Source organism: Xenopus laevis, chromosome 5S, assembly GCF_017654675.1.
Source record: "Xenopus laevis strain J_2021 chromosome 5S, Xenopus_laevis_v10.1, whole genome shotgun sequence".
In the NCBI taxonomy this organism is placed as follows: Eukaryota; Metazoa; Chordata; class Amphibia; order Anura; family Pipidae; genus Xenopus; species Xenopus laevis.
Genome location: NC_054380.1, coordinates 72523994 through 72668172, shown reverse-complemented (window position 1 = coordinate 72668172; position 144179 = coordinate 72523994). Strand labels below are relative to the sequence as shown.

General features: G+C 38.9%; 2 protein-coding genes across 8 annotated transcripts in view; both read right to left on the bottom strand.

Moving 5' to 3' along the window:
- bach2.S (BTB domain and CNC homolog 2 S homeolog) overlaps positions 1-6239 on the bottom strand; it is a 183374-nt gene extending 177135 nt beyond the window's left edge. For both annotated transcript variants that reach the window (XM_018265431.2, XM_018265432.2), the window contains exon 1: positions 5540-6239. The gene's annotated coding sequence lies outside the window, so the exon portion shown is untranslated. The remainder of the gene's footprint in view (positions 1-5539) is intronic.
- Positions 6240-66251: 60012 nt separating this feature from the next.
- Positions 66252-126644, bottom strand: map3k7.S (mitogen-activated protein kinase kinase kinase 7 S homeolog). Of its 6 annotated transcripts, none has more exons than XM_041563896.1 (17): positions 126221-126643; positions 112633-112743; positions 109632-109697; positions 108414-108459; positions 95553-95691; positions 95080-95204; positions 93857-93985; positions 92859-92989; positions 91850-91931; positions 89035-89186; positions 88539-88698; positions 81280-81360; positions 75454-75521; positions 72643-72757; positions 70908-70969; positions 68644-68759; positions 66252-67006 (listed from the first exon to the last, which is right to left on the bottom strand). In XM_041563896.1, exons 1-17 carry the CDS (start codon positions 126305-126307, stop codon positions 66826-66828), a joined length of 1851 nt encoding a protein of 616 aa, XP_041419830.1. In that variant the 5' UTR covers positions 126308-126643; the 3' UTR covers positions 66252-66825.
- Positions 126645-144179: the final 17535 nt, after the last annotated feature.

Genomic DNA, 144179 nt, shown 5'->3' with positions numbered 1-144179 from the left:
CCTTCTGCTACCTTATTTCAATAGACACAACCAACAGTGCAGAAAGACAGAGAAATTCCACTTACAGTTATTTACAAATAACTTTAAAACCACTGCAAATATTATATCAACCTATTTTTCTAAAGTTACTTAAAAAAACAAACATTTTCTTGCATTTGGCAAAATGTTATTTTTTTTTAGTTCACACCTGTAACAGATACCGTTATATAAAAGACACTACAGGTATGGGACCTGTTATCCAGAACGCTCGGGACCTGGAGTTTTCCGGATAATGGATCTTTTTGTAATTTGGATCTATACACCTTAAGTCTACTAGAAAATCATGTCAACATTAAATAAACCCAATAGGCTGGTTTTGCTTCTAATAAGGATTAATTATATCTTAGTTTGGATCAAGTGCAAGCTACTGTTTTATTATTACAGAGAAAAATAGATTTTTAGACATTTGGATTATTTTGATAAAATGAAATCTATGGTAGACAGCCTGGATAACGGGTTTCAGGATAATGGATCCCATAACTGTATTTGTTTAAAATTTACGCATTTTTATATATTTTGGTTTAATTTTATAAGTATTTTTAGTTACAGCTGCACAGTTGCTCAATATTCAAATTTCTAATAGTATTTAGTTTTATAAAAAGTTGCTTTAATGTTGGTTCTTTTGCCTTTCATTCCTATCACAATCACTCTGCAATAGGTTTCAAGGATCTCTGACCACTGTGGTTCCATTTCTCTGTTATTAAGGAAGCTAGAAAATATACCATAAAACACGAGGACCCGCTTATTTGTGAGAGAAAGAGATACATATCTGTTCAATTAAACTTCTCTGTGTAAGAGCCAAAGTCACTATTTCAAAATTTCAATAAACTGTTACTTCCAAAGGCTATTCTACTTTAACAAATATTAAACATTATTTTAGATTTTTTAAAAATGCCCCTATTATTGATAAACATATATTTAACACAAACCAACACCAGTGTTTTTTAGTGTAATGTAAAAATGTACTGAAAACTATAAAACAGATCTACTGGAGATGACAAAAGTCAGAGATTTCATTTTGTCTGGTGTATGGATTTGCCACCGGCTGTAGAGACCAAAACGTTTTACTTTAAAAACAAATGTAAAAAACATTACAACTTTTATTATATATGAAAGTTAAGTAACTATCAATGTTTTGGAAAACACAAGCACTATATGAAACACAGATGCATAATAAAGGTATGGGTTCTGTTATCAGGAAATCCATTATCCAGAAAGCTCAAATTTACGGGAAGCCCATCTCCCATACACTCCATTTTAACCAAATAATCCACATTTTTAAAAATGATTTCCTTTTTCTCTGTAATAATAAAACAGTACATTGTGCTTAAAGGGGTGGTTCACCTTCAAACAACTAGTTGTTTTCCAATAGATCACCAGAAATAATGACTTTTTCCAATTACTTTCTATGTGTCACTGTTTTTCTAATATTGAAGTGTAAAGCGTCTTTTATCACCTTCTAAAGCAGATCTGGGAGGGGGGGGTCACCGACCCTGTAACCTGTTCTAAATGAATACATTTAGTTGATACATTTCTTATCTTTGTCCCTGCTGAGCAGAATCTCTGAGTTTCACTACAGGCAACTGTTAGACTTGATACAATAGTTGTCAATACTCCAGAGATGCTGGTAAGAGATGTATCAATTAAATGTTGCAATCTGAAAACAACTGAACTGGAAAAATTGTTAGGAAGGTGAACAACCCCTTTAATAAAAAACAAGATATCATTAGTACTACACTATTAGTACTACACTATTGAGTTCATTAATGTTTACATGATCTTCTAGAACACTTAAAGGGCACCAGTTGGGCTAAAATATTATTCCCAACCAAAAGTGTGGGCTAATAGAGACTACACTCCAGTTGGGAGTAACAGCAGATTGTGGCACCCCCTCACTATGCACATGCGTGTGCCCCAACATCAACGCTAGTACCAGGAGCTCCCTCCCGGTGCGAGTGACCTATCGCTGGTGGGGAGCAAAAAAAAAAAACTACTGTTACCCCCAACCGGAGTGCAGGCTCTATTAGCCCCACCTTTGGTTGGGGATAACATTTTAGCCCAACAGATATGAAGATCCAAATTACATATATTGGGTATGCACATTCAAAGAAGTATACAAACAAATGGTGGTATAAAAAAGAATCTCTTTATATCCAGATTACATAAATGGTCCCCAAAATTCTGGATAACAGGTCCCACACTTGCACTGGCAATCAAAGTTTCAGTTGCATTAAAAACAGCAAGTTTTATGGGACACCTTGTATAAGGTCTCATCTAATGCCAAGTCTGCATTTTATGTTGACAGGAATTTCATGCTCTGATCTAGATCCTTTTGTAGCAAAACACATTCATACTGTGAGATAGGAGTTAATGTTGTGACAAAATATAAAAATAAATCCACTCACTGAGAGCTAGCTCATGCCGAGAAGAAAGAAAATAAGGGGACCAATTTAGCTGCAAAGCTTAGTCAGCCGTTTCAACAATGATCCTCAAGCCCATTTCAAGGTTGAAGGTCAACCTCCATTTAGCCACAATATTTCTTTAACAACCCACTGTATTTTGACAGATCACATAACTCCACGCACTATGGATGCACAGCTGATACAGGCAAAGTAAACTTCATGATGGTATAATCCATTTAAAGTCAGCAAAGCCTGTTAGACACAATGAGCTGCTTCTAGCTCATACTTTTTTAAACAGAGATTTATTTATATCATATAGGATGTTCGGGGATTGCTGGAGGTTACACTGTAACAACAGATAAGTGTATGGAGAACTCTCAAACAGGTATGAACAATGTACAGTATGGAGAACTAAAATACATCCAACAAAAACGGCAGATATTGGCAGAGACAGTTGAAACTAGCTGCCCTAGCATGTAAAACTATGAAGGCTTGATTTATTTTAAAACAGATCAATGATTCCAAGCCAAGGCATGACTTTTACCTACAGATTCACAGTTACTCTCTACATTCCCTTCATATTGCCGAATCACAAATTGCTATATGGACTTCTTCTGATTCAACAATATAAAGTGAAAATGTATTATGCAGATTCACGAAAATCCACAATATTCTCTTTTTGTATTGAAAGAGTCAATATTATTGTTGTAGTTCATGCAACAAATCTAGAATTCCTTTCAGAATTTTTACTAGAAAATTCCTACCAGCTGTTGATTACTGGACCTGGGGACCTTTACTACGTTATCGAATAAACACACAACTCTTCCAGATCTCAAATGACTACTAAATTTTGGTGCTATTTACTGAAACACTTCTTACAGAATTTATTTATAAACTATTTGATGTAGTGTAGCGATATATTTACATTTTTGTAGGTGGATTTTTTTACAATTAAACATAAATCTAGAATTCAAAAATAAGAAACAGAATAAAAAAAGATGATGTAGAGAATATTTAGATAAGACACATTAATTCTGACCTTTTGCTATGACCTGCTTCAGACCTAGACAAGGGGGAAAATACAGGGAAAATTCCAAATCAATGTAAAATCCAACATCGCAACTGCTTGTGCATCATCAGACCTCAACACAGCACAAACGACACCCACACAGACTGCTAGCATGAGAATAAGTCATTATCTATACTTTCCCTTTTGTCTTTTCAAACATGGGGAAACACTGGGGGTAATTTAGTAAAAGTCACAAAGTTTTCAGCAGGTCTGCTTACCCAAAGCAGTTTTTATCTGCTAGCCATCTGTTTAAACGGATTCACCTGACTGGTTGGCTATGGGTTACTAGACAGCACAAACTTTACAATGGACTACACACTGCATATGTTAGGCTCCCAGCAGGAGAGTACGTTCAGCGTGTCAGAACTACAACATTTGGGCATCTGCCCATAGTGTTTTGGTAACAAGCAGGATGTTACTGCAGATCGCATTATGTTTACTATTATCCCCACTGGGGAGGTGAATTTACTATTTATGTTTTGCAGCAGAGTGTTATTATCCTTCTCGCTTAAATACACTCGACAGAGGAAATCTACTGATAAAACAGTTTGAACCGCAATGGTCAGAGCCGAGGAAACATATTTTGCTGATGAATCGACATTTGAGAAGTGGCATTAACCCCACTGCTTGGAAATTCAGCTGTAATGGTGACTAAGCGGCATCGCGGAGCATCAGCTTGGCAGTTGTGCTTTTGGGTCAGCGCAAAATATTACTGACACCACAAAATTAATGTGGGTTTTTCTCAAGGATGATCTATTGGGTGAAGGGGTAGACATTATCAATATCGCCTATTTAATATTATGCAGTTTAAAACAAATGCCTGCTGTCACTGGTAATGCATACAGCATACTATGTCTGATTCCATGCATGAAATCTTTGCATATCAACGTAAATAAGCAGCCATTGATATGCTGGTGATCTGGACACCAATCAGAGGCAATGTAGTTTAACAAGGATGTGACATATGCAGAGAAAATGTTAGTTTCATACTGAACCCAATATAACTAGAGGCTATAGGGTAACACTGATTGACCTGCAGTGCTTTTGAATAGGTTGATCTGCAGCTCCCACAGCACACACAGGCAAGCAAAGGTTTTCTGGGGAAGCTAAAAGATCTATTCTACACCAACAACAGATGGAGATCTGAAGGTCAAAGTCTGCTGATCTATGATGTGTGACAAAATCCAGCAGGCAACCTATAGAAGTGATCTCCCACCCTGCAACCTATATGGTCTGTGCAGCAGCAGCGCTGCCAAGATGAATGAACGCACATTGCAATCCTTCTTAGAAGGTGTTAGATAAAGGCACTTCAGTGAAGATTTTCTCTTAACACTTTACATGCCAAAGCATGCAGTGTTAGTTAGGTAAACGCTTCATTCACTGGTATTGTTAATAACTGGCTCTGGCTTTGCCAACACTAAGCACTGAGTAAAAGTAAAAAGCCGCTGCTCAATGTGCTGAGTAGAGCTTCCAGGCTGCAGTCATGGGCAGCTACACTGAGCTGAGCAGAAGCAACTAGCAAGTGGCAGTGAGCAAAGCCGCTTCACCTTGTGCTACCCTGCCTGCTGCTGCTGCCTGCATAACTCACTCATTAGCTCATAGAGACACCTTGGGCTGCCCTGCCACACACAGCTGCATATTGTTTTCCAGCAGCCACTCAGGAGTTAAAGGCAATACAATAGTAAATATGACATTTGCCTCCTCCTCTGTATAAGCAGAACACAACAAGAGCCAAGCTGGGCTTATCCTACTGCTCCCATAGGGCAGCGCTGACCCTACACTGACAGCAGGAACCGCAAGGAACACGTCTGGGATGTCTATGGGCGCTATAACAATGCAGCTGCTGCGCGCAGTGAGGGCCGGAAAAGCGCACATCATATATACGAATATAGCACCAAATGTCCGGCAGAAGCACCGCTAGAATTTATTGGACTACAAATCCCAGCATCCCTTAACATCCGAGGAGCACACAGTGCTTCACATCCAGGCAGCAGTTTGACATCCCGCCCCCCCCAGCCAATGGACTCACCTCCCGTGCACTTTCAATTCCTCCTTCTTTCACTTCATCTGCTATAGCTGTGGCTTTCCCGGCGGACCGTAAAGAGACCCATCACATGGCGCGACCGCCGCTGCTTTTTTATGTTGTTGTTCCCAGCAGGAGCCAAGGAGAGCTGCTCAATCACACCCACCCCCACCGCCTTGCAAAGAGGAAAGCTTTCCGAGGGGAGACGGAGCTGCTCCCGCTGCAGCGCTTGTTTGCGGCTGATGTTTGCGTGCGGAGGTGCAGTTGTTGTTGTCAGTGCAGGCTGTGCCACGGATGCTCTGAATGGACAGATTCAGCTTAATGAGCCTGGGTTGCGCTGTAGTACAAGCATGGCCACTCGCCTGTGTGTTTGTGTATCTCCCACAGTGTGTGACTGCCCCTTTCTCCCTCCTGATTGCCAGGCAGCGTGTGTGACTGCCGTGTGTTTGTTGCTCTCTCAATGACCCGCCCACCCCTCAACCTCTCTGCCTCCCTGCTTGTTTATTGGCTGCCCAAATCGGCTCGGAGACTCGTTACTGACATCTACTGTGAGCTCCTGAGGCGGAGTGTCACATATCCTGTGCTATTGTGACTCACTACACAATGGAGGCATTGTTTACAACAATATTGATTCCCCCCTTCCTTCATGGGAATCTAATGGTTGCTCCCAGCACTCTACTCCATGTACTTGCCATTTCATTTCAACTGACACTGGAGGGAGCTTGCTCTTTTGTTTTCTTCGTGCACCAAACGCATTTATTTACACATAAAAATAACAGATAAAAAACAAACAAACAGATACAAAAAGTATTGTAGAAGTGATGCCTATATTGGCTAACAATAAAAATACATTGCAATTTAGGTATCACTTCTACAATACTTTTTGTATTTGTTTTTTTTATATCTCTTATTTTTGCTACTGGCAAACACAGTTCCACGGTTTTTATTTTGTATTTACACACATAAAAAGTGCACTCAGTTGCACTTAATAAAGTCACTTATTTTGCTGCTGCCTATAATGGCTGTAAACTTGTGGAACTATTGAAAGAATGAAAAGCTGCCCATGAATCTGTATCACCCTTGCCTGCTTTAATATTGTACTCTGTAATCTGGGGCGCTCCACCAATGAGGCGGCAGCACCCTCCTGGTTGCCAGGGGTGGCAACTAAAAGCCAAATTTCCGTTTTTCAACCCGTAAATTCAGCTCTTCTAGTGCAAAGACCACAATTGCACTCTCTGTACTAGCGACCTGGACTGCCCTGACCCCCTCCAGTGCAACGTGGACCGCCCCCAACCCCCTCCGGCGCGATGTGGACGACCCCCTCTGGCGCCAAAAAGAAAGGCCGTCTCAGGCGGCAAAATGGCCAGGATTGTCTGTAATGAAATGTTTATCTTATCTACAGTATCAATCACTATTTGCATATCGTTTGTATGATTCATGGATACACCCTTCTATTGAACAGTGCCGCAGGATACGTTGGTGCTTAATCATTGTGTGTTTATGATAATACTGATAATAAAATGATCAAGAATTTATAAAGAAGTAAAATATTCCACACCTCTCTATTTTTATACAAATATGAGTGAGACACTAAGGACATTTGTTTTCATATGTCACCATCAGTACTTGAGGATTTATAACCCCACTTAAGCAATAGATCACCATCGTCTTGGTTTTCTGCATGTTATTTTAATTTTTAGTATGTCATAGAATGGCCAAATCTAAGCAACTTGGTTTTCATTATTTATTTTTTTATAGTTTTATAGTTATTTGTCTTTTTCTTCTGACTCTTTGCAGCTTTCAAATGGGCGTCGCTGACCCCTTCTAAATAGTAATTGCTCTGTTAAGGCTACCTAGCCTTAGCACCCCTAGCAACCAGATTGCTTAAAATGAAAATTAAAGAGTCACTGAATAAAAAGCTAAATAACTCAAAAACCTTAAATAATAAAAAAAATTAAAACCAATTGCAAATTGTCTCTGAATATCACTCTCTACATCATAATAAAAGTTATCTCAAAGGCAAACAAACCTTTTAATATAGTTCTTAGTGCTCCAATGGCTCCTAGGAAATGGGATCATCATAAACATGCAGGATGACATTTTGGTTTGGGAAGGGTAACAATGAAAGGCTTATACTAGAGAACAAACTGGAGAATTATACACGAATATGCAGTATTTATTGCACAAGATGCATCTGTTTAAGATGCTTCATTACTCCATGTCTTAATTAAACATATACACATTAAAACTATGTACAGTACAGATTTGGGACATGTTATTGGAAAACCCGCTATCCAGAAAGCTTCAAATTACAGGACAGCCATCAACTATAGACTCCACTTTATTCAAATAATTCAAATGTTTAAAAATGATTTCCTTTTTCTCTGTAATAATAAAAACAGTACCACTGGTGTAACTATAGAGGAACAGACCCCCATGGTCATTGGGGGGCCTGGGACCTCAGGGTCTGTTTCCTCTATAGTGTTTAAATCCTTCCCCGCCAGTTTCTTTTCCCTTAAATTGACGCACTCAAGCATCAGCGAGCAGCAGGGGGTGGAGGGATGGTAAAAGCAGGAGTCCCTATGTGAGCCAGCTCCTCCGAATATTGTTTGTTATGCCACTGAATCGTACCTTGTACTTGATCTCAACTAAGATATGAATTACTCCTTACTGGCGGCAAAAGAATCCAAGTACAGGTATCTCATTCCAGTGCTCTGACATACACACAATAGGCTTAACTTGTTCGAAAGTGTAGCCACATTAACAATAGATATCACTTGCAAACAGAGATCAGAGCTAATGTACTATTCCATGTTCTGAAATAAATACCACAAGCAGTGCTGTTGGTTCCCTTTACTACTAGTAAAGATTTCATGATATTGAATATTTGAAGGCTCTAACATTTAATTTCAGATAATTTGTTTCTCTCCTAGGGCTGTATTTAAGTCCGATGCCACCAGGCCCGGACTGGGAGTCAAAATAGGCTTTGCCATTCCAAGTACACAGAGGCCCAAACAGCCCCCCACCAGCCCAAACAGCCCCCTACCAGCCCACTATATGGTATCTTTCTATTGAACGATACAGCAGCCCCTCTGGCATTTGCTAGAACCCACAGATTGCCAGTCTGGGCCTGGATGCCACCCTAGGCACCTGACCTAAACACGCCCCCTACACTGTGCGCATGACATCACTTCCGCCAACCAATTGCCTGCATGATCCCTTTATCTATAATACCCTCATTCATACTGTATGTATAAACTGCTGGTCTTGCTGTCATTTAACCACCCACAGTCTCAGTATTACCCTGTTGCTTTATCAGCTTTTTACAGAGGGAATTGTGTAATGCATTTTTAGATTGTATAGCCTTCCTCCATACACTACAGCTAGCTATGTTCAACCCTGTGTTCATTCCAGGAGTCTGATTCTCAACATCTGTTTCATAAAACCCTCTATAGATTATACCTTCTTACACTAATAAATGGATGTGATAAAGGCTGGGCAGTGTCAAGTCTATATAAATATCCCACCTAATCCAGCTACAACCCAGTATAACTTGCCTTTGTTATCATCTACTGAAGAGGCTAAATTAGTAGATTCCTTCCTAATTCCAGGGAATTTTAGACAACTAAGGTAAAAGAGCATGAGATGATGATTCTAAAACAGAATTTGGTTGCAGATCTGCATGTAACTGGTTTTCTCTCTAAATATTCAATTTCCATGGCTTCCTTAAACCAACACAGACCATCAGGGCCCTTCTAAACTGTGGGGCCGGCCCTTTTCCAAAGGCCCAAAGGGAAGAGTTGTCCAAAGGCCAGTTAGTGTGAGATTTGGGAAGGATGTTTATTGGCTCTAAGTATTACATAGGTTCCTATAAGTCCTATGGAGGATAGTAGGACTGACACAGCAGTTATATGTTGTTTCAGTTTCATTTTTAGGAACCAAGGAGAAACATAACCAATGCGACCATTTCCTGCTCTGTAAGAGCCTTATTCTAACTTCTCTCCCCCCCCCCTCTATATGTTATCCCTGCCAAATCCCTAGCCCAATACCCACAATAAAGATACACACAATGACTTTGTGGTTAATCTGTGCAATCCACAGCTTTATTAATAATTAGAAAAAACTGCGCTTTTTGATTGCAACGAAGGCAAAAAACCTCTGAAAAGCGAATTTACTTCACTAGAGGGAAAAATTCCTTCCTGACCCCTTAAAGGCGATCTGATTTGCTCCCACGATCAATGCGCCACATTGAATCAAGGGAAGCGGAGGGGGGGATGAATATGGTAAGGTAAGGGACTGCAGTGTAAGGATGAGAAAGAGAAGGCATGCATGCTGCATTCCTTTCCATTCCATTGGACCCCGGGCAGCCTGAGGGATGGAATGAAAAGGAATGCAGGGTCTACCAAGTGGCTTAAAGAAGTTCCTGTGTATAACACCATATTTTGGATAAAGGGGAGGAACCACTGGTGGAACTACAGTGGCTGAAAGTACCGCTGGTGAAAGTGCAGTGGAGGAAAGGGGGGCATCACTGGTGGAATTGAGATGCCCCATACTTACTGCTGTTTCCTGAGGATGTGGTTCCTAGACTGAGGTGCATCGGTATTTGGTACCAAGGAAACTGCTGGTGGTGCTGGTGTCATGTGCCGTTTGTGAGTTGTTCCGAGGACCATCTGTAAAACCAAACAAAATAACTCAGACTATGTATTTTTTTACCTTAGCAAGTGATATCCCTGTAAAATCCTTATACGGGTATGGGACCTGTTATCCAGAATGCTTGGGACCTGGGGTTGTCTGGATAATGGATCTTTCTGTAATTTGGATCTTCATACCTCAAGTCTACTAGAAAATCATGTAAACATTAAATAAACCAAATAGGATGGTTTGCTTCCAATAACTATATCTTAGTTTGAATCAAGTACATGAAACTGTTTTATTATTACAGAGAAAAAAGAAACCATTTTTAAAAAATTGGATTAGTTGAATAAAATGAAGACTATGGGAGATGAACTTTCCGTAATTCAGCTTCTTGGATAATGGGTTTCCGGATAACGGATCCCACACCTGTAATATTTAGGAGCACATTAAGCGCAAATCAGGTGATTAAGCAAGTGTGGAAAGAAAATGATGGATTGTATACTGCACCTGAATATCTCTCATTGTTCTTAATCAGTATGGCCTTGTTAATCTTCTCTAAATCTTTGTAGAGGTGTTTCAGGTGGGCCTTGATGTATCTGTAGTCCTGCCAGAACTCGTTCTTAAGGTGTTATTTCCACCATTTTGTAATCTCCATACAGTCCTTGGCCATCCACAGATCGTAGAGTGCAAACCTGATGTCATTGGTGATCTTGTCCCTGATGCACTCGAGATAAGGGCCCTTGAGTGGATCCTCAAAATCCCTGATCTCAAAGATGTCCAGATCAGACGAGATCCACCGTGAGAAAAATGTAAGAAGCAAGAAAACATTACGGTCAGGGCACACACTATGCTAAACCCTGTCAAATTTCTGTTTCATTTTATACACAGAAGATATGCCATGTTTAGCATTGGGTTAGCTCCTCCTTTAACCCCTTGGATACCTTTCTCAGCAGTCAGAAAATAAAATGAGGAAATTAGCTGTGAGCACCTTTACCTTTTCATAGCACCACTGGTAGTAAAGCCTGCTACTTGCACTCATGCCCATCTTTGAAGTTCCTGTAATATAAAATAGAGATTTGGGAAGGTTAGAGTTAACGTAAAGATGTAAGACCCCCAAATAAACACAATAAAGAGCAGAGGTAAAAACAGCAGCATATTTACACCTTATTTAATAAGAACCCTTTTCATTCAGAAACTATGGTTTTAATATGGTTACAATGAGAAACAAATGCTTACTTATGTATATATACCTCCCCACCAGCTCCCCATGTCCCCATTTTAAGACAATACCATCCCATTTTATTTGGTCCACAAATCAGCCCATAATTTCTGTCAGGGCCCAACCCCCCCCCCCCCCACACGTTATAAAAAGCTATTGATGGTCAGGGCCCCCTTCTAAGCTAAAAAAAACAAAACATTGGTGCCAGGGTCCCCCATGAAACTTTTTTTTAAAAAGCATTGGTGCCAGGGCCCCCCTTACAAGTAAAAAAAAAAATTGGGGCCCCAAAAAATATTTTTTAAAAAAAACATTGGGGGCAGAGGCCTATAGGATATTAAAATAATACATTGGTGGCCAGGGGATTAAAAAAAACCACAAATTTGTGCTCAGTAGAATTGATCTCATGGCTTCAGGACTTCAACTTCGCCTCCTTTCGTGACTTTAGGTCTTTCCGCTGCTTCAGGACTTCAATTTCGGCTGTTTTCGTGACTTCAGGTCTTTTGGGCGCTTTGGAACTTCGGCTATTTTCGTAGCTTAGGGTCTTTTTGCTGCTTCGGGAGTTCAGCTTTGGCTGTTTTTGTGACTTCGGGTCCTTTGGATGTTTGGCTTTTTGGCACTTCCGCATTTCGGCTGTTCAGAACTTGAAAAATGGCCGCACGGCTCGACTCTTAAGGGGGTCCGGCTCTTTCAAAAGTGCAGCACTGCTGGGCCCCCTTCATGCCTGGGACACTTGTCCCCCTGTCCCCCCAAATTGGTGGCCCTGGATGGAAAAAATGCAGGACCCTTACCTTCCTCCAAATAACCCACAATGGGTTGGGCAAGTTGTTCTTCTGCTCCTGATAAAAGTTGATAGTCTTTAAAAAGACATTTGTGTTTTTTCTTTATCTCCTTCTGCTCCTGGGAATTGCTGAGAATCGCTGAGAATCACTAGGAATCGCTCGTATTTCACTTTATGGGGAGAGAAAGAGAAGAGATTGTGAACTGAACCCTCTCTGCCATATATATCTGTATATACTGGATTTCCCTTAATAGCTCAATACTGCGCTACTGAATATGGTTGTGCCTTATAAATAACCAGTAACACCAATCAGCAGCAACTTTAATAGAATGAAGGAGCTGATTGGGAGAGACAGAATTCATTGGGGCAATCAAGGGCCCTAGACACCCCCGCTAATCAAGGTTGGGTCCTGGTGACACAATGCACAAACTAAATTAAATAACACTTGGAATCACCATCATTAATTTCTATGCCAATTGCTTTCAACAGGGCTCAATTAAATTGAATTTAGAAATGAACGGGAGTGATCATTTGGGAGTGAGCATTTGGTTGGCCATACACTGAACTGGAAATCACATGGGGACAAAACATCCCAAATCCCCCTCTGTGCCATTACAGTAAAGCTGAATGTTACTGGCAGGGTGTTATAGGGGCAGAAGACACTGGTTCCCATTAGAGGCCCAGGTGAGTAATGGGCCCACTGGGGCTTTTCATAACCAGTCAAGCTCTGATCAGTGCCCCTGCACACATAACACAAGGCACCCTAATTCTAGGCAAGTAACTATTGTTCTGGTTTGTGCTACTTGTCTTTCTTCTCATATGCTCCCTTACCCATCATCTACTCTATTGCTGAGGCCACTAGGATGAGTGATGAGTGGGACAAGTTGGCCAATAGCAGTTGGAAAATGGCAGTTGACATTAACAGCTAAAGAGCAGCAGAGTAAATGGTCTAACATTTCAAAAGCTGTAACAAGTAAACAAGAAATACCAAACACACTATATTCTATAACTACAAGTCAGCCACAGGGGGTGCTGGGAATTGTAGTTAAGGTAAAGCTAGATAAGCACAGGTTTAGAGTCAGTGGGACAGCAAGTTCTCATGTTCTCTCTCTCCCCTTAGCAATGGCACACAGGCAGATTTTGGGTACTCACCCACAAGTTTTAGTAGTTTGGGAAGGGGCAGGGCTGCCACCAGAAGCCATTTTCAAGGCCCCATCATTGATTGTCCCCTACCTTGTAGTTGTACCCCTTTGTACCAAAAATGACCCCCCCTTTTCCAATGAAATTGGAAAAGATGGAACTGGAAAGACAAACTGATATCTCCAATGGTCAATTTCATGACAAGCACCTTCCCAGACAATTACAATAGCAGGCAATGGTGGGGCAATTTTGGGAGCTTTGGCTCTAGACTAAAGTCCGGACTGGGATTTAAAAACGGCCCTGGCATTTGAAACACACAGAGGTCCTCACACCCCCCCCCACAGCAGCCCAATAATTAGTGTCTGTCTATTACAGCAGCCCCTTTGGTATTTGCCAGAACCCACAGATTGCCAGTCTGGGCCTGGCTCTAGTCCCTGAACTACTATTAATCATGGAAACCACATTGCCCAAACTATCCCCTTTTATCATTGACTTTATGACCTGAGCCGTTAAGTCACCTTCCCTGGCAGCTTTCAGCCAATCGGTGCTGAGCTGGGAGTGATGTCATCCTCAAGTAAGGCATGATATACCAGTAATTGCAAGCCAATCACATCAGTCATACACATGTGCATTTATGAAAATACAACAAATAGACATCAAACATAAGCAGTCATAGAACCAGGGCCACCATCAGAACTCATTGGTCCCTGACTGGACTCTCCCATGCCCAATGAATGAAATTCCTGCTGAGATCTCCTCTCTTAGCCCATCAGCTACAACTCTGCTAATGGTTCTGACTTTGAATGCTGCGAATTGTAGTTTAGCAGTGGCTAGAGAGATACAGTTATGGGATCACTGTGGCAGACAGTAATATTCTGTTGGGAATATGTTTTTTCACTTTACTCTTTGCAGCTCTTTATGTTTGAATTGGAATAGTTTTCTTGTTTTAAATGTTCTACCTCCCTAGCAACCAGGCAGAGGCTTAAATAGACATAGAAAGGCATAGTATCCCTTGAAGCTTGCAGCCTATTGCCACAGCCTATTGTCACTTGTTTATAGAGGCTGAGACTAGAGCTGCACCCAACAAATATACAAAGTGTGTGTATCCCTCTCACACACACACACTCACTCTCACTTTCACCCACTCCCTCACACACACACACACACACACACACACACACACACTCTCTCTCTCTCTCTCTCTCTCTCTCTCTCTCTCTCTCTCTCTCTCTCTCTCACACACACTCCCTCTCTCACACACACACACAAACACACACACACACACACACACACACACTCTCTCTCTCTCTCTCTCTCACACACACTCCCTCTCTCATCTCTCACACACACACACAAACACACACATACACACACACTCACACACACACACACTCCCTCTCTCACACACACAATGCCTCTAAATACACACTCCCTCTCTCTCACACCCACTCCCTCACACACACACACATAAGGAAATACTTAAAATGAGGGTATGTAAAATGGAGGCTTCACTGTATGTATCTAGTTGTAACTAGAACTCTAGAGGGAATAACATTCTACAAACCTCTGGCTAGTAATTTTGAAAGTAGAAAATACCAAATGTCCTGGCAAACAAGGAGTTTGTGTCACTAATAGAATGGCAATGCTATACATGTGCAACAGTTACTACTCTATATATTTATAGAAAAGCTGTTGTTAGGTTTGTGTGGAAACCAAAATGTGGGTACAAGTAATTTGTGTAGTATGTTTTCTTCCTTGCAAAAATTTTCTGTGGACGCCCATGGTTGTAATTGTGTTTAAGCAACACCTTTATCAGATGAATTAAGAAAAACATATTAATAAAAGTAACAAAGTTTGAACAAAATTTTGGAAAAATTAAGAAAAAGGAAAAAGAATAACTATGGGCAGACTTTGCATACCATATAACTGATTTCACAAACAGTCGGAATGAGTCGGTCAACCATCTCAAAGGATCTAGCTTACTACACCTACACCAGTAGTATATATTTTTTATATATTTTTAATTAATGTTTAAATGTATTTGGCAGACAAGGTATAGAGATCCAAATGACAGAAAAATCCCTTATCTGGAGAACTTCAGGTCTAAGCATTCTGGATAAAATGTCTCATACCTGTACAAAGTAAAGTCAATGATACTCACAAGTGTCCATTCAGGAATATTCAATCCATTCTGTTTTCAAGCATTTTTTATATACAGCATGTATGTTCTAGCATTTGCTATATGTTCTGTATAATATTGTGAAATGCATAAACACACTTCATATAAGCCCATTGTAACCATATTAGCATTTTGCCTTTTTCGTGCTGTTTAAAATTGGAAGTGCATTTCCACGCCCCATGCATAGCCTAATATTTAATCATAATAACTTTCCTGTAAAGATTGCAATCTATTTTGTTGATTTCTACAAATAAACCAATGCATTTGCCCAAGATAGATATTAGCGCATAGCCTTCAGACTCTCATATTGTTCAAATTTCATTTGATCATATGTACATATTTTTGAGGGGCAGCTACTTACATTTAGAAGAGTGCATAATGCAACATTGAACAGCTCTGGGAAAACGCTTACTTGAATGTTTGAAATGCATTAGTCCGCCTCTATGTTCATATACTGTTTTTAACACCATGTGAATAAAGCTTTGATTTTATTAAATATGTAGCAGTATTTTACAGATTGTTCATGTGGACAGAATTATTACTGCATTAATGTGAAAATGAACTGCTAAGCACAGGCATGTATCATCAGAAATGTGTCAATGCATACCACAATTGACAGCAAGCGTAATTTTTGACCTTTAGTACACGTGTGGGTAAACCTATATAGGACATAACCTCCTCAATGCCTTTCCCTCTGGAGGAGGCAGTTCAGGGAGATTGTCGACCAGAAGTCGAGGCAGGTGACAAAATCTCCCGAATCTCCTCGTGTGAACTAACTCTTAAAGTTACCAGGAACAGCCAGGGGCGGACTGGGGGGCCCGGGGCCCACCGGGACTCCTGTGCAGGGCCCCCGCTACCTACTTGAAGTGAAGCGCCGCTCGGCACGCATGCGCAAACGGCGCTAGGCGCGCATGCGCAGACGGCGCTGCGATGCGCCGAAAAAAATATATTGTTATTTTTTTATTAAAAAAACTGTTTGGGGGAGGGGGTCTGGCCCGGCTAGGGTCGGGGCCCACCGGGTAATTTCCCGGTGTCCCGCCGGGCCAGTCCGACACTGGGAACAGCTATTTGCTGCCCCTGGTAACTTGTTTTTCAACTCGCCTCATAGCAGTAGCACCTCTTCTCGCCCTTTTGAATCAGCATCACCAATGCAGTTCACAAGTTGGGGTTTTATTTTGGCAATATGTTTTTTTCTGGGCTGGAATGTGCTATTTGTGAAAAAATATATTGTTGATATGAAAACACTAAATCTGCTAAATATGTTCCATAGTCTGTATTTATTCCTTAAAACAACGGGCACCAACAGTATTACAAATATACTTTGATGCTAAAAAAGTTAGCATCACTATGTAATCTAATGCTTCTTTTTTTTCTTGCAAAACAACAGTTCTACCATGCTTTATGGCGGAAATTCCAGCATCTTTATTTTGAAGCACTCTGTACTATCCCACTGACATCTCTTCTGCAACCCATTGTTCACATGAGTAAGAAGTTATGCAAGGCAAACAAGCAATAACAGTTTTAAATATATGATTTTATTATTTAAAAAGTTTATACATTCAGTACAGAATTTTAAATTACAAAAAAAAAAACAGAACTGTCTACTACTAATTACAAATGCCTCAAAATGAAAAAAGATTTCTTTAAAAAGTGAATTTGGGGTGATAGTGTAGCTTCTCTTTTATGTGGATCTTTTTTTCACAAATTGATGAAGATATTTATACAAAATGATAAAGCCTGACACATATGCTAGTTACATGCCAGCAGCAGAATGGACATTGAAAGGCATATTAAGCATGTTAAAGTGGCTGTAAATCATATGGGATCACTTCAGTCAATCGTTACATTGTGTATACATTTCCAGTCTTGAACTGCACTTGTTCATAAATAGGCTCCAGCTGCTCATTGTACAGAATATTTTAGAAGTGCAGACTAAATAAGTTACCAGTCAAGGTTCTGCAAAGGTACAGAAACATAATGGGGGGTACAAACACATTACCTACGTCATCTCTGTGTTATACTGGTTTCCTTTTACTGAAAATTTGCTTCCTTATATGGAAGTATAATTTTAATTATCTGACAAACTATGCACATGTACTATGGAATATAATTGTTAGTCTACACAAAAAAAGGAACAAAAGTTGTAGTGGTCACATACAACTGTAGGTCTTAGTAGAAGCTAATGTCAGAGTCAGGGAATTTATATACCAGGCACCCTAGGTCGGCTCTGTCTCCCTTCTCCCACCCCTTCCTTGTTTGTAAATCTTCTGTGCTTCTTTAGTGTTCATAACCAGGTGGCTGGGCGGTATGCCACCCCTGAATTTCTGCCACCCCAGACCTTTGTGGTCTTGCCACAAATCCAGGGCTGAGTATAGTCATAAAGTCATAAACACAGCTAAGATAGACGGTAAGGCACATAAATGAGATAAGAGAGTAAACAAGAAGATGAAAACATTCTAGAATAGAGTATATAAACCGCCTGTAGAAAGTTTTAAGTTTCATGACCAATAATCTAATTTTACAACAAAACATCCTACACTAAGTTCCAATCTTTGCACTGACACGCAACATTTTTCAATTCACTGTTTTATGTTTGAAAAAAATAAAAATCTGAAGACGTAACAAGTAATGAACTGTGGAGTTTGCCTACAGGGAACCATGATAATAATAGTCACATAATTTGGATAAAACCCCAATAGTTAATGGTGATGGCAGACAGGGTGATTTGTCACCAGCAGGAATTCCCCTCTGCCATGGTTGACAAATCGCTTAAAAAATACTTTTTCCTCCATAGTAATGGAAATTATTGGAAGTAAAATACTTTACGTTCGGTAGCAGGGCATAACTGTGGGAAAATGCAGATGAAGGCATTTTCTAACAATTATCCAGGGGAGGCAATTTCTCATGGGTGATAAAATAACCCATCTGCCATCACCCTAAAGCTTCATTATTTAGGTTGTGAATCTGAAGGACAGCAGCAAATAAAGATCATTCCAAAGAAGAAAAACCCAAGATGCATTAAATAAGAAAGGGGTACAGAACAAAATTCAAATCTTTGTATGTCCCAATGGGCACTGTTGGATTAGATACTAGGTGGTAGATACTGTGCATCAAGCCAATCAGATTCTGGCAGGCAAACAAACAAGAAGGAAAATCACTTTGAAGAATGTACAGACATCAGTAAATGAGTCTATGGTTGGCACCCAATCCAACCACAAAAAATATTCCACCTAACATTGGTCTGTAGGCATAAAAGAAGCAATTACTCATAAAATAACATATGAAAACAAGTCAGAGAGGTTTGCCAAAAGATGGTCAGGTAAGACCAAAGTAAAGATTTTAGCCAACTTTCAAAGGAATATGACATCTTTACTCTCAGCACTAGGTTACTAAAGCGTAGGAACTTTAAATGAGTTTAGATATCCACCCTCAGCATCAGGTTACCAAAGGGTAGAAACTCTAATTCTGATTTCTGATGTGTATGATATTTCTAACGTTTGTTTTCCACATTTCTAGTAATGAGACTGTCAAGCTCTACTGGGATTCTAAGTCAGGGACCTTTGGGTTTCCTGGCTCAATGCTTTAACCTCTGGGCCTGGTCAGCAGCCTGCAGGGTTGCTTACTGTATGTTACCTGGCCTTTGCAGCCCTAGCCCAGCAGCAGCCTGATTGGTTTGCAGTCAGCCAATCTGGCAGCAGCAGCCTGATTGGTTTGCAGTCAGCCAATCTGGGCTGACTCTGCACTATTTAAGGCCAATCCTCCTCACACACCTTGCCCAAGCACTGGCTGCCTACACTAGCACTATGGCATCGCCCATAGCTAAAGGTTCCTGCTCTAGCCTCCTTTCTATTTTGCTTTGTCTTGTCCAAACCCTTCCCTGTCCCCTTCCCTTGTCCTGCCTTGCTCTGAACCTTGACTTGCTGTCCAGTCCTCTCCTGCAATCCAGTCCTGTCCTTCTGCTCCACTCATTCGGCTCCAGTTCTTCTGCTCCCCTATCCCTAGTCTAATCTGATTCTGCGCATGCACTGTCCTTTCCTGATTCTACACCTGCACCATCCTGTCCTGATCTACGCCCGCACCATCCTATCGCATCCAGTCTGTTCTAGTTCCACACCTGCTTCATCCTGCTCCTACTGAGTCTGCTCCTGTCCTGATTTGTTGCCCTCTTCATCCTGTCCAGTCCTGATCTTTGCCCTCTCTGTCCCGCTCTGCACCTGTTCCATTCTGACAGACTATGCCCTCGTCACCCTGTTCCTGCCTTTCCCTTTGTGTTCTGTAGGGCACAGGGCACGTAGGGCACAGTCACCTTCCTCCTCTTTCTCCACAGTGCCCCCTACCTAATCCTTGACAGAGACATCTTTTGAAGCTCTGCCAGAGATGTTCTCTAAATAAAAAACATTTTTGCACTATAATGTGAATATTTATATGGCCTTGGTGGGATTCCTTCCGTGTCCATCACTTTTTTTTTGTTTCTTTATGGAAAATAAACTTGCTGCTGTTTGTACAGGCAGAACTAAAGTTTGGAACAATACAAAAATGACCATAGAGTGTATGGTCCACTAAACTGAAAACTTTTTGTTGGCCTGGAGCTGATTAGTCAGATCAGCAAACTTTTGGACAGTGAATGGCTGCCTTTATTTGAAGCTCTAATAATAGGTTTTAGTACTGTGAAATAAAATTGTTCAATTTGATTCAAGAATGACCATGGGTCTGAATACACAAGAATGATCATGGGCCTTAATATTTTTCTGAGGCACAGTAGATAAGGGCACAACTATGCTGTTACAAACAATGCTTGCTTCATAACAAATGCACCCACGTTGCTTTTAAATTGCTATCCATTCTTTTAAATTGTTATGATGCCTATACGTGGAATGACTTCACATACAGGGATGCATCGTTTTCCACAGGCAGAAAAAGTGTTTCTGATGTAGATTTACTTGGGATCTTATGAAGAAACAGTGCATAAATTATAGTTGTCTGGATTGGTGGGAAGTGCAAGTCACATGATTAACATGAACAAAGTTTCTTCTATAAGGATTTAAAGATACATAGTTGCACACAATATAAAACAAATTATTGTTTACACAGTACCTATATCTTATGTCACATTATCTTGATTAACAAATCAGCTGTTCCTTACCTAATATTTTACTGGTGAAATTTTTGTTGCCTACAAAACAGACAAAGCCTAGGATTAATGTGATTTTGGCCTCTGGAGCAAGCAAATGATGTCCTTGATTTGCCTTAGCAATGGACAGACACTAACCAATGACTTATTGTTGATTTAGCAGCCAGCTAACCTCTTCTATACCATGCTAGAATCATAAAGAGCTTTCATGATTTTCTGAGGTCATTTGTCCTTTCTACATAAATGGAAAACATCTATTTCTCAGTAAACTATGTCACGTTGTTTCACCCTCTTCTCTTAGAAAAGGATAAAGGAATGTTATACTGTCTTCGTGGCTCACAAAGAACTCTTCTACTGTGAACAGCGCTACTATATGCAGAGAACTACATTGGTGTATAAGCTTGTCATGGGCTATTAGGGCATGTAGACAGAAAAATAATTACAGAGTAATTAAAGCAACAGTAACATCAAAAAAAGGAAGTTGTTTTAAAGGGGTGGCTCACCTATAAGGTAACTATTAGTATGTTATAGAATGACTTCTTCTTCTGACTCTTTCCAGTTTTTAAATGGGGGTCACTGACCCCATCTAAAAACAAATGCACTGTAAGGCTACACATTTATTGTTATTGATACTTTGTATTACTCATCTTCCTATCCACGCCCTCTCTTATTCATATTCTAGTCTCTTATTCAAATGAATATCTTAACCTCAAATAAAAGCTGAGCATTAACACAGCTAAGTGATTCTATAATATTATATGCATTGTTAAATAATAACAAACACTCCTGTTTATTGCTATTTATTTAAAGAAAAAGGAAAGGTGTTTTAGCTTTTGGGGGTGCCAAAAGTTAGGCGCACCCCCAAGTGATTGTACCTACTTACCTGACACCCCAGGCCGCTGCTCCTATCAGGAGAAAACTGCACCGGCCCAGGATTATTAAAATCTGCTTTCCTTTACTGAAGTGCTACTCTCATTGTGCCAGTTTATATGTGGGCTTTTAAAGCCACCCATTATAAATGTACTCTGTTTTGAAATGTGTTCAATGGATTTTCCCCTCAAATCGTAACAAATTATGGAAAATCATTCGAAATTGGGGGGAATTCTTAAAGCGCTCCTGTTGCCTAAAAATATTAACCCCAACCAAAGTTGCGGGCTAATACAGCCTGCTCTCTGGTTGGCGGTGACAGTAGTTTTATTTTTAAAACTGCCCCGCTCTCCTGGTTTGAATGGCCATGTTGGGGTACTTGCATGCGCATGATGAGCAAATGCTACAACTTGCTCATTATGCACATGCACATGACATTAGACGTTCCCTCCCACAGTGCAAGTGTTCTAGCAGTGGCGGGGGGCAATTAAAAGAAAACAAACTACTGTTATCCCAAACCAGAGTGCAGGCTCTGTTAGCCTGCAGATTTGGTTGGGAATAATATTTTTTGGCAACAAGTGCCTTTTAAGGCAGCGGAACCCAAAAATGTATATCTCCTGAAAAAATAGGGGGGTTGACAGTGTAACCTAGCTAATTTATAGCAGATTAAGTAAGGTTAAACCTGCAAGCTGAAGGCTTCTTCATTTGGGATGGGCGAATTTGACACGTTTAGTTTCGGTTAAAAATTTGCCGCCAGCGAAATGTCGCCAAAGCCCATAAAACTCTATGGGCGTCAAAAATCTTTTGTTGCGCAGCGAAATTTTTTCATAAAAGTCTACGGGCGTCATTTTTTCAGTGAAACAAGGTGAAAAAATTTGCCTATCCCTATTCTTCATTTTGTATCAGAAGGGGAAAATATCCTTCCTGGTTTCAAAGGAAAAAAATGTGCAAAAGAAATAAAAAATAAATAAAACCCTGCATGTAGGGGGAAAAAAGCAATCAATACTAGCAAATGCGAACTATTTTTTTTCAAAATAGTTTTTTGCATTCCTTTACTACACTCCAGCACATTTGTCCTGGGTCTCTGCACATGACTACTATAGTAACACACAAAGGAAAATGATCTTCTTCTAGATCTGCTTGGCTAATAAAAATATACTGACAAAGATTATCAGCATAGATACTACAGTATATAGTCAAATCCATTAAATCTACAGACTACTTTTTAAATCTGATTAGACCCCGATAAGGCAAGAAAATATAGGCTTCTGAAGTTTACAATTTGAAACAAAACAGAATAAAGAAACCAGCAAGGTAGGATGTGCTAAAACCAGCTCTGCCTACATATATAGGTTCACATATTACACATGCTACACAGATGCAGCACATCTATAAGGAAATCCTTCATCCCTTCTAAGGTGGCTGAATTTTTTTTAAGACATCTGTTTAAATTGTATTAGTGCAGGATTTAACCACCCAGCCATTATTAAAGACTCTAAACAAGAGCAGAATGAAAGGTATACACCTCCTAATTAGATATACTGTATTAGCAAGTGTACAGATAAATATAGATACAGCAGATGTTACTAATACAACTGGTAAACACGGATTGTGGCTTTGTGTGCCAGATGCTTCTATTAAGCCTGTTCTATTTGTAGTCTTTTAAAGGTACGTGCACTCCTTGCTCAACAGAAGCTCAATAATTAAATAACTTTTTGTTTATTGTTCTACTGTAAATTGATGTTTTTGGGTTTTTTCTTGCAGCTACTATTTGCTTAGTATGTATGGAAATGGAAGCTCCACTATGTACTGCAGATCATGAGAATAACAGTAAGTCTCCTGCATAACCAACTTCTGCTTATCTGTGCACATCTACCACGCAAGGAACAAACAAGGAGTAGCTTCAGTTTCCCTGTTAAGCTCAAGAAATAACAAAAACCATAGCTTTTAAATTATTAAACAACAGGCAAAAAAATATGGTCAGCACAAGCACTATTCACTGCATCATGTGGGATAAGGGGAATCCTCCTCCTTTAATGGTTCATGATTCAGTAGCTCCATCTGAAGATGTAACACCCAAAGGACACAAATTGTAGTGTACAGTACAATACTATTAAAGTGACAGATGCAGGTTTTTGATAGTCTTTGGATATTATCATTTGCCTAAAATGCCAGCAGTAATTAACTGTTTTCTTTACTTCTATCAGCAACAACAATAAAACCAAAATCATGTTAACTAAAAGTTACTTATACAGATATGGGACCTGTTATCCATAATGCTCGGGTCCTGGGGTTTTCTGGATAAGGGGTATTTCTGTAATTTGGGACACCAGACCATAAGTCTGCTAAAAATCATTTAAACATTAATTAAACCGTTTTTGCCTCCACTAAGGAATAATTATATTTTGGTTGGGATCAAGTGCAAAGGACTGGTTTATTAAAACAGTATTTTAATTAAGATTTGCTTAGATTGCAAGCTGTGTCTTATGTGGCATTAAGGGGCAGATTTATCAAAGGTCGAAGTGAATTTTCGAATTAAAAAACTTCAAATTTTAAAGTAATTTTTGGGTACTACTGAAAAACTTTGCCACCTTAAACCTGCTGAATTGCTGTTTAGCCTATGGGGGACCTCCTAGAACCTATCTGAGGCTTTTGGGCAGGTTTTGAGAAGTCAATGTTTCTTTTTTAAATATCCTTTGATTCGCTCGATTGTACGGTTTTACTTCGACCGTACTTTGATCGAATACGGCGGTTTTCGCTGGAGAAAATACTTCGACTATCAAAGTACTCAAATTCGATGGTAGAATTTCGACGTTTTTTTACTTCAAAATTCGATCCTTGATAAATATGCCCCTAAATCTTTAATTATGTGGCACTTAATCTTTGTATGTTTATTTCTATTTATTGCAAAGATTTTTTTTCTCCATCTGTACTATTAATATACTTTTAAATGCACAATTACGTATATAAGCAACAATGTATATATATTAAGGTATTGTCTACACGGCATTATAATCTTATCACTTGCAGACTTCCCTGAAAAATAGTAATGACACTTGATGACTCAATTTTACCTTGAGCAGCAATGTCACTTCAACACTATTTCACAGATCCATGAAAGTACATATGCTGTATGTTATAGTAAGTAATGCATAATGATTTATTCGATCATCTGTCACAGGAATCAACTTTTTTTCTGATCAGGCATAGGATAGGCTATGAGTCTTTAGGATAAATCCTGGTGACAGATGGATCTGTAGTTAGCTGCACACATATTGTACAGGCTGCTCAATTAAACACACAGTCATCCTGCAGGTGTCATGCATACTAATACAATTCACTTTATACAGAATATTATCATAACAGTTTATGAAACAACTACATTCATTTTTGTTTAATCCAATTGCATAGAATTTGCATAATTGTTGAAGGAGCCCTCCTAATATTACCTGAAAAAGCAGAGAAACTTGAGCTGTGGATACATTACTAAGCAGGGGTGACGAGGGGAAAAAGTAAGATACAAAAAAAGAACAATGTGGTTTGGACTACAGCAAAAATTTGGTTTGTGGGGGTATTTACTTGTGCTAAGTTGTGGAGAAACCAGTTTTACTGGCTGTCAGAAAAGGTAACATACAGTAATTGAAAGGGAAATATCAGCCAAAACAAACAAAGCTTTAAAGGAGAACAAAACCATAAAAATATATATGGCTAGAAATGCCTTATTTTAGATATTGAACCCATTGAACTGGCCTTCAAATTTGTCACAGGGGTTTCTCGTCTTGGATTTTGTTAGAAGTGTCTGTGACACGCACATGCTCTGTGTTATTGGAAATCCTGCAACTTTATTCTTTTTATATGCGTTGTAGTTTATGTATTATTTTCCTTTCTATTCTGCCTCTCTCAAGAGTGAAACATGGAATATTATGTGGTTGCTACTGGCATTGACCTCAATAACCAGAAGCAAAGTGATTGGGAGGTTAGATTTTTATTACTGTTCTTGTTTTTATTACCCCATCTTTTGAGCCTTCATTTTAACTTAAAACATGTTAACAGTTGAAACCATTAAATAAGAAATGAACACCAGTTGCATATGGTTTCAGATTTAGTTTAACTAAAAGTTATTAGTAAAGTGTTCATCCTTGTTACTGCTGGCCTGTTCTGGAGTTACATACTGTAGTTGCCTTCTGCCCATAAAGGGTCACTCCTTTGCATTTCACTTGTGTCTGCTCTATTTCTGGAATGCATTTCTAGTGTCAACTCTCACTGTGTCAGCTAATTAAGTTTGTCATAGTGATATCCTTTTGCCATTTTATGAATAGTGGATAATCCTCATGTGATGCAGATGCCCAACAGCTGTCCCCTGAACTTATTTTTATATATTGAGTTTTGCTGATATGGCCCTGGAGATCTAAAGTTTGACAGTATATTCCTTTATTTGGAAAGTACAGTACAAAAAAAAAAATCTTGATGCTGTAAAGCCAGAATGCACCGTAATGCATTTTAACACAGGTGCTAAATTATCAATACATTTTGATAATTGTATAACAAGTTGTATAAAAACAATCTTCTGATTGGTTGTTATGGTTAACTGCACTCATGTAATTTAGCATCATTGTTAACAAATCAGACCCATATTTATGTAACAAATTTTAACATATCAAGGTGACCTCTGCAGGTCATGGGACATATTTTTCTTGCAATATTCCATTGGTAAAAATAAGATATTGCATTATTCATTGTTGATTATTTATTATTACATTTTTCCGAAAATTTGCTTTGCGGAGAAAAAAAAAAATCAGATTTTCATGATTTTTTCGGAATTTTCATCTGATTGTCACAAGTTTTTCGGATTTTTCACCCGAAAACTCAGATTGTTGCCCGAAAACTTTGGGGGATTGCACGAAACCCAGCGCACATCAAAAAATCATTGGGACTTCTCCCATTGACTTATGTGTAACCTCGACAGGTCTTAGATTTTCAGATTTGGACATTTCCATCCTCGGTGTTTAATCAATTCAGAAAAATTTGTGATTTTTTTAAAAGTCTGATTTTTTTAAAAACCCCCCACAAATTTTGCGTGATTTTTGCATTCAGAGTTTGGAGAAATAACCACCTATGTGTGCCACTAGCCTCAGAGATTCAGTAGGAGATGGGAAGGTGTTTTTGAAGGCTTTTCTGAATTCAGTATCATCATCATGATCATTATATATTTATATAGCGCCAGCAAGTTATGCAGGACTTTACTTTAGCAAGACTTCTTGTTATTCAATAATTCCTTTCCAAAGATCAACTTAAGTAAATTGAGATGTAAGTAGAAGAGCTTACATCTTTAGCTTTACATCTACATCATCTGTTAATCATTTTGTCATGAATCAAACCAGGCTTCATGCAGTTTTTACAGACAGGGTGAGCTTACTAATCATTGTAAAGAAAAAAGCTAATAAACTGAGGCCCCAGCCCAACATTCCACAGCAGTGTGGTCTGACTTTCTATTTAGACAATAGCCCACATGGTGTTTTGATCAGTGTAGTTTACTTGGGGAAAACACAAATGCATGGAACAACCAATTAATCAATTATAGTGAAGACACACACCTTATGACACATAGGAGTTAAAAAAAAGGCCATTTTTGTTTTCATGAAATAATCTCTACAGTGTGGTATACATGCAGTGATCCTTATACTTCATAGAGTATTAAGGTGGCCATACATGCACCAATATTATCGTATGAAAAATCTTTCTTATGACAAACGGTGCTTTTATGGTGGGATAGAAGGTGTCCGATATTGGTAAAAAGCCTTGGATATCGGGTGGGACTAAAAAATTCGATATGTCCGAACATTGTAATGTTAATGCTGAATTGTCAGATAGAACTAAAGAATTTTTGTTTTTACCTGCATATCTGACAATTTAGCACTTAACCTTAGTAGAGTGGATGAAAGAACTTTTGTAAGCCCAACGGTTGTGGAAAAGATAGTAATTGTAACATATATGACCGCCTTTAGGCTCTGTGGGTTCTATACTATATTAGATGTAAAAACAAACAAGAGTAGGTGGCAGGGAAGCACCCGTTTTTAGCATTTTGAACACACTGCATTCCTAACTGTAAATAACCCTTATATTCCAATTGCTGGTTTGTGGTTATTTTAGTTTTCATATTGTTCACCTTCTCCCTCCTTTAGTACTAATTCAACTGAGATTTTTTTTAACATTTTGAATTTACATCTTTAATAGCAAGATGGGTATTGAGCTCCAGCCATAAAGAGAGCCTGGTTTCTTTCTCCTGTGTGTGTGAATACTTTAGCAACGGCTGAGTCCACAGTTTGTGGACAGGTCTTGTTGGTGTACCGGACATGTGTGAACAACTGCTAAGTCCAAAGGGAAAGGTACTTTGAGGCAGGTAGTGCTACTTCGTGACATAAGAGCTCTTGGGGAAGGGACAAAGTGCCAGGGACAGGACTGAGAAATTTAATTTAGTCCACCTGGAATGAAGTGTAGAACTGCGTCCTGGTAAAGACTGAGCCAATTCCCCAGTGCAGGGTTATATTTTAGAACTGCATTTAATGTTTATTTCATCATCATCATTTTTATTAGATAAAATTTTAATGATTTACTGCAAACTGTGTGGTTTATATTTCCTAGTGGAATTCCCCTGAGGTGTACTTACTCAGTGCCCACTAGGCAGAGGCACTGCACTGTAAATCCCTGTTGTATCTTTCATGCAAAGGGAATTCAGGATCCTGGGTTACAGAGGGTTAATTGCTATTTAAGAGAGTGTAAAAACAAAGGGTTACAGAAGAAAATTCAGTAGTCAAAAGTAATTGAAGTCATTTGTAAAAGTAATTGCATTTAAAATCTTTCCGTACTGTCCTAATCTCTGTACTGTTGGATCTGACTCCTGAATTAATGCAGTAGTAACTTTTCCTCCAGGTCAGCTGGTTTCTGCTACATTGATTCGAGAATGATACCACAGAGAATATAAACAGCCTGACAGATACTACTTTCAGTAGCAATTACATTTAATTATAAAAAGACCTCACCACATTGTGTTTTGGAAAGTTGCTTTGAATTTAATGATCTTGTATTGCATGCAAAAAAACCCTGTTTTTGGGTGGATATTTTCTTTGAACAGGATATTTTGAACACATGTAATGTCAACCAAGATATGCCATCAACATTACTCATAATAAAACTGATCCTGACACACAAGCACAAAAATTTAACTGAGATACTTGAAAAAGTATCTCAACACACTCCAGACGATTTGCTTTCCCAAACTACTGTACATCTACAATAATTAACAAAATAAGGATTAAGATAACACTGAATGCACATAAGATCAAGATCAACACTTCACTGCAACAAGTGCTGCCTTATGGGGGAAGTGTTGTTTCTAAGGTGTCACAAGGAAACAGTAAATTAGCTGTACCGTCTCCTTCCGTTTCCATTTACCTATAGTATATTAATGATGATATTCCCATATGACACGTTGTGAATAATGGTCCTACAATTTGCAGTGCTGTGTGTGAAGATACATGTTGAGATCCCCTCATTTAAAGAACTTACCAAATGAGTTGATCCCTGCCTGATTTAGCCACTCTAAGGCTGGGCCAAATCAGACTGATTCAGCGATCAGATTATAAAACTGGCATGAGGGGACCCTTTGAATGTGGACAGTATCAGGGTACAGCATTTACCCTCTGTGGCTTTTTAAACTGCGTCAATATATTAATCACGCAGGCTGTCTCACACAGGTCAATATGCTGCCAAAAGAATTTTTTCAACTCATCTAAAGAATGGCTGGATACTCCCCTTTGCCTCAGTGGTTCAGACTGCCACCTCCCTTATATACCAATACAGCGACAAAATATATGGTAATTAGTATACAGAATTCCAGATTTACTTAGCAATTAAGTATGTGACTGGAGACAGGAATGTCCAAGTTACAACAGTTGTTAAAAGGAGAAGGAAAGGACTTTTTACTTGGGGGTGCCAAACGTTAGACACCCCCAAGTAAAAAGACATTTCCTTCTCCTTTAACTCATTCAGACCTGGTGTATAAGCAGATTTCAATCAGCTCAGGTAAAACTAGTGAAGCAATGGGAAGGAGACGGCAGAAGATAACAACACTTAGCCTGTAGAAGGTAACAGGGTAAAAGTAGGTAAGCCACCATATCAGGTGCGCAAAAAAAACAGAAGAAAGTGATAAGACTTGCATGTAATAAAAGGTAGTAAGTTTGCCCACAAGCAGTAACCCATAGTAACCAATAAGATGTTTGTTTTTAGACAGGTTAACTGTAAATTCTACCTGCTGATTGGTTGCTATGGGTTACTGTTACTGGGCAAACTTAGTGCCATTTATGACATAATCCCCTTAATTGCTAAAGCACGACAAGTGCTGGGTCAAGTGACCAATAAACATGTGGTAATGAATGTGCACTGCATTAATGCGTAAGTATCCCTGGCATGAGCAGAGTATATGCAGGTACACCAGCTGTATTCACTTATTTAAGGCAATCATTGGGATAATACCGGGATAATAGTCATAACCCATGATTAAATGACATTTTAAGGTCACCAACAAAACAAAAACAATGGAAAAAGTTCAGAAAACGAGAAAAAATTGTGTATCCAATAATGGTATTGTCTCTGCATTACTTTTGTTATGTTTCATGTATGTCATGTTATGTATCTACCAGAAGAACAAAGAAGACAATGAAAACTGCTTTAAGAATATGCTCAATTTTAAATATTTTGGATACTTGAAGATCACATATAATTCTGAAAGTAAAACTATGATAGGCCAAAAAGCAGTTAGGAAATAATTTGTGGCACATGAACAAGATCATATATATGTAGCCTGGTACACCCAAATTGCAAAACATGCTTTGAAAACAATCCACAACATTGTCTAGGCTTAATTATATGTGCTGAAAAACAGGTAAATGAACAGGGGAAAAGACCAGACCTCTAATGTTTGTTTAATACAAAGCCACCAGGAAAAAAGTGTTACATTTTTAGATGTATTCATTAGCACCTGAATAGGACATTATTTATACTATTTAGAGGAAGGAGACCTTGATTTTTGAATGATGAGTTGTTAAAACTTAACTTAAATATTGACAAAGCTATCCAATCCTTTTCCTTCTGACATACATTGTAATACAAATTAATTTTTAATTGTTCAGAAACAGTTCTGCAATATATTCAGAATATATAGGGGGAAATTGATTTCATCTCATAGATGAATGGCTACAAAATGTGTATTCATGCAGGTTATGATATACAGTATCTACTAGTGGGAAACCTAAAGTAATTACATTTCAGCTACGATTTCACAGTTTTTGAGTTCAACAGAAAATGGCGTTGATAAAAAGTTCATCGTAAATAAAAAAACACATTGTAAAATCACGGTAAAATCTCACCTTATTTAAGGAACTAAAAAATCCTCAAATCCTTAAATGCTTCAAATACATTTCCATAGAATATTGGCAGGTTTTTGGTTTATGTCTAGTCATTTGGACAAATTGTGCATAATAAAAAAATGAGTAGCAAGAACAGTCTCAGAAATAGTTTTTTAGAAAAAAATGAACATAATCCTGACTATTAATAAATAGTGGATTCCATAAACAGATTAAGAATTATATATTCTCTAAATAACTTGAGTTATATAAATGAATCTCTCATACATGTGGCAAATTGTAAGCTTACTACCTACAAAAAACTCTTTAATATATAAATGGCAGTGCATAAATTACTCCTAATAGAAATCTTTCTCATTCAGCCTTTAAAAAAAATGTGGCTGGAGAGTGTGAAGAGACCACTAAATAGAAGGTTTGGTTAATGTATGTTTTTAAGGGAGAGGAAAAGGTCCCACTAAGTGTTTCAGTGTCAAACCTTTAGAGGAATGCGATATATCAGGTTTTTGTTTTGTGGTAGTCTATGTAATGGGGTACTTTTTAGGATAATGGGATCAACTTGGTGGCTGGACTACACCTTACCCACATCCTCATCCGTCATAATTATAAAAGCAAATATGCAATGATATTAGAATACAAATCTCCAGCAGCTTATCATTTTTCTTTCCCTTGCCACAGCCAGCTTCTCATTTACCCAATTAAACTTATGAGGTGTTTATAATGTGGTGGGATTTAGCATGTGGAAATCGTTCAGGAGGCCATGAATAACGGTATAAATGCAAATAGTGACAATTATAATGATATATTTAATGCTCAGTACTTTTTCTTCTTGTAGGTACAGCTAATGAGGTTTCTGCAAGACCTACGCTCACTGTGAAATGGAATGCAGCTGTCACATACACATCAGCTTTCACATAATGCACACTTCTGAAAGGATTATTGATATTCCAGCTGAATATATATAATTATAAGCTTCTTTGTACTCAAGATGCTCATTTTCCTTTTTTCATGCAGTTCTTTTCTATATTAAAAGGACCAGGACTAAGAACTGTAGCCCAGCAGAACTAAAAAAGTGACAAATTAAACAATGGTGAATAAACTTAGTTAAATAAGCAGATATGAATCAGCAATAGTGTGGCATGATCAAATACAGCTCACTGTCAAGAATCAATTCAGCCTCGCATTTTGCATCAAAACCTAAAAGACACAACAGGTACACCTTATTAACCTTGAGTTTGTGGAATCAAGTGGGATCATTGTTAGAAATCATATCTTGTCTTCCAAATGGTTGAAATACTCATTTAAGCATTTTACCCAAAGGCATTTATAGTTCTTTAAGCTAACATGTCATTCTTGCTTTTGCTGAATATGCATAAGATTTCCATGAATAGACATGGGGAGCAATGTAGAGAGTATGTACTATATAACACAACTCTATATAGAAGTGTTTTTCATATTTATGGGTTCAAAGGGTCCCACATTGTAATCCAACATTTGGTCAAGGCCCCTTTACCTTGCAACATACCATGGGGGCAGCCATTCAAAGCTGAAAAAGGAGAAAAGGCACGGCAGCTAACATATAATCTCTGTAGTATAGAATGGGATTCTTCATAACTTATCTGATATCTACTGCTTGTCCTGTGCTTGAATGGCTACCCCCATGGCTACACAGCAGCTTGTTTATATAAAATGTTTCTATAGCAAACACACCAGTTTTACTAGTACAGGGCAACACTACATTATATTGTCATTCATTTAAAACACATACATTGTTTGGTGTTCCTTTAACTGATCTTCAAGTATCCAAAATATTTAAAATTGAGCACATTCTTAAAACAGTTTTCATTGTGAAGGCAAAAACTTGCAGTTTAAATAAATAAATCCACTGGGGGACAGGTAATAGGTCAAAGTGAAATATCAGTTAGTAGACTTGTAACAGAAAGTGAAAAAAAAATATTATTTGTAATATCCCAGGCTGAATTTCTCTTTCAGCCCCTTTATAGTTTCTAAAAAAATCACAGCCAAAAGGTTGTTTTAATATTTTCCACCAACCAGCCTTCCAAGCATTCTAATTGCATTTGAGGTTTGGCATATATATGCCTATCTATCTGTGGCCATTGTGGACTGTAAAGGCCAACTACAGAGAAATGTAATTGTAATAAAGACAATCTGACAAAACCAGAAATTTTTGGCAGTTTTTGATATTGTGATGTATTGACACCACATGCAGGGATATTATTACAAAAAGTAAACATTGTTATGGAGAGAGACCTACTGGATATGGACTTTGTACACATCCATAGACCAAAAGAGCTCAAGGGCATAATACATTAATGTAATTTATTATATATGAACATCATTTCTAGGCAGGGCCGGATTTACATAGTGGGTGCCCCTAGCCCCACTGCCGTTCGTCTCCCCTGTCCCCTCCCCTTTATTTGTGCAAAAATTGGACTGGAGCAATGGGGATTGGCACATGGCAAATTAAAAAAATTATCGTATCTCTAGCACATCCCCAGTGTTTTTGAACCAATGTGGGTGTGGTTGGGCAGCATGCCGGCCCCCTAAAACCCTGCCGCCCTAGGCCCAGGCCTAGGTGGACTTTTCACAAATCCAGGCCTGTTTCTAGGATGGATGAGGCTAGTGGCATAACTAAGCAACTGTGGGCCCATGTGCAGGCCACCCGCAATAAACCTCATTGTGGCTCCACATCAGTTGAAAATTCAGGGACATATGTAGAAAATTTAGCTAGACGAAATGCACTGAATGCAATTGAATTCAGATGCACTGAGTGCGTCCCTGCAACAAGTATTTATTAAATGAGCCCCTGATGTGATCTGGCAGTTAATTTTTGTGGGGGAAAAAAAAATATATATATATATAAACAAACTACTGGATAGGTGCACTCAGAAAACAAGCAAACTCAATAAAAAGAATTTGAAAAGAAAAGAAAACAATGGAAATGCCTAGGTGCTGGAACATATATCAATAACAATAGAGCAAAGAAATCCACACTCATAGGTCTTTTGTGATGAAAAAAATGGGTTTATTCAAAGTTTCGGCTCCTAGACTCGAGCCGTCATCAGGAAGGGTCTTAAGTGAACATAAAAATTTATACACATACAAATTGCACAAAGGGCGCCAAACAGCGCCAGTGACGTCATAATTGGATGTGGCTACGTTACTGACAGCATAAGTGGGCGTGGCTACATTACTGACATCATAAGTGGGCGTGACTATGTTACTGACATCATAAGTGGGCGGTGTTATGTTACGGGCATCATAAGTGGGTGTGGTTATGTTGTTGACTTCATCTGTGATTGAGAGTGACATACAACAAAAGAAATCGTGTGCAGGTAATCAGTGATGTGCCACCAGTTGTCAGTCAGATTCAAATTAAGTGGCGTGATTATAAGAAACAGGGAAAAAATACACTGCAGATACAGTGAATAAAAACAGCAGAAGGGTCTCCCTGCGACGTTGGTGTGAGATTGGAGAAAACACCTTCCCTTACCTCCACGTGTAGGGCTATCAGCCTCTTGTGTTTATAATATATTGTCTCCAATGCAGGTACGGTAAAAACGTAACTAGGCGCAGGACCTGTCAAGTATGCCCAGAACTGGTTAGCATTTCTCATTGCTTCGCGTGCTGTGAATCAGATAAAATGCCGCAACCGGTCCACCCCATTCGCCATCAACCGCAAATTCTTTTCTGTATCTTTGGTCTATATATATATATATATATATATAAAACTAATCCAGAAAGCATGAGTGCACACTGGGATTTTGATTAAAAATCTAATATTTATTAAATTATATTAAAACTGTCAACGTTTCGGTCCACCTCTAGGACCATTATCAAGGTCCTAGAGGTGGACCGAAACGTTGACCAGTTTTAATGTAATTTAATAAATATTAGATTTTTAATCAAAATCCCAGTGTGCACTCATGCTTTCTGGATTAGTTATTCTTTTTGTTATATGAGTGGCACCTGGGTGCCTTGCTGATTCCAGTGGAGTGCGGACTACCAAGGATTTTATATATATATATATATATATATATATATATATATATATATCTATATATATATATATATATATATATATATATATATACTTTATGTAGGCACTATATGTATGATTTGAGATTACTGTAACCTTAGATATTATGCGTACCTAGTTCCAATGTTCAATCTGCCAACACAACTACATGCAAGGTATTCTACAACCTCACTGCCCTCACCATGAATAAACTTTTTTACTGCTTCCTTTGAAAGTTCAGTCTAAGGGATTGGCCTCTGGACTGTTGACCTTTCCTACAGGGAAAAAGATCCCCGCTATCTGCTATCTGTCTACAAACGCCTTTTGTCCAGAGTAAACAACCTCAACCATGACAGTCTACCTTCATAATTTAAATCTTCCATCACTTTAACCAGTTCAGTTGTTCGTCTCTTTCCAACTCATTAACATCCTTCTTAAGGACTGGAGCCCAAAACTTCACCACATACTCCAGGTGAGGTCTTAGGGTAAGGGCATACCTGGAGATACGGGGAGATTTAGTTGCCCGGCGACTAATCGCCTCTTCTTTGGGGGCGACTAATCTTCCAGAACTGCTTCCCTGTCTTCCGTCTGCTTCATTGAAAAAACGCCTGCGCCAATGCACTCGCGGCGCTTTGATTTCTGAAGTCGCCCCAAGTTTACTCGTGAGATGTGCCCTTACCCTTACCAGGGATCAATAAAAAGGCAAAATGATGTCATACTTTAGTGGTCACTTTCTTTAGTGACACTGCCTAGAGTTACAGATCTTGTTCTTCACAAAAATCCCCAAATCCTTCTCTATTACAGAGGACCCCAACATCCATTTAAAGTGTAACTACCATATATGTTATGTCTAGTGCAAGTGCATAAACTTGCATTTATCGACACTGAACTTCAAGGTTGTTGCAAAGCTGAAAGGTGCATTTCTATTACCTTTACAAATCCATACAGGAAAGGGAACCATTATTCATAAAAGCAGCATACAGAAAAATCTGATAATTTGGATTTTTTTTTAAAAATCATTTTTTCTTTGTTAAAAAAAGAAACAGTACCTGATGGTAACTAATGGTAAAGTAGCACAACAATCCTGTTAGTTTTTAATGTTTATATGTTATTTAGCAGATTTAAGGTATTAGGACTCAAATTTTGGAAGATTCCTGATCCAGAAAAACCAGGAGATCCTATATCTGTAATATGCCTTATACAGGTACAGAGTATGTTATCCAGAATGCTTCAGACCTGGGGGTTTCCAAATACTGGTAAGTGATCTTGCTGTAATTTGGATTTTCATACCTTAAGTCTGCTAAAAAAATTATTTAAAACCAAACCCAATAAATAAAAAGAGTGGATTGTTTGCCACCAATATGGATTCATGCAGCATAGTTAGGATGAAGTTAAAGCTGTTTGTATTAATGGGAAAAAGGAAAAAAAAAATTGAAATTAGAATTATTTGCTTAAAATGGATGTACAACTCACACATAACAAGCAGTGGTACACATTGTAGATAAATATAACAAAGCGTCAAAGCTTGTTAATAAATGACATTAATTCTAATTTAATTCCTCAGAATCTTGTTTGCAAGAAACTAAATGTTTCAAGACAAATCACATCATTCCTTCATGAGCTGTGAGCAGAATTCTTATTAGACCTGAATTATCTGCCAAAATCATAACCTCATCCTTGATTAAAACAATAGATTAATACCTGAAGTGGCCGCAATGCTGTTACAGCTCTGGCATAGTATGTGTGCTTATTTATATATGTACTGTACAGCTCAACTTAGTTGGAAAGTGAGCAATAAGGTTACATTGGCATATATAGATAGGAAAGAAGAAGAGAAGCAAAAATAATTTTTTTCTGCATACGGTGAACAATTATTAGAACAAAATCAAGGTATGCACACATGCTTACATTTGTAGGTGACAGGCACATGCACAACTGTCAATTATAAGGTCAGGCCAATATAATCTTTAGCATGTGGATTTTCTCTAGACCCAGTCACCCTGCAATTTCTCCCAAGCTGCCAAGCTTCCCCTGGCTCAGCACATTTTAAGCATCACTTTAGCTTTCTATGCTTTTTCCAACTTTTCTTTTTTTTCCCATGTGAAGAGCTATATTTATTTATTTTAATTGCTAGGTGCATTGATAGTGTTGCATAAATAAAACATTTTCTGTACACATACCTACATACGTAATCCTGACTCTGACTTGTTTTATCCTAAAGATGAACATAAATTAGGTGACAGATATGTATAGATATGAGTTAGGTCAGACACTATCAATAACAATCAGGCACCTAAGAAACCGAAGCAGTCTTTGTTCAAGCAAACCCCTTGCTGGTGTGTATTTTCTTGCCATGTGTGGTTTTAGACTTTAATTGTCTCTGAAAGATAGGTGCACTTTATCCTGTACTTTAGGAATCCTTCAGCTAACGAGAGAATGGAAAAAAAGCCATCATCTCAATACAATCAACAATAAATCTTTGAGGGCTTTGAAAGCATGCGCTGGTCAAAGAATTAGATTACTGCACCAGTGATGAGTCATCTCCAAACTACGCAGTGTTTGTGGTTTAGAGAGCTCCTGCCAGAAAATGACTCAGAGTCTTGGCCCTGACTCCGGATAGAGAGAGTTCATTACTAATCCTCTCAGAATGAGTGAATGTGCAGGAAATGTTTTTGTTTTCAAGAAAAAAAAGCACTATCATTGTTTACATACACTGTATCTGAATCTGAATGAAAAGAAACAACACAGTTGTTATGTAAACTGTGAAAGTGCGACCAGAGATATGGATCGCTTAATTTCTAAGCAAATATGAGACCATTTAATCTGGTTTGGCATACTGGGACTTAGAATTCAGTTCTAATGAGGAAAACCAACTGCTTTAATCCACTGAGTGCTGATATAGATACAGTATGTGGAAAATAAAGCTTAGAAACCTATAGTTCTCTTTTTCAACCATATTGTTAAAGGGATACTGTCATGGGTAAACATGTTTTTTTCAAAACACACCAGTTAATAGTGCTACTCCAGCAGAATTCTGCACTGAAATCCATTTCTCAAAAGAGCAAACAGATTTTTTTTATATTCAATTTTGAAATCTGACATGGGGCTAGACATTTTGTCAATTTCCCAGCTGCCCCTGGTCATGTGACTTGTCCCTGCACTTTTGGAGAGAAATGCTTTCTGGCACGCTTCTGTTTTTCCTTCTCAATGTAACTGAATTTGTCTCAGTGAGACATGGGTTTTTACTATTGAGTGTTGTTCTTAGATTTACCAGGCAGTTGTTATCTTGTGTTAGGGAGCTGTTATCTGGTTACCTTCCCATTGTTCTTTTGTTTGGCTGCTGGGGGGGGAAGGGAGGGGGTGATATCACTCCAACTTGCAGTACAGCAGTAGAGAGTGATTGAAGTTTATCAGTGCACAAGTCACATGACTTAGGGCAGCTGGGAAATTGACAATATATCTAGCTCCATGTCAGATTTCAAAATTGAATATAAAAAAATCTGTTTGCTCTTTTGAGAAATGGATTTCAGTGCAAAATTCTGCTGGAGCAGCACTATTAACTGATTAATTTTGAAAAATTTTTTTTTTCCCATGACAGTATCCTTTTAAAGGCAGGATGTATACACAGTATTTTGCACATTGATGCCCTTGCCTTGCAAAATAGCAGCAGATCCTCCCCATGAAATCAGCACTGCTTGTGTCATACCTCCCAACTGTCCCTTTTTCAGAGGGACAGTCCCTCTTTTGACAGCTCAACCCGCAGTCCCTCATTTGTACTGGAAAGTCCCTCTTTTCTCTGCACTAAACAGCCAGAAAAAGAAACAAAGTTTCTCACTTAATTGGCTTTTAGCAGAGAGCCCAGAACAGCCACAGGTGTAAATAAGATACTTTGTAACAATTTTGAGACACAAAAACACAGTTTAGATAAGGAGAAATATTTTCAAACTTTCATAACCTGCCAAACTTTGTAAAACAAACATGGTAATTAGGGGGTATGGCCACAGAAAGGGGTGTGGTCTAAAAAATTCCTACGCTATGTGCGGGAAAAAAATTTTTGTCCCTCTTTTTACTTCCAAAATGTTGGGAGGTATGCTTGTGTTTAGCTGCACTATACTTATAGGTGCAAGATGGGGGGAGGCACATACAGTTGGAGTCCCCGTCGTGTTCCCTGCATATCATCAAGCTGCATCTCAGGAGAATACAGGCTGCACTTTTTCTTACTGCAAGCCTGATGAGTTGCCTCGAACCAGCCGGGTACCTGTGCTCTGCTGCACTGCCCCTGTAGTCAAAAGTGAATGACCATTAAGGAGTGAAATGTTTGCCTCATTTACTACTGTCCCTGGCAAAAGTGCAGGAAAAGCAGTACACGAGAGTACCCCTCTTCACAAAATGGTAGCTCAACTCAGGGACACTCCTATCATGAGACAAGGTGAGAAACTTCCCCAGGCAGCAGCGAGTGGCCAGTTACAAGGGGCGGAAAAAGCCGCCTCTTGTAACTTTGAGAGATGATTGTCCAGGTTTTAACTGGGAAATTCGGCTCCGCTAGTGCAGAGAGCTAGTACACGCATTGCACTAGCGATGCTGCCCCCCCCTTGACCCTCTCCAACTCTGCGGGAGTGGGTGGGGCAGCACATGGACTGCTGCCTCAGGTGTAGCAGCAGCCCCATGAGTGCCCCTGGCTCAACTGCTAACAACTAATTCAAGCCCTGGACAAATGAAAATAGTTATTCAAAGAATCAGAGGAAAAGACATAAAAAATAATAGGAAAAGAAAAATCATAGTAAAATATTGTTCCTTCATATTCGTGTGGCCAACTATGCACTGAGAACTGCTGGTTTAATAACACAGATATAGCCCTAAATCAGGGGTGCCCAAGACTCGATCGCAATCTTTTTTTAAAAGTAAATTGCAGCATAAAAAATTGTAAAAAAAAAATTGTCACGTGTAAAAAATTGTTGTGCATAAAATATTTTGTTGGGCACAAAAATTTGTTGGGTGTAGAAAAATTGTCACGCATAAAAAATTTTTTGCACATAAAAAATGTTGTTGCGCATCTTCTCCTATATTTCATCGAATTGGGGTATTGGGGGTGACACACACAATGACGCACACAATGATACACACAACTTCCCCCCCAAATATAATGCAAATAGTCTTAGAATATCTACAGCATACATTCACTGTTTATGGTAAACTACCCATTTAATAAAAGGGGCTGAAGGCACAGTTACTACTAGTAATATCATTTATAGCAGGCCAAATGTGCAAAAAACAAGGTGGATGTTATTGCATCCCGCCCTAGCACTTAATAAATGTAGGGAGAAATAATCTTATAAACTTCCAATTCTGTAGAATAGTGGTTCACAAACTATGGGGTTTGAAGTATTGCTGTTTTGGGGGTGAACATATATTTATTGATCCAGATATTTTAGAATTTAAGACTGATACAGGAATGTTTTCATCTATGGGCAAGCGTATTCTGTGCTAAGGTGGTTATAACTAAATGCTGAACCTCAATGGGGACTTGAACCAAAGAAAAACCAAAGAAAAGCACTGCACAATATGTTGGCACTCTATAAATACATGTTAATAATAATACATGTTAATAATAAAATGTGGAAACCAGTACTCTACAGCATACATTTTGAAGTAGTTTTGGTAATGTACAGTATACAATGTTCATTTGGTAATGTACAGTATACAATGTTCATGCTACATTGCAAATGCATTCCAACTGCAGTTATATTGAGGCAGTATGGGTGTGAAAGGGTTAACAGGGGCAAAATGACTATTTTACCTCTCATGTCTCTACAAGACTGACAACACAGGACTCATTATTGCAGCATCATTTCAATGAATTAGATCACCATGTTGCTGTTATTGTATTGTGAACATAAAGAATAAAGTATAGGCCTCATAATTGGTCCTGCTTGAAATTCCTGTTGTGGATTCCTTGTAATTACTGTACAGATAAAAAGACTACACCTATAAGCAAACAGACTCAGACAGGCAAACCAAGCAGAGGATATCAACTCTACTTAGAAGGAACCACTTAGTCTACCAGTCTATTTCTGAACTGTGATAGTATTCATAAATAATACACAAAAGCTATGAATATCTTGTAAATGATATCCTTATAAACGGTGAGTTCTGATGTCATCAGTTATAAACGGTGAGTTCTGATGTCATTTCTGTCACATGAAATTTGTGTATTATAATAAATAAAGTACCCCCAGTTGCAAAATATGAGGATATTAGAAGTTACCTCGGAGTTCCATGACCTGTATAAAAACACTCGGCCCTCGGCCTTCGGAAACTCCTCGGTAACTTATAATATCCTTATATTTTACAAGAGGGGGCAGTGGCGTAACTAGTTGTTACTGGGCCCCATAGCAAATTCAATTTAGGGCCCCAAAATATTTATAAGTTGGCCTATTTTACCAAGATATATTAAAATTGCTAATTAATTAGGGTCTCACTGGGCCCCCTACACTCCTGGGCCCCCCTGCTTCCTCTATAGTTACGCCCCTGAGAGGGGGTACTTTATTCACTATATAATCTATAGTTTGGTCATTTTCCTATGGGACCAACCTGTAAATATAAATATCCTCATAAACGGTTCATTCCTAAGTCAGTACATGCCGTTTATAAGCTAAAGAGAGCCCTTGCCCCAAAAAAAGAACTGCAGGGAGAAAATTTAAGCAGCAAAGGGGGGGGCAAAAGCAAAACAGCCTTAAAAGTGTAATTTTGTAGCAGACAGAGCAAAGCCAAAACACTACAAATACACATAGCAAAGGAAGTTAGACACTGGACACAAAAACTGTAGATAACAATGCATAATGAACTCCCTACTTAAATTTATATAGATATAAGTAGTCCCCTTGGAGTTACTGTATGTGACCTGCGGTCGCGTGCTTTTATATGGTCACATAACTCCTCAGTGACTAATGATATTTTAATAAATTACAGTAGTGGGTACATTATCCACTATATATTTCTTGTGGGCATCACTAAGCACCTCCAAAGGGCTCACAAATCAACATAAAATCAATTTGCCATCTACTGGCCAACTCCGAAATTGCAATGCACCAACTAAATTTTATCACATACATATATTCAGTCTTATAATGTGATAATAGACATAATATATTATACCATGCTAAGTGATTAAGTCCATATTGTTCTTTCAATTCTATAATTATTGCTTGTAAAGTAAAAACAACTACCAAATAAAGAAAACATTTAAACTTGATATAGCAATATTAGATATGTCTAAAAACACAGATACAAGTGATAGATTTAAAGCTAATAGTGATTGTATGCCTTATGTTATTAATGATACTATGAAAAGGTGCCATTGCATGAGGCTAAGGAACAACAGATGATGACCAAAAACTGACATTAAAACGATAAAGTCTTTGCACAATAATGCCAAAATATCAAATAGGGTGCTAAACATGGATTAATTATGATTTTTAACACTGAGGTCTATAAAACTGAAGCACAGAGGCAACTAAACAACACAGAATTATATGTGCTTCTGAATAAGGATCCCTCTTGGGATATTAAAAATTAAATCCTTGAGTATATATATATACCTGAGGAAGGATTGTTTAATCAAAAACATGCAACTTTCTCTTAGTGGGACCCCAAGAAAAAAACAAGCTGTCCACCAAACATAGCTGGAATTGGAATACTTATTTAGCATATCCCCAGCACTGCATTTAGGTTTGTTGCCAACCCAAGGCACTAGACCTCAGGACGCCCCCTGTTGTGAAAGTAACATTGTGCATGTGATGTCATTTTCTCAGACGAGCGCAAGAAGTGCGCTCCTATCCCTTCCCCCCCCCCCAGCTTAGCATCGGATTTGCCCTCAAGTCTCCTGTAGCTGGGGAGATTTTTAAAATGTAATTTGATATATAGGCATTCGAGGGTGCCCTTTTAAAGCTGCTGCACTGGCCCTCGGGTGCCTATATATAAATACAGCCTTGCATATCCCCATATACTTGTTTAGTCTTTTCAGATTTTGGCAGTTATCAAAAGACACTAAGGGGCATATATATTATACTGTGTAAAAAACAGCAGGATAATACACCACACAGAGCCAGGCTTTGCCGTGGAACAAATGGTGTAAATTTTTATGTATTTTTTCTTAGAGTGACTTCCGTCGGAAGCAATGTAAAATAACGGCAGCAAATTTGCATTTAACATGGCGTAAATTTACACACACCTTGATAAACTCATTTATTTACAATACAAATTTTGTTTACAAAGCTTAATAAATATGTCCCTAAAAGAAGTCCCCTTTAGAGCTAGAGACAAGCAGCTTCTTGTATGATAGGGTTATACTAAAGGAAACACAGTCGCTAATACAGGTATCCGTTATCCGGAAACCCGTTATCTGGAGAGCTCCGAATTACAGAAAAGCTGTTTCCCATTAAAAATGATTTCCTTTTTCTCTGTAATAATAAAACAGTATCTTGTGCACGATCCAAACTAAGACACAATAAATTCTTATTGGAAGCAAAACCAGCCTATTGGGTTTATTTAATGTTTACATGATTTTCTAGTAGACTTAAGGTATGAAGATCCAAATTATGGAAAGATCCATTATACAGAAAGCCCCACGTCCCTGAGCATTCTGGATAACTTCGACGAAATTTTTACGAAAATAAATTATTTATTGCTAGTATCATTTAAAGACACGGCACGGTTTTTCTTTTTAACATGAATTCAATGTGAGTGAATGGGAGGGGGGTTTAACTGTTTAAAAATATATATATTTTTTTTTTACTTTTTATTTTTTTTACCAGTATCAGTACACTTTTTACCACCCAAAAAAATGATTCCTAATAAATCTGACCTTATATAATATTAGAGCCCAATTAAAATCATTCACATATATGATGCTTTTGTAAAACTTCTCTGCTGAAATTATGATAGAGGACGTTGGAAGAATCATTGTTGTCTATTTGCCTCATCATAAACTCACAACAGTTGGCCGTGCAACAACAATAAATTGAAGAAAGTAACATGCATTTCTATTTTAAGGCAAGGTTGTATTTTCCTCTTGGTTTAATAAACACCACTGAAATTGGAAAGCTGCTGTTTGAACTAGGTTGCTTAGCAACCAAAATAGAACATCAAAAACTAGATCTTTAATTCCCACTTAAAGATTCTAAGTGTTAGCAGGTTTTGTCTTCAACACACACACCAATTGCATTCCTTAATAAAAATGACCTACTGTACATTTAACTACATCGTTTTTAGCAAGGACTGATTAAGACAGAGGTGGTATTTCGGACCTTTCTGGATAATGGGTTTCCGGATAATGGACCCCATACCTGTACAATAAAACAAAGGAGTTTACAGTATATGTTGGTGTACTCAGATTTAAGTTTAAGACAAGGCAGAAATGTTTTACACAAGAATCAAAAAAACACTTTAGTGTGTTTTATTGCCATCTTGCAGAGTGTTGCGTGTCAAAGACTATATAGTATTGGGGGTTGGACTGGCAGAATATAGGGTTGATGTCAAACATGGCAGCTGTTTGGTGTTAAATAGAGAAAAAAGAATGAACTGGACAAGGGTGATGGGAACAAAAGGGGTGAACTGACTGTAAGTTACACTTAAGGGGCAGATTTATCAAGGGTCGAATTTTGAGGTGATGAGAGTTTTTTTAAACTTCCATCAACTCGAAATTAGAATAAAAAAAGACCAACCAAAATGTTAAAAAAAAAAAAAATCAAATTTTTAAAATTCGATTGAATAGGCTGTATTCGATTGTTCGAATCAAATTTGGTTTGAAATATTTTATTTGGTTTTAACAATAAACCATAAAACTCAATATGATAACAAATAGTATGCAGAATAAGAAGATTAATACAATGACATATTAAACAGAATGTATAATTTACAATGAAGTAATATGTAAAATAAAATAGAAACTAACAAGAACTATCACTAACTAAGCCAGTGGACGCATAGACATTCTTAAAAGAAAAAGAAGAAAGAAAAAGCCCATTGTCTTGGGAATGTCAGATAACCCCCCCTATGAACATTTTACAATTGAAGAAACTGAGATATTTGACTTCTAGTATTGGAGTTACAGAACTCAAAGTAAGGAGACCATATAAGTCTAAATGATTCTTTGGAATTATTTCCTTTAGTTTTTACTAATAAAGCTTCCTGCCAACTAAGCTGGTTCATATAAGCCATTGTATCTGTAATTGAGGTGAATCAAATTCGGATCGTATTCAATCAAATTTGATTCAAAGTATTTAAAAAAAAAAAAGACTCCAAATAGGTTCTAGGATGTCCCCCATAGGCTAAAACAACAATTTAGCAGGTTTTAGATGGGCAATAGTCGAAGTCGAATTTTTAAAGAGACATGATACATTTCAATATTTAAATTTTCGAATTTTGATTTGAAATTCAAATTGAATTTGGACTATTCCCTAGTCGAAGTACACTAAAATTAGCTCGAAATTCGAATTTAAAATTCAGTTTTTCAAATTCGACCCTTGATAAATCTGCCCCTTGAATCACAAGGAAAAGACCACAGGTTAAACAATTAATAAGCTTGGGGGAATGAGAAACTAAGGGCCTTGTACAAGTCTGGAAGGGGTCAAGGTGAGGTTCTCAGCATGTTGAATAGCACCGCTAACTGCCATTTCATAAGCAAGCACAAGCTGAGAGTAGTAGGAATATTATTAATTCGCTCCTTCTCTGTAAGGGTATATTACTGTGAATCACTGTGAATACAATGAATTACTGTGAGATCTTATAGATTAGAAGGTAGAAGGACTTTTTCCACACAAGAAAAATTTATAAAAATGTATTGCTAAATAGGGGGGAAAAGTCAGTGCGGATTTGGTCAGAGTAGTTATTCAGAAAATAGTGAGAACTTTTCAGATTTGATAATTAACCCCCAAAGAGTTGACAAAATGTCAGCAATACATAAACAACAGATAATAATGATAATATACACCTACAAGCTCCTTTGTGCTAAAAATGTATCCTGACAATTCTTTTAATTAAAGATATACTGTACCTGTATACTGTATTTCAATATATGTTATATTATAAGATGTTATAAAAACATTAAGGTTTGATTTATTAAGGTTCGAATGGTAAATTCAAATTCAAATTTTCAGTAAAAACTCAAATTCGAGATTTTTCGTGCCGCGATCCTAGAAGTAACTCGAATTCAATCACCTAAAACCTGCCGCGTTCATGTAGAAGTCAATGGCAGAGGTCCGTTGACCCATTTGATGATATTAATTGCCTTCATGGCATTCGAATTGCGTTCGTATTTGATTTGAGTTTTCAGGTCGGTAATATTAGTTCGAATTTTAGACGCTCGTGTTTATTCATAAATAAGATACCATTTGAGGTTCTGAGGTCATTCAAAGTAAGAAAAATTTTATCACTCGACCTTTGATAAATCTGCCCCATACAGTATTGTTGTTTTCACCCTTACTACTTCCATTCCCTTTCCCTGTAATTATTCTTTTTTTTAAAATAGAGACAATGAATGCCATATGATCAAGCCCCTACCTTCCCACAGGTACAGTCTGTGTCTTAGGTTTAAAATAATTGCAATATATGGACAAACAATCCCTGTTTTGTTTAAAGGGTAAGTCATTTTTAGTAGCAGTATGCACAAAATGTTTCAATGTCCTTAATATATTGATAATGGGTTGAGTGCAGAGAACCTCTTGTATTTTCCCTAATTAGTGAGCAATTTCAACATATATTGGTAAAAAGGTCAACCTCAGGATACATTGGGAGGCCCTAAAATGAATTTGCTGTGGGGCCCAGTAACATGTAGTTACATCACTAACAATGAGATTTTGCAACACAGCTGTGGGAATTTTTTTTAATGAGTTTTATTTTTTCATGACCGCTTTTCTTTTAAGAAAATTTTTTTTTTGCTCAGGCAAATTTGATAACACAGCCTCTTGTGTTGTTAATATAGTTTGTATAGTGCAATACATCTAGTAGCTCTAACATTATATCATTGCATCTAAGACATTTTCCTAATTCAGATTATTCTATCAGTATATAAAAACTAAAGCATATAATTTTATAACATAGGAACATTTAAATATTACATGTTCTTCAGCTATCTGCTTCTTGTACTTATTAAACCTCATTCTCTTGAAAGCCAGACAAGTGTCTTAAATCCTTCGGGCATTTCTCCTATTTATAGCAAATGACCTTCTCCTGGAAATCACTGATCTTCGACTTTTTCCCTCTTTTATTACACTTTTTGACAGGCAACAACTGATCATTTTAGTTCCATCGTTTCACTGTTGTGACAAACCATCATTGTTCTGCTAAATGTAAATATTGTAGATAATACACTATACAGTTGACTGCAAATATGAACACGACTTCAGTCTTGCTTATAAATTCCTCCTCACTAGAATGAATCTTCTTATTTGTATTGTCAGATAATCAGATTATTTATTCTCAGTGATGGCAGATAATTCTTGTAAAAATAATAATAAAAAAGTATATACATATTTAAATTTGTTTGGTAATAATTCTTCACACAACATGGAATGAAGATCTCCACAAATGTTACAAAAAAGTAAGTTCAACCACATCTTATTTTTTCAGATGAACATACCACACAAAGAATAATATATCACCTGAACTAACCCTTGGTGCTTGATGGAGTTATGACTCCATTATTTTTGGACTTGTAGTTGCTGTAGTTTCAAACCTTCCATGATATTGTATGAAATTTACATTGCAATTAAAACATCTCTAGTTTTTGCAAACTGAGAAGAGCAACTATAGTTACTCTGCGGGCAGAAAAATATACTATAGTTCCTACTAATGTTACCTCGGGCGGCAAATTGGGTAGTGTCGCCCATGACTATGGGGCCTATTTATTTTAGTTCAAAACAGTGACAAAATACACTACACATCACCAGACATGACTGCCTAAAACAAGAGCACGTATGAAGTGGTGTATTGATTTTCAGCCATTTGAAAATGCTAGGAGAAAAAATGCCGTTCATCTATCTCTTGAATTTTTACCACTGACTTTAATAGATTTCAAGAGGTCTGAAGTGGTGTACAATAACAACATCAAAACGGGGCGGTCAGTCGATGTAAATTAAAACACACACCTTGATAAATTTACCATTTACTTTACACCTATTTTTACACCATTTTTCTACCGTTTTACACAGTACGATGCATAGGACCCAATTAGCTTAGATGCAAATGTGAAAAAAGGGTAGTATATTTGGGGATTAAAAGGGTAGAACAAACCACCCTTTGAGCTGTTTCACGTCAGGACACGAATACCATATCTTAACACTAATAAATAACTTAAAAAAAATGTTTTTTTTGAGCCTTAATGGTCCATTAAATCAATCAAACTCAAAAAACTAGATCTTGCTCCATTCTTCTAATCTTTCCTAAGGACTATTAACTTTATTTGGCAAATTAAACTGTCTGTGTGTATCATCATCATGTCATAATCATCAACAATTTTGTACAGTATTTATATAGTACCAGCAGGTGCATTTTATTCTGCATGCATCACTACAAAAGTTCTTAAGTGCAATTGTAGTGACTTCACCTCAAAATGGCAATTCTTCTAAAATTTCCTTTAGGCCTCATCACAGATCTGTTAAGAGAATCTCTACCAATGTGTTTATATTTGTGAAGTGTGTTCAGCATTCTTTGGCTTCAGAGAAAACAACCCTGTGGCTTATCAGACCACCTACCTGTGTGGGAGGAATATCCAGGTTTCACACATGCAGAGCATCTTCTTTTTTTTTTAAATAGAAGAGACTACAGAGTCTGAAAAACTCTCATGAGAATAACAGAAGATATGATTATTTAACAATACTTACTATGATACATTTTATGGATTTAAAAGTAAATGTAATATATTTCCAAGGGTTTTGGTTGACATATATAGATATGCTCATGAATTGAAATTTAATATCTGATTGGTTAACTTAATGGTGACCACTTCAAGTGTCCTGTAGAAGTAAATTGTATGCATGTTCACTGGTTGGTAGCATTAATGTAACAGACATAGTTGGATGCAATATCTACCAATAGATATAAAAATTATAAAAATGTTCTATTTGTATGTGCCAGGGCAGGAAATGTACAGCTTTCTGGAAACTTGCTTTCCATAGTTTACCCAACATTTCCCACTATGCAAAATTAGTATTAGCCATTAGGTTTGGGTGCAGGTGACTGATGGGTGGGTTAGGGTTGGGTGCGGGTCGACTTTTTGTTGACCCGCACATCACTAGTCTGAAGTCAATCATTGTACTTCTGTATAGTTGCTCTTGGCGCTTCTTCCTACAACCCACCTCCTATTAGAATATTGTGCAAGCGCGTCCATTAAAGCAAGGGAATTCTGAAGCTCTAAAAATAGGGGTAGTTGCAGGGATCCCACAACAGTTTGTATCAAAGTATGTACAGAAAATTGCTCCTAAATAATAAGGCACACATTTCATCTTGATGGAAAGTGAAGCCGTCCAAATTTTCGATGCCTCTCCTCATTGAGGGGCACACATGAGTGTTAGAATTTTGAAGCATCAGGCTCAATTGCATTACAGGAATGCAATGGAAAAACACAGCATTCTGTGTAATAAAGGAGAACTAAAGCGTAACTAAAGTAGGGCAGAAATGCTGTACGTTATATTTTGGGCTTCTATACCAGCCCAAGGCATCCACAGCCCTTTAGCAGGGAAGAACTGTACCTCCAAAGATGCCCCAGTAGCAGCCCATCTTCTTTTCCGCTGATTTACTGCTCATGATTTGTGTTGCTGTTCCTTACTGAACTTAGGGACTGACACACAATATACAGTACACATACAATACAAATGTTGTAAGATAAGGCTGATTTGTAATTAATACAGATAATTATTACATGGGAGCACAGGAACCAGTGCAACTAGCATCAGAGCGTATCTCACCACACAGTACTTCTGTATCCCGACCTACAGATGAAGGCATCAGGATTTCAACATTTTTTGCACCATATCCAGACACCAGACACGGTGCTACAAAATGTGATATCCGATGGCTTCATCTGTACCTGCCTCTTTCCACAAAGTGTTTTTCTGTGGCACAATAGGAAAATAGACATTGGTATCCATTTGCTGTGCACAATACTTTTTTTTGTAAGTGAACAATGTTTTTACTCAAAAAAAAACCAAGGGATGCCTACAATGGACACCTCAATGAACATAAGAACATTTATTTTAGTCTCCAGTAATAAGGGAACATGATTGGGTGTGAGTGAGCACTGTGACACAGCAGTTTAATAACAATTAAAATTAAAAAAAAATTTAAATTTTTAATTCAGTTATTCATCTACTTATGCTACATAGATATGCTATGTGTGTGTCCTTGGATAGACCAGTTCAAAAGGGGCTTTGTTCTGCTCTTGGTAATAGCCAATAATGTGCCCTTCTGTCCGATCTTCATTAAGATTTGATGCTGCTGCCTATCTTCCCAAGTTCAGGAATTTAATTTTCTTTGATCAATTGGTGGTTGGGTTTGAAAAATTTCCCCCAAATGTGATTTTATATAGCAACAAGCAATGCAACCTGCACAGCAGCCAGATGGGATGGTGATGCTAAGGAGGTTTGTAGCTGCAGCTGTGAGTTTTAACTTGAGTAGGCAATGTGAGTGATTTTTTTGTATTTTTTTTCATTCCTTTCAATTATTAACAAGCTAAAATGAGTTGCATGTGCTGTTTGGTAGTCTGCCCACAGGGGATCTGCGATTGTACTCCTCTCATTGAAAAGCAAAGCACATATATGTATGACAGAAAGAGAACACAGCATGAACACAAGCTGCAATTTAAGAAGAAGCCTTATGGTGTATGAGATTGCACTTCTAAGCTATTTTTTTTCAAGAATATGTATTATACTGTAGATTTGAAGCTCTAGTATATTTTTGCCCTTTCATACACGACCCACAGTGCCTTTTGTCCATTATGCACTTACTGTATATATGTAACATTAGACACTTACTAAACAATCGCCTTCCAGGTATTGCCCTCATAATTAGTTGGAAGCCAGCTGAGTGGGGCTTTATGTAGAGCACATATGACATTATTAAAGGGAAACCATTGCGAAATGTATTTTCTGGGTGTGCAGTTCTGTATGTAAAGATGTGGGTGATGCTTTGGCCACAGTGCATCCCTATAAATGTATTTACCAGTTGTAGCCTACATCTGATGTGGCCTATGAATAGCATCCTTTCGTTTGTTGATAAGTGAATAAGCACGCCGTAGTGGGTAGCATTGCAATTTCAGATACACTAAAGGTGGCCATATACTTAGCCCTTCCAGACTGAGTTGGCACTTGGCAGCCTATTTGCTCATGTATGGGACCCACCCGATGGACAGCCCATCTGATGTGGATTTAATTTGCTGAATATCTATCAAGCAGGTTAAAAATTCCTTGCATTTTTGGAACACATTGGTGTGTGGATGCAATTTTATTCCCACAGGTATCCATTGTAGAGATGTCCAGGTTGACCCCAAACCCACGGATTGACCATCGGTTGGGCAGGTTCCGGTTGAAATTTGGGAAACCATTGCAGGTTAGGGTTGGATTCAGATCAGACTGGGGAAGTACACTCCTATACTGCTACCAAAAATTCTTTGTCTTGGAACCAGATGTGCCCATAGAAATGGTGTACAGAACAAGAAAACTTTGGTATGGGTCAGTGTGAATTCTACAATGACAAAATATTGCATGTTAGGGTTGAGTATGGGTTAAAGGACATGTAAAGCCTACATTTTCTTACCATGTTTATAAGTTGGGCACATCTCCCCCAACCAAATGGCATTATTTGTACTGCATACATCCCCTTCATTTGCCAGCGACATTACATTTCCCTAAAACAAATAGCTTTCACCCAGGGACCATTTTCCCTCTGACACATCATCAGTGCATTTATATCTGTAAACAGCACATATGCGATATAAAGTTCATGCAATTAAAAAATGCAGGCCACCACAGGCAGAATTTACTATGATGACAAGTCCTGCTTGGATTGAGCACTGTAATGGTTAAGCTGGGCTCAGGAGAGGGGGTAGGATTTAAAAATAGGAGCAGACAGCAAGGGCAGAGTTTCTATGGGAACCAGCAATGCTGTCTCTTAGACTGTTAGACTGGAGGGTGTGTTTAGTAATCTGAGCTGAGAAGAACTGAGCATGCTCATGAGCCAACAGTGAAAGGAAACTCCAGAGGAAGGGGGGTGAGTGGGTTAGAGGAGGAGAAGGAATCCTAAGTGATTATGGGAATGTTGCAGCCTTACTCTTAACCTTTGAACAACCAGAGTGGCAGGTAATTGGAGATTTCAAAGAGGCTTTTCAGAGATTACATTTTTGAATGGGGGGTTTACATGTCCTTTAAGATTTTGCAGGTTAAGGTCTGCATCCATCACTAAGCCATAGGTCTACAATATGATCCCACCTACTTCCTACATGATCCCACCACACCATTACCCCTGATTGGAAGAATTGGTAGTTGTAACAGACCGGCTGACTTCTGTCCCTTTTTCCCTAAAATATCAGGTGCCTCTTTCACTTATTCCTGTTGTGGACCTGGTAGAGATCAGTTCAAATAATAGGGCTTTAAAGTTTTTGTTAATTTACAAAATGCAAAGCTAAAACATGACAAAAATCATACAGAAATCCTGCTTTGCAATAACACAGTTCAACAAATGGACAATACACATTTTTCTGTTTCCAAAGATAGGCAATCCCAAACTTCAGCACCAGTATATTCAAGGTGTAGAAGAAAATCACATTGTTTATTTGCAGATCTCCACATTGGATAATATATATTCGATATGTAGGGGGGGCAAAGTAACAGACTAGGAGAGCTGCATGTTTGGCATAGTATGTGTTTAATTGTCAATTGGCAGTGACAAAAATAATTAGGCAAAAGTACATAGGAACACTGCATCTACATTGCCAAAAAATAGAAGAATCAAAAAAAATTATTGATAATGCCTTTTGCTTTCTTTTGTGTACAATTTAGAAAAGGTTAACAATATTTTAGTGCCCTTTTAATTGTACATCATTCTTCGCACTCCTCACTTGTGTACTATAGCTGGCAGGCCAATAGGATCTCTACTGTGCAAGAAATGGCAATTTATGCAGGATCACACTGCCACACTGTGGCCATACAGACCATTATTGAAATGTAACAAGAGACAATATGCTTTAGTGATGATGGGCAAAGTTGCTGTGTTTCACTTCACAAAACAATTTGGCAAGCAGTGGAGTCAATTGAATGGAAAAATGACATTGCTGTTAAGCTGTGCACTCATGCACGCACACACACACACACACACATTTTAAGGCTAGCACACTTAAAATTTTGTATGAAAACACATAATTTTGATGTACATGCAACCATGATTCTAAAAAGTGCAAACAAATGATTTTTTTTCCTGCTAACGGCCAAGACAAAATTAGAGGGAACAATGTTGTTAAGATGTTTTAGCACTGCAATAGCATAAGCAAGTCATCCCGGTTTAGAGAATAATAACTCACTTTTAAGACTGTTATTACTATGCATGCAGAAGTTTCAGGGGGTGCTCATCAGTAACAAGGATTTTGTAGCAAAGACAGCCACAGTCTGGGGATTCTCCTTCACCCTACCCTAGGGGGAGGCAGCTTCAGCCTCAGAGAAGCACCCTTGGTTTTTAGCACAGAAGGGTCAAAGGTAGGGTAAAGGAAGTATACATAACTAAACCTGCACTAATTTGATCCCTAACTAACTAGTACAAAATGAAACTAATAAATGATCCCTTGTGCTGCCACAAGGGATCCTCATGCATAGACAAACACTCGTGACCCTAACAAATGTATCTCACAAAAGGACAGGCAAGCAGAACTGGGAAAACAACAGAAACTGCTCTCCGGATTCTACTTGCACTGCCTCATTTAACCCCAACAAAAGCTATATTTTCTTACTACAGCTCCTTCCCTATCCACTAACTAATATGCACTCAGCAATGGCTGACCAGACAATGGGATCGCTCCAAATCAATTGGTTGATGTGAAAAGCAAGTGGCGAAAAATTATGATGATGTTTTTTTCTGGCGAAACGGACTACATTGCCAAATTCAACCATGAATTTGCAAAGAATGCAATGAAGACTAAACCAAAACTTTTCCTGTGAAACTATACCTGATGAAAACTTTGCTTACCCCATAATTAAAATCTATGCATAGAAAACACCTTTTAGAAACAAAAAAGATGCAGTTTATTTGATCTGTGGTATTATTGTATGTCTGAGTTTTTACAAACAGAAATAAGTGCCCATAACGAGTATTTCAAGGGTGTGTTTCAGTGTGGCTTGAAACACAAAGCTGTGTACCTTTAAGCCTGTATAATACCCCCACCCCCACACATAGGGAGAACACTACATGAGCATTTGTTTTTTACCCCAAGATTGGTAAGTTTTGTTTGATTGTGACCAGAATGAGTAGAACTGCATACCCGACAATATTGTTTGGCACATTCAACATTTGCCTGTCTTGACTTTACATTTTACAGAGAAGACTGTTTAAATATTAAATTGCTGATAGAAAATGCATTTAATGCTAGCCTGCAATCAAACACCACAGTTAGCTATAGTGTTATCACAAAATAATTATAGTTTTATTAAAAAAATTAATAAGGCAAATATAATGTATAATTATCCATATGTTTTTATTCCTAAGAGCGGTTATTATTCACAGAAATATAATTAGTTGCTTTCACTATGGCAGATGATACAGACAATGCTAATCACTTGTTCTTAGGTTCATGTCTGAGCAAGGCTTATTAGCAGGGAAAGAGAAGAAGATAAGCAGAGTCCACACCTATGTGCATTTAAGTAATTTGCCCCTTCCAGGTCCAAGGCCATCACTGTGCTTTACACATTTAGGGCTAGTCCACACGGGGAGATAGCGACGCGTTTGCGGTCGCGGCGACAAAGCGCCGCGACAGTCGCCGCGACCAGCGCAGGCGACAGTTTTGTATGGGCGCCTATGTAAAAACGCCTGTGCTAACCACACGAGGCGATGCGCTTTTCAACAGTCGCCTGAAAATGCGCCAGGCTTTTTCAGGCGACTGTTGAAAAGCACATCGCCTCGTGTGGTTAGCACAGGCGTTTTTACATAGGCGCCCATACAAAACTGTCGCCTGCGCCGGTCGCGGCGACTGTCGCGGCGCTTTGTCGCCGCGACCGCAAACGCGTCGCTATCTCCCCGTGTGGACTAGCCCTAAAGGGAACACAAAGTCACTTTCCTGGCTCTCCAAGGTAAGCACTCCAAACTTAATCATAGACTCAAAAATATTCTTGAAAGCAAATAATCACACCAAAGGCACCCCACGCTTATCTGACATAGTGAGATTATTTCTCTTGCTTTAATTACACTAAATCCAAACATCAGTAGGATGGATTTACTGCATACTGTTTATTGCCTACAGCGACTGTAGCACGAACAAAGAGCAGGAAGATTAGCCTACAATGATCTTTTTGGATTAAAGGGGATCTAAACACTGTCAATCAACCATACTTTATTACTACAAATTCCATGATAATCCAACACACTATCAAAGGGAAAACATGGTGGGAGCTGTAGTGCAGCAACATCAATTTTTATATTTTTAAGTCAACATTAAAGGGATACTGTCTTGGTCTTTATGGTGTAGTTTTTATTTATTAATAACATTGTTTACACTGCAAATCATTCACTCTACCATATTAAATTTTATTCCTTAACCAACAAGTATATATTTTGTTTAGTTGTAATATTGGTGTGTAGGCAGCCATCTGAGGTCACAGAAATCTTTTAACCTGTCCGATTGACCAAATGACCGATCTCCGTGGGATGAAAAATGTCTGGACTCTCCACGCACCGTCTGAAAATTGTTCAAATCCTCGATTCGTACGATCGGATCTTTGCGTTTATTGCCAGCTTAAGGCTGCTGTGGGGGGGGGGGGCAGCACAGCAGTGACTGAAGTTTATCAGAGCACAAGTCACATGACTGGGGGCATGTGGATAACTGACAATATGTCTAGCCCCATGTTATAATTTAAAATTAAATATAAAAAAACAAATCTATTTGCTCTTTTGGAAAACTGATTTCAGTACATATTTCTGCTGGACCAGCACTATTAACTGATGCATTTTGAAAAAAACATTATTTCCCCTTGACAGAATCCCTTTAAAGCAACATTTCTGTAGGGTCAAGAAAATGTAATGAGAATTGATTCATATTGTTTGTATATCTAGATGCCTTTCTCCTCAAATATGATCACAGTGTAAAATAATAGCTGTTCAGTTTCTATGTATGGCTGAGATTTGAGCTCTCTGAATAACAGATCAGAGATCTTATATCAAACCTATTTGTTTCTAATCTGGATGTTTAACAGAGCCTCTTTATAAATGCATAATGATAGGTTGGAAGTTAGTATGAACCTGAGGAATGTGACTACAAGACTGGCCAGAACAAGGAAGATGGTGATTTGCAGTAGTTGACCATATATAAAAGAAAAAATATATAGTATTACTTTGTAATAATTCAGTATTAGTAACTTTTTGAAAAAAAAATGGTAATCTCGTAATGTCCTCTAATATATTATTTTGGGTATGTGAAAAGGTCTAGTTTTTGTTTTCCTTTAAAGTAAGCCTTGACTTAATAATACCAAATAAAGTGACTCAACCCTTGGTTAAACTATAAGGAAATGGAGGCATATCAAGCCCTCCCTCCATTACTGTAAAATGTAACCTTTTTGAGTTTAGTACTTTATTTTCCACTTCCAGTTTTGCACTTTCTTAAGAAACAAATTTTTAAGATGAAACAAGATAAAGAACATTTGAACTTGCTAAAAACTAGAGATGTCTTGAGATAAGAGAACTGAGAATGAACGTGTGTAATTTGGTAGTATGATCAGTTCTTCAAGTTGGCTTTCTTCTCTGAAGCAACCCATTGTGCTTTAGGAAATACTGTGGCTTCCTTTTTAACTCAGAGTTTAGAATCCGTGTGCAAGTTTTTCCAAGCTGAGCTGTATGTTGGTTACTTAACTTTCCCTTATCTACTAGCTCTTGAACCAAAAAACATTTGCATGATCTGAACTTACTGTACTAAATGCAAACTATACCCTACACTGTTCTGTTCATATTTGCATTGCTAGTAGTTCTAATGCAAGAATATATATAGGTTTCCTTTCTACTAATGCTCCATTACCCATCTCCTTTGTTGACTGTCAATGCCTCCTGGCAGTGGTATTTCTTTGCATTACCAGCCCCCCCAGAAAAAAAAACTTTGGTGGGGTCAGTAACACATTCATATCAACCACGAAACAAGGTAAAAAAGTTCAAATATTATCCATTCACTTCTTCATGCTATGGAAAAAGTGCATTTTTATGTTATTTCTGAAAGGCTAACAAAGCTGACATAGTGCCATACATGTGCTGTTTTTAGGTGTGTAATACCTCTTACTAGATGTAGTAAAAATTCTAAAACAATGCACCATAATTCACTTAATTTACAGGTGCCCATCCATGTATTGTCCACGCCATCCACCAAGTAAATACACTTTTAGTACAGGACAGCATTCCTGAAAATTCTACATGGAAGCAACTTAACATCAAAGTTTGGAACGCTACTCCCCTCATTATCAAGGTCTTTATCGCAAAATACACTCACAATGTATGACTTGTCTGACCTGGCCTTATTTGTTGCTACACATCACTTACTTCTTGTTGCTGGGTGCGTCCATATGCCAGGCTGCTGCGAAACACCATCACAATAACAGGTTCCAAGTAGGGAAGAAGCACACCAGCTCAGGCTCAGCACAAGCTGTAGGGGACCAACTCCTTCCTCGGGTGCAACCTATTATTTATTGGTGGTTACATTTCTTTTTGTATGAATGAAGAGATACAGTAATAGGGGTCATTTACTTGTGCCCCTTATAAGTCATCAACTAAAGAACGGCAAAGTCATTTGATGTAATTTCAAGCAAATACAGTCTCTGAAATCTTTGAGCGCTCTTTAATAAAAAAGATGACAATATTCACTTCAGATTTTCTGCAAGAAATCTTCAAGCAAGTCAAACACATGGACACACAGTGCAACACCAGCCCCTTTAGATACTCAGATGGGAATCCCCTGCAGATGCTGATTCCTCCAATTCACACTCTCTGTCTCTCTAGGCACAGTATCTGGCTTCCCTGTGCCAGCCTGATCCAAATGGCAGCTTTTGGTGGGGTCTTCTAGCTCTCAGGGCCCACTGGCAGCACGTTGATGACTTGGTGATTTTCAGCAGGAAAAAAGACTTACATGGAAAGTAATACATATGAGCCAGGATGAATGATACATGATTAGAGCAATGCCAGACTAGGCATGTGGCAAAAAGCACTGGCCCTTACCTTGCCTACACCATGAACCATGATATTTTTACATTTTATTTTGAAATGTAACATGAGGCAAACCATTTTTCTATTTTCCCAGCCCCCCACTTGTGCTCTGATAAACTTCAGTCTTTCTTGACTGCTTTCTATGCAATAAATATAATTACTGTGCACTCAAATTCTTCTTCAAACAATCTCTAATGGAGTGAATACGCACAAAGACACCATGGCTTTCGGCTGTGCATACCAGTGTAAAGAGAAAAATGCAATGCTGCTGCAAAACTGCCTCCACAGGATTTTATGGAAGCATTCAGCGAGGCTGCATTACAGATGTTTCAGGGGCCTCACACCCCCTTTCTCAATGTAACAGACTGCTGCACTGCAAGTTAAAAACATGTCAAATCTACCCAACGGCGAGTTATCAGAACAATGGGCAGGTAACAAGATAACAGTTCTCCTAATATAGAAAGTTAGCATGTCAACATATTGTGTGAATACAAGCAATGAGATGCTTACACTGCTTGACCCCAGCTTCATTACTGTATATGTTTAACCAGAGGTAAGCGTCAGAACAGGTCAATGTAAGGAAGAATCTGGACAGCCTGTTTGTTTGGTTGTGACAGTTGGCAAGTTCTCCTGATAAATCTTCTGAAGGATTCAGATACTGGAACTGATGGCACCTCTATGTATCTGAGCTGTTACTGTGGCTTTGCTATGGGCTAATAGCACTACTTTTTCACAACCCTGTAGATTACATAACTATATGTCCAGACTCCTTTAAAACGTCATCTACTGTTAATTTATTTGCACAATTCTAAAGGTTTACACATGTATATATCCAATTTCTGTCAATATATTGCACATTTCAAATGTACATATTTATTTATTGTGTATTCTATGTGCCTTTTCGTGATCTGTACTAGCGACGTTGTCTCGTGTCACTGTTGAGATGACAATAAAGTTTACTTTGACTTTGACTGGGGAAATGAACAAAACTGCCTATACTGTGTCCCACTGACTTTAATGGCAATGGTAGATGGGACACATTGAGGGTCACTTATCAACACTGGGCAAATTTGCCCATGGGCAGTAACCCATAGCAACCAATCCAATTGCTGCATTTATTGTTCTACTTGCAGCTGGCTGCAAAAAGTGAATCACTGATTGGTTGCTATAGGTAACTGATCATGGGCAAATTTGCCTAGTGTTGATAAATAAGCCCCATTGTCCTTTGTATGTAAAAGTACCTTTTGAATTGCTCCTAGTGTGATCAATGTGGATAATACTGATTTCTCACTTAATCGTGCAAAAATGACATAAGGAGCAATTATATGCAATTGTGAAGTCAGTTTTACCCGCAGCCATTCAGAAGGATTTTGGATGCTTTGTTGCCCTTAGGTTTGGAACCCTAGTTTTCCTCTCTGCATACATTAAACACTATGGGGCACATTTACTAAGCTCGAGTGAAGGAATCGAATGAAAAAAACTTCGAATTTTGAAGTATTTTTGGGTACTTCAACATCGAATAGGCTACTTTGACCTTCGACTTCGATTCGAACTAAAAATCGTTCGACAAATTCGACCATTCGATAATCTAAGTACTGTCTCTTTAAAAAGTTCTTCGACTTCACACTTTTCTAAGCCTTCTTTGATTGAATAAAAATCCTTCAATCGATCGATTAAAATCGTTCGAATCGTACGAACGATTTTTATTCGATTGATCAAAGTATTTGTGCTAAAATCCTTCGAATTTGATATTCGAATTCAAAGGATTTTACTCCGAGGGTCGAATTCAAGGATTTATTAACCCTCGAAATTCGACCCTTGATAAATGTGCCTCTCCGAGTAGTGGTATTCACTTAAATGTTTTTTCTGCTTATCAGGCATATAGGCTCATACATCAGTTTGACTTTTTACTACTGTATTTGGTGCAACTCCAGTGAATGGTAATGGTATAAATGGTATATAATGGTATAAATGGTATAAATGGTATTAGAAAGAGCAAACAAATGCAAGTGATTGAAGCAAGAGCTCACTCTAGTGGTAAAATGTTTAAGCACATAAATGCCAAAGTATTAATGGATGTTTATTTAAAATATATTATTTGTAATATCCTAGGAGAGGGGCTGCAAGACACAATAGCATGTAAGGACTGTGTGGTGTCATAGGAAAGCATAGAGGTCAAATTATAAATAAACATACATATAAAATACAACGTATCTATTAATATATACTTTGTGTGCAAATCCTCAAACTATAGGGGCAGACCATGTTAAGTGGGGTTTTAAGGCATTGAACCCGGCCAGCCTGAAGGTCAGTTAGGATGACATTTGGGGTGAGCACTTTTTCACTGTTCTAGATATTTCTTGAGGCTTCAATAATACGTTTGTCTGAGGTTTAATGTGAACACTTATTCGCTGTTCTATATGTTCCAGAAACAAAATAATCCATGCAGCATTGCTTTTTTCATGTAACCAGGTTAAAGGGGACCAAGCAGAAAGCCTGAAACACAGCCATAGAGTGGCTGAAATATGTATATAAATCATTGATAGTATAAATGTATAACATGGCTGTGTAGAGAATACGAGCATTTTTTGCAGGTATAGTTTTTTATTATTCATATGTATTTTAAAGCACCGCCATATTCCACAGCACTGTACAATAACCGGGTGTATTCAAAGAGCATACACAATTATATACATAGTGACCAGTAACCAATAGAAAAGGGGAAGAGGGGCCTGCACCACAAGAGCTTAGAATCTAAAAGGAGGAGGGGTTGAGACAGAATGGAATGTGCAAGATCAGCAACAAACAAGGTGAGAGATGTAGCACAGGGTATTGCATTTAGCAGCACATTATGCAAAACTAAATGTGGGTATGTTTCTCTAAATAAATGTGTTAGAGATCTTTTGAAAGCAGACAGGTTGGGAGAAAGTAGGACAGACCGTGGGAGAGAATTTCAGAGAAGTGGTGCAGCCAATGCAAAGTCGTGGGCATGTCAAGAGGTGATGAGTTGAGAAGCTCAGTAGAGAAGCATAGTAAGCAGTTGGGCGAGTATCTAGAGAAACTGTAAGTTCAGAGATGTAGGGTAGGGCAGAGTTATGAAATGCTTTAAATATCAGGCTCGTTAGTTTGAATTTTATTCTGAAGCAGAAGCCAATGCAGGGATAGGCAGAGTGGCATGGCAGAGGAGGAGCAGTTGCTGAGGTGTATGAGCCTGGCAGCGGTATTCATTATGGACTGGAGTGGTGGCAGTCTGTGGAGGGGAAGGATGATTATAGGAACACTTTTAAAGTAATGAAAATATAATGTACTATTGTGCTGCATTGGTGTGTTTTCTTCAGAAACACTTTTATAATAGCTGTTCTGTGTAGCCATGGGGGCTGCCATTTAAAGCTGAAAAAGGAGAAAAGGCACAGGATACACAGCAGATAACAGATAATCTCTATAGTATACAATGAGATTCTTCGGAACTTATCCGTTAGCTACTGTATATTCTGTGCTTGAATTGCTGCCCCCATGGTTACACAGCAGCTTGTTTATATAAACTATAGTTGTGTTGTGAAGCAAACGGCACAGTTTTACCTGTGCAGGACAACTGTACAGTGTATTGTCATTCCTTTAAAACCCTTTCATATTTTGGTGTTACTATTCCTTTAATAGAGATACAGTAGTCCAAGCACAATCTGATGAGAGATTGAATATAAAATTTTGGCAGCATCTTGTGGGATAAATGACCGTATTTTGAAGATTTTTCTTGGGTGAAAGTGACATGATTTAACAAGTGACACACACATTAGCAGCACCTTCACTGAAGCTAATCATATCAAAGGAAAAATAATTACACATTCAGAAAAATGGGTAAAAACGAATTATACATTCTCCCTTTACAAAGGTAAAATTAGAAGCAATGGTCCTTGAAGTTTCATTGTAAGGAATTAGACTTGGGGACAGGCTTCAAGTGGCCCTTTAAGATGACTATTACAGATACAGCTGCTAAATTTAATGCCAGCACAAGCAGAATTGTCAACATCTCTCTTCAAAGATTAGTACTCGTAGGGAATAAACTTTACTTAACCTAATTAATTTTAATCACTGACTTCAGATCTCCAACTGCGCAAACAAATATAAACTGGAACACATTAATAAATCTACAGATTACTCTGAGGGCTAATCACGCTCGGCACATGTGTTTGTCAGGCACTTTTAGCAATGAGGATAATTTGATTCTAAGTGCTGAACTTAGAAGAAAACTTACAGTGCCACTTAATAGACAGGATTGCTTCTATTTCCGAAGCAGTGCAATTCTGCAAGACACGGGCTTCACCTGCGGAAAAGGAGTTGTGTGTTATCTGTGAGGTCATCAATTGTTCCATAGAGGGTGTACCTGCTTGTCATGTTAACGTCAGAGATGACAATTCATATTTAATATAATAGAAAGCAGTGTTTATCTCTTTCTGTTCTCTAGAGCTGAGCCTTGAAACAATATAACAAAGGTTAGTTCTCCTACAGGTCAGCTACGGTACCTTGTTTCAAGAGTCACAGCCAAGAGTGCAGAGAATATGAACAGCCAGACAAGCATTGGTCTCTGTAGCAATTATATTTACAAATAGCTTTAAAACCACTGACATTTTTAATGAGTGCATATTGAAAAATTGCTTATAATGATATTTTATTTATGAGGCAAATAAGTTTTTTGGTAGAGGTCCCCTTTAAACACAAACAATTGCAGCTTTGGTTCTGGACCATGACCAACTATCATTAGTCGCCCAGCGACAAATCTCCTCTTCTTCGGGGTGACTTAACCCCCCCCGAATTGCCTTCCCGCCAGTTAAAATGAAAATGGCCGGTGGGATGGCACTTGGCTTGATTCGTTTTCCGAAGTCGCCCGAAGTTTCCTCACGAGGGTGACTAATCTCCCTGAATCTGCCTGTGTGCCCTGACCCTTATAGTGGAGACACAGGACTCTCATAGTGCCAAAGAGTGGAATCAGTGCAGGATTTCTTCCAGTGGCAGAATATGGTTACAATAGAACAGCATTGTATTTTATTGCCCTGAATGTCCTAAAATCAATCCTGTGATAATAACCCTCTTGCTATCTGCACGCAACCTTTATGAGCTCTGGAACTTCTGGGAGTTGTAGTGTTAGCAGGAGCAAAACAACCAAATGTTTTTTTGAATGGGTCCCAACATGTCCTTGGACAATATACTCCCAGCCTTGGATAAGTACTGATACACAACAGAGCAGACATTCTGCATACCCAATACACCAGGAGACAATCTTTCTGCCCTTATAGCTTCTCTAAGGCTTCAGCTTCCAGTTAGCACTGTATGCCCACAATGATGTGTCAATGCAGAGCAAGAAAGATGGAGTAAACATAGAGTATCTCTAGGCCAGAGTTGTCAACCCAAGGACCCAGGGGAACCTGAAAAATTCACTGACAACCTGGAGTCAAAGGGAAGGCAAAATGATTAAAGGAACAGTAACACCAACACATGAAAGTGTTTTAAAGTAATTAGAATATAATATACTGTTTCCCTGCACTTGTATAACTGGTATGTTTGCTTCAGAAACTCTACTATAGTTTATATATAAACAAGCTGCAGTAGGAGGCAATGCAGTTGGTACAGAAACAGGTTGAGCATTATAAAATACCAATGTGCGGAGATACTTTCTTCTGGACTGGTGTTTTGCAATTCTTCAACAGTTTGGCCAGTCTGAACAATTAGGTTATTTAGCAATGAGTCGGTTTCAGTTGGAACTCACCATGTATAGCTGGGAGCCAGTCACTGTGATTGGACTGGTTACTGGTTATTGACACATTCAGGCTCACAACTCTATCACTACATCAAACCAAAAGCCTACTTTTAGCATATAATTTTATGGTAAAAAAAGCAAAGTTCATTAGATTTTAGGAAACCTCCTTTAATCATGGCATCATGAGTCCCATAAAGAATGCAAATGCTGGTATAGGATCCATTGTCCGGAAACCCCTTATCCAGAAAGCTCCGAATTACAGAACGGCCGTCTCCCATAGACTCTGTTTTATCTAAATAATCCAAATTTTTAAAAATGATTTCTGTAATAATACAACAGAACCTTGTACTTGATCCAAACTAAGATATAATTAATCCTTATTGGCAGCAAAACCAGCCGAATGGGTTTATTTAATGTTTACATGATTTTCTAAGACTTTAGGTATGAAGATCCAAATTACGGAAAGATCTGTTATCCGGAAAACACCAGGTCCCGAGCATTCTGGATAACAGGTCCCATACCTGTTCTATAATAATTGTGAGGTTTGCTTAGTGGCTGAAACTTGTTTCTGATTTATCTGATTTTATTATTTGAAATCCAGCCATCTTTTTTAATGGGAACAACACTCTCCATTCATCTTATAAAGGCCAATAGCCTAAGTTGTTGCTTTCCTGTTAGTGATGTACAATTCCTCTATTCCCATCCTTATTTACAACTCAGTGATTTTATGTTGAGTACACTGAAGTGCTGGCTGAAATTGCCTCAGGGAGCTTGAACTATACATTCTGTTTATACAGCTGCCAGAGCTGCCTTCAGATTGTATAGACATAATAATTAACAAATGGAAGCATCGACCAAAAGATTCATGCTTGCTTTTATCATCTTTTCAACTACAGCAAACTGTATGATTAAGAACTACAAAGATGCACATGACCAATAGCATGGCTGTATGAAGTTTTTTTTCCCCTCTAGCATCTCTTGAGTTGGGAAAGTCAGAAGGTTTAGTTTAAAGGAAAACTATACCCCTTAAACAATGTAGGTCTCTATAAAAAGATATTGCATAAAAAAAGCTCATATGTAAAACCCTGCTTCATGTAAATAAACCATTTTCATAATAATATACTTTTTTAGTAGTATGTGCCATTGGGTAATCATAAATAGAAAATTGCCATTTTAAAAAATAAGGGCTGCCCCCTGGGATCATAGGATTCACAGTGTACACATACAAACCTCATGTTAGGTCACATGAGCCAATTAACAGACAGAGTTCTGTCTTTTGCCTCCACACTTCTTCCTGTTACAGTTAGGGGCAGATTTATCAAAGGTCGTAGTGAAAATTCAAATTTCTAACTCATTTTTTTGTACTTAGACTAGGGAATAGTCCAAATTCGATTCAAATTTGAAAAAATTTGAATTTTGAAATGTATTCTGTGCGGTCTGTTTAAAAATTCGACATCGACCATTGACCATCTAAAACCTGCCAAATTGCTATTTTAGCCTATGGGGTACCTCCTAGAACCTATTTGGAGTCAATTGGTGGACTTTGGGGGAAAAAAAAATAAAAATCCCAATTTTTTTTTTTGAGAAAAACTTTGAATTGTATGATTTGAATGCGCTATTACTTCGATTCAAAGTAACCAACCCCTGCAACCAACTTTGAAAGCATAAATTATTTATTTGATTAGGCTTCTGGTGCAGTAAGTTTATGTTTAGTATACAAAATACAGCATTTCTATTTTAGACTATACAAGTTCCCCTTTAAGTCCTTACATTCATGGGTACTTTAATAAACTAACAACAGACGGAGGGCTTTTCCTGCTAAATAGTTTCCTGTATGGACTGGAAAAGCCCAGTTGCATTAACACAGACTTGTGCTTTTACTTTGATTCAAGAACATATTTAAGCATATAGCAATAAAGGTGAGCACTAGAGGGAAATCCTCGTGGCCTACTTCCACTAAATATCAGTTTTTATGAAGAGTGATCTCGCTAGACTAGACCATGTTCTAGGATTACAATAATTAATTTAAAAATAACCCATGACCCAGCATGAAGGGAATGATTGTATTAAAGGAATGAGGTTTCCTCACTGTACCCTAATTATCATTTTACGGTTCAGTAACAGTCAAATTTAAATAAATCCAATTTTATTCAATGCCTTAATTTCATTACATTTATACAAGTCTTTTCACCCACGGTATTATTTCTGCACACAGAAAAAAAAAAAAATCCTTTTGGCGCCACCATTTTCCAACAGATCTTGCCACAGCATGGTGTGGCACTAAAGGGGTTAATGCAATTGTAATAGTACCAGGTCATACACAGAAAATTCCAGACATACAGAGAGTATACGGTACATACTGTTAACTAATGACAGCCGCCTGGAACATCATTTCAGCTTGTTTCAACAACCGATGCTTTTTGTGCAAACATCATAGTGTCCTTTTACTTTAGAAGAAAGTCACCAGGCTTATGATAAGGGGAGCACTGCCAAGGGTATAGGCAAAAATATCACAGCTCTTCATATAGATAACACCACTGGAGAGTCCAGAGTCATGAAGCGTATAGAGTTCACAGTACTCCAAACAGCAGTTTCACGGTCTGACCAGACTCGTCCATCCTCAGGCTCCAGCAAGCAAGGGAGTCAAGTTTGCAGCCAGACTGCACCATAGCAAAATAGTAACTGAGAAGAAGTCCAAGATGATCAGGAGGTTCCTTGACGTTTCTGCTGCTGACTTCGGATGACTTCCAACTGTTTTTTACACTGCTGATAATACGTTGAAAGGCTTTTATTTTCATCTAAAAGCTTTTTGTGTTCTTGCACCAGACGAGATGTGTTCTGCTGGTCTTTTTCATCCTGATCAAGTTCTGCTATGAGCTCTTGCCTAAAACAAAAGAGCTGTTACCATCAAAGTAAAAAGCAATGTGGAACAAAGAAACATGGCTCACACAGGTACTAATTTGAAGAGCAATATTTTGGCTGCTGGCTGGCACAGATATGGGGCAATATTTTGGCTGATGGCTGACATAGGTACTGATTTTATGTTCCTTTATGTTCATAAGGGATTTTATGTTCCTTTATGTTCATAAGGGGGTGATATTCACTAATGTGCAGCATAAGCTAAATAAATAGTTCTTGCATTGAAATGTGTTGTGTCTTTACGTTGTTTTGTGTTATCTTCCCCTTGTAATAAGGGGCATTATTGGATAAGGAGAATTTCATTAAACAAATAGATTAAAGGAACAGTTCAGTGTGAAAATAAAAACTGTGTAAATAGATAGGCTGTGCAAAATAAAAAATGTTTCTAATATAGTTAGTTAGTCAAATATGTAATGTATAAAGGCTGGAGTGAACAGATGTCTAATAAAACAGCCAGAATCCAACTTCCTGCTTTTCAGCTCTATAACTCTGAGTTAGTCAGTGACTTGAAGGGGGGCCACCTGGTACATTTCTGTTCAGTGAGTTTGTAATTGATCCTCAGCATTCAGCTCAGATTCAAAAGCAACAGATATGACCCATGTGCCCCCCCCTCAAGTCTCTGATTGGTTACTGCCTGGTAACCAGGGTAACCAGTCAGTGTAAACCAAGAGAGCTGAAAAGCAGGAAGTAGTGTTCAGACTGACTTGTTATACATCAAATCACTCCAGCCTTTATACATTAGATTTTTGGCTAACTAACTATATTAGAAACATTTTTTATTTTGCACAGCCTATCTATTTACCCAGTTTTTATTTTTACACTGAACAATTCCTTTAAGGGTCAGGGCACACAGGCAGATTCAGGGAGATTAGTGGCCGGCGACAAATCTCCTCTTCTTCTGGGCGACTAATCTCCCCAAACTGCCTCAGCGTGATCCGTATTCTGAAGTCGCCCGAAGTTGCCTCGCAAGGAAACTCTGGGCGACCGGAAAGTGAATTGCTCCAAGTGCCATCTTGCCGGCAGTGGGGCAGTTTGGGGAGATTAGTCGCCCCGAAGAAGAGGAGATTTGTCAGTGGGCCTTCCAGTGCAACCACCATTTTGAGACTACAAATCAGTGAAAAAAGATCACATGATAAAGATACCAAATCCTCCAGGCACACACAGAACATATAGGGGGTTAGTTACTAAAATCAAACATTTCTCATTATTTTATTAAAACCACTTTGACCGAACTCGATAAAACTGTAAAAAAACTAAATTCGAATTGTATGATTTTTTCACATTTGACGCATTATTGCCTAAAAACCAAAAATTATTTTGATTATTGTAGGAAACCCAGCGCAGATCATGATTTCTTCCAGCTGTAAACAGGACATCTCCCATTGACTTCAGCAGATTGGAGATGGAGTACTTTTATATTTTGAAGCATCGAGATTTAGTAAATCACAACAAATTCGAGTTTTTCCCCCTAGGAAAAAAATGCTGTTTTCCTCTTCAATATCTGGAGATATGTGTGTGATTAGCAGCACGAGACAAATTGAAACAGCTAAAACAACATTTCTTTCCATATCTAAAGTTCTGTTATCTCTTGCTTCCACTTACTTTCTTTGCAGCAATAAAGCGATTTCGGTCTGTACTTTCATGTACTCCTGTGCCATTTTGCAGTGTTGTTCAAACACAGCCATAGATTCTTTAGAGTTTGGACATGGTGCTAAAGGCTGAAATAAACCAGAAATGATAAATATGAACAATATATATATATATATACCTGCTAGAATGTGCCACAATTACATTTACACACACAAGCTTTTAGAAGTAATAAATTTCAATCCAAGCCTTGGAAACGATTGTAAACTCGACTGCTAGACAATGTTGCAAATTCACAGCTGGTCAAATAAAACTAGGGGCATTTATATCATTTCATCTATAGGCTGCAGCAATACTTTGGCCTGTACTGGCAGAAGAAATATAAATTGGAAGGTGCTGGTCACAAAATGATCATGTTGTGGGCTCTGTTTTAGCAGATCAAACGAAGAATTTGTAGAGCAGGCACTCAAATGAAGGCAATCTTCCACCAGGCAATACATTTATATAAGTAAAATTATTTATTATGTCACATATAGCCTTACACGTTTCATGTTACAAACACTTAGTCATAGGCTGTTTTAGCAGAGTTGGCAATACACTGTGAAGGTGGAACTTGAGCTTGAATCAAAGATCCCTACTATTTATTACTTGCTACTATAGTCATTCCTCCATACAATGATTAGACAATCAGAAAGGGCTCACTGTAAGGATACAAGCGATCATATTTGTAAAAATACAGCGACTCAGGAATGGCTCAATGGTGGAATAGCCAAAGCCACTGCACAATGGACCACAGGTTCATGAGTAACTAATAATCAAAGGTTGGCCTTGTAAAAAAAGCTTCTTGTAAAGCTACACGTTACTCGTAACTGCTCAGGACTGGAACCAGTCTCCAGTGACTATTTGGTCACAATTTCTGTTTGTATATATATTTATACTCTAATATTGGACACATAAGGAACAGAAAAATTGCAGCTATAGTCACCACACTCCTCCTCCTATTGCTCATATATTTATTTATACGTACAGTTAACTCTGCACATATTTACTTTGACGGATTCAGTTTTAATGGAGGAAAGCCCACTGCACAAGGGAAGGAATGTCCCCAAACAATACATACCTCCCAACATTTTGGAAATAAAAAAAGAGGGACAAAAAAATGTGCGGTGCATAGCGAGTTGGAAAATTTCTGGCCTCTCCCATTTTTGTGGTCACAACCACTAATTACCACGTTCATTTTATACAATTTGGCAGATTATAAAAGTTTGAACATATTTCTGTGTTTCTATTTTTATTATTACAGTTTTGCTAATGAAGGTGAATTGCCCTTTAAGCTGTGAGTCAAACTTTTCCCAAGGGACATGTTATCTTATTACAATTACTTCTTATTTGCTTATCTCAAAATTGTTACAACGTTTCTTATTTGCACCTGGTGGCTGTTTTGGGCTTTCTGCCAAAAGCCAATTAAGTTAGAAACTTTGTTTCTTTTTCTGGCTGTTTGGTGCAGAAAAAGTCAGGACTTTCCAGTACAAACGAGGGACTGTGGGTTGAGTTGTCAAAAGTGGGATGGTCCCGCTGAAAATGGGACAGTTGGGAGGTATGACAAAAATAGTAACAATCATTAAAAGCAAACGTTCCCCTGGCCATAAAGGAGTGGGAGATGAGTGCTAAGATTGTTGTTGGGATATGATTTAGGATGCTGGTTTGCTATTTTGGAATCTCTTAAAACTATAGAACAGTAGTAAAAATGACAATATTTCATTCTATAAAAGCCTCAATTAAATGTACAGTAAAAACCAAAATTGAAAGTATTTTAAAGTAATGAAAATATCATAGAGTGTTGCCCTGCACTGGTAAAACTGATATGTTTGCTTCACTACTATAGTTCATATAAACAAGCTGCTGTGTAGCAATGGCGGAAATTGAAAAAAGGGCTATATGGCACAGGTTAAATAGTGGATAACAGATAACATTATGTTCTACAGAGCTGATCTGCTGTGTAACCTGAGCCTTTTCGCCTTTGAATGGCTGCCCCCATGGCAACACAGCAGCTTATTTATATAAAGAATAGTAGTGTTTCTGAAGCATGCACAGCAGTTTTACCAGTGCAGGGCAACATGCATTATATTTTTTATTACTAAAAACAAATTTTTTTTGATGTTACTGTTCCTTTAAAGGATCAACTGCACCTTACATGCCTCAGTGCATTAGAAATGCGCATGGAACTGAGAATGGGAACAGGAAGACGTTTAGCAGGAAGTCCTTTTACTCAAACTGACCTGTAACTGATGATCCAGTGTAAGGTATGCCATAGGTATGGAGTTATCAGATCCATTTGTATCTAGAAATATTGCAAAATGACAATTAGAATATACATAAATCATTATTTTAGCTCTCTATTATTTTGCACTTTAAAATAGAGTAAACCTCAATTTACTCCCCCCTGATTTTAAGCTTTCCTTCATTTTACACCGGTTTTTGCGGCCCCATAAATATATACCGTAATGTGTAATGAATTTCCCTGTTGTTACATTTTCCTGGTCACCTAAAATGGGGGGTTCTACTGTAAATAAGTGGACATTAGAGACGTCAAAGACCTACTTAAACTGGCAAGAAGCACAATTCTCATCTGACTGAATCATCTTATTTAAATCACTGAAGTCCTGTATTTCCACCCATAATTGTGGGCATTGCTACCTATTCAAAGCCCTGTCTGTAAAACATTTCTCATTCACTTAATAAAAGAATATGTAATGCTAAGCAACTTTTCAATATACAGTAAATGAATGAAAACTTTCCAATAACTTGTTATTTCTGCATAAACTGAAGGGGTTGCCCTTGTGCTGTGAGTTCTGCTAGAATAAAGGTGACAACCAAAGCTTATAGTGACAAGCTCAGCATCTTATGATAAGGCTAAGATAGGCACATTTTCATGAAAACACTCATGTGTTTAGTAAAAAACAACTATGGAGAATATTTATAAATATGTACATTCATTTTACCCCCTCCCCCACCAAAACATGCAAAAACTGGCCTTACTTATGCCATATTACTAACTCTGCCAGATTTTAAACACATTATTACACTTCCATGGCTTTGCTTGCAATTACAAGAAGAGAAGAGGAGCACAGATGAGCACTGTGTGAAGCACTTACTATGCAGATAAAGTGGCCCAGGTAAACTGCCCCAGACCCTTAGCTTAGGGAGTGGATAAACCAGCAACAAAAAAACAAGGGCCATCCAGGCACAAGGGCTGTAGAGAAAACCCCCCACAAGCGCTGCACTTAATCGGGGGGCCCCTGGATGCATAAAATGTGTAGGGCCACTTGATATAATGATCTGTTAGTATCCAACATGTTTTATATTGACTTCTGCCATTGTGGAGTTTTGGACTGTCTGATACCCCATGTTTTTGCTGTTGGTTTTTTTTCTGCCACTTATAGTTTTTAATTGGCATAAGCAATGGTTTGTAAAAGCTATAGAGTAGAGCTACATTGCCACCTTTTACATGGTCTATAAAAAAAAAAAAATTATATATATATCTATATATCTATATATACACACAGATATACACATACACACACACACACGGTATGTATATATACACAAATAATAATAACTGATGGCATCACTAGTCACCGTCTATAACTGATGGCATTACTAGTCACCGTTTCTAGCTGATAACATCACTAGTAACGGTTTATAACTGATGACATCACTAGTCACCTATATAACCAATGACATTACCAGTCACCTTTTATAACTGATGACATCACTAGTCACCGTTTATAACTGATGACATCACTAGTCGAAGTTCATAAGGATATAAATGGGGACCAAAACATCACGTTAGTTGTGTATGCACTTAATAAAATTTTTTACTTGTTTCACCAAATATATATATATATATATATATATATATATATATATATATATATATATATATATATATATATATATATATATATATATATATATATATATATATATATATATATATATATATAATATTACCTGAAGATTCATCGGGGGCCCATGGAAGGCCACGTGGGGGCTTGTCTGGGGTTGGTCCTGAGGTAGTAATCATCCTCACACTTGGACTAGACGATCTGCTGCTGTTTCTGCTCTCCTAAGAGCCAACAAGAGGAAGGGAAAATAAAAGGAACTGGCTGATTGATCTCTCAGTTGTTGTGTCATGCATTAAGATGGTATAAACAAAACAGGTTATTTGTTGGTTCTGTTATATTTACTGTCAATAAAGACAGACAAGTTTTTAGGGAGGTTGGCCATTTCTTGTTCTGCATAACTGGAAATCACTAAGGGCTTGCTACTCAAAAGTTAAAGTAAAAAAAGTTTTATTTTTAGGGTAAATACTGCAGCCAATCAGCTGTTAAAGCACTATTAAAATATATATATTCATATGGGATCATCTTTATCAACCCAAATCAACAGAGCTTGGAGCATTAAGTTTGTTTTTTATTTGATGTACTTTATGTAGTCACTGCTCTCATTTTTAGGGTTAAGTCACACTGAGCTACTAGTAGCAGCTACAAAATGGCAAAACAATAGTATGCCATAGACAAAAGTGAAAGATGCCTCTGCTAAAACACACTAAGGGTAAGGGCACACCTGGCGATTCAGGGAAATTTTGTCCCTGGCGACTAATCACCTGTTCTTTGGGGTGACCAATCTCCCCGAACGGCTTCCCCCTGTCTGGCGCTGGCTATAATGAAAAGTCACCTGCGGCATGGCACACACGAAGCCTTGTTTTCAGAAGTGGCACAAAGTAGTCTCACTTGATAAAGGGCCTAGCCTGAAACATGTTGTGGTGCAATTTTGCCCAATAAAAAGCTCTTTGCAGCCATAGCTACTGCCCTGGATTTGTCCTGCTTCTTACCATTATACATGATCTTACCCAAGTTTGCCCAGGAGTAGTAACCCATAGCAGCCAATAATATGTTTGCTTTTAAGTAGGTAACCAGCAAATTCTACCTGCTGATTGGCTGCTATGGGTTACTGCTACTGGGCAAACTAAATGCCTTTTATTACATTTGGGGGATAGTGTCTTAGCAAAGCCAATAATCACGATTGTCTATTTTGTAGCCCTGAAAAGTAGCTGCTACTAGTAGCTCTATGTGTCTTCACCCTTATGGTACAAATCTTTCTGAACCCAAAAAATCCAGTGTTGTGTGTAGAAGTGTTGTTTTAAGAAACATTGGGCATTCTGCTGGGGGGTAAAAAAAATAATAACAAAAAAAAAAAAAAAAAAAAAGTGACTGTATGTCCTGTTCTGATGTTTCATTCCTATAAAATAGGCCTCAATGCTAACCAACTTTAGGCCTATAGGATGGAAGCAGGCTTGATAAAGGACCCAGAGGGGTCCGAAACGTTGCCCTTTTGTGATGTATATTTTGGGCCACAAATAAATCACTATTTTTGGACACCACTGCAATCTTAGGTGTGCATCCGAATTTCTTCTGCTATTGACTCTATGACCCTTATGCGAGGGAAGGGTCTTCCGGATCAGCACCCTACACTTACAACAAGTGTGTAAGGGATCAGGTAGAGCTCTTCATATTCGTGCATTATAGGATGGAAGCAAACATTTGTAAAATATTATCATTTTAATATACAATGTTTTTTGAAGATTTAGTATGCAGCTCATTAACGAATACTGTGAACACAAAACCTTGTGATTGGCCCCAGTTTGGGAGGCAGGCATTAAAGGGATACTGTCATGGGAAAACAATTTTTTTTCAAAATGAATCAGTTAAATAGTGCTGCTCCAGCAGAATTCTGCACTGAAATCCATTTCTCAAAAGAGCAAACAGATTTTTTTATATTCAATTTTGAAATCTGACATGGGGCTAGACATATTGTCATTTTCCCAGCTGCTTCAAGTCACGTGACTTGTGCTCTGATAAACTTCAATCACTCTTTACTGCAAGTTAGAGTGATATCACCCCCAACCTTTTCAACCCCAGCAGCCAAACAAAAGAACAATGGGAAGGTAACCAGATAGCAGCTCCCTAACACAAGATAACAGCTGCCTGGTAGATCTAAGTACAACACTCAATAGTAAAAACCCATGTCCCACTGAGACACATTCAGTTACATTGAGAAGAAAAACAGCAGCCTGCCAGAAAGCATTTCTCTCCTAAAGTGCAGGCACAAGTCACATGACCGGGGGCAGCTGGGAAATTGACAAAATGTCTAGCCCCATGTCAGATTTCAAAATTGAATATAAAAAAAATCTGTTTTCTCTTTTGAGAAATGGATTTCAGTGCAGAGGTCTGCTGGAGTAGCACTATTAACTGATGCGTTTTGATAAAAACATGTTTTCCGATGACAGGATCCCTTTAAGTATAAGGAATTCTGCTGCTCCTTGCACCCACAGGTTTTCCTCCTGGCGCCTGTGAAATAGCCACAGACTACCTCTTACAAGGTGGATGTTAGTTGAAACTACTTGAGCACAATTACTTAAACAGACACTTAGGTCAACTGGCTGTGACACAAGTGTAGCATGTAGGTTCTAGTAGTTAACAGCAACATGCTATAGATATTGATGTAGTACTATAGGAGATTAGAAGACTGAACAAGAGGAGAGAGGGACTTAACTAGACATGGATGGTAGATTGGAAGTATTAAATGCTATGTGCTCTGATGGACACTCACTAGGTTACATATTCACTACTAAGAGGAATCACATTTCCTAACAAAAGACAGAAAAGAAGAATTCTTGGCGAAGCCCCATACACTAGCACAAAGCAGCAGTGTTCCCACGTACAGGGATACAACACATGCCATGAGATGAAGGATCCTTACCTGACTGGACTCTGTTCCAAGAATAGTGAGGTCTTGTACAGATCTGCGCCTCTGCTGCCCGTTTCCTGCTGGATGTCAGACAAAAATTATTAACCAAACGCTGCTCCCACATAGAATTCAAGCAGGGTGCAACTGTGGAAGCTTGGAATTTGTTTAAGATCATTGACAGATGAAGAAACAGGGATGGACATGGGGCAGGAGAGAAACAGCTGCAACATTTTAACTCAAGGAGTCCTGCATGGCCAACAGAAAGTATAGCCTAAGACAATAACCACTCCTACTATATGAATAGCTGCCCTCTCCTCCACCAGCTTCTGTCACGTTTGAACAGGCAGCTTGTCTGGTGTCCTGGGCTGATGACGCATCTATTTCAAGGGTATTACGTTATTGTGTTTCTGCAGCAGGATGACTTATCTAATGTGCAAGTAGGAAAATGTACAAATCTAGTGAGTGCTGTGTTTGCACAATGCCGGCAAATTTAGCATAAAGGCAAACAGTAACACACATATTTCATGTATAAAAAGCCAACTTTTTTATCTGGAAACAAGAAAGCACTTAATCCAGTGTTCTGTGCAACCTCCGCAAGCAAAATTAAAATGTTGGATATTGCTGAGCATGTTGGTCTCCCTTGTCTAACACCGGATTGCAGCTCTCTTAACACTGACAGACACAGTCCCTTGCTCTATGCGTTAGTCAGTGTGGCGTTTAAAGCAGATTTTAGATGAATGTGAAAATAACAAGTGTGTGTATTACTCACGCAGAGCTCTGCGCTCATATGGCCAATACGTTATGTTTATGCTTCATCTTAATATGAGAGATCAGCTGCCTAAAAGGAAACCCTGGATTGCAATTAGTAACAGCTGAACCAATGCTTAGCATTCCTTTTCCCTGATAAAGCATTACGTAAGCTCTCTGATAGTGGCCACACAAACAGTTGCTGTGGCATCACCAGTCAAGCATGGATGTCAAATGCACAGCTCTCCAGTTGTTGGGGAACTACCACAGTCACAAAGGCTTTAGAGGCTTTCATTTTGGTATGTTTGCAAAAATATGACAAGGGAACCAGGAACAAAATGTTTTTTTATGTACTGATTGTATGAGAGCTACAATAATGCAGGCTTTCTGAAGTGCTTTTTCAGCTAAAATTAAATCTGGTTTGCAACCCAAAACACGGTTTCGTTTGAATTACTATTATCTATGGTAGCAGCACATTTCCCTTTATTAAAGGCAGTCCATGGAGACCCGCTCTAAACAGCCCAGGGACCCAACCTTGTCTCCAGATCTACTACAATTCATTTTATCATAATAAACCCTGAGTGCGGTGTGTTTTTGATTTCATAATATTATGTTTGTTTTAGCACCCAGTGTGTGAGACTGCATTCTATTTGGAGTCGTTTAGAAAACTGCCATTGACTGTGTAACACTTGGCTTTTTCTTTAATGGTGTAGACACATCAGTGGAGGAAAGGTGTGAAAATTCATACATATGTGTTTTCGATCTGAAATTGCCCATTTGTGTACACTCTGGGTGGACCAGAGCAATCAGCCTTTTCTACACAGCAAATAAAATAGTATTGTATGAAATGGTGTATAACACTGCCCTTGGGGCATTTCATTCGCAATATTTTTCAAGCAAAAAGCAACTGATCCCCTCAACCCATGTTGTCTGCACCATGTTCAGCAGTAATCACACAGAAGTGCAAGCTCTAGGGCAGGGCTGTTCAACTGGAGGCCCGTGGGCCGCCCCCTTCTGTGGCCCCCCACCTACCTGCTGAGTTTTCTTACCATATGTCAACTTTAAAAGGCATCACTACAGAAATTAACTGGCCCCTGCATTGTTTAAACCTCAAATTCAGAATAATCCCCTGTATTGTTCACACCTGTGATCCCCCTGCATTGTTCACACTTGTGACACCTCTAAAAGACTGTACTGTTCATTGTACATTGTTCACCTGTTCACACTTTATTCAAAATGCTAATGGAGCACCTGCACTGTCACTGTATGTAGTTAGAATGATAGCTTTCCCTGTCTCCTGCTCTGTCTTCCCTCCCTGTGTGTGCCATTCTCTGCTTGCCCAGTGCTGCCTGTGTGTGCCATTCTCTGCTTGCCCAGTGCTGCTTGTGTGTGCCATTCTCTGCTTGCCCAGTGCTGCTTGTGTGTGCCATTCTCTGCTTGCCCGGTGCTGCCTGTGTGTGCCATTCTTTGCTTGCCCAGTGCTGCTTGCAGGCCCGGACTGGCAATCTGTGGGTTCTGGCAAATGCCAGAGGGGCTGCTATAAGGTGCCATAGAAAGTCAGTATTTAGTTGGCTGGTGGGGGCTGTGTGGACCTCTGTGTATCTGAAATGCAAGGGCCTATTTTAATTCTCAGTCCGGACCTGGCTGCTTGTGAGTGCCATTCTCTGCTTGCCCAGTGCTGCTTGTTTGTGCCATTCTCTGCTTGCCGTACACTACCTGTGGGATATAAGTCTGTTAGGGGTTTATTCTTGGGGGTTGTTAGCATTTGGAAATTGTTGTTAGGGGCCCTAAGGTGTTTAATCATGTGTTGGGGGTTGTTGTATTATCCACAGGGGAGGATGAGGCATATGGGTATGTTTTAACATGACTTCAATTTTTCACATATGAGTGATGAGGGATTTCCCTGCAGTGAGCACCAACCATTTGGGTTTTTGGTGTGCTACCACCGTTAATGTGGATATGATCTTAAAAGCTCTTGTGCTAACATGGGTGTGGTTTACAGTGGGTGTGGTTTAAAAAGGGAAGTGGCCAATACTGACTCCCATTAAAATTTTGGCCCTCGGTACCACAGAAGTTGGACAGCACGGCTCTAGGGAATTACCGACGGAAAGCAATGAAAGCAGCAGGTAGGCAAATAGCTCACCTAAGCCTTAATGGCTAATATATAAATATATATATATATATATAAAAATAAAAGAAAGAAGAACACTTTGTTCAAGGGATACCCATAGTCAAACCTGCATAATTCAATAATCTGCATGCCCAACTGTATGCACATAGCATTGTATTTATGCACACAGCCTTCTTTAGTATGTTATGCTACATGAAAAAAAAATATTAGTATCCAATTGTATGCTGACTTGACTCCTACTTCCATTCTAGGCATTTTTAGTTCTCATTTAATAGAAGTGCAAGCCAGTCAGCTATGTTTACTGATTAATATAGGGTTGTAGTATTCACCTTCAGTTTTACACTTTGTCTCATTTCATTTTCCCACCCATATAACAAGCAGGTAACTGAACATGAAAGTGTCTGCATAAATAAATAATGAAATACTAACCTGGGATCACGCAGCACTACATCTGCATTTTCAAACCAGGTTAAAAAACTCACAGCAAACAATTTCATTTTGATTTACCATAAACAAATATGGGGTTAAGATGAATATATTTGCACATGGGATGGCTGATCTCACACAGGGATGGAGGCATGCATTTTCAATTATGGCAGTTGTAAACATAAGTGTCAGCAAGATGCAGGCCACATAAATATATAAGCAAATGTATCCAAATCACACATTAGAAAGCCAAGATACTATTTCTCTATAATTATACATTAGGCCTTTTAAACCACAACACAGAGGGTGTCTAGATTTCATTCGGTAAGTTCCTTTAATTTAGAAGCACAGCACTAAATTTAGCAGCAATGATTTCAGTAGAAATATTTAACATTCTTAATTAGAAACAGAAGAAGTTGTGAATTTCAAGAGTCCTGCACATGCTGAGTGGAATGAGAAATGAAATCACAATTGTCAGGGTGGAGTGAAAACAAAGTGAAACGTACAAGAAAAAAAAAAATCAAAGCCATTAGTATATTTAATGTACAGCATGCTTGTTATTTATTCACGCAGCGAACACAGGAATTCCCCTCTGCCGGACATGTAAACAGCAAATTTTGCACCATGCTTGTTGCTCCAATCTTGCTTGTCTCAATTACAAGTGTCAAAAATGTAATAAAATTTCACAGCAAATTTTTACAGTAAGTTGTAAATAATAATGCTATAATGTTACACCTGTGATGTCACAAATGATTAAAATAAGCAGATATAAAACTAATGTAAAATGGGGAGCAATGTATCCCCAAATAAAAGTATATAAGCAAGCGATGTCCCATGTTAGAACCTCTAGATGCTGAACGAAAGAGCTTTAAAGGAGACATGAAGGATTGGTGAAAACCCACATAATGTTGTAGGCAATCATGAATAAATATATGGTGCTGATTTTAATTTGGGCTAAAAATTAATACTATCTTTATAAATGGCCCCTTTATTTGAGCTCCTTATATATTGTTTAGAGTGGTTCAGTGATTCAAACGAGCGATGGGCGTGTTCTAAAGGTCTCTGCCAGAAACACACGAAGGGGGATAGCCAATCACATTTTTGCAGTGACACATTTCTGCAGTGACACAGGCAAAGACAGGCTTCAGTTCCCCATCAGGTCTACCTATATGCTGATTGGTTCCTATCCTACAGTGCAGTGTGCAGACTGCTGCCAGCTCCCCTGCACAGCTAGAAAGCAGGAACAGTAGAGTTTTGTAGGAATTTTTCAATAAATCAGCCGAAACACATATTTAAGCACATTCCTTCTATATTTAAAAGTATAATGCACTAGCAGAACAATAAAAATTTCATTTTATATACTGAACTTATTGCACCAGCGTAAAGTTTCAGCTTGTCATTAGCAGCAATGATCCAGGACTTGTCATAAGGGGGTCACCATCTTGGAAAGTGTCTGCGACACTCATGCTCAGTGGGCTCTGAGCAGCTGTTAAGAAGCTAAGCTTAGGGGTTGTTGAAAATTATCAAGCAGAAAATGAGTTTGGTTTGTAATATAAACTGATGTTACAAGGCTGATTATTAAATTCTGCTAGTTGCACTGGTTTCTGTGCTGTCATGTAGTAATTATCTGTATTAATTACTAATCAGCCCTATATCGTGACATTTATATTTTATGTGTACTGTATATTGTACCCTAAGCTAGCAGAAAAGAAGATGTGGAGCTACTGGGGCATCTTTGGAGAAACGGATCTTCCCTGCTAAAGGGCTGTGGTTACCTTGGGCTGGTAAAGAAGCCCAATCATAATGTACAACATTTCTAGCCTACATCTTTAGTTAACTTCTCCTTAAAATCCAGGTGAAGGGCCCAGGTGCAGTAGCCCATGTAAAAATAAAGTACTGCATGAATGAAGTACAGATATTAATCTCCATTAGCCTGGTTGGCTATATAAGATCAATCGATCTTACATAGTCCTGCAGGTCTGTATTCAAGGTGGTAACCCACACAAAAAAAAAAAAAAAGTCAGCAAGTTAAAACATGCATAGGATTGCATTAGCAGACTGTGATGCAGATAGGGCCTTAGCTATAATGTATATAGCATAACGTATCAGAAGTTAAGGTGGTCACACTGGCCAATTCTGTTAGGTGACCAATCAAATGTCCCATGGGATGATTGGACTGTAAGTGGCCACCGCTCTATTGTTCGGATATGAATAAAACAGCCGTCTTCACATCCTGATCTGATCAATGAACCAAATGATATTCATGGCACAAAGTATTGGTTGGCATCATTGTCCCAGCATACACACGCTGATATATTATAGTGTCCTGTATGTGAACCACCAAAGTAACAGAATAGCAGGAAGAAATGCAATATATGCAATTAATGACTCAAATACTAAAAGGGACCAGAACATAGCATTTTTTTAAAAAAACACCACCATTGTAGAAAAGCACATTGGAGCAAAAAGCATAGCATTTATTTGATTTTATTTATTATTTTTTTGCTTGAAAGGTAATTACCATTCTGCAATACCTGTAATGATGATCTCGGGGACATCCAGAATGTTGCCAAATGAAGCAGTTTTACGGTGGCCTCGTTTAGGCTTGGCAAATGCTGCAAAAACACATACACAATACACATGCAAACAACCAAAAGTGGTATAAAAGCACAATAGGGCACAACGTTAAACAAGGAGGATGCGTGCATAATGAAAACATGCAATCTAAGAAGCAACTTTTTTGTTCCCTTGTAAAGAGGAATTCATACCCTATATATAAGTAAATGATTTCTACTTTGCCTTAAATAGAAAGAATGTATGATGACATAGCAAATCTTTTGTGCAAAACTTTCAATACTGCACATATTTCTGAATAGAGGTTAATTGGTGTATAAATCAAACATGGAAGTGCAGCATCCTATAAGGACGGAACTACAGGATAGTGCGATTTTTATGGTATACTGTATGCTGGTGTGTGTGGGGGGGGGGCTGTTGCTCAACATATTGCGGCTGCAGGGGGGGCTAGTAGGTATAGGGGCCCCATGAGGCCCTAATTAATATACATTTGAATAAATATTGGTAATACAGGTCAACCTCTAGACATTTTGGGGGACTTAAATTTTTTTTTCTGTGGGGCCCAGTAATGTATTAGTTACACCACTGCTCCCAAGTGTTTTCAATTTTAGCACCCACTTAACATTACAGAGGCACTCTCAAAAAACTTATAATAAGAAGAAAGCAATTCTATTTATGGCCACTAGAGCTGCCACCCCTGGAAACTAAGACATCAGCATGGATGGTCGCATGGATGTTCACATACATGTATACTGTATAAGTCCTGAGAGAAGGAAGGGTCTGTGCACACCACAAGTCATGTCATCAAACATTTTCTGTGAACTTAAGCAGAAACAAGTACAATAATCCCTACTTATAAACAGGGCATGTTTTCTCTTTATCACACACTATATAGAAGGACAAACAATATTAAGATGAAACATTAACATATACACAGAACAAAAAGGTCAGCAGACACAAAGCAAGTGATATATGGAACAGCTTGGTGGAAATACCGTAAACAAGTTAGAGCAGCATAAAAAAACAAGACATTATCTCCATGGAAAGTAAGAAATAAAATGCTCCTTTAGACAATAGTTATATAATACTAAAAGAAAATGATTTAAGTGAAGAGGAAACAGGACAATGAATGTTGGATCGGATGGATCACAAAATGGAACCTGGCAAAGAAACCCTTGTATTTAGCAAGCTCACACCAATATCACAAAGAGAATTGGGAATGGTGCTCTACATCATCTTGACTCTAGATCAAGTACACTCAACAAAATCCATAATAAAGAACTCTATTATCTAGAAAACCTATGCTTGGCCGAAAGCGAGAGGATGGATATTAGTTCTGTGTAGTATAATTCAAGAACAAGAGATGATATACAAGAACTGGTTCACAAAACACAGACGATCACAGTCAAGTAGTTGCAATGACTTTGTCTATGGTGTTTAAATTGGTGCAGTACTGTGTCCAGTTTGTCACCATGCATAACAGCTATAGTGTCGTCAGCAAGCTCATAGTTACAGGTTTTCCCTTAAAAGTGACTTAAAGGGGATGTTTACCTTTAAATTATCTTGTGGTATGCTGTAGAGAGTGATATTTTGAGACAATTTGCAATTGGTTTTCATTTTTTATTATTTGAAATTTTTGAGTTATTTAGCTTATTCAGCAGCTCTCCATTTTGCAATCTCAGCAATCCAGTTGCTATTACCCTAGCAGCCACACATTGATTTGAAAAAGAGACTGGAATATGAATAGGAGAGGCCTGAAAAGAAAGAGGAGTAATAAAAAGTTGCAATAACAATAAATTAGTAGCCTTAAGGAGCATTTGTTTTTTTGATGGAAAGAGTCAGAAGAAAAAGGCAAATAATCAATACAATTTAAAAAAATGAAGTGCAATTGAAAAGTTTCTTAGAATTGGCCATTCTATAAGATACTAAAAGTTTAAGTCCATTTTAAGGGAAAACCTGTAACTATGAGCTTGCTGACAAGAAACCATATGGCTCATTTCTGAAAAGTAAGGGCTATGAATGGTGACAAATTAGACACAGAACTGCACCCATTTAAACTCCATAGACAAAGCAATTGTGACTACTTGACTACTAATTTGAGTGCCATGCATCAATTTCCTGGTTGCAAGGTGAAGTACCTTGTTCTGATGAGCCCTTTGTGGGCTGCACCTGTAGAGACTCAATGTTGTACCACTTTGATCCCACTCAATTAAAGGGCATGTAGGTGCATGCTTGTGCCCAACCCCATTATCTTGCAGATGCACCACATTTTGTGGACTAATTGCAATCCTCTCATATACAAATACAACAGTAATTCTTGGAAAGAACCTTGTATTGTGGTAAAAAAACAAACTGTGCCAAAAGTTTGCTCTATGCACTCCCTTAGTAAAAAAAAGTCTTTGCATTTTTCTTTATACAGGTTGGGCTTGATCATTCCATTTTAACAACTTTACATTGTTGCTGTATGCTAGAGAAATGTTTATAATTCCCAACAATTACCAAACTAAGTAATAAAGAGATAATATAACCACACCTTTCAGAGCCAGAGATATGTCTGACCAAAAAAATTAAAGAAATCGTTAAAACACAGGCTGGGTTTTTTGTGGAAACTTTAAAGTTAGAGGGGTACAAATGATAAAAAAATTAGAACGTGAGGTTGAGACAGTAACTATGGAAGTCACCACAATATTTCAGGAGGAATTACCCGGAAGTCGTCATTTGACGGTAGCGAAGAAGTGTGCGAGGTCGGCCCGGCGGGTATCGGGTCGGCCCGCACATCACTAAAACACGCAGGACTTTGCTGCAAAATTCTGTAGTTTATTGTTACAATGACATATTTAGGGCACATGGGACCCTTGATCAAGTACCCTACTTTATAAATTGTTCCATGTGACTCGATACTTATCATTGTAACAATAAAATAGAGAATTCTGCTGCAAAGTCTTGGATTAAAGTGAAAGTGGTCTTTAAGGTGGGATCAAAATGTACTGAACTTCAGCCAAACGAAATGCAGATGCACACCTGGTCCCTCTTTCAACGTTCACGGTGCATGGATCATAGGAGGACGGCACCCCCAACGAAAGGTACGTAATAATTAATCCAGCACACGAAGTTTGCTCAAGGGTTATTACCCGTGTTTAATGTCAAGCCAAACAGGTTACAACGTTTCGGGGGCGTACCCCTTCGTCAGGTGATCTGTGCCTCCCACTTCCACCATTAAATAGGTAAAAAAATTTTTTAAACAACACCCCCATATTAAGAAAAAATTTACATATCAATCAAGAACAATCAACAGGAATCCTTGGATTATAATAAAATTGCAACAAAAAAGTACATATGTTCCCCCTGGGAATTATTCCTCACTTGATGCTTTTGAATTTCTAGTGAGAATGGAGGTTGAAAAGCATTTGATTGATGGTCACAATAAAGTCAAACAAAATATATCGGCCCTTGAGAGGAAGGCTTTGGTTAATCTTCAGGAGAATGACTCTATTGTGATCTGCAAAGCTGACAAAGGTGGTGGGATTGTGGTGTTAAATAAATGTGATTACGAAAAGGAAGCATTTCGCCAGTTAAATAATGATTGTCATTATAGGAAGATTGATTATGATCCCTCTTTACAACTTAAGGATGAAATAAAAATTTTCCTATATTCAGCGGTTATGGAGGGTATTATCACAGAGGATACTTATAATTTACTGTTTCGTGAACAAGCTAAAATCTCACACATTTATTTTCTGCCAAAAATCCACAAGTCCCTAATCAATCCACCTGGGCGCCCTATTGTAAGTAATGTGGGCTCTTTGTTACAGCCTCTTGCTATTTATATTGACATAGCACTACAAGAAATAATCCCAATGTTGAAACATTGTGTACAAGACACAGGTGATTTCCTGTTACGTTTGGATGAGATTGTTGTACCTTTAGAGGATTACCTCCTATGTTCCCTTGACGTATGTGATTTGTTTACGTCCATCCCGCATAATGAAGGCATTGAGTGCGTTCGTTCTTATCTGGGCCTTACTAAAACACCTACACATCAGATTAATTTTTTATGCACTTTATTGGAGATGGTGCTTACGAAAAATGTTTTTTCTTTTCAGAACAATTTTTTCTTACAGACACAAGGCTGCGCCATGGGTGCTAATATGTCACCGGCTTACGCAAACATTTTTATGGATTATTTTGAAAACACTTTTATCTTTGCCAGCTCTGAATTTTCTCCGCATATTTTGTCATATTGGCGCTATGTGGACGATACTTTTTTTCTTTGGAAAGGTGGCAAAGATAAATTGTTGGAATTCCTTGGATATCTAAACACTGCACATAGCACTTTAAAATTTACTCTAGAGTACCATCCTACCAACATTCACTTTTTAGATGTTGATATTTGTAGATCTAACAATGGTTTTAAAACTACAGTTTTTACAAAACCCACTGATCGTAATAATTTATTAAGTCCTGCCAGTTTCCATGCCCCTAGCCTTTTTAATGGCTTACCTAAAAGCCAATTAATGAGGGTTAGGAGAATTACATCGGATGATGAATTGTATGCTTGTGAATCTGATAAGATGATTGAAAAATTTCACACAAGGGGTTATGACAAAAATAACCTATTAAAAATTCGTGAAGAGGTTAGTAAGATACCTCGAACTAAACTCTTACAAAAACAGATTAGAACTACTAATAAGGATAAACGCATACCTTTTATTTCCGCATATGATATTAATGCGAAATATATAAGGAAAACAATTTTGAAACATTGGAAGGTCTTAAAAGGTGATGTTTCATTTGGTAAATTGTTCACATTGCCCCCTGTGTTTTCGTATAAACGTGGTAGGAATGTTGGTGACATTATTAAAAAGAAGGAGCATAATCCCCATAAAGTACACACTGATAGGATAGGCACTTTTCCCTGTCTTTGTTGCGGCCATTGTACTGGTATTATTAAGGGAGATTATGTGGTACATCCCCAAAAAGGTACAAAACATAACACGAAAGGTTTCCATACCTGTAACTCTCAGGGTGTAATTTACTGTTTAAAATGCCCGTGTGGTTTGGCATATATTGGCCAAACGAGTAGACAGGTTAAAATAAGGTTAAACGAACATAAGGCTGCTATAAGAAATTTTAAACCACAAAAGGATGACATTAAGGGAGTTGGTGATAAAAAGAAAAAGCAGGAAACTTTTTTATACCAACATTTTTTTGAAGCAGGCCATAGGACATCACAACTACGATGGCAGGTGCTAGAAAAAATATATTCATCGAACCAAAATCTAAAGATAAGATTAGCACAACGTGAGGCTTACTGGATATGGCTGCTGCAAACTCAGACACCGAGGGGGTTAAATGAGGAATTCAGCCTGAGATCTTACTTGTAACAATGTACCATTTGGTTTGAGATTATGTTGCTAATTTGTTTCTATTTTTCTACAGATTCTCCTAAGTTGATAATTTTTTCGTTAGAAAAGGAAAGGTATAATTAATTCTTTCCTATATTGTTTAAAGAATCCTTTTGAGTATTTTTTTCTTTTTTGATACGATCTACTTATAACAAAATAATGTGTGAACAAATGTTTTCAAACTTTTCAGGGGTTTGGACTTTATTGTGAATATTGGATGGACTCTGGACTTTTATTATAATCCAAGGATTCCTGTTGATTGTTCTTGATTGATATGTAAATTTTTTCTTAATATGGGGGTGTTGTTTAAAAAATTTTTTTACCTATTTAATGGTGGAAGTGGGAGGCACAGATCACCTGACGAAGGGGTACGCCCCCGAAACGTTGTAACCTGTTTGGCTTGACATTAAACACGGGTAATAACCCTTGAGCAAACTTCGTGTGCTGGATTAATTATTACGATCAAAATGTACTGAAGCATAAAAGTGAGACGTTTGTGTGTTCCTGAGGGACACCAAAGACTGAATCAAATGCACGGTGAGTGTATTAGACTTTTTCTTAGGGACAATTCTTGGAAGTTAACTTTTCAGATAAGGTAGCACATTTTTATTAAAACATGCATTCCATATTTAAATCACAGCACAGCAAGATCTGAAGTGAAATGTATATAGAGATGCTGTATACCAAGTAAAAAATAGAATATGTAAGATAATATTCAGCTTATGGTGCATGGAAGGCTAGTTAATGGAAGAGAACTAAAACGTGAAATGACAACTCTGATTATCTGCAAATTTTGAAGATTATTCTTGGCTTTGGTTCACTTGTTAAAAAAAGGGTATTTTATATGTTGATTAACCAACATTTTGTGAATGTGTTATAACTCACCCCCCACTAATAACTCCTTAGGCCCTTCATAGGTAGAAGATGAGTGAAATCTGTTCCTTAACATATTCAGGTATGGGATCCGTTATCCAGAAACCAGTCATCCAGAAAGCTCCGAATTACGGAAAGGTCATCTCCCATAAACTCAATTATAATCAAATAATCCAAAAATTTTAAAACTATTTTCTTTTTCTCTGTAATAATAATAAAGCATTACTTGTACTTGATCCCAACTAAGAAAAAAAAAATCCTTATTGGAAGCAAAACCAGCCTATTGGGTTTATTTAATGTTTACATGATTTTCTAGTAGACTTATAAAGTATGAAAATCCAAATTAGGAAAGACTCCTTATCTGGAACGCCCCAGGTCCCGAACATTCTGGATAACAGATCCTATCACTGTACCATATAATGCCCTGCAAAGATTTAATGGATAATATGACCTACATCCTGAAATATTGTTCTGTGTTAATATTTTGAACACTAAAATCAAAAATAATTGTTTTAATGTGAAACAAATATCCTTCGTTCTTTAGTGAAAAGTATGTACCAGCTTTGGTCCATTTTTCCAGGCAGATGTGTTCAGGTAGGCAAGTAAGTTACTTGTAAGTAAGCTAAATGGTAACACCCACTTCTCAGCTAGAACTGGTAGACATTTGTATAGTTTTTAAAAAATAAAAAGGTGCCAGCCATGATCTTAATCAAATCAACAATATGCAGCACCAACTGTACACTGTGTGGTGCACAAAGTTACTAAGCTGAACAGTATGCAAAGCAGTTACAGAGGATTTGTTATTCAGTGAAATATACATGAGTATACAGGAATACTCTGTAGCTGACAAACTAGTAACATGACAACCAGTAGGGAGGTCTTGCTTTCCTAGTTAACTACACAAAAAATGAAAAAAAAAAAAGAAAAAAAGAAAACCTTACCTGTACTTGCAGAAATTCTTGCTTCTAATTCAGACATGTCCGCGCTCATTCGTTTCCCCTCAGATGTGCCCAGAGTAGATGGTGGTCTACCTCGTATTTCAGACAGGCTCTCTACACTGCTCCCCCGAGAGGGAGGCAAACTCAAGCGACCTGTTTCACCCTGCACATCAGAAGAATTGGAATTTCTTAACCGGCTGAAGTCATGACTAAAGAGTAAAGACAGCTCTTACCAGTACTTGTCTTGTTATATTAACATAACTTCTTTCTAAACATATGCCAGCTTGGAATAGTAGATAAAATGCTGTAAGCAGCTGCAATTTTAATATATTTGTTTACCATTAACTTTAGTGACCTATCCCACCAGTTTTCAAATAGCATTACTCAGAACACCAAAGCTTGTCTTTGTTTAATCAACAGAGACCAGAATTAATGTTCCATAGAAACAGAGGCTTAAGAAAACTAAAAACAAGAGTGATAGCAGTGAACGGCTACTTACACCTTGCTTGGATTGATTTTTCAAGGTCTGTGCCAGCTTCGACTCAATTCGTTTGATTGTGTCATTACTTGTGCTTGCTTGGAAATCACCAGGTTCTATATTGATCTCACTCTTGTTACTAGTATTAGTAGATGTAATATCAGTACAGGAACCTATAGAAGAGTGGAAACACTTAGTTGCTTAAATTAATGAGAAGTTGCAAACACCTGCAATCACATGCTATAGCGAAAGCACTCGAGTCTCAGGTGATGAAATTCTGAACATCCTTCGAGCTGAAGATCATTGCATTTTGAAGCCAGGGATTTTCTTGTTCATTCCTATTTGCAAAAGGGGTTTGCACATTTGCACTTACAAATCACTGTAATACAACATATTTTGTTTGGAAGTGGTTCTTAATGAAGTGAAAATTTTTACATAAGAAATAATATATAGGCATAGGATGAGATAAAAAGAGGAGGGTATTTGGCCAGCAGCTAGTTCACAAACTGTTTTGGCATTTTGAGTTTGATGAAGGGCAGGATAGCTATGAGCTGATATGGTGAAACAAACCACAGGACCGCTGCTTTAATATAAAACATTACCATTAATGTAACACAAATATTCACTGGCAATCTATCACAGTACCACTAGAAATATGATAAGATATTTGACTCCCTAAACAACATGAAATAATTTCATTCTGTTGAATTGGCTTACTGAGTGGAGACACACAAAGTATTTAGATTTGGAGGAATATCCAGGAGTAGATATGACACTTGTATTAATGTCATTGCCCAGAGGTACTCATTATCCTAGACATGTTCCACTCTAACTCTGCAGACAGAAACAAGACAGAATTGCCTTTCTTTCCCAGGGCTCTTAATTCTGGCAATTTAAAAACTGGTGGTTCCCATAAGGGGGATCCTGCAAGTGAAGGGCTTAACTTGCATTCCTTAATGGTGGCTCTGGGTATTTAATTCCAGACCTTACCAACGAGCTGGATGTATTTTAACAAGATTTAAAAGAGAACTAAAGCCTAAAGGGATCCGGTCATGATTTTATGATCTACTTTTATTTCTAAATTATACTGTTTACAAGACAAATAATTCACTCTACAATATAAAATGTCATTCCTGAACCATCAAGAGTATTTTTTTTTTATTATTGGTGTGTAGGCAGCCTTTTCAGGTCATTTTGCCTGGTCATGTGCTTTCAGAAAGAGCCAGCACTTTAGGATGGAACTGCTTTCTGGCAGGCTGTTGTTTCTTCTTATTAATGTAACTTATTGTGTCGCAGTGTGACCTGGATTTTACTATTGAGTACTGTTCTTATATCTACCAAGCAGCTGTTATCGTGTGTTAGGAAGCTGCTATCTGGTTACATTCCCATTGTTCTGTTGTTAGGCTGCTGGGGTGCAAAGGGTGGGGTGATATCACAGCAACTTGCTGTACAGCAGTAAAGAGTGACTGAAGATTATCAGAGCACAAGTCACATGACTGGGGCAGCTGGGAATCGGACAATATGTCTAGCCCCATGTCAGATTTCAAAAAAAAATATAAAAAAAAATCAGTTTGCTTTTTTGAAAAACAGATTTCAATGCAGAAGTCTGCTGGAGCAGCACTATTAACTGATGCATTTAAATAAATTGACAGTATCCCTTTAACTAAAGAAGTAGGCCAAAAATGTTGTACATTATGTTTTGGGCTTCTGTTGCAGCCCACGGTGACCACAGTCCTTTAGCAGGGAATATTTGTGCCTCTGAAGATCCCCCAGTAGCTCATCTTCTTTTCTACTGATTCACTGCACATGCTCTGTGCTGCTGCCAGTTACCGAGTTTAGGGACAGACTCTTAGGGACTGACATAATCAATAAACAGGTATAATTACCAGCTTGCACTCCCTGGCTCCCCAAATCGTATATTGCCCGGTGCCCGGCCGAGAGGGCTTCGGAAACCCACAAACTTCATAGTAAGTAATTCCACCGGCACACAGGTCTTAGTTGCAAGCAGGGACAACCCTTGCTTGACAAAGGGGATCACCCCCGAAACGTTGCATCACGCAAATAAAATACAGCAAGGGTTGTCCCTGCTTGCAACTAAGACCTGTGTGCCGGTGGAATTACTTACTCTATAATCAATAAATAGAACCTAAAGCCGATTATTATTTAATACAGATAAGAATATGGTGACCCCCTGTGACAAGTTTGAAGTCCTGGATCATTGCTGCTATTGAGAAGCTGAAACTTTAGTTCAGTATATAAAATATGGCATTTTTAGCCATATTCTTTTTTTAGGGTTTAGTTCTCCTTTATTAGGACCATACCAGAGGCTAACAATTAAAATTTCCCTCAAATGGTCGAATACATTTCTTATGTTTTACAAACTATCAATCCATTCTTTCCCCATCTGTAGTAAGTGTAAAGTTCCTGGTGCTACCTTCTTACATATGGTATGGGAATGTACACTGATCATTAGTTGACTTTTACCCATGAGTTATGCACAAACAGGGACTGGATGCACTCCTAATCTCTGTCTTTATGCAGGAAAGGCATTTACCATCAAGTGGTAGAGCCCAATTACATTTTGGACAGAGCTGGTAAAATAAGCTCTACTTACTTCCAACCCCAGTCCAATTGTACTTACAGGTCTTACATTTTGACATGGAAAGCCGGTCTACTATAGACTGTATAATAGTAGTGTAACTATAGAGGACGCAGACCCAGTAGGGCAGAACAAATTTTTTTTTTCCAAAAAAGTGCAAAATGTACTCTAGCATTCCTAGAAGGAGTGCCCCAACCCGTTCAATGTGAATGTGCCAGTAATTGTAGTTTGTCCTACCTGTACTTGTTGCAGAATTGCTTTGCCCTTCATCAGAGTACTGACAAGGATACTGTAAGGAAACGTCTGCTCCAGGAAAATACTAGCGGAAAAAAAAAGCAATTTAACAAGTCTCACAGCAACTAATCAAGTTCTGACTAGTTTTTCTGGCAAATGGCTAACACAAATTACAGACTGGTTTCTACAGGTTACTGCCTAGGTACAAACTTGCCCATTGTTGGTAAATATTTACCAACACAAAAGGTCAATTCTGCTATAAAACAATTCTCACTTATGTGCTTAAATTAATATTTCTATTTATTGATAAAACATTTCAATATACATACAAAATGAGAGTATTTCCCTGGAAGTTTCTAGAGTTAAAGACTAAAAGATGAAACATTAAATTAAACACAAAGTGGCTGTAAAATAGGGTTATCAGATCACTTGAAAATTCAGGAACCTCTATCGAATAACCCTCTTACAACATGTATTTTGGTTCTAACCTTTCAAATGAGTGGATCTTTTGAATATTGAACTTTATTACAACAGCCACCCATGCAATAAAACAAAGCAACTTTAATTTAAAAAGGTAGTCAGAAAGAGGCTTTTACACTATGTGCACCGGAATAAATAACCTACAAGAAGTATTTACTCATAATGAAAAAAAAAAAAATCACTTTTCAGACCACTGCTTTCAGCTCTTTGAAAACCTTTGCACAGGTTCTAAATATAGTTCAGTTACCATTTTTTTTGAATAAGACAATGAATTAAGATACAAACTATTTATTGGATCTTCAGAGTTTTTTTAACACCTTGTAAAAGGGGCTATAGTAAACTTGCCGTTTCTCCAAGCAGCTAAATGGGAAAATGTTACTATGGATTTTTGTGCATAGTGACCAGTGGATTCATTGCATGGCAAATACCAGCAGTTATTTTAAGAAACAATTTCTACAAGACTTTTATGGAGAGTTGCTTAAAAGTAAAACAAAAACAAAACAAAAGCCTTTTTCTGAAAATGGTAAAATACCTGCTTTAGATGTGTCATTATCTTGACAATCTCCTCCATTGAAGGTCTTTGTGGGGGATCTTTGGACCAGCAGCGAGTCATTAAGCTTTCAATAGGCTTAGGCAAATTTTTAATTAATGGTGGCCGAGTACCTACGAAGTTTTAAGAAGAGCTAATGAAGTGGCAAGATTACTACAAAGTAATAAAGGGGAGGTTAGACATTGAAAAAAAACATTATAATTAAAACAAAAATCTCAAACTTAAAGGAATATAAAAGCTAAAATAAAATTGGATCTAATGAAAGAAAAGGGAATTCTAATCAACGTTCTAAAATACATTAACTTGTAATTCATTTGACTGGAGAGTTGCCTCGTATGACTATCATTAGGCAAAATTTAATAAAGCTGTTCTTACCAACAGCCATTTTCTTTTTTCAAAAACAACATTGCTGAACCCTGGGACAGAATGTTTGAATGTGCAAGATGGCAAGATTCTGTTTTATCTCAATAATATAGATGATCATTTTATTTTTTTTAAGTCTTTATTTTTAATTTTCAAAGGAAAGTGAAAGGGAGGAAACATACAAACAAAACATAGTTCGCAGTCAGTAAATAACCTTTAACGTGTGGTGTCTCCAATATTGTTAAATATTAAGAATCAAGGAGCTCTATCAGATTAACATCACGCTATGGATTCCATAACCTTTCAAATATACGTGAGATAGACAGGGGTAGGGCTTTATTGATTATGTTGACCTGTTAATTATTTAAAATCTGGTGGTTAATATGTATATACAAAATAACGATGTTTATGTGACACATTGTGAATCACACAGGCAATAACCGTTACGAAGATCATTCTGGTCAAGTAAAAAAAAAAAAAAAAAAAAATGATTATGTGTGTGTATATATTCACATACATTTATAAACAAATGCACACACACACACAAAACAAAAAAGCAAGATCATTTGTAACGGGCAAGAGTCAAAGAATTTTGAGCACACAACTGGTATACTTACCATTGTGAACAGCCCACATTATACGGAACGCTGGACCACCAATTTCATCGAAAGGTTTTCTTCGGGTTATTACTTCCCAAAGAATAATGCCCCAACTAAACACGTCACATTTTTCGCTGTAGTTGCTACCTAAGGGACAAAATTGAGAAACCTATATCGTAGTGTCTATGTGATAAGTATATACATATTGTCTATGCAAGTGTATTTCACTAAGAAATTATAATATATATATTTTTTTTTTTTGCAGAGAAGCCATCAGTGGCTTACAAGACAAAAAATTTTACTACAAGATTGCAAATCTGAACATAAATATTGATTAATATTTACCACTTCCTTTTGATCTAGTAAGGGAGTTGCCTACTTAACACATTATTTTGGTTCTTATAGAAAAATGCAAATGACTGTATCAGTGCCTTGTTATATGCAGTTAGTGATTATGTCCCATTTCCTCCTGCATATCAAGGTAAAATATTGAAATTATCAGTTATTTAGCTTCTGTTCCAATGTATTCTATGACAGTTGGGTTTTCAAGAATTTATGAAGACAATTTACTTCAAAATTAATTGTATCCGTTTAACAGGCTGAGTCCGCCCAACCATTGCTTCATGCCCCCTAGAGTGGCCAGCTCTACCACTTGGAAAGACTGGCAAGAGGTTATTCATCAGAAGCCTAGTTATTGCTATCCTGTTTGTAAGTTATCCTTTCTGTTTTGTGTCTAGCATCAGTTCTGGTGTGTACAGCCATCTTTTAATAAAAGCAGCCTATTGTATTTGAGGGAACTTAGGATAATACATAACCATGAGCTAAAAAAGTCCTAATGAATAGAACTAAAGGCAACTTTTAATTAAAAAAAGCCTACTTTCTACAAACTTATGGCATATTTTTAAAGTGCACATCAAGGGGTTCATTTATTAAATATTGATATGGGAAAGTTCAATATTTTTTCCCCATTAATGAAAGTGTTCCTTACTGACAAAAATAGTTTTACCGATTTGACACACCTATATAGTTTAATATGTGTCCGTTATCACTATGATGCTTTGATCATCAATTTAGCACTATTCTTCATAAGACATGGCTATGCTATTGGGTAAAAAGGGCTTGCTTATCAATGACTGGTGCAAAACAGCAGAAGTGGTCAAATTTATATTTCAATAGCTATAAGCAGATATACAAGTGTGGAAATTAAGAGATGATATTCTCCCTTAAGGGATAAAAAATACCTTCAAAAACTTCTGGAGCCATCCATGCTGCACTTCCTTTGTTATTAGTCATGTGAGTCTGAATATCACAGGCTGTACCAAAGTCACAAATCTTAAGAACAGTGCCTCCAGCTACCAGCAACAAGCTACAATAACACAAACACATACAAATCAAATGCTCTATAATAATCCAATACAAATCCTTGTAACAAAAACAATACATCAAGTTTTGCCATGTCCACTGAAATACCATGCACTCGAGTTACATTTGGTATGTAGGAACTAGGGACAAATTCAAAGAAAAAGGACAAATCATGAACAAGCTTAAGTTAAATTATTACAAATATGCAAGACAATGCAGTTTAGACAATACATTTGGATATTGTGCTTTTAGGTTATTGTACTTAGGATATTGTACTTTTAGGCTATTTTTGTGATCTCGCAAATATAAGCTTCTCAGTAGACAACTTATATGGCAAAAAGATAATACTTACTTTGGTGGTTTGAGGTCCCTGTGAATCAGAGCCTTTGGCTTCATGCTATGTAAATATGCAACTCCTTGGGCACATTGTAAACACCAACTCATTGCATGGGCAGCAGTATAGTAAGGCAAAGGTTCAGCTCCATGCAAAACTGAAAGATAAAAATCATTGTAAAACATTCATGTAAAAATGGACACATTTATTAGACTAGTTGAAAGTTTTTTTCCCTCTCTATGGGCGCCAACAAAATTTCACTCATCACTACTCCAGAGGAGCCTTCATATTTATAAAGAAAACTCTTCCATTTGCTTTAGGGTCAGGGCACACAGGCAGATTCGGGGAGATTAGTCGCCCAGTGACAAATCTCCTCTTCTTCTGGGCGACTAATCTCCCCAAACTACCTCCCCGCCGGCTAAAATGTAACTCGCCGGCGGGATGGCACTCGGCTCAATTCGTTTTACGAAGTTTTTCCTGACGAGGAAACTCCAGGCGACTTCGGAAAACAAATCGGGCGACTAATCTCCCTGAATCTGCCTGTGTGCCCTGACCCTTAATCTCACTATGCACTGTGGAAAATACATCATTCTACTTCACACCATGCAATGTGCTAGTGAGCAACTGGACAGAAAATGTTGGAATAATTGAATTGTGGAGAGCTGGAAACATCCGGAGGAAAAGCAATGTTTATGTCAATCTACCACTCAAAACACTATAATGAATAGACATGGCACTTGCTGGTTCTCTAAGGTTTTTGAACACACAAGTGCAAGAGAATACTTAAATAGAATATAAAAATTAAACCAATTAGGCATTGGCCCCTCCTAAGACTCATGATGTCTGGATGTATGCTATTTCAGTTGGATGGAAACAAATCAAATAGAAAAAGTGAAAAAATAAAAGCCAAAGATTAGGACAAAAGCTACCCTAAATCTGGTACAAAATTCACATAAAACAACTGACTAAACAACTCCATAAATATTTTATATATCTCTTCCACCCACACTACACAGCTTTAAAAATGCTCCTATTTTAAGAGGTAACAGAAAAAGGTGACCCACAAACAACTGATTTCTAAACAAAGGGCTACTGGGCTTAATAAAGTAGTTTGCACATGGATAGAAAACTGGCTACAGGAACAGGTACAGAGGGTGGTTTTAAATGGTACACTTGGAGAAGGTTTCTTAGTGGAGTCCCTCAGGACTCTATTGAGTCCACTTTATTTAACTTGGTTCATTAATGACTTAGGGCAGTGCTGTCCAACTTCTATGGTACAGAGGGCCGCATTTTCCCAATCTACATAGTGGAGGGCCGATAACGGAAGATGCCACTCCCTGTTTTTAGACCACACACACTTTAAACCACACCCACGTTACCGCAAGACCATGTCCACATTAATGGCACACCAAAAAACCCATATGGTTGGTGCTCACTGCAGGGATCAGGGCCGGAACTAGGGGTAGGCAGAGTAGGCAGCTGTCTAGGGCACCATCATTGAGAGGCGCACTTTTTTCCAGCGTTTATTTAATAATTTGTTTCAGTAATCATGGTCACCCAGCTGGGTGGAATCCATCTCCTTCCCCATCTCCCTCTTGCTGGCAAGTAATAGCTCCTTCTGTGCGGTGCACCGCGACGTGCATACACGCGTCAATGACGTCACTGATGGGTTGGATGACAGAGAGAGGCAGAGAGCTGGCGGCCTGCTTGGTGTGGCTCTCGCTGCTCTCAGCCTTGCACAGTTGCACTGAACTGAAGACATTCTTTCTATTACTGTAAAGTGTGAAGCTTCCTGCTGGTACAGCCAGGTACAGATTTGGGGGCCATATGTTTGCTGTTCCTGCTGGGCAGGGCAGTGGCACAGGTACATAAATACTTGGGGGCAATATGATGTGATCAGATTTATTTTTTTCTGCTGCTGACACAGGTAAAGATTGGGGGCAATATGGTGGCTGTATGATGGATGGCTGCTGAGCTTGCTGGTACAGGTACAGGGGGCAGTAATATAAATGAAAAAGTGTTGTACACTTTCTTGCTCTCTTAAATTAAAAACCATCATGGTAAGGAGGGAAATGGTAATGCAGGACAGGGGGACGCTGAGCGAAGCTCTTGCCTAGGGTGCCAAACTACCTTGTGCCTGCCCTGGCACGGATGTCACTCATATGGGAAAAAAGCTAAGTCATATTAAGACATACAATTAAATCCATATGCCTCCTCCGCCCCTGTGTATAATACAGTACCCCAGCATATGATTAAACACCTTAGGTGCCACTAACACATTTCCAAATGCTAACAAACTCCCAGAACAAATACCAAAGTATGACACACACAGGGAGCATAGGGAAAACAGATCAGAGCAGGAAAGTCAGGACCACTCTAAGAAGAGTGGTACAGTACTGGTGCTCCATTAGCATTTTGAATAAAGTGTGAACAGGTGAACAATGTGGGCAGTTTCAGTCTGGGTCTCAGGTGTGAACAGTACAGCCTTTAGGGGAGTGAACAATAGAGGTGTCACAAGTGTCACAGGTGTGAACAATACAGGGGATTAGTCCGAATTTGAGGTTTAGACAATGCAGGGGCCAGTTAATCTCTGTAGTGATACCTTTTAAATCTTACATATGGTAAACAGACAAAGCAGGCAGACTTTGATGTGGAGGGCCACATGAGGTGTGGTCAGCCAGTTGGACAGCCCTTATTTAGGGTACGGCATAGTAACTAAGTAAGTAAGTAAGTAAGGCTGCTAAGTGTCTGATAAAATATAATGTCGATAAATGTAAGGGGCTTAGATTCGCGGGAGGAGGGGGTCCTTTTTCCACTGTACAGAGCACTGGTAAGGCCCCGTCTAGAATACGCAGTACAGTTTTGGTCTCTAGTGCTGAAACGGAACATTACTGACTTAGAAAGGGCCCAGGGAAGGACAACTAAACTGGTAAAAAGTATCGAAAATCTCAGCTATGGGCAAACACTGGCCAAGTTAGAGATGTTCACGCTGGAGAAGAGGCGCGATATGATAACTATGTATAAATAATAAGGGGATCATTTAATAATCTCTCTGATGCTTTATTTACCAGTAGGTACTTCCAGATGACACATGGCCAACCATTCCATTCAGAAGGAATGAAGTCCCTGGTAAATATTGGGAAGGGATGTTTTTTTTTTTTTTTAACAGAAAGAGCTGTGAAGATGTGGAATTCTCTGCCAGAATCAGTCTACTGTTTAATACATTAGATAGCTTGAAGAAGGGATTGGATGGCTTTTTAGTAAAGGAGGAAATACAGAGTTATGGAAGATAGCTTGTAGAACAAGTCCGATTGTCATCTTGGAGTCAGGAAGGAATTTTTTCCCCCTCTGACACAAATTGTGGTGAGGCTTCAAATGTTGCATTTTGCCATCCTCTGGATCAACTAGCAGTTAGGCAGGTTATATATTATATATAGACTTAAAGGGTTGAAATTGATGGATGTGTGTCTAACTTACTATGTCACTAATTTACTATGTTACAATGTCCTGAAAGCTGAAACTCCTACCACCCAATCTCACTTAGAAAATAATTACTTCTGCTAATTTGCAAGGTTTTTCAGTATTTATATTATCTATCCAGACCAACTAAGATTTAAGCCTGCTGAATCCACAACCTTAGAAGTGTACACATACATGTACAGATTTTCGAAAGTACTAGTTGCTAGTAGGCCTTTGAATGAGTAGATAGGCAATATAACTAGGCAATAACGCATTAATTTGGGTTGGACTAAACTTTATTATGTGTTTCTGCGCTTCAACAATTAATAATTTACATCAATTTTGGATTAATATAATCCAAGCGTAATCCCTGTCCCCTGTTGGACCTGGCAGGGTTGCCCCGTATCACTGATATTGTTTGCAATAGCTATTGAACACTTAAATCTCAAATTATTTAAATCAGCAGAAATAATTGACTTTAAGACTTGTACACTTGAGGAAAAATTAACACTATTCTGAAAAATAGTGCGGTATTGGGAAACCCTGTATTAACTTCAAATTGGACAATTCTATCAGCTTTTATTAACAAAGGGGGCCTTGGCTTCCCACATCTATTCATTTATTACTGGACAACTATACCATGTACAAAACTGAAACCCAGATACATGGGCGTCCACAGAAAATTTTCCAGGGGGGGGGGCAAGGAAGAAAACATATTACACAAATTACTTGTACCCATATTTTGGTTTCCACAGAAACCTAACAACAGCTTTTCTATAAATATATAGAGTAGTAACTGTTGCATGTATAGCATTGCCATTCTATTAGTGACACAAACTCCTTGGACAACATTTGGTATTTTCTACTTTCTTAACAAAATTACTAGCCAGAGGTTTGTACAATGTTATTCCCTCTAGAGTTCTAGTTACAACTAGATACATACCGTGAAGCCTCCATTTTACATACCCTCATTTTAAGTATTTCCATATGTTATACAACTTTTTTGTGGTCCCACCAATATTTAATGCATAATACATTTCACCGACTTTACACCATTTTTCTGGTCCATTTTTTTACATATGGCAAGAGAATATCCTCTATTATGAAGCGTGTGAGTGTGTGTGTGTGAGAGAGGGAGTGTGTGTGTGAGAGTTTGAGTGAGTGTGTGTGTGAGAGAGGGAGTGTGTGTGTATGTGAGTGTGTTTGTGTGTGTGTGAGAGAGAGGGAGTGTGTGTGTATTTAAGAGAGGGAGTGTGTGTGTATGTGAGAGTGTGAGTGAGTAAGAGAGTGAGAGAGAAGGAGTGTGTGAGTGTGAGAGGGAGAGTGAGCTGGGTCTGCTGCACCCTAATAAAGCATATTTGTTTTGTGCAGCTCTAGTCTCAGTCTCTATAGACAAGTGACAAAAGCTGTGGCAATAGGCTGCAAGCTTCAAGGGATACTATGCCTTTCTATGTCTATATGAGCCTCTGCCTGGTTGCTAGAGGTAGAACATTTGAAACAAGAAAACTATTCCAATTCAAACATAAAGAGCTGCAAAAGAGTAAAGTGAAAAAACATATTTCCAACAGAATACTACTGTGTCTCAGTGATCCCATAACTGTATCTCTCTAGCCACTGCTAAACTACAATTCCCAGCATTCAAAGGCAGAACCAGTAGCAGAGTTGTAGCTGATGGGTTGAGAGAGGAGATCTCAGCAGGACCTTCATTTATTGGGCATGGGAGAGTCCAGTCAGGGACCAATGAGTTCTGATGGTGGCCCTGGTTCTGACTGCTTATGTTTGATGTCTATTTGTTGTATTTTCATAAATGCACATGTGTGTGACTGATGTGATTGGCTGCCAATTACTGGAATATCATGCCTTACTTGAGGATTCGGATGCACACCTAAGATTGCAGTGGTGTGGACACCACTGCAATCTTAGGTGTGCATCCGAATTTCTTCTGCTATTGACTCTATGACCCTTATGCGAGGGAAGGGTCTTCTGGATCAGCACCCTACACTTACAACAAGTGTGTAAGGGATCAGGTAGAGCTCTTCATATTCGTGCCTTACTTGAGGATGACATCACTCCCAGCTCAGCATTGATTGGCTGAAAGCTGCCAGGGAAGGTGACTTTAACGGCTCAGGCACAAGTGACAGGCATTTCATTTCTGGATTCAGAGGTAAGTGGAGCAGACTATATGGGGGGGGCATAAAGTCAATGATACAAGGGGATAGTTTGGGCAGTGTGGCTTCCATGATTTATAGTAGTTCTGGGGACTAGAGCCAGGCCCGGATTAGCAATCTGTGGGTTCTGGCAAATGCCAAAGGGGGTGCTGTAAAAATCCCAGTCTGGACTTTAGTCTAGAGTCAAAGCTCCCAAAATTGCCCCACCATTGCCTGCTATCGTAATTGTCTGGGAAGGTGCTTGTCATGAAATTGTCCATTGGAGATGTCAGTTTGTCTTTCCAGTTCCATCCTTTCCAATTTCATTGGAAAAGGGGGGGGGGTCATTTTTGGTGACAAACCATCAGGGGGTACAACTACAAGGAAGGAGACAAATAATCATGGGGCCTTGAGAATGGTTTCTGGTGGCAGCCCTGCACCTTCCCAAACTATTAAAACTTGTGGGTGCCAACGTACCCAAAATCTGCCTGTGTGCCATTGCTAAGGGGAGTGAGACAATATGAGAACTGTCCCACTGACTCTAAACCTGTGCTTATCTAGCTGTGCCTTAACTACAATTCCCTGCACCCCCTGTGGCTGACTTGTAATTATAGAATATAGTGTGTTTGGTATTTCTTGTTTACTTGTTACAGCTTTTGAAGTGTTAGACCATTTACTCTGCTGCTATTTAGCTGTTAATGTCAACTGCCAACTGTCCCACTCATCATTTATCGCAGTGGCCTCAGCAATAGAGTAGATGATCGGTAATAGAGGACCTGAGAAGAAAGACAAGTAGCACAAACCAGAACAAAAGTTACATGCCTAGAATTAGGGTGCCTTGTGTTATGAGTGCAGGGGCACTGATCAGAGCTTGACTGGTTATGAAAAGCCTCAGTGGGCCCATTACTCACCCGGGCCTCTAATGGGAACCAGTGTCTTCTGCCCCTATAACACCCTGCCAGTAACATACAGCTTTACAGTAATGGCACAGAGGGGGATTTGGGATGTTTTGTCCCCATGTGATTTCCAGTTCAGTGTATGGCCAACCAAATGCTCACTCCCAAATGATCACTCCCGTTCATTTCTAAATTTAATTGAGCCCTGGTGAAAGCAATTTGCATAGAAATGAATGAGGGTGATTCCAAGTGTTCATTTAACTATTTTCATTTAACCCAACCTTGGTTAGCGGGGGTGTCTAGGGCCCTTGATTGCACAAATTAATTCTCTCTCCCAATCAGCTCCTTCATTCTATTAAAGTTGCTGCGGATTGGTGTTACTGGTTTTTTTATAAAGCACAACCATAGTCAGTAGCGCAGTATTGAGCTATTAAGGGACATCCAGTATATACAGATATATATGGCAGAGAGGGTTCAGTTAATAATCTTTTCTCTCTCTTTCTCTCCCCATAAAGTGAAATACGAGCGATTCCTAGTGATTCTCAGCGATTCCCAGGAGCAGAAGGAGATAAAGAAGAAACACAAAAGTCTTTTTAAAGACTATCAACTTTCATCAGGAGCAGAAGAACAACTTGCCCAACCCATTGTGGATTATTTGGAGGAAGGTAAGTGTCCTGCATTTTCCCATCCAGGGCCACCATCAGGGAGGGACAGGGGGGACAAGTGCCCGGGCATGAAGGGGGACCCAGCAGTGGTGCACTTTTGAAAGAGCCGGGCCCCCCTTGAGAGTGCCCGAGCCGCACGTACATTTTTCAAGTCCCGAACAGCTGAAATGCGGAAGTGATGAAAAGCCGAACAGCCAAAGGACCCGAAGTCACAAAAAAACAGCCGAAGCCAAACTACCGATGTGGCGAAAAGACCCAAAGCTAGGAAAATAGCCGAAGTCCCGAAAAGATCTGAAGTCACGAAACCAGCCGAAATAGATGTCCTGAAGTGGCGAAAAGACCCAAAGTCACGAAAGGAGGCGAATTTGAAGTCCTGAAGCCATGAGTTCTATCTTACTGAACACCAATTTGTGTTTTGTTCTTTTTAATCCCCTGGCCACCAATGTATTATTTTAATATTTTATAGGCCCCTGCCCCCAATGTTTTTTTTAAAAAATATTATTTGGTAACACCATTTTTTTTTTACTTGTAAAGGGGGCCCTAGCACCAATGCTTTTTAAAAAAAAAAAAAAAAAAAAAAAAAAAAACTTTTATGGGGGGCCCAGACACCAATGTTTTTTTTTTTTTTTAAACTTATAAGGGGGCCCTGACCATCAATAGCTTTTTATAAAATGTGAGTGTGTGGGGGGGGGGGGGGTTTACTTTTTTAGCGCTGATGTCTGTGTGGTCTTTTAACTGTGATGTGGAGTGGGTGGGATTTGGGGTGGGGCTCGGGCGCAAGTGTGGGCGGGGCGCAGGGGGCCCCTTGATTTCTAATGGCGGCCCTGTTCCCATCTGTAATATGTATTACACAGCAGATGAGGCTGAAAAAAGACACACATCCATCAAGTTCTACCTTTTTGTTTAACTGCTGATCAAGAGGAAAGTAGGACCCTGACAGAAATAATGGGCTGATTTGTGGACCAAATAAAATGGGATGGTATTGTCTTAAAATGGGGACATGGGGAGCTGGTGGGGAGGGGCATTCTATATACATAAGTAAGCATTTGTTTCTAATTGGAACCATATTAAAACCATAGTTTCTGAATGAAAAGGGTTCTTATTAAATAAGGTGTAAATATGCTGCTGTTTTTACCTCTTTATTGTGTTTATTTGGGGGTCTTACATCTTTACGTTAACTCTTACCTTCCCAAATCTCTATTTTATATTACAGGAACTTCAAAGATGGGCATGAGTGCAAATAGCAGGCTTTACTACCAGTGGCGCTATGAAAAGGTAAAGGTGCTCACAGCTAATTTCCTCATTTTATTTTCTGACTGCTGAGAAACGTATCCAAGGGGTTAAAGGAGGGGCTAACCCAATGCTAAACATGGCATATCTTCTGTGTAAATACGATGAAACAGAAATTTGACAGAGTTTAGCATAGTGTGTGCCCTGACCTCAATGTTTTCTTGCTTCTTACATTTTTCTAGCACTCACGGTGGATCTCGTCTGATCTGGACATCTTTGAGATCAGGGATTTTGAGGATCCACTCGCGGGCCCTTATCTCGAGTGCATCAGGGACAAGATCACCAATGACATCAGGTTTGCACTCTACGATCTGTGGATGGCCAAGGACTGTATGGAGATTACAAAATGGTGGAAATAACACCTTAAGAACGAGTTCTGGCAGGACTACAGATACATCAAGGCCCACCTGAAACACCTCTACAAAGAACTAGAGAAGATCAACAAGGCCATACTGATTAAGAACAATGAGAGATATTCAGGTGCAGTATATAATCCATCCTTTTCTTTCCCACACTTGCTTAATCACCTGATTTGTGCTTAATGTGCTCCTAAATATTACAGGTGTGGGATCCGTTATCCGGAAACCAATTATCCAAGAAGCTCCGAATTACGGAAAGTCCATCTCCCATAGACTTCATTTTATACAACTAATCCAATTTTTTAAAAATGATTTCCTTTTTCTCTGTAGTAATAAAACAGTTTCATGTACTAGATTCAAACTAAGATATAGTTATTGGAAGCAAAAACATCCTATTGGGTTTATTTAATGTTTACATGATTTTCTAGTAGACTTGAGGTATGAAGATCCAAATTACAGAAAGATCCGTCATCCAAAAAACCCCAGGTCCCAAGCATTCTGGATAAGAGGTCCCATACCCGTATAAGGATTTTACAGGGATATCACTTGCTAAGGTAAAAAAATACATAGTCTGAGTTATCTTGTTTGGTTTTACAGATGGTCCTCGGAACAACTCACAAACGGCATATGATACCAGCACCACCAGCAGTTTTCTTGGTACCAAATACCGATGCACCTCAGTCTAGGCACCACATCCTCAGGAAACAGCAGTAAGTATGGGGCATCTCAATTCCACCAGTGATGTCCCCTTTCATCCACTGCACTTTCACCAGCGGTGCTTTCAGCCACCGTAGTTCCACCAGTGGTTCCTCCCCTTTATCCAAAATATGGTGTTATATACAGGAACTCCTTTAAGCCACTTGGTAGACTCTGCATTCCTTTTCATTCCATGCCTCAGACTGTAAATGCCGGGGTCCAATGGAATGGAAAGGAATGCAGCATTCATCATGCGGCTTAAATGTGCCCATGTTTATGCTGCCATATTCCATTCTCTTTCTCATCCTTTCACCGCAGTCCCTTACCTTACCATATTCACCCCCCCCTTCGCTTCCCTTGATTCAATGTGGCGCATTGATCGTGGGAGCAAATCCGATCGCCTTTAAGGGGTCAGGAAGGAATTTTTCCCTCTAGTGAAGGAAATTCGCTTTTCAGAGGTTTTTTGTCTTCCTTGCGATCAAAAAGCACAGTTTATCTAATTATTAATAAAGCTGTGGATTACACCGATTAACCACAAAGTCATTGTGTCTATCTTTATTCTGGGTATTGGGCAAGGGTTTTGGCAGGGATAACATATAGAGGGGGAGGTAGAGAAGTTAGAATAAGGCTCTTATGGAGCAGGAAATGGTCACATTGGTTATGTTTCTCCTTGGTTCCTAACAATATAACTGAAACAACATATAACTGCTGTGTCAGTCCTACTATCCTCCATAGGACGTATAGGAACCTATGTAATACGGAGAGCCAATAAACATCCTTCCCAAATCTCACCCTAACTGGCCTTTGGACAACTCTTCCCTTTGGGCCTTTGTAAAAGGGCCGGCCCCACAGTTTAGAAGGGCCCTGATGGTCTGTGTTGGTTTAAGGAAGCCATGGAAATTGAATATTTAGAGAGAAAACCAGTTACATGCAGATCTGCAACCAAATTCTATTTTAGAATCATCATCTAATGCTCTTTTACCTTAGTTGTCTAAAATTCCCTGGAATTAGGAAGGAATCTAGTAATTTAGCCTCTTCAGTAGATGATAACAAAGGCAAGTTATACTGAGTTGCAGCTGGATTAGGTGGGATATTTATATAGACTCGACACTGCCCTGCCTTTATCACACCCATTTATTAGTGTAAGAAGGTATAATCTAGAGGTTTTATGAAACAGATGTTGAGAATCAGACTCCTGGAATGAACACAGGGTTGAACATAGCCAGCTGTACTTTATGGAGGAAGGTTATACAAGCTAAAAGTGCATTACACAATTCCCTCTGTAAAAAGCTGATAAAGCAACAGGGTAATACTGAGACTGTGGGTGGTTAAATGACAGCAAGACCAGCAGTTTAGACATACAGTATGAATGAGGGTATTATAGATAAAGGGATCATGCATGCAATTGGTTGGCAGAAGTGATGTCATGCACACAGTGTAAGGGGATGTGTTTAGGTCAGGTGCCTAGGGTGGCATCGGACTTAAATACAGCCCTAGGAGAGAAACAAATTATCTGAAATTAAATGTTAGTACCTTAAAATAAATATAATGACATCTTTACGAGTAGTAAAGGGAACCAACAGCACTGCTTGTGGTATTTATTTCAGAACATGGAATAGTACATTAGCTCTGATCTCTGTTTGCAAGTGATATCTATTGTTAATGTGGCTACACTTTCGAACAAGTTAAGCCTATTGTGTGTATGTCAGAGCACTGGAATGAGATACCTGTACTTGGATTCTTTCTGGCTCATCTAGATAAGTACACCAAAAGGGATTCTATACACTTACATATTACAGCAGAGTTCTGGTAAGCCCAGAGGAATGCCCAAGATGACAGATTTATGGTATTTCTCTTCACCAAAATGCACCATTTCAGGGGCCCCTAACTACTCAAAAGTGCTGCACATTATACTTTATGTTTGTAACTCAACACAATACCTTAAAAAAAAAAAAAAAAAAAAGCAATATACTCATTTTTGAGATACTATCTAGGCCGTTTTTATTGTGCAGCATAGTGGGATGTCTAAGCAGTTACTGAATGAAGCAACATTGCAGTGAGTTGGGACAAAGTGTATCATTTACGTTATATAAATATGGTGTCTGAGCACATAACATTTTCACAGACAACACAAAGACAAAGGAGGTATGTTAATAAAAACGTTTTCACCAGGTGTAGAGTCAGTGTTGACTGGCCCACCGGGATACCAGGAGAACTCCCAGTGGGCCCCAGGTGTCAGTGGGCCCTCATGCTGCTAAACATTTAGCATATTTCACGGTCATTCTTTATTTCTATGAGAACAAAGATGATAGTATTATATTATGTAAAGAAAAGAGACTAGGAGAAAAGTGGTTGAGCGAGGAGAGGAAGAATAATAGTACCGAGAGTTGGCCCCTGGTCTAAGGTTTTTGGGTGGGCCCCTGGTGTCCCAGTCTGACACTGATGATCGTGTGGTGGGTTAAGTGCCTTCTACCTCAGGGTCCCGGGCTGTGCCATTACAGATGCACATGGGCAAGATATACAAGTCCAGAGGGGGGCAGTGTCCCCCCCCTTGCCCCTATATGTGGACACCCATGTCCAGATGTGGAGAACCCTAATGCCACTCTCCTATGAATCTTCTCAGGAACACCGAACTATCTTCTTGCATGAAAAACCACCTGAAATTTTATAAAATAATTCAACTCTATTCTCCACTGTTTTGGGGGAACTCTAATAAACACCACTTGGGGGACCTCCAAGGCTTTTACTGGCTCCAATTGCGAATAATGCCCTTGAAAGACATACTGGTGGATCAAAAAATTCACACTTGACTGACTTATACACTCGCCAAACTAGCAAAATTGTCAACATTTTGGGCATTTTCAATTAAAGTATAATTCTACCTAGAGATCATTTACGATACTCCTAGATTTCAGGATACCCTCTGGGACTCAAGGAAAAGAAACCTGGTCTCGTGGCCCATTCAACAAAGCCCAAGGGAAAAGAAAAAGTAATTTTTGCCATCACTGGACATGGATGACCGGAAAGAAACAACACTTGGATTGCACAACTTTCTAATCGTTATCAGAGCCAGGTTAATTCAACCTTAAGTATACACCAATGTATATTACTACAAGAAAACGTTGAACATTTCAAATGGACCCAGAAGCCAAGTGTCCCAAATGTCAGTAACCTGATGCCACGTTCATGCATATGATCTAAACATCCAATATCTCTTAATACTGGGAAGAAGTCATATGTTATCTAACAGAACCAAATGCACACGAGTCTTATGTCTCATAGGAGTTTGCTTTATCTTGCAGCAGTATATATTACAATTTGACTTGTCTTATTACATTGGTGATCATACAAAGGCATGTGATCTTACCATTGTACAATGAACCTCCTTCTGCATATTCCATTACTAAACATACCTAAAATATAAAAATAAGTATTAGTTTATTAACAGAAAACAATATATATCTAGAAATATACCCGGAAATATACAAAGTACTTTTTCGTTATTTATTGATCCAAACAGGACAAACTGGGAAATTGAAGTTAGTCCATGTTTGATCCTTGCAAGGTATATACTTAGATAACTAGTAAACAAGCCACACCCTTCACCCTCTGTTTTGACAAAAAAGCATGAGTCCATTATGCCGGGCGCTTTTTAAATGTGCAGTAGCAATCTAATTATCTACTTATATCAAACATGAAGTTAAATGTTTGCCGTTTGCCCTCTTTGGCTCAAGAAATAAAAAGCACCGCATTTCAGTAATTAAATAGGCAAAATGTGTGCCCTATTCAATAAACTCAAGTTAAACTGAGAGGCCGGTACACTACCTCTTTAAAGGAGAAGTAAAAACTTACATACACAGGGCATACAGCACTAGCCCAAAAATTTAGCAACTTCACAACATTAAGTACCCATATATTTGAAGCTATCCTTAGAAGTTCCCTTTCTTTCTCATCTTGGGCATTTTATTATTTAATTATTATTATAATTTATTGATAGATACGGTAAAAATGTGGATGGGGGTTTGGTCAAAGTGTTTTTTATAAAATAATACATTTTCAGATTTTAATAAATAGCAGCTCAAAGCCCAGTGACGGGTTGTTGCAAATCTTTAAGCAGAAAATAAGGTCTGTCTGTCATAGAAGCTGACGTTACAGGACTAATTATTACATTTTGATGCCAATTGTGCTGGTTTCTCAGCTGCCACTTACCAATAATCTGAACGTCGGTCCCTAAGCTCACTAAGTGACAGAAGCACAGAGCATGTGCAGTGAATCAGCAGAAAAGGAAATGGGGAGTGACTGGGCATCTTTAGAGACATAGATCTTTACTTTTCTTTAAGTTTTGCCCTAATTTTTTAGTTCATCTTTAGCTTTAGTTCTCCTTTAAGATCAAAACCCAAACACTTAAGTTTTAAATAACCTAAGCACTAGTATTTATTCAAGGTTTCACCTGCTCAGTCAGTTGCATATTGTGCGCAGAGCCCATACTTTGGGGCTTTTTTAACTCACCAGAAATAACTTCCTTGTTACTTCCCTGTATTCTAAGAAGTGTTCTTACATTTCTCCCACATGCAAATTAACTTACTGGATTTAAACAGGCTCCATACAACTTGACAATATTTGGATGGTTGACACGAGACAACTGTCGCAGCTGAAATTAACAAAATTAAGTCAGCAACAAAAATAATTTAAATATCTCACTAAGCCTGTTCTAAATTTTAGAGGAAGTTCTTACATAACCAAGTAATTCTTAAATTACAGTGAAACAAAATTTCTAATATTTATTCAGTCTTAAAAAGTTTTATATACATTTACACAGGTTATACAAAACAGGAGAAAATGTCAAATATGCACAACTCAATTTTTAAGATTCCCAAGCAAAAATTTGCTAGGCAAGGCCAACTGCTGTTGGAGTTTATGCTTTACATGTCAGAGTTAGCATCCGTAGATAAGTTGTTCTGATATTAACAACAGATTAAACATTATCTACATACACTGAAAGCTAAATTTTACATCCCTGTATTTTAAGCTTTCCCTCACTTTACATGTTTTTATGGCCCCAAAAATGTATAATACATACTGCATTTACTCTCATTACACCTTTTTTTTCCTGGTCCCCTAAAAATTTAATATAGGGGTTGTACTGTATTTGCATTTTTTGGTGAATGAAAAAATGTCTTACTGCTTGTTCTGGTACTAGCTAAGGCAAGCAACATGTCAGTTCTCCTAGCCAAGTGCTCCACAGTGTGTTTTGTAAAGCTTAAAAGGATCCGGTAGTCGGAAAACATATTTTTTTCAAAACGCATCAGTTAATAGTGCTACTCCAGCAGAATTCTGCACTGAAATACATTTATCAAAAGAGCAAACGGATTTTTTTATATTCAATTTTGAAATCTGACATGGGGCTGGACATTTTGTCAATTTCCCAGCTGCCCTCAGTCATGTGACTTGTGCCTGCATTTTAGGAGAGAAATGCTTTCTGGCAGGCCGCTGTTTTTCCTTCTCAATGTAACAATGTGTGGGACATGGGTTTTTACTATTGAGTGCTGTTCTTAGATCTACCAGGCACCTGTTATCTTGTGTTAGGGAGCTGCTATCTGGTTACCTTCCCATTGTTCTTTTGTTTGGCTGCTGGGGGGAAAAAGGGAGGGGGTGATATCACTCTAAAGGTGGCCATACACGGAGAGATTCGCTCGTTTGGCGATGTCTGCACTGGCGATGTCGACAAACGAGCGGATCTCTCTCTAATATGCCCACTTTGAGGTGGGCAATATTGGGCTGATCCGATCGTGGGCCCTAGGGCCCAACGATCGGATCCTAACGAATGGTAACGGGCGGTCGGATCGCAGGACCGCATCAACGAACAGATGCGGCTGCGATCAGACGGGAATTTTTAGTTCCATCCGATCGAGATTTGGCCGACTTTCGGCCAGATCTCGATCGGGGAAGCCCGTCGGGGGGCCATACACAGGCCAATAAGCGGCCGACTCGGTCTGTCGGCAGCTTTTATCGCCCTGTGTATCTTTACCTTTACTTGCAGTACAGCAGTAAAGAGTGATTGAAGTTTATCAGAGCACAAGTCACATGACTTGGGGCAGCTGGGAAATTTACTATATGTCTAGCCCCATGTCAGATTTCAAAATTGAATATACAAAAAAATCTGCTCTTTTGAGAAATGGATTTCAGTGCAGAATTCTGCTGGAGCAGCACTATTAACGGATTAATTTTGAAAAAAAACAATTTTTCCCATGACAGTACCCCTTTAATGCATTTGACAGTGGGAAAGCCAGGTTTCATGATACTCTATTGTAAAAACTCAACAATGGAGTCATCTGACAAGACCCATTAAGCTTGGGCCACATGGGCCGAAATTAGCAGGCCGATTTCAGCCCCCTCACTGCAAACTGTAGCCTCCTTCTCTTTTCTTATATCTGGAACCCTTGCTTTGGCATAAACACACTCGGTGGATTTCAGCCCAAAATGCAAAGCCTTGTGGGTCTTCAGTGAAATCCGCTGCGTGTGTTCTCACTGGAGCAGAGACAAATGTTCCAGATAGAGTCCTGCGCGGAACCAATTTCTAATACCCGGACCCGCAACCTGAACCGCAAATCGCATGTTTACCCACTTTGATACGCTACCCGACAAGGACCGACAACTGCCTTATCTGCAACCAGCCAACCACCATCAATCAGGAAGTGATGGTGCTGCAAACCGAAAACGATGTCATCAAATTATTATTTCCGCCCCATGCTGCCCCCTAGACTTATGGGAAATTAACTTGAAGTGGAATTCTCTATTGAACTAAACAAACTTTTAAAAAAAAAATTATGCTGGGGGGAAAATCAGTGCAGCGAGCTACAGATCTGTCTAACTGGGCACTAGAAAGGCTATGGGACCAACTACAATCAGCATCACTTTGAATATTTCAAGTCAACTTAAAAGGGGTTGTTCAACTTTAACTTGAATAGAAAGTGGAGTAATACAAAGAATTAATAGCAATACATGTGGAGCCAGTTGGTCAGTGACCCCCAATTGAAAGCTGGGAAGAGTCAGAAGAAAAAGGCAAATCATTAAAAAACTAAAGCAAGTAAATAATGAAGGCCATGTGAAAAGTTGCTTAGAATTGGCAGTTGTATAACATACTAAAAATTATAGATGAACCACCCATATAAGGGTGTGGCTACATAGGAGACACCTGCATGGATTCCTGGTACTCATAGCCACCACAGAAGAAGAAAAAAAAAAAAAGATGAGAGAAAAGGTGGCATTATAAATCTATGGTAAACTGTTTTTTAGGGGCAATAATGAGGAATTTTGCATTTTTTAAAGGACCATTGGCCTTTTAAGGGGAATGGTATATGGTTTTCTTAAATCAAATTTAATTGGTGAATTTTTTTTCAACACAAAATTTTTGGGTGTCCTGCACGAGAGGTGATTTTGCACAAGTAACAAAACATGTTATTACACAAAAAGACACTACTCGAGTCAACAGCACACTGTTTCACCTTACATAAAAAGCTGCAAATGTGCGGACTTAAGATCATTGTAAAAAAAAATTGGTCCATATTAAAGAACGAAAGTCATACCTCAACAATAAAGGCTTTCCTCTCAGATTCACTTTCAATTTGTTTGATTGCGACATCTTTTCCTCGCCATTTGGCTTTGCAGACAACACCAAAGGTTCCTCTTCCTACTACCTATTACAAGAAACATTTTGAAGAATCGTTAAAATAAGTACAATGTTTATTACAAGTACAATATGTTTTTTACTCAACATTAGCATGGCTGTTGCCTTTTGACTTCTAAAAAAGAAATGCAACTTTGTGGCAATAAATTATGATGCACACTTGGGGCAGATTTTAAATTTTTCTGGTCAAAACTCACAATTTCTAATTTAAAACCACCAACTGGAATTTGAATTAGAATGTGAGATTTATCGCACTTCGACCTTGGAAACATTTCTAATTCAACTATTCACCACCTAAAACCTGCTGAGTACATGTAGAAGTCGATGGCAGAGGTCCTTAGAACCATTCAAAGATGTTAATTGCCTTTCTGAGATTAGAGGGGTTTTTTTTTTTGGAGGAAAAGCAATACGAATTTGATTAAAATTTTCGGAGTTGTTCCTATTCGATAGAACGCTGCACGCTGTGTTATCTGACAGTCGGATGCAGAGCAGCCATCAGGGGGGGACAGGGGGGAGAGTTGTAGGGGGCCCCTAGGGTAAGGGGGGCCCGGCCGGCCACCAATATTTTTTAATGGGGGGGCCCTAGCCACAAATGTTTTTTTTTACTGTATGGTGGGGAGGGCGGACCTGTAGGTGGGGCTTGTGGTGGGCGTAGCCCAGGAAATTTTGTCGTATGGGGCCCTGCGATTTCTGACGGCAGTCCTGGTCGGATGGATACATGTAGTTTGTACTTGCGATTTCAAATACAGTTCCATTATCTTCTTCACATCCGACTCGTGAGTGTCATCGCATGGCGACGAGTCGGACGTAAACGCGCCATGGAGTTCAGCCCTAAGAGTTTTTTTTTTAATAAATAATCTCCCATTCGAATTGTGAGTACATTCGAATTTATTACAGTTAAAAAAATTCCCACAACTTTGAAATTTGATAAATCTTTAAAAGTCTGAAACGTAAAAAAGTTAATGTAAAGATGTCAGGTAAAGCACAGAATGGTTTTTCTAAAATTGCACAGGGTAAGGGTAGGACTACACGGACGATTTTGGAGTGATCCGACGCGCTGCGTAAAAACACAGGCGTCAAATCGGATGCAACGGAAATAAGGTAAGTGAATGCATTGTCGGATCGTGCCGCAGCATTGATCCGACACGACTGTCGCTGCAACGCCATCCGAAAATGCATTCACTTACCTTATTTCCGTCGCATATGATTTGACGCCTGCGTTTTTGTGCAGCTGTCGGATTGCTTCAAAATCGCCCGTGTAGTCCTACCCTTACTTAAGCATTGCATACACAGTATATGTATAAGACATATTTAAAGGGGTGGATCACCTTTAAGGTAACTTTTATGTTACAGAACGACCAATTCTAAGCAACTTTTCAATTGGTTTTTATTTTTATTTTTTTATATAGTTTTATAGTCATTTGCCTTTTTCTTCTGACTCTTTGCAGCTTTCAAATGGGCGTCGCTGACTCCCTTCTAAAAAACAAATGCTCTGTAAGGTTACAAATGTATTGTTATTGTTACTTTTTATTACTGATTCTTTTATTGAGGCCTCTCCTATTCATATTCCATTCTCTTACTGAAATCAATGCATGGTTGCTAGGGTAATTTGGACCCTAGTTACCAGATTGATTAAGATGCAAATTGAAGAGCTGCTGAATAAAAAGCTAAATAACTCAATAACCTTCAATAATAAAAAATGAAAAGCAATTGCAAATTGTCTCAGAATATCACTCTCTACATCATACTAAAAGTTATCTCAAAGGTGAACAACCCGTTTAAAGCAAAAAAATGTTTTTGCTTACAATTTTTTTTTTTTTAAAGAATACTTTATAATGCTTTTAAATTACAGGGTACAAAATGTGCTATAACTCTCACATGCACTACTGCTACTGCCAATAATCTTCTACGGTTTTATGTCCACCAATCTGCTGCAGTTTGGACCTTTCCAGTTTTGTAAGCCAATACAGTCACTGTGCACCTGACCCTAACCCAGCCCCCAAGTACCAGCACCTGACTCTAACCCGCGTTGTTCTCCTATTTATATACCTGCGCCTGCCCTACTGTGACATTATGGAAGGGGCAGGGCATGTGTGTCTATAAAAAGGAGCGCGTCCGGCAGAAGTGGGGCACTTTTTTTGCTGTTCTATTATGATCTACATTCACAATAGTATTGTTAGCATTCTGTTCCATGGAAACTATTACTTTAACATTATATTGATTTATGAAATAATTTATATTGCTATATTTAACAAACAATTTCTTATGTAACCTTAAACTAATAAATATCTAAATGAAAAACATGAAATAGGAGGGTGATTTAGACAAGCTGTTTGTTGACAGTGTCTTGAGATCTACTGATCACCAGCTAAAGGTCTACTGGTAGATCCCCATCTACCTTTTGGGCACCCCTGCTATAGAGAAAGACACCTGCAAAATCAAGAAAAAATAAATACGCAAATAAGGCTATAAGCCAACTGATGACTACATTAAAAGCTTATGGACAAAATTTTCAACTGCTGTCCTTAGAGACCTAGCACAACACAAAATACATTACATGGAAGAATGTGGAAGAAGGTGCTGGAATCAAAATAAACTACATCTTTCCTTGATGAACTACTCTGATAACCCTGTCAAATAAATCATATATATGTTTGACATGATCACTCCTTAGGGAATCTATGCAGCTTTTGAACATTTCCATTAATTTACTTAACAGACAAATAGAACTTTAGTTTTATGTGAGGATCACATATGTCCCTTTACTGTCCTCTGAGACTTCAGCTGCCATCTGTGTCTAGTTAGGCAAGTACTACAAAGCTATTTTCTTATTACTATTCTAGGGATGTGTTCCTACTAGCACATTCACATTATATGAAACAGAGAACTTGCTTTATATCTTCACAGGGATGGCACCTAGTAATTTCTGAAATTCTATTTGACTGGAGATACCATGAAAAACATCAGTAAAGCCCAAGAATTTATGTTTTCATACCTATCTAGATGTACAGTAGGGGTGAATAAGGAGTTAATTCTGGTTGCTAGTGTCCAGTTTACTTTAGCAACCAGGTTGTGACTTGATTGAGAGACTGAAAAGAAACAGGAGAGCCTAAATAGAAATAAGAGTAATAAGTAACAATGTCAATGTAGCCTCACAGAGCAACAGTTGTTAGCCGCTGGGATCAGTGACCCTTATTTGAAATCTGGGAAGAGGGAGAAGCGAAAGGCAACTACAGGTATCTGATCCGTTATCCAGAAACCCATTATCCAAAAAGTTTCGCATTATGAAAAGGCCATCTCCGATAGACTTCATTATAATCAAATAATTTAGATCCCAACTAAGATATAATTAATCCTTATTGGAAGCAAAACCAGCCTATTGGGTTTAATTAATATTTACATGATTTCCAGTAGACTTAAAGTATGAAGATTCAAATTATGGAAAGATAACCTGATAACATGCCCCTTAACTGCACTATAAAAAGGCTGTAAAATAAAGACCAAATAAAAAACTAGTAAATTATTAGCACTGATTTCATAAGCGGATTTAAGCATGGGGAAAATAGTCACCAGTCTGACAACAAATGTCCTATGGAGCTGTGAATAATTCAGCATTACAAAATATTAAAAGTAAACCCTGAAAAAACTCATACAATCTTGGAAAGTGCAAAATGGGCGTACGAGGGTTATCCTGTAAAACTGGTGTAAAGTAAAGGGGTGTTCAAATCAGTTGTTTTTAGATTGATCCCCAAAAATAAAGGTTTTTTTAAATTACTTTCCATTATTTATTTTACTGTTTTTCCAAAATCTAAACTTAAAGGGGAAGGCAACCTAGTCGGCGCAAACCTAATATTTGGCACCCCAAAGTGGGATATGACTTTCCTTCTCCTTTAAGTTGCATAGCTAACAAAGACAGTCTGTTTATTAGGTCGAAGTGAAAATTAGAATTTTTTTTTTGTCAAAACTCTCATATTCGAATTGTGAATGATCCAAACTCGATATGAGGTTTAATTTCAATTTCAAGATTTATCATACTCTGGCCCTTTAAGAAATCAAATTCAACTATTGGCCACCTAAAACCTGGCTAATTACTGTATAAGTCAATGGGAGAGGTCCAGGGATGATGGTGATGTTTGCAGCCTTCCAGACATTCAAGTTTTTTTAATTCGAACAATAAGGATTAATTGTCTTAGTTAGAAAAATTTGGATTATTTGATTATAATGGAGTCTATTGGAGATGGCCTTTTTGTAATTCGGAGCTAACGGGTTTCCGGATAATGGATCCAATACCTGTACAATCATGCTATTATGTATAAATGCTATTTTTTTCTTTATAATAAGATTGTACTGGAAAATATGTTGCAAATGTTAGTCTATATGAAGGTATTATGGGGGGGGGTGTCATGAAAGAAAAAGAATTTCCATGCTCTAAAATGTAGTAGATGTTTTATAAATAGTCATATATATGTGACATTACCCCCCCCCCCCCAAAATACCTTCATATAGACTAACATTTGCAACATACTTTTGAGTGCAATCTTATTCTTAAGAAAGAAATAGCATTTATGCATAATAGGAGTACCTGGAAGTACAAACGGGCAATCTCCTCAAAAACTCATCCGAATTAATCCTCATTCTGAGCGCCCCAGCTAATGTTCTAAACCCCTCTAGGAGAGTCAACCCAACTACCGAGTGCCATCTATAATCCTCCTATCTCCCATGCTGGTTTACTGCTCCATACAAGGTAATGAATAATAAAACAGAAGTTTTGCTGAACACAAATGTAATGACTGAGCGGACTCCCAGGCTAATGGCAAAACATAGACGAGTTCTCAAAATAGTTTCCTACATCTCCCCTTAAATTTAAATGCAAAGAAAAGAAATGGCTTTTGTGTATTATTTACATTATTTGTATATATACTTTTGTATCTGCTCTAAGTCGAGTTGCACTGCGGGATTGGTTAACACCTTCTCTCAGGACTTTAAATCCTCTTCCAACATATCGCTGACAGTGAGCATACACAGCCAATCTGGACCTGGCTTTAACTATGCATTCCCCAGCTGGTGAGCTCTGACGGAAGAGGAATCAAGCAGTAAAAGATGCTGTTCAACCCACTGCCACTATGCATTATTATAGCAAGTAAATGGGGCACTTTTGACAGTAGTGGGCGGAGCCGGGAAGGAACCTAAGGCTGGCAGGTGGGGTTTGTTCTATTAAAAAAATAAATAAAGTTGCATTGCACTTCTTGGCTCCAATAAGCAAAGACAATAGTCTACTGAGAAGTGGTCTGTATAAATAAATCACTACCCTCCTCCAGCTGCAGCCCATTTTGTTGCTGTTGTTTTTTAATCTATAAACAGCAGCTAATTATACAGAGGTTTTTCACTGGGCTGCGGATTTATTTGACTTTGCTCATTTTTATTACTTCAAAAAACACATTTTTTTGCTTTTACGGTTTCTTTAAGTATATTAATACAGGTTTCCATCCATAAGACACATCATTTAACAATATAGACAATAGGATGTTCTGCTCAGTTGACCTGGAACTCCTCAGATGGGGTCATTTACGACAGGGGTCCCCATCTGCCGGGCCGCAGGCAGTCTTGAACTGGGCTGCCGAGCTTAGGGGACAATTAACGTGGCACACCGATTTCGATGCCGACATGCCAGAATTGGACACCAACCCCCTCCCCCAGTCCTTGGAAAAAAAAAAAAATTGGCTCTACACTGGTCCCCAGGCCAAAAAAGGTTGGGGACCACTGATTTATGAAGTGGAAGACAGAGTGTGAAGTGCAAAAATGGGGGCAATCTGCTGTTTTTTTGGCACTTAGCTTTTAACTATGAAGATTTTGCTTTTAACAGAACTAGCCTGAACCAGCTAACACAGTGTTTGGGACCTCATGGTGGATCATTTATCTAGCATGATATGCAGAAAGCTGCCACTCTCTGTGCAGAAGTGTGTACTCTTAAAGTGGCCATACACGGAGACCTCTCCCCGATATGCCTACCTTGAAGTGGGCGATATCAGTGTATGGCCATCTTTAGTAACCAAGCCGACTTTACATCAGGGATCCCCCAACCTTTTTCATCAAGAGCCATATTCAAATGTTAAAACTTTGGGAGCAACAGAATTTTGAAATTTTCTGGGTTGCCAAATAAGGGCTGTGATTGGTTATTTGGTAGCTCCTATATGGACTGGCAGACTACAGGAGGCTCTTTTTGGCAGTACAGCTGTTTTTTATGCAACAAAACTTGCCTCCAAGCCAGGAATTGAAAAATAATCACCTGCTTTGAGATCACGAGAGCAACATCCAAGGGGGTAAAGCTGGCCACAGACGCAAAGATCCGATTGTACGAATCAGAGTACGATCGGACTTCCCCATCTCCCGACCTGTGACTAACCAATCTGATCAAATAAAGTACAAAAGAAGAGATCAGCCGATGTTCTGCCCCTGACAGCAATCGTACGAAAGTTAAGTCTGCCAAAAGCTAGTGACAGTCTCCCTCTGAAAATGATATGATCAGCAATACATGCAGAGATATTACCTGCCGCCAACAGAAATCTTTTAACCTGTCTGATCGACCAAAAGACCTATTTCCGAAAAATGACGGGACTCCACACACGGTCCGAAAATCGTCGGGCCGTTCAAGTGTATGTGTGGCTGTTTTTGGGTTCTAAACAATGTGGCTCTTGAAATAGCGTTGTGTGCCACTGCTCTAAGAGGCAATGATAGCAAAATACACCTTAAAATAAATACATGATTTACAGGTAGATTTTAAATGCATGTGCAAATATGTGGCTAGTCTTCCTTGGGCTAGAGAAAACAGAAATGCAATATTCACATCCCTCCAATTTTGAATATGCAAAAGATACACTCAGCAAATAGTCATAGTAAAAGCATTTCAAAATACATACACACATAGCGCTCTGTATATTCTGGGCCTCAGCAAAGGTTGCCACCTTCTCTGGAAAAAACATACCAACCTTACTATTTCTGTTATCTTTGTTCCCTATTTATAACACTGGCAGCAAGTCTCATTTTTACTGGCCAGGTGGCAACACTAGCCTCAGGCAGCATCAGATTAGTATGTACAAAAATGACTGATGAGTCAAAGCTATGAAACTCACTTCATGGTTTCATAAAAAACTCCCATGGTTGTACATGAACGTATCTTGCATGTAGCTGTTCACACAAATGAATTTGGTACAGGCAGTGATCCACCATGGTACCTTCAGCCATACAGGAATGATGGACAGGGATACTGTCACGGGAAACATTTTAAAAAAAACAAAACAAAACACATTTCTGCATTGAAATCTGTTTCTCAAAAGAGCAAATATGTTTTTTTATATTTACGAAGAAACTTCGGAAAACGAATCGCTCCGAGTGCCATCCTGTCGGCGATATAGATTCTAGCTGGCAGGGAGGCAGTTCAGGGAGATTAATTGCCCGAAGAAGAGGCGATTTGTCCCTGGGTGACTTATTGTCCTGAATCTTCTCGTCTGTCTCTGCCCTTACTGCTGTACCAGAAGTTGGAGTGATATCAGCTCCCCCCCAGCAGCCTAATAACAGAACAATAGGAAGGTAACCAGATAGCAGCTCCCTAACACAAGATAACAGCTGCCTGGTAGATCTAAGAAGAGCACTCAATAGTAAAATCCAGGTCACACTGAGACACGTTCAGTTACATTGAGTGGGAGAAAACAACAGCCTACCAGAAAGCAGTTCCATCCAAAAGTTCTGGCTCTTTCTGAAAGCACATGACCAGGCAAAATGACCTGAGATGGCTGCCTAAACACCAATATTACAACTAAAAAAAAAATTACACTTGATCGTTCAGGAATGAGATTTTATATTGTAGAGTGAATTTGCAGTGTAAACAGTACAATTTAGAAAAAAAAACGACACCATAAAAATCATGACAGAATCCCTTTAAAGGAGAAGGAAAGCTACGGAGGCATTTTATTGCCAATAGATTAGCTGCAATAGTGCAAGCTAGAATGCTATATTTATTCTGTAGAATGTTTTACCATACCTGAGTAAAAAGCTCTAGAAACTCTCTGTTTGTTTAGGATAGGAGCTGCAGGATTAACATGGTGTGACATCACTTCCCTCCTGAGTCTCTCCCTGCTCTGGGCTCAGATTACAGTAGAGAAGGGAGGGGTGGGGGGAGAGGAGAGGAGAGAAGCAAACTGAGCATGCTCTTGCCCAGGGCAATGAGGTTTAAGCTGAAGGCAGGAAGTTTGATACAGAAGCCCATGTGTACACAATATAAGGAAAGAAATGCTGTGTTTCTTTTGACAGGGGACTCAGAGCAGCACTACTTTGGGGGTTTACTGGAATATTTAGATGGACCTTTCTGATAAGGCTTACTTAGTTTTAACCTTTCCTTCTCCTTTAAGCAATGTTAGTAAGAATAACCTTCAGAATAGAATATACCTTTGCGGGACAATTACACACTCTCCAAATAAAATGTAAATAAGACTACCGTAAAGACGTCATAATTTTGGCGGGGGGGGGGAATAATATAATTTAGGGAACATTGCTTTCCCTTTACAATCAAATGGAATAGCCATGAATATGACACCTATTGGACTACAACTAAAAACATGCCTTATCAACTTTTTTTGGCAATAAAGATGCGGACAATTCAAACCTAGGCATCAGCTGTTATGCTCCACCCCAGTGATTAAAATCACTTACTGGATACCCTGAGCCACTGCTCCTGTTAGCATAACTACATCAGCCCAGGGTACTTCTGAGCAAGGACACAAAGCAATTGTCTTCTTCATGAAGGGTGCCCAGTAGAGTGAAAAACCGAAAAGTAGAATGCTGACTTTTTCACTCTACTCGGCATGAAACGACTAGGGCCCACTGAAGAATGAAGAAGGTGATCACTCCATGGTGCTCATACAGATACTCCAGGTCTGTGCCCCACAAGTGATTTTATATTTTCATCTCCTTTAATGAAACAGTAACACCAAGCACTGTTGCTCTAACAATGGCAAAGTTATGCTTATATAAAAAAAAAAAAAAAAAAAAAAAGCTGCCACATGAGCAGCCATTCAAGTTCAAATAAGACTAACTTGCATAGGTTACATCTCCTAGAACAGATAAGCCCAGAGCTTACATATCCACTGTGTAACCTCTGACAGTTGAATGGCTGCCCCGTGGCTACAAGGCTAGTTTCTATAAACCATAGCAATACTTCTGCAACCACACAATTTTACCAGTGCAGGGGAAGAGTACCATATATTTTAATGACTTTAAAACGCTCATGCTTGGTTAATAATCTAGTTAAAAAGCTCTGTGATAAACTCTGGATTAATCGATTTTGCTATTGCATTAATAATATGGATAAAACGAACAAACAGAGTAAGAGGATTCACCAATAAATGAAAAGGTTTCCTCATTTTATTTTCTGACTGCTGAGAAAGGGGTTAAAGGAGGGGCTAACCCAATGCAAAACATGGCATATCTTCTGTGTAAATACAATGAAACAGAAATTTGACACGGTTTAGCATAGTTCGTGCCCTGACCTCAATGTTTTCTTGCTTCTTACATTTTTCTAGCACTCACGGTGGATCTTGTCTGATCTGGACATCTTTGAGATCAGGGATTTTGAGGATCCACTCGCGGGCTCTCGAGTGCATCAGGGACAAGATCACCAATGACATCAGGTTTGCACTCTACGATCTGTGGATGGCCAAGGACTGTGTGAAGATTACAAAATGATGGAATTTACACCTTAAGAACGAGTTCTGCCAGGACTACAGATACATCAAGGCCCATCTGAAACACCTCTACAAGACCTAGAGAAGATCAACAAGGCCATACTGACTAAAAACAATGAGAGATATTCAGGTGCAGTATATAATCCATCCTTTTCTTTACTTGGTCAATCATTTAATTTTGCTTAATCACCTGATTTGTGCTTAATGTGCTCCTAAATATTACAGGTGTGGGATCTATTATCCGGAAACCCATTATCCAATAAATATGGAAAGTCCATCTCCCATAGACGTCGTTTTATTCAACTAATCCAATTTTTTTTAAAAAGGATTTCCTTTTTCTCTGTAATAATAAAACAGTTTCATATACTTGATTCAAACTAAGATAGAGTTATTGGAAGCAAAACCCATCCTATTGGGTTTGTTTAATGTTTACATGATTTTCTAGTAGACTTGAGGTATGAAGATCCAAATTACAGAAAGATCCGTTATCCAGAAAACCCCAGGTCCCAAGCATTCTGGATAACAGGTCCCATACCCGTATAAGGATTTTATAGGGATATCACTTGCTAAGGTAAAAAAATACATAGTCCGAGTTATCTTGTTTGGTTTTACAGATGGTCCTCAGAACAACTCACAAACGGCACATGATACCAGCACCACCAGCAGTTTCCTCGGTACCAAATACCGATGCACCTCAGTCTAGGCACCACATCCTCAGGAAACAGCAGTAAGTATGGGGCATCTCAATTCCACCAGTGATGCCCCCTTTCATCCACTGCACTTTCACGGCGGTGCTTTCAGCCACCGTAGTTCCACCAGTGGTTCCTCCCCTTTATCCAAAATATGGTGTTATACACAGGAACTCCTTTAAGCCACTTGGTAGACCCTGCACTCCTTTTCATTCCATCCCTCAGACTGCAAATGCCGGGGTCTGCAGGCTGCTCGGAGTCCAATGGAATGGAAAGGAATGCAGCTTTCATCATGCGCTTAAATGTGCAAATGTTTATGCTGCCATATTCCCTTCTCTTTCTCATCCTTTCACCGCAGACCCTTACCTTACCATATTCTTCCCCCCATCCGCTTCCCTTGATTCAATGTGGAGCATTGATCGTGGGAGCAAATCTGATTGCCTTTAAGGGGTCAGGAAGGAAATTTTTCCCTCTAATGAATAATTTTCTTTTCAGAGGTTTTTTGCCTTCCTTGCGATCAAAAAGCGCAGTTTATCTAATTATTAATAAAGCTGTGGATTACACAGATTAACCACAAAGTCATTGTGTGTATCTTTATTGTGGGTATTGGGCTAGGGATTTGGCAGGGATAACATATAGAGGGGGAGGGACAGAAGTTAGAATAAGGCTCTTATGGAGCAGGAAATGGTCACATTGGTTATGTTTCTCCTTGGTTCCTAACAATATAACTGAAACAACATATAACTGCTGTGTCAGTCCTACTATGCTCCATAGGACTTATAGGAACCTATGTAAGAGCCAATAAATATCCTTCCCAAATCTCACCCTAACTGGCCTTTTGACAACTCTTCCCTTTGGGCCTTTGTAAAAGGGCCGGCCCCACAGTTTAGAAGGGCCCTGATGGTCTGTATTGGTTTAAAAGGGACCCGTCACCCAAAACAAATGTTCAAAATTCTATTTTATCACATTAGTCAAGCAAAATTAACTTTAATTACACTATATAAGTGATTTGAATCTTGTTTCCTTCAGTCTGGGAACTCATAATTATAGCAAGCAGGCAGCCATGGAAATTAAATATTTAGAGAGAAAACCAGTTACATGCAGATCTGCAACCAAAATCTGTTTTAGAATCATCATCTCATGCTCTTTTACCTCAGTTGTCTAAAATTCCCTGGAATTAGGAAGGAATCTACTAATTTAGCCTCTTCAGTAGATGATAACAATGGCAAGTTATATTGGGTTGCAGCTGGATTAGGTGCGATATTTATATAAACAAGGGAAAGTTGTGCTCACCACTAGTTTTTAAAACCATTAGGCGGGAGTGCAGCGAGGCTGTGACCACAAAATACATATAGACAATTACAAGAGTCCTCAGCACTCAACCCATTATCAATATATTTAAGACAGAGACATTTTGTGCATACTGCTACTGAAAAATGCCTTACCCTTTAAACAAAACAGGGATTGTTTGTCCATTTATTGCAATATATTTAAGATGGCCAACTACATCAAAGTCATCCCATATCTGGCCAGTCCTATGCGATATTTATATAGACTTGACACTACCCAGCCTTTATCACACCCATTTATTAGTGTAAGAAGGTATAATCTATAGAGGTTTTATGAAACAGATGTTGAGAGTCAGACTCCTGGAATGAACACAGGGTTGAACATAGCTAGCTGTACTGTATGGAGGAAGGTTATACAAGCTAAAAGTGCATTACACAATTCCCTCTGTAAAAAGCTGATAAAGCAACAGGGTAATACTGAGACTGTGGGTGGTTAAATGACAGCAAGACCAGCAGTTTAGACATACAGTATGAATGAGGGTATTATAGATAAAGGGATCATGCAGGCAATTGGTTGGCGGAAGTGATGTCATGCGCACAGTGTAGGGGCTTGTTTAGGTCAGGTGCCTAGGGTGGCATCGGACTTAAATACAGCCCTAGGAAAGAAACAAATTATCTGAAATTAATGTTAGTACCTTAAAATATTCAATATCATGAAATGAAAGCACTGCTTGTGATATTTATTTCATAACATGGAATAGTACATTAGCTCTGATCTCTGTTTGCAAGTGATATCTATTGTGTGTATGTCAGAGCACTGGAATGAGATACCTGTACTTGGATTCTTTCTGGCACATCTAGATAAGTACACCAAAAGGGATTCTATACACTTACATATTACAGCAGAGTTCTGGTAAGTCCAGAGGAATGCCCAAGGTGACAGTTTTATGGTATTTTTCTTCACCAAAATGCACTATTTCAGGGGCCCCTAACTACTCAAAAGTGCTGCACATTATACTTCATGTTTGTAACGCAACACAATACCTTTTTAAAAAAAAGAAATATACTAATTTTTGAGATACTATCTAGGCAGTTTTTATTGTGCAGCATAGTGGGATGTCTAAGCAGTTACTGAATGAAGCAACATTGCAGTGAGTTGGGACAAAGTGTATCATTTACATTATAGAAATACTTGAAGTCATATAGTGTCTGAGCAGCACATAACATTTTCACAGACAACACAAAGACAAAGGAGGTATGATAATAAAAATGTTTTCACCAGGTGTAATTACCTAGAGTCAGTGTCGACTGGCCCACCGGGATACCAGGAGAACTCCCAGTGGGCCCAGGTGTCAGTGAGCCCTCATGCTGCTAAACATTTGGCATATTTCATGGTCAATCTTTATTTCTGTGAGAACAAAATGACTAAATAGATGGAATAATAGATGATAGTATTATATTATGTAAAGAAAAGAGACTAGAAAAATAGCAGTTGAGCGAGAAGAGGAAGAATAATAGCAGTGAGAGTGGACCCCTGGTCTAAGGTTTTTGGTTGGGCCCCTGGTGTCCCAGTCTGACACTGATGATCATGTGGTGGGGTAAGTGACTTCTCCCTCAGGGTCCCGGGCTGTGCCATTACAGATGTACATGGGCAAGATAGGCATGAAGTACAAGTCTTTGCCCCTATAAGTGGACGCCCATGGGAGTAATATGTTAGATGTAGAGCAGCAGGTTACACATCTCTTTTCAACCCAGTCACCCCTCAGGCTCACCTCTTCCACCTCAATCTCCTTGTAGTCGATCTCCTCAAAGTTCAGCACCGGTGGAGTCTCAATCATGTCAGCAGAAGTGGCAGACATGCCGTGTCCTTAGCAAAGAAATGGGGGACCCCACCGGCGGAAGCCGGGGCACACGGCTGAAAAACACCGAGCGCTGCACAGAACGGGCTTAGCAGGAGCCACCGTAATACTCAGAAGTGACGGGCGGCCCCGGCCCAGCAAGGACCAGGTAACCCGCTGCTGGGCCTAGCCTGCTTAGAGCCAGGGCCTGTGGTAGAAGAGGGGAGGGCTCTGTTGCTGCTACTGTGGCCGCTGAGGCGCTGGCCAACTTCCGATCCGACCATACAGGTAGGAGGCGAAGAAGCGCAGGCCTAGTGCAGAGAGGCACCGATAACGGGGCTGGACTTCGCCATGACGTCACGCACAGAGGCAAAGTGAGGCGTGTTCAGGAAGATAGTTTTTTTTTTTTTTAAATACAGAAACTTTATTCAAAAGAGATATTTTTGTATAATTAAAGGTAATATAATTTACAGCCTTTGTTTCCTCTCTGGTATTGCTCTTCTATTATGTATGTATAATTTAAGGTAAAAGTCTACATTGAAATTGCCAGTAACATATATGGCGTCGCTTGGTGCAGTCTATAATAACACACGGTGAACTTGCCAATTGTCGGTGATATTTTTCACATTGAACTATGCCCTCACCTTATGATTATAATTAAAGTAAAGGCGTCTGTACAACGTAATATAATCATGCCATTTAAACGTAGGGTATGGGAAATAGACTGTAATAAAATACCGAAAGCAGTCAATATCGTGACAATGCATTCTGCCATGGCATTGTATTTATAATCCTACATATGCAGCGTTGCCAACTTGCCATACGTGGTATTGCCCTGTGTTATGCTGATAATGACCCAGTCCTTGGTTTTTCCAAACCTTATTCCTCTCAATTCTAAATTTTAACTTGAAAATAGGGTTTCAAATTCTCAATATAATGACTTGGGTTAGCTGAACTCTCTGCAAGTGACTTAGTTAGGGTTGCCACCTATCCAATATTTTACTGGCCCCACAGGTAAAATATACTTTATGCTAGTCAGGGGTGTAACTACAGAGGAAGCAGACGTACTTTTTCTGGGGGGTTAAAGGACAAGCAAACCCTAAAGTTAAAAAAACCCTACTCCCTACCCTGCATAGACCCCCTCCATCCATCCCCCAGCCTAGCTGCTACCCAGGACAAATGCCCCTTAATCTTTACTTACCCCTCAGTGCAGATTCTGTCCAATGGAGTTCACGGGCGCCATCTTCTTCTCTTCGTTAATCTTCGGGAAGTAAGTACGGTATCGCTGCATGAGCAGTTGTAGCAATTTTCCGTTTCACGACAACTGTGCATGCGCCAAAACTCACATATATTGCTGAAGTGCCGGGAAAAGACCCGAAGATTACCGAAGCAACTGAAGATGGCTTCCGAGAACTCCTCTGGACAGAATCTGCACTGAGGGGTAAGTGAAGACTATGGGGCAGCAGCTAGGGGACGGAGGGGGGTCTATGTAGGGTATGGGGGTGGGGTTTTTTAACTTTAGGGTTTGCTTCTCCTTTAAGGAGGCAAATGTATTACACAAATTACTTGTACCAATATTTTGGTATTAGAAATTCCACAGAAAGCTGACAACAGCTTTTCTATAAGATGCATATGACACAAATGCAATAACTTTTTTCCCTCAACTGCATGCCATTGTTTTGCAGAATGTTTTTTCTTGCAGAGTTCTAGTTAATGATCGCTGCATACATAGAGATATCCCATCAGACAAGGACCACACTGGTGCACTAACTGGGTACTGGTCCCACTGTATGATCTGATTGTTGACCACGGATTACCCGCTAGGCGCCCTAGGCACTAGAGTGGGCCCTAGAGTTAAATTTCTTGTATGTGTGGTGGTGCCGTGTGAGTGATTGGGCGGTGCGCCCACTACCACCCGCATCACTAAATAGAGAGGATAGTAAGAAGGTACCAATGACTGCGGACTTGCAGCTGCAGCCTGGCAGCAGGTCCTTGTTCAAAACGGTGTAGATTCCCTTTAACGCGACTGGGCTCTGGGCTGCTTTGCGTTACGTAATGTGCGTGACGTCACGCGACTAAATCTGACTGTGCCAGAAATCCGATCATCCCAATTTGGTCCAGCATGTGGGTGGCATAATCAGGCTTAGATCTGCTTTTTTAGTGAACTCTCAAGCAAGATTATCTCAGTGTGTATGGCCAGCTTTACTGTATTTGTGTTACTTGTTCACTTATAGGATGGGTGTAAGACCAAACAACATGCAGTTTACAAAGTTAATTTGAATTTTATGCAGTCATGCATTATTTCATAACTGTTAGCAATTTAAAGAGCACTTAAGATTTTTTTTGTGAAACGCCCAGCCTAGTTAATGGTAAAATGTATCTGCTCTCCAGATTTAGATTTTGACATTTTGCTCTTTCAAAAAACTAGCCAGCATTATACTTACACACTCATGCAGCCACCTTTATAAGGCAAATCAGTGCTTAGACAGTTAGCAGGGTGAGCCAGCCGATCAGATAAAATGTCAGCTTCCTAGTCGTGCCTGAACAAGGGAAATAATGGATGGAGATTGGACAAACTGATTATTAAATTGCCCTTGGGTGCCAATTTTTTCCGTCTTTTGTTTTTTTTTAATTCCCCCACCCTCCACCATGGATTTCCGAGAAACCATGTGGAAGTGACGTCACGTGAACGCCGATCTGACGCCACTTCTGTGGCATACAGCGTGTGACGTCAATCGCACAATTTGCTAATGTCACATGCGCAACGTAAGGGGCTTATTTAGACCTAAGTCCAGCCCTGCCAGGAAGTTATCCAATCACCTATTTTGGGGTCAGGAAGGATTTTTTTTCCCTCAGCAAGACTAATTGGCCCCTGCTTTCTGATAGTTTTTGTTACCCGCATATCCACTATGTAGCTATGAAGAATACCTCCCAACATTTGGAAAGAGGGAGAAAAAGCTCTGCTGCAACTATTTGACCACGCCTGTTTTATGGTCACATCCCCTAGTTACCATGTCCATTTTGCAAAATTTGGCAGGTTATGAAAGTTTGAATACATTTCTGGGAGTTTTGGGGCCATGTTGTATGTTATAACAGTTTTGTTAATGAAGATAAAATTGGGTCACAGTTATTTTATTAGTTACAATTGTATCTAAGTACAGGTGCCGAGTATTCTGGGCTTTCTGCCAAAAAGCCTCTTATTTATTTAAATTTTAGAAGAATTGTATCTTTTTCTGGTGTCATTTTTTAAATAAAAATTCAAGACTGTTGGGGACAGTTGGGAGGTATGTACACCATTGCCCTTACAAACACACATTAACACTAGCAGCTAGTTTTACACAGACACACACACATACACAGAGCCAGACATATACAGTACACACATACACACAGACACACCCTCACAGACACAACTTTTTCATCAGCAGGGGATTCTCTCATTCCTCACACACTTGAAGAGCAGGAAAATTCTTAGTGGGGGAAGGGGACTAGTTAAGTCCAAACTAGCTAAAGCTGTAGAATAGGCAGCAAATTTAAGAGCTCAGATATCACCCATTTTTAAGGTTTTTTTAAGATTTCCATTAAAGAGCTGCCACAAGTTTAAGCAAGGCTTAAATCCTGGGGTTAACACTCCTTACAAAATGGACCATCCCAAAACTTTTCAGCTAAGTTTACTACCTATTCTCATGCAGTTCCATTTTAGCTCCACCCCTTCCCTATGTTAGTTACCTACTCCTCCTCTGTATGAAGAAGAAGAAAATCAGAGCAAGTTGGCATCTGACAAAGTTTGTCTGTGTTGTTTGTGTGATAGAGAGTATAAATGAACTTGTTTACATATGGCTGTGTAAGTACTTATTTTCACATTATTAAATCTTATAGGTGCAAGTTGGGTTGTTAGTTTGCCTACAAACATTCTCTCCAGGGCATTTGCCACAAAGCAGATTGACCACTTCAGTAGCTTCTCCCACTTTCTAATTGAACCTTTTAACTATATTCACTTCTCATATTTATATTGATATTTTCACTCTGATGATTTTCTCCGCAATCACCCTTCAGCTTCCAATATCCCTATGCCTCCTCACCCTTCCCCCCTGGACTGAGATGCCATGAGCCCACTAGACAACCTTCGGCCCACTCCAAACTATTTTTTCTCCTCTCCTGACTCAATCAATTTATTTTCTTAGTCTCTTTTCTTTAAGCACTACTATTACTCTGTTCTTTCACCTGTTCAGCCTTCTTGACTGTCTATATTGCCTGCAGCCTGTGTGTTCCATACTGTGCCTGCCCTATGATCCCTGTATTTGCCATACTCTGCCTCCCTTATGCTCCCTGTATGTGCCATACTCTGCCTGCCCTATGCTCCGTGTGTGTGCCATATTGTGCCTGCCCTATGCTGCCTGAGTGCGTGCCATACTCTGCCTGCCCTATGCTCCCTGTGTGTGTGCCATACTCTGCCTGCCCTATGCTGCCTGTGTGTGCCATACTCTGCCTCCCCTATGCTCCCTTTGTGTGCCATATTATGCCTTCCCTTTGCCTTCCCTATTCTCCCTGTGTATGCCATACTCTGCCTTCCCTTTGCTGCCTATGTGTGCCATACTGTGCCTGCCCTATGCTCCCTCTGTGTGCCATACTCTGCCTACCATACGCCTGTGTGTGCCATACTCTGCCTATCATATGCTTCCTGTGTGTGTGTACCATATTCTGCCTGCCCTATGCTTCCTGTCTGTGCCATACTGTGCATGTCCTACTCTACCTGCGTGTGACATCTGGGAGGTGAGCCTGGTGAGGGGTTGTTCTGGGCATTTCCTAGCATTTGGCAATAGTTGTTAGGGGTTGCCCAAGGTGTTTAAATATGTGCTGCTAGTTTCTGTGCTATCCACAGGGGAAGAGGCTACATATGGATTGAAGGGTATGTCTTAATATGACTTAATAAACATTTTTTCACACAAGACTTATGGGTGATATACCTGCAGAGACTACAAATTTTTTTTGGTGTTTTACCACAACTGTGGGACCATCAGAGTAAATATTTAACGAATTTGTCACATGATGAAAAATTAGCACTGAACTCATTAAAAAATAATGATAAAATCATAATTAAAAAAGTGGATAAGGGTGGTGCAATTGTCATCATGGACAAGGATGGGTATAAGAGAGAAGTAATGAGACAACTTACCACACCTGGACATTACCAAAAAATTGATAAGGACCCTGTGTATGATATCCAGAGAGAAGTCTCTAACTTAAGTGACAGAAGCTTATAACAATGACACTATTACTAAAAGCACGATGGAGTATTTAATAATTGAACATCCACGTACCCCAGTGTTGTATGTACTACCAAAAATACATAAGTCACTGATTGATCCTCCAGGGCGTCCTATTGTCTCAGGTGTGGGATCTGTCTTAGAACCGCTCTCAAAGTTTGTAGACTCATACTTACAACCACTAGTGCAAAATATCAATACCTGTTTGACTAAGACTGCTTGAAACAAACTTGCCCAACAATCTAATATTTTTCCTGTTGGATTGCCTCAATTTAGTCCTCAAAAAAAACTTTTAGATTTGAGGGCGACTACTACTGGCAGCACCAGGGCACATCAATGGGTGCTGGAGTAGCACCGTCTTTCGCTAATTTATACGTCCACATGCTGGAAAAAATGTTTTTCTTTAAACATAAATACAGTGCAAATATTGAACTGTATTTAAGGTATATGGACGATATTTTGGTGATATGGAAAGGAGACATTTCCCTTTTCCATGAAATGATAACAGAGGCTAATAATGGACATCCAACAATTAAGTTTACTACAGAGACCTCTAAAACCAGTATAAACTTTCTTGATGTAAAAATAGGGATAGAAAAGGTATTACTTATTACAGACTTATATAGGAAACCTACGTATAAAAACAATTTGCTAAAAGCCACTAACTTCCACTATCCAAGATGTATTACTGGTATCTCGAAAGGTCAATTCCAAAGGGCAAGGAGGATAGCATCAAGCGAGGAAGGGTATTGGAATGCAGCAGTGACCCTAGTGGATAAATTCAAAGCAAAAGGATATAAAGAAAAATCCCTGATAGATACAGCCAACAAAGTGAGTAAAGTATCGAGGAATGCATTACGGACACAGAGCCCACAAGGAGAAGGGAGGAGTATCCAGTCAAGGATCCCCTTTGTCAGTAAATATGCCAAGCAAAGTAAGTCTATAGAAAGAATCATTAATAGATTCTGGCCGATACTACTTAATGATAAAATGTTGGGTAGAGTAAAAAATGTTCCCAACCACCATTGTTTAGCTACAACAGAGGGTCTACCCTAAAAGATATTTTGTGCCCCGCAGAACCAAAGGAGGTAGAAAGAATGGATAGGATTTTTAAGAGCACCCCAAATATAGGGACTTTCCCTTGTTTAAATTGCGTATGTTGCCATTCAATTATTAAAGGGGGAGTGGTACAACATCCAACTAAAGGCTTTAATATCAACTTACAACACTTTGCGTCGTGTAACATAGAATGTATAGTGTACATGTTGAAATGCCCATGTGGAAAAGTCTACATTGGGCAAACATATAGACCAATTAAAGAAAGGATAAAAGAACATAGAGGGAATATTAAAAACTTTAAAGTAAACACATACACAAATACCCCAGTGTCCCGCCACTTTAACCAAAATAGACATAACATGTCACAATTGAAATGGCTGGTGTTAGAGGTAATTCAGAGACCACGGAGGGGGGGAGATACCAAGAAATTACTTTTACAAAGGGTAAAGCATTGTGGATAAAGAAATTGTGTGCGCTGGATCCATTAGGTCTGAATGACAAATGGAGCATAGCCTGTTTCCTGTAGAATGGTGAATTTAATTATTTTCCTTTTTTTGACAGATAGTGCTACCTGAATATGAATTTGAAACCTACAGTATGGTAAGAAGCTTTGATAGCAAGATGTAATGTTACGATTTACTAAATAGGTGGCCTGAAAGAAATGTAGCAATTTAAGCTAGACATTAATGTTTCTCTCTAGGGAAAGAGAGTAGAAACAATGTTTCGAGTAACTAACTCTTGAGCAGACCTTTTTTGTGGTAGTGCTGAGGTTCATGTGTAGAATGTCAATGAATGTGTAACATGTTAATCACTTGATTTTAAAGGGAAAAGACTGTTCACAGTACACATTGGAGTTTAAGTGGATGGATTCTAATACACTATTACACAGACTTTGATGTGCTATGGAAAACTTGGACTTGAATTTTATCGGCTGGCTAGGCTGAAAATCCCTCCCAACAGTAGCTTGTTATCCAATGTGATTTATGGGGTGGAGTTTGTACTTGTATTTATTTTTGTACCACAGAGACATTTTTCACACTTGATAAAGAACTTTTAAGCTCGAAACATGTCGTGTTGTTAATAAAAGCAGTACACCTGCGCTGATTGGTTTTGTTACCCATTTACCTGGATTGAATTTTACCACAATTAATGTGTGTATGGTCTTACACTTTTTTGTGATAATATGGATGTGATTTAAATTGGTTTTGGTTAAAAAAAACTGGAAGTAGTCAACACTGGCTTCTATTATCAATTCTCCACCATGTAAGCCAGAAAAATTCTGCCATCCCAATACCACAGAAGTTGGACAGCACTGGTCTAGAGCATAATGACCAAATAACTAGTAGTAGAAAGAAGCTGGATTAATTATACAGTAAGTGACTTTGATTACTGGATTACTAGTAACTGGCCTTAAAAGGCACCTATTGGCTAAATATATTATCCCCATTTTAGAACCCACACTCTGGTTGGGGGTAACAATAGCTTTTTGAATTGCCCTCACCAGAGCTAGGACACTCGCACTGGGAGGGAGTGGATGTGCATAACACACTTCTGACATTATGCACATGCCCATAATTCACTCATTATGTAGAAAAGACAGGGTTGACTTAGTCAAGAGCCCATGACTAAGTGCCCTGTAGGGGTGCGAAACGCGTAGGGTGGATGGAGATGCAGATATACTGTATTTTTAACTTTCTATGAATAAAATTAGTTTTAATTGAACTCCTCTGGTCCTGTGGGTCAGTTTGAGTGCCAGTCAGCCCTGTCTTTTCTACATATCCTTTGCTGTACCGCTCCCTAAAGCTGGGGGTCTGGGGCTGGTGCATTTGGACCACTTTCACTATTTGGTGAGTGACTTACATTTTATTCTGGAGCATCTTGTTCTTTTCTAATTATTTAAATTCTGCTCAATGGCTGCTCAAACCGGGAGCTCACTCCCGATGGGGGTTGCGTGTGTTGGCCGGGGCATTTTAACAAAAAAAATTCACTGTTACCCCCAACTGGAGTGCAGGCTCTATTTAGCTGCACATTAGCATGGGGATAATATATTTAGCCAACAGGTACCCTTTATTGGAGATTGAAAGAAAATGCCCCAATCAGTACTTATGTCCAACATAAAATTAAAGAATAGTGTGGAAGAGGAGGAATGAGTGATTGGTTTGACTATTATGTAGGGTCATTAAAGATAAACAAAATAGCAGGTTTTAAGCTTAAGGATTCTATGTCAGGTGGCATTTAATTTTATTTTAATTCATAGATAATCTGACAACTTTAACATTCCCCCTAAATTGCAAGGATAACGTGGGAGAAAATGCAGCAGTCCAGACTGCCCTTCCGTTGTTAAACCCCATGTCACCTTATTACTACTTATCCCGAATCACCCTATTGCAATTTTCCAACATAAGTAATTCAGTTCCATCATGTAATCTGCTCCATTTTGCTTTTTTGACCTTAAACTTTCTACTCTAACCTGCTGAGGGTTAATTATAGCCCTGATGTAAATACCTGTTGTACCATATATACCTTACATCAGTGATCCCCAACTAGTAGCTTGTGAGCAACATTATTTTTGAATTTCAGGCTTGGATGCAACTTTTGGTTATATAAAAACCAGGTGCACTGCCAAACAGAGTGTCAATGTAGGTTGGCAATCCACATAGGGCTACTAAATGACCAATCACAGCACTTATTTGGCACCCCAAGAAAATTTTTCATGCTTGTGTTGCTCCCCAATTCCTTTTACTTCTGAATGTTGCTCTTGGGTTCAAAAGGTTGGAGGTCCCTGCCTTACATCATAGATATTAAGTAAACCTGTTTAGGAATTGCATTTTATGAACACTAGGTGGACTGCGAATTTATAATCTCTGAATTGGCTATTGTGTATGTGTTTCTAAATGTTTGTAAAAGGGTACCAGTATGGACAGGTATGCAAATTAAATCCATCATGGTCTAACACAAATCTGAAGAGACATGTAGAATAAATTACTGCTAAGGTGGCTTTCATTTGAGGCTAAATCCACTCAGTTCCTGTTATGTTATATTAAGAATTAGGGTTAAGCGTATGTGGAATAAGCAGTGATAGTGATTTGCTTGCATTGGGTTTGGTTTATTCTGAATATTTTGTCCTAATGAGTATCCAGAACTGCACTGCTTGGATGCCCCTGCTCGTGATGCATAAGCTGTTAAATTGTATCAGAAAGATGTCATTATCATACTTAACAAGGAATACATTCGGCAAGCAAAGTAAATTCAACTGGATTTTATGGGTGTATGGAATAACAGAATCAAATGAAAGTACAGTTCACTGCCTTACTTTAAGCTCACTGAAAGGGACACATATTAGGGTAATAGGATAGGCAAACTCAAATTCACATTCATAAAAGGAATAAGCTTGTTTAAGACGTTAAAAGGAAATTAGTTTTATAGCTTCAATTACTACAACACTCAACTCTTACGGGAGACTGACACAGTAGTATTAGACATGGGGGACCACATATAGGGGCAAGGGGGGGCACTGCCCCGCCCTGGACTTGTACTTCATGCCTATCTTGCCCATGTATGGTCATCAGTATCAGACTGGGATGCCAGGAGCCCACCCAAAAACCTTAGACCAGGGGCCCACTCTCAGTACTATTATTCTTCCTCTCCTCGCTCAACTGCTATTCTCCTAGTCTCTTTTCTTTACATAATATATTATAATACTATCATCTATTATTACATCTTTTTGTTCTCATAGAAATAAAGAATTATGCCAAATGTTTAGCAGCATGAGGGCCCACTGGGAGTTCTCCTGGTATCCCGGTGGGCAAGTCGAAACTGACTCTAGGTAATTACACCTGATAAAAACATTTTTATTATCATACCTCCTTTGTCTTTGTGTTGTCTGTGAAAATGTTATGTGCTGCTCAGACACTATATGACTTCAAGTATTTATATAACGTAAATGATACACTTTGTCCCAACTCACTGCAATGTTGCTTCATTCACTATGCTGCACAATAAAAACCTCCTAAATAGTATCTCAAAAATGTGTATATTTCTTTTTTTTTTTTAAAAGGTATTGTGTTGAGTTACAAACATGAAGTATAATGTGCAGCTAGGGTTGCCACCTTTTAAAAAAAAAAAATTACTGGCCAGTAGTGGGGGCGGAAAATAAAGGGGCGGGGCCAATGAGGCACGAGACAAAAGGGCAGAGCCACAGGGTAGCGTCACAAAAAATGTAAGTTTTCATCGGCAGGCAAGGGATTTTGTAAATGGTATTACAAGTTACCGGCAGCTACATTGCCGGTAAATTTGTAATACCGGACCTGGCAGGTGTTTTACTGGCTAGGCCTGTAAAATACCAGCCGGTAAGCAACCCTATGTGCAGCACTTTTGAGTAGTTAGGGGCCCCTGAAATGGTGCATTTTGGTGAAGAGAAATACCATAAAACTGTCTTCTTGGGCATTCTTCTGGGTTTACCAGAAATCTGCTGTAATATGTAAGTGTATAGAATCCCTTTTGGTGTACTTATCTAGATGTGTCAGAAAGAATCCAAGTACAGGTATCGCATTACAGTGCTCTGACATACACACAATAGGCTTAACTTGTTCGAAAGTGTAGCCACATTAACAATAGATATCTCTTGCAAACAGAGATCAGAGCTAATGTACTGTACCCTGTTGCTTTATCAGCTTTTTACAGAGGGAATTGTGTAATGCATTTTTAGCTTGTATAACCTTCCTCCATACAGTACAGCTAGCTATGTTCAACCCTGTGTTCATTCCAGGAGTCTGATTCTGTTTCATAAAACCTCTATAGAGTATACCTTCTTACACTAATAAATGGGTGTGATAAAGGCTGGGCAGTGTCAAGTCTATATAAATATTCCACCTAATCCAGCTGCAACCCCGTATAACTTGCCTTTGTTATCATCTACTGAAGAGGCTAAATTAGTATCTTCCTTCCTAATTCCAGGGAAATTTAGACAACTACGATAAAAGAGCATGGGATGATGATTCTAAAACAGAATTTGGTTGCAGATCTGCATGTAACTGGTTTTCTCTCTAAATATTCAATTTACATTGTTTACTTAAACCAACACAGACCATCAGGGCCCTTCTAAACTGTGGGGCCGGCCCTTTTCCAAAGGCCCAAAGGGAAGAGTTGTCCAAAGGCCAGTTAGGGTGAGATTTGGGAAGGATGTGTATTGGCTCTCAGTATTACATGTTTTTCAGTGTCATTGTTAGGAACCAAGGAGAAACATAACCAATGCGACCATTTCCTGCTCTATAAGAGCCTTATTCAAACTTCTCTCCCTCCCCCTCTATATGTTATCCCTGCCAAATCCATAGCCCAATACCAACAATAATGATACACATACAGATGGAGTCACTCTGTTTTGTACATTTATCGCGCTATAACGCTAGATAAGCTGCAGCAAGCGCGATGTGTCACGAAGCCTAGTCGCGTTTAGTGCATTTACAGGCATGTATTACCAGTTTCTGCCACTAGAGGCCGCCAAACACAAGGCAATGTAGAAACGATGTTTAAGCTTTTCAAGTGGTGGCCTAACGGATTAAGCGCTTCATTTTGGACCAAGGAGTTTAGTGTTCAATCCCCATTATATGTAACTTACTCCCCCTCTAATTTATACTAAGAACTGAAACGATTTATATGTCATACTCACTGACTTTTTTCTTTTTCTCTCAGCCACCTTCATGTCTTTCTTCCTCTCCCTGAATTTTCTTTGCCCAGTGTCTCACATTATTCCATGTGTCCATCTCTCAGCTCGTTTTTTCATCTGCCCTTTAGCTCTGCCCCTTTGTTTCCCCTATTTTTACTTCATTCCATGTGTCCCTGTCAGTCCGATTTTACATCTCTCACATGGTTTCTATTTCTTCATCGTCCTCCGTGTATCTTCCAGTTTACAGACTGAGCTGTATCCCTATTGTAGTATAGTGGTTAGGGAAACGGATTAGATAATGGAAGGTTATAGGTTCAAATCCCCTCTCAGACCTATTTTTACTTTCACCCTCTGTCTCCCTGATTTTTACTTTATCTCTTGTGTCCCTATCAGCCCATTACATCTGTCCCATGGCTCTCTATTTTTTCATATTACTCCATGTATCTTCCAGCATACACATAGAGCTGTAGTCCTATTGTAGTGTAGTGGTTAGGGAATTGGTTTTGATAATGGAAGGTCATAGGTTTGAATCCCCTTTCATCCTAATTTTTACTTTAGCCCTGTGTTCCTCTCTCAGACCAATTTTTATATTACCCTGTGTCCCTCTCTCGATTTTTACTTTTCTGCCCTGTCCCTCTGCCTCCCCAATATTTACTTCATCCCATGTGTCCCAATAAGCTAGATATTACATCTGTCCCCTGGTCTCTCTATGTTTCCCATCTGCCTCCATGTAGCTGTTGCATAGCAGTTAGACATCTAGTTTTACAAACGTAACATCATACTGTAGGTTTGAGACCTGTGCATTTTTTGTTTAAACTCTTTTTTTTTTTAATTTACAGCACTGAGCTAAACCATTGTGCCTTACACATTGCCAGTGTCTGCTGACACTCGAGGGGGAAGGGGAAAGACATGGACCTGCACAATGTTTGTCTCTATCCACTCAATAGACACTGGCAATGTGTAAAGCACAATGTTTCACTATTCATAAAAGATAATAGTATGTTACAGTTATACTGTTAATCCACTCAATAGATGCTGGCATTACAGGGGCGGGTTAATGAATAGGCTAACATAGGCTATAGCCTATCTGATCTGATCCTATCTGATCCCCATTGTAAGCAGCAGTTCTGTCCTGCTTTATGGCAGCTGAGTTTCTAGCTATCTGTATAACACAGCATTCAGTCCCAGTGACTGCACAGATCCTGTCTGATCTCCATTGTAAGCAGCAGTCCTGTCCTGCTTTATGGCAGCTGAGATTCTAGCTATCTGTATAACAGAACATTCTGTCCCAGTGGCTGCACAGATCCTATATGATCCCCATTGTAAGCAGCAGTTCTGTCCTGCTTTATGGCAGCTGAGTTTCTAGCTATCTGTATGACAGAGCATTCAGGCCCAGTGGCTGCACAGATCATATCTGATTCCCATTGTAAGCAGCAATCCTGCCCTGCTTTATGGCAGCTGAGTTTCTAGCTATCTGTATAACAGAGCATTCTGTCCCAGTGGCTGCACAGATCCTGTCTGATCCCCATTGTAAGCAGCAGTCCTGTCCTGCTTTATGGCACATTTTAGTGGTGCCAATGATGTGTGAATGCTCGACTTATCCTTGTATTTTCAAATGCTAATTAGCTTTGGTTCTATTCCATTGTGAAACCATTGTGCCTTACACATTGCCAGTGTCTGCTGACACTCGAGGGGGAAGGGGAAAGACATGGACCTGCACAATGTTTGTCTCTATCCACTCAATAGACACTGGCAATGTGTAAAGCACAATGTTTCACTATTCATAAAAGATCATAGTATGTTACAGTTATACTGTTAATCCACTCAATAGATGCTGGCATTACAGGGGCGGGTTAATGAATAGGCTAACATAGGCTATAGCCTATCTGATCTGATCCTATCTGATCCCCATTGTAAGCAGCAGTCCTGTCCTGTTTTATGGCAGCTGAGTTTCTAGCTATCTGTATAACAGAGCATTCAGTCCCAGTGGCTGCACAGATCCTATCTGATCCCCATTGTAAGCATCAGTCCTGCCCTGCTTTATGGCAGCTGAGATTCTAGCTATCTGTATAACAGAGCATTCTGTCCCAGTGACTGCACAGATCCTATCTGACCCCCATTGTAAGCATCAGTCCTGCCCTGCTTTATGGCAGCTGAGATTCTAGCTATCTGTATAACAGAGCATTCTGTCCCAGTGGCTGCACAGATCCTGTCTGATCCCCATTGTAAGCATCAGTCCTGCCCTGCTTTATGGCAGCTGAGATTCTAGCTATCTGTATAACACAGCATTCAGTCCCAGTGACTGCACAGATCCTATCTGATCCCCATTGTAAGCATCAGTCCTGCCCTGCTTTATGGCAGCTGAGATTCTAGCTATCTGTATAACAGAGCATTCTGTCCCAGTGGCTGCACAGATCCTGTCTGATCCCCATTGTAAGCAGCAGTCCTGTCCTGTTTTATGGCAGCTGAGTTTCTAGCTATCTGTATAACAGAGCATTCAGTCCCAGTGGCTGCACAGATCCTGTCTGATCCCCATTGTAAGCAACAGTCCTGTCCTGCTTTATGGCAGCTGAGTTTCTAGCTATCTGTATAACAGAGCATTCTGTCCCAGTGGCTGCACAGATCCTATCTGATCCCCATTGTAAGCAGCAGTCCTGTCCTGTTTTATGGCAGCTGAGTTTCTAGCTATCTGTATAACAGAGCATTCAGTCCCAGTGGCTGCACAGATCCTGTCTGATCCCCATTGTAAGCAGCAGTCCTGTCCTGCTTTATGGCACATTTTAGTGGTGCCAATGATGTGTGAATGCTCGACTTATCCTTGTATTTTCAAATGCTAATTAGCTTTGGTTCTATTCCATTGTGAAACCATTGTGCCTTACACATTGCCAGTGTCTGCTGACACTCGAGGGGGAAGGGGAAAGACATGGACCTGCACAATGTTTGTCTCTATCCACTCAATAGACACTGGCAATGTGTAAAGCACAATGTTTCACTATTCATAAAAGATCATAGTATGTTACAGTTATACTGTTAATCCACTCAATAGATGCTGGCATTACAGGGGTGGGTTAATGAATAGGCTAACATAGGCTATAGCCTATCTGATCTGATCCTATCTGATCCCCATTGTAAGCAGCAGTCATGTCCTGCTTTATGGCAGCTGAGTTTCTAGCTATCTGTATGACAGAGCATTCAGGCCCAGTGGCTGCACAGATCATATCTGATTCCCATTGTAAGCAGCAATCCTGCCCTGCTTTATGGCAGCTGAGTTTCTAGCTATCTGTATAACAGAGCATTCAGTCCCAGTGGCTGCACAGATCCTGTCTGATCCCCATTGTAAGCAACAGTCCTGTCCTGCTTTATGGCAGCTGAGTTTCTAGCTATCTGTATAACAGAGCATTCAGTCCCAGTGGCTGCACAGATCCTGTCTGATCCCCATTGTAAGCAGCAGTCCTGTCCTGCTTTATGGCACATTTTAGTGGTGCCAATGATGTGTGAATGCTCGACTTATCCTTGTATTTTCAAATGCTAATTAGCTTTGGTTCTATTCCATTGTGAAACCATTGTGCCTTACACATTGCCAGTGTCTGCTGACACTCGAGGGGGAAGGGGAAAGACATGGACCTGCACAATGTTTGTCTCTATCCACTCAATAGACACTGGCAATGTGTAAAGCACAATGTTTCACTATTCATAAAAGATCATAGTATGTTACAGTTATACTGTTAATCCACTCAATAGATGCTGGCATTACAGGGGCGGGTTAATGAATAGGCTAACATAGGCTATAGCCTATCTGATCTGATCCTATCTGATCCCCATTGTAAGCAGCAGTCCTGTCCTGCTTTATGGCAGCTGAGATTCTATCAATCTGTATAACACAGCATTCAGTCCCAGTGACTGCACAGATCCTATCTGATCCTATCTGATCCCCATTGTAAGCATGTCATGTCCTGCTTTATGGCAGCTGAGTTTCTAGCTATCTATGCTCTGTTATATATGCGGGGCATGGCAGGCTTTGCACATCTGTTCACAAATGTTTATCTAATATTCCTCTGTATAATTATGTCCAAGGAACTGATTAAAAAACTAACTAGGGGTCGGGGGGACCCTGCCGAAAATGTAGCCAAGGGGCCTCATGTAGTGTTAATCCGCCACTGGCTGGCAATGTGCAAGAACTATGGAATCCCTAGTCGTGTGAATAAACTGGAAACAAAATATATTCCCAAAATGAAAATTGTTTATTTTTTTGCACACTAGTACAGAGTGATATTCACCAAAACACTATAAAAGAAGATTTTTTAAAAATGACACTGTTAAATAATTAGCCTACAGTATGAGTGTTTGTAACAAAAAACAAAAAACGCATCAGGCTGTGGACACAATAAAACTTTTACTCTGAACCAGTGCCTGTTGGAAGTCTGCCTTCACTTAGTGCCTGCTCTATCTTTGTTTGTCAGCTTGTCCGCCCACCCCCACATGCTGAGGGCTCAGGGCAGTGCATCTGGGCAATTTCCTTTGTGTGCTGAGTAAACGCTTCACTACTGAAAGACCCCAAATCACAGAAATGTTTTCACTGTTAAATAAAATAACAAAGTAAGCAAAACACATTATTGCCTGTCTACTGCATATTTAGATAGCCTATACATATGTTGTCCATGCAACCGTTCTTTTTATCCTGAGCAGTGAGTTAACGGAGTCTTTAATTTTTTTTATTTCCTCTGTCCTGTACTGTCTGTGTAGTTTGAATAAACATTTAACTAAAGAACCTCCATTTTGGCTCATCTATTTAGTCTTAGAGGCCCAAAGGGCTTGTACAGCAGTATTACTTTCATGTACTGGAACTACTGTATATACATCCATTTTGCAAACCATTTGCCTTGTTTTAAATAGCTTTTGTTTAGCAGAGATCAAGCTCCGTCTGCCCTTGTTCAGATGATCTTGGTAGCCGAATAGAACCACAGCTAATTAGCATTTTAAAGCACAAGGATTAGTTGAGCATTCACACATCATTGGCACCACTTAAATGTAACAAAGGGTTTGGACTGACACACTTATTTGTGGATTCTGCAAAGAAAACAGTGAAGGGTGAAGAGAATTACTAGTACCAACGACTTCTCACAACTATAAAAAAGACAATAGTGATCATTAAGTAAGACACTTTTACCAGCTATCACTATTGTGTATTTTGTATCCATGGCAAGTAATTGCTGCTAGTAGCTTTTTATCTGGGTAGCTAAGCCAAGTTTGAAATGTACATACATTTACTTTAATGTAGCTCAGTGACATGTAATTAAAATGTACTTTTTTAAGTTTGTAAAACTTAAGTTGGCCATAGATGTACAGATTTTTAACAGATCCAATCCTCATCGTGAGACCAAGATCTTCTGAGAACCATCGTACAAACGTTCGAATTGTCCATCAACTAAAACGACCAATTTGCCAGGAAAACAAAGGGGAGCCGCCTGCTTGGCCCTGCAAACACAGATAGATTGTACTGGGACCGACAAAGATTTTTTAACCTGGCCGATCAATTTCCTGACAGATGTCGGACGAAAAATCGTAAGATGTTCCATCGTTCGAATCCCACTAACCTCACGATAATTTGACGGATCGGTCGGGCTGCGCTGAAATCGGTCGTTCGCCAACGAAGAATCGTCGCGTCTATGGGGGCCTTAACTGTCTAACTGCTATGCAACAGCTACAGCTTTATGTGTAGTGAGAAAGATACATGGAGGCAGATGGAAAAATAGAGAGACCGGGGGACAAATGTAATTTTGGGCTGAGACGGACACAGGGGATAAAGTAAAAATTGGGCTGATTGAGGTTTAAAGGGAATAAAGTAAAAATCAGGTTGAAAGGGGATTCAAACCTATGACCTTCCATTATCAAAACCAATTCC

Excerpts from the sequence above, each read along its gene's own strand:
- map3k7.S (XM_041563896.1), bottom strand. The coding sequence starts at position 126,307 with ATGTCTGCCACTTCTGCTGACATGATTGAGACTCCACCGGTGCTGAAC. Across the intron at positions 88,699-89,034 it reads AAAATCAATCCAAGCAAGGT|GGTGAAACAGGTCGCTTGAG; the intron begins GTAAGTAGCCGT and ends TCTGATGTGCAG. Across the intron at positions 72,758-75,453 it reads TTGGAACAGAGTCCAGTCAG|GAGAGCAGAAACAGCAGCAG; the intron begins GTAAGGATCCTT and ends GTTGGCTCTTAG.